Genomic DNA, 144,179 nt, shown 5'->3' on the forward strand with positions numbered 1-144,179 from the left:
CTTGTTTAATTGCCACTGCCAGTTCAATTACAACACTATTTCTTCTCTATGCTTATTTGTTTTCTTTCATGAGTATGATAATTGAAGTTAAGTGAGACAATACTTTAAAAAGAATAGATCATTTCGAAGACCAGAATCAGGTTAGTCTTAATGTTACTTGCTTGTCAAGGTCTATCCAGGCTGTGTTCCCAGAGTATTCCCAGTTCTTACTTTGGCTGCTGCACTATGCCAAAACACTTGACGTGCAGTTTCTGCTTTAATAGGAACATATTTGACCAAGGTCCAGAAGACAGAAGGTGCTGGTTTGAGCTTTCTACTCAAAGCCCGCAGGACTCACCTCTGCTACAGGACACGCCAAAGACTTCAAGGCCAAAGGATAAAGGCGAGAGAAAAGAACAAGAACAGAAACAAAAACTGGAAAGAAAGGAAGAGATGAAGAAGGGACAAAGAAAGTGTGAGAATTATAGGAACACTTGACATACAACATGTTAGTAACAGCAGAAACAGGAACAGAGGTTCAATGTCCAGGGAAACATGTACAGTATATATAATGAAACCTTATCGCTGAATATTACTTATGTGTTCAGAGGCTGTAAATATCCTCTTAACTGTGGCTGCCTGACAGCAACAATTGTAAATCCTAATAAACCTGGTATCATTCCATCATGAGTTTCATGTAATTAACAAATACATTCACGCTTTTTAAATGTGAACAACTAATATTTACAACAGAAAGACATAAAACATGGCCTACCTTTTCCTCCAGGTCTTTAATCTGCCTCCTCTGGATTTCTGTCTTATCCTCAAGGTCCCGAATTCTCTGCAAACATTCAGAGAGAAAATGGTGAATACTGAGGTTCTTTGTGGAGATGCAGATTATGACAGATGTCATTCACCTTTGAAAGAGAGGAGCCAAGTCTCTCCAGCCAAGAAGGGTTTCTCATACACGTACAAACCTATTTTCACACAGTTTTACTATCACAATCACAGACATAGACGGACCTGGTGCGCCTGGTGCAGCAGTTCCATCCTCTCCTGGAGGATCTGGCAGTCGTACTCTCGACTCTTCCTTAGCATCTGCCTCCTCAGCTTCTCCACTGCTGTCCGCAGCTCATCTTTCTGAAGCTCATCTAGAGGCTCACCATATTTGATCACCTGCAGGAAGGAAACAGGCACCACACAGAGAAGATAGCATGAAGGATTATTTAAAGCCCATGGTAAATGTCTTATCTTATGGGTATAATGTAATTTGTTGTTTAATTTTTATTGCAGACACAGATTCTCATTCCTAGTTATTCCATAACTTAACAGTTCAGTTATTTGTCGGTGTCATGTTTAATGTAAATGATCCACTTTTCCCAGTTCTTGTTGAAAGCCTTTAACGAGGTTGCTGGGGTACTTGTTGTCTGCTTTTGATCTGGGGTGTTATGAAGAACCTAGTTAGATTCTTCCATCCAAACTCTCTCCATACTTGTGAGTTAGTCATTGTACACTGTGTCATACACATTTTGTACAACACTCCATATGAATTTAGTTCAGATTCCCATTTGTTTTTGTTTTTTTATGTATGGTGTTGAGTTCCCTCTATTTTCCCTGGAGGTTGGGTAGACCTGAGATTTGTCCTGATGATATGCACCCACACATATTTCACCTTTATTTCTTGGAAACTCATACGTGTCCCTTGTTGGAGCAGCGATACCATTCTCTGTACATTGTTTTAACCTTGGGTCAAACACCCCTGGTTTGAATTTCAGGTCGTATGTGTCCCAGCTTAATATACTTCTTTCCCTCTTGAGTATACATTTCCTAACCATATTTTCCCAGATTTCTAGTGTAAATGTTGTTATTGGAGATCCATTATATGTTTTTATAGTTCCTATCGGTCCTTACATTTCTACAAATAATAAACTATTTTTTCTATCTGTAGAGATTTCTTGGAAGAAGATTACTTGAAGCCTTCTGGAAATCTTCTGTTTCCTAGAAGCCTCTCTTTTCTTAATTTGTGTTCATAATTTCAAAGATGCCGTAGTCATGACAGCTATTTACCAGACACCATGTAAACAGGTCATTAGGACACTGTGTAGATAGTGCAGATGTTCCGGATTAATGCCATTTGCACGATCACAAGAATGCATTTCAAAAGCAAATTCATTATCATTAAACGAACAAACAAACAAATCAACAAATAAAAAAATAAGGCTGTAATATGAAATGACCTTGTCCTGCTGCAGGGCGTTGTATAACGTTGCTTCCAACTCCTGGATTTGCTGTTGAGAGCAAAAAAAGGAATATTACTTTTGATGTCATACAAACCCACACAGTACCACTTTACTATGCATGCCATGATTCTAATTTGTCTCCTGATGTGAACTGACTCTCAGTAGTGTGATGGTGAACAAGCTCCAAAACATGACGTACACCTGATACACTAACTTACCATGTAGGCCTGGTCCAGGGCTTGTTTTCTGTAGTCCAGCTCCTCTTCTAGATATCCTTTTTGTTTACAGAACATTTCCTGTATAGAGTGTGCAGGTCAGGGTGAGTGGTTAGGGTTTTTTAGCTACTCAGTTACAACATAACAACATACAACATTCAATTAATCCCACGTGATAAAACCTACAATATAGGTATGGGATTATTTAAATAATATAAATAATCCACAACCTTGCAAATGCATTATTTAATCACTATAAGCAACATTTTCTAAAAACTACAGTTGCCAGCTGTTTAAAGATATCATTTAGCCTTTTAAGAAAGTATATGTTTGTGACTCATTTTTAAAGATTTATGTCTTCAGCGGGAACCAGTGGCCTCAAGACAGACAGCCACACAGTAGGGAAGTCAGAAAAGTCGGACTAATGTGTTAGTGTTTAATGCATTTCATGGGATATTGAGAGACTATTACCGGCCTTATTCTTTAACCACAAATGAAAATACTTGAGGGAATGTTTTTTTAATGTTATTTTGTTGTTGTTGTACTTAGGGAGATTCATTTGTAATGATTCTCTACTTAGGGCTAATACAGGTCATGACTACAAAAAAATTGGTTACCAACAGGGACCTTTTTGTCTTTTTGTGTAATGTGGCATTTTATATCACATAGTGAGGTGAAAACTGGATGAAACAATCTGTGGGTTTGGTCTAATCTCCAGCTCTTTTGTGCTATCACATAATGCCGCCCCTGTTTTCTTTTTTTTTTACTGGATGCATCATGTGATTGATTTGAGTATGACAACCTTTAAAACGTTGTATGCTGTAGCTCACCATCTCTATTTCGAGGTCCATCATCTTCTGGTGAAGCGCTGCCTCCGTCCCTTCAATCTGTTGAATCCACTAGAGGGCAACAAACAGCAAAACATGAGTCAGTTCAGCACAAACCAGTCTGTGATGACAGTTGATTTGACTGTTATCCAACGAGCCATGATGTAGCCTCTAAACTTACCTTTTCTGCTAGTGACAAAACAGTGCTAGCCTGAATAATGGCCACTTGCTCCTCATTTCTTAAGTTCTATACAAAAGGAAAAAAAATCTTTCATGAATAATGTTCCAGTTTTAGGCATCATATGTTGATATGTTAAATTCCACATGAATTACCCCGTTGTCTCCCAAGATATCTAGAAGTTTGATGAGATCTGGTATGCAAACGTCCTGTTAGAAAAAATACAAATAAAAACCTGTCAGGAGTATGCACATAAACAGTTTGCTATGTTATGGTTGGAACTCCATGTGCAGACACCTGATATACAGACAGCATATGGTGTTATACTTTTAAGAGTGACATATAGATAAATGTGATAGATAAAAGGGATACAAAAGCATGCAACTCCACAATTTATGGCACCTGTACTGCACTGTACTGAGATCCCTGGTCAGAAAAGATGCTACTGTATACAAATAATTACAATGATAAGCCATTTCCTCATCCTCCTTTGCATACCTTGACACCCTCCTTCATACAGTAAATCTGCAGGGCACTGACTCCCTCAGAGAAGGGATGCATCCTCAGGTGGTTGAATGGAGGAGACCTCCTTTCACGCTCCTACAATAAAAGAAAGACACATTTCATTATACTAACAATGTGTGTAACTGTTCCTGTTGCCTCTGTGTTTGAGTCAGACCAGGATGAAACTGTACTTTCACCTTTATTGGCTTATTTTAGTGTCCTCTACAGAAAAATTACATTTTTTGCATAGAATCAGTATTTACATTCAGAGCCACACAAGGTTTCTTATAACCAAAATAACTTCATTTTAGTTCTGATGAAAAGAAACTGATAATACTTCACGTTACTGCTCTCAAACTAGAGGCTGGTGAATTTAATTCAGGTGTTATGTAACCTTCAAGAGTATTTGTCATATGCATGAATTTCCTGTAGTGTTTTTGCACAGGGTGTGTATCCCCAAATTCTCTAATTCAGTCCATCATTGTTTCCACTGATGTCACTATTTCTTTCACTGATGATGATTTAGTGTCAGTCAGTGGTGCTCTTTGCTTTGTTCAGCCAATAAAATGCCAACTGCTATTAAGACAAATAGCTCCTGCTGCTGCCATCTGAAGAAACATTTTTCACACAGCTGATAGAAATGGTAAAATGGTAATTACATTAGGAGATGCAGGACTGGGATCAAGAGCATCACCAAGGACAAATACCACCCTGCTCATAGCCTTATGACTGAGGTCTAACACTGAAGGGCTGAATGAGGATAATTAGACCTCTGCACAATTGCACATACTGTATTTAATGGCAGTTTGCACAAATGCATGCAACTTGATCTGTGTCATCTTTAAAAAAAATAAAACAAAAACCACAAGCTTTACTACCCTAAGTTATTACATGAATATGTTCTTTTCTCTTTTTTGTATGTGTACTTTTCTTCATTTCTGATTTTATAATATTTTGTCACTAATCTCTTAAGTTTTAATAGTCTAATATTTTTGATATATATAATATAGCGGACCCAGCTACAACAGAAAACATTTCAATGGCATTACTTATTTACAGAAAATATTTGATTTGTAAGTGACAAAAACCTAAATGCTTTAATTGAAATTAAAGTTAAATCAATGTGATATTGTAAAACTAAATTTCAGTACTTTATTGAATGCATCCACAGTAAACTGATGGTTTCTCCTCTGTACTCACTAGGTGGCAGTTTTCTGTAAACTCTCAAAAGCATGCCAGAACACAAAGACCCCTTTCAGCTAGTTATCAACATGACTGACAGAATAGTGGGCTGCCTGTCTTTATAGCTGTGTGATGACTTGACAGGCAAGATCCACATAGAGGAAATATGTACCTTAGTGCATCATGTGCTAAATCCAGGCAGATTAGTTCGACTGGCCTTCATTTGAAGTAGAAGCTGATTCATAGAAACAGCAACCCAAACAAGTGCTGCACTATAGCTTTTTAAACATAATGTGGATGTTATTCAATTGGCTCAGCATTTGTACCTTTACACAAATATATTATTTAAGGGAGTGACCCCCATAAATCCTGAATATGAGATCACTTTAGCCAGGGAACAGCTCTGTCAAAACAGAAAACAGCTGTTTTTTGCATCAAAAGGTGGCCAAGATCTGATTTGTAATGGAATATCTGATCTTGGCTTAAATCGTTTTTTTATAATGTACGAGACTTTATTTTTACATAACAGACACAAATAATAACATGAAAAGCAGTCTGGACTGCAAAAACATTGGTAAAATATTAAATTTATCTTTAATCATCAAAGGATTATTTGTGTGATGAATATGCTGACAGGAGCTTTTGGAAAGACTAACATTGGTTTTGTAACTTGATAGAGTCTCTGTAAATGTGGTCGCAGCATAGTACAATGTTTTTTCTGGATTTCAGCAAAACACCAATAAAATGGTTCACACTGTTGGACCAATAACCGGGCTAGTAAAATTTTGATCGTACAAAATGATTGGTTTTCCTCACAAGACACATGTATTAGGTTACAAACATTTTGGAAGGGCATTGGACTCAGTTCACACATCTGTCATGCTTGTGTATCTTTGTGCCTCACCTCTAACTCCAGTATCCTGAACTCTAACAGCTCGTTTTGGTCTTTGGAGTCTTGGAGCTCTTGCTGCAGCCGACTGCACTCTGACTCCACCTTTTCAGCCTGGACAACAGAAAGTATTAATAAAAAGAAAGGAAGATGTACTTGTTCACAAATGTATTCAGATTCCTTCGATTAAACTTTTAAAAGTGCAATCAACACAATTTCAAACATTTTTAGAAAAGCAAGAGCGGTTTGATTATTGGAAAACAAACTAGAAGCTGAGCCTAACCTTGTCTAATAGCTCCTGATTCCTTCGTAAGAAGAGTTGCTTCTCCTCCACCCATTTGGAGTCCTGATGGATAAAAGAACAGAGGCAAATGAGCTTTAATCCCAGCTATTATAACAATTTATCTTGTCTTAATAGTTAAATCCTAATATGCAAAATAGTTAAGTTGTTAGTTCAAGTATTAACATATTGTTTGACTATCTTTTAATTTATTTTTTGTTGAATTTTTTGTGTGTAATTAATTAGCTTTTTTAACATGAAAAACAGCATAGTATTTCATATCCATCCACCCCCATGCATACATGCATGTGGCTTCATTTATGTGTGTGAATGTGTGTCTTACCTGTCCTTTCAGGGTCAGTTCCTTCTCCAAGTCCTCTATTTTTGCCTTATACCTGAGAATGTCTGCCTGGACCTGCTCCTGCGCCTGAAACAAGAGCAAAACAGTGATTCAGTAGCTACTAGAGCACAGTTCCTCAAGTGGGTGTCCACAGATACCTAGGGATGTGTTTTTCAAGATTGCTCAATAAAATCTGATATAAAATACTGATACAATTCTTTCTCTCAATAAAATAGTCATTATTGATCTGTCAGTGTGACTTGAAAGCATTTCGGCTTTATTCCTTCACTGTAACACTGGATCTGTTCAGCCACAGAACTGCTGTTCACTTTGAAGTGCTCTCACAGCACTTTCAGCCCAATACACAATTTAGTTACGTCTAAAGTGTAAAAAAAACAGCCATTAGTGTAAGGGTTACATTAGGGTTACACATTGCTTATTTGAATAGGGGGTTGCAAATATTACTGAATTTCTCTGTCACATTAGCATTAAATATATGACACCTAAGCAAGAAAACTGCTAAAATATTAAAATAAAAATAAAAATATAAATGAGCAAAGTTTGCAGGGGAAAGCTTGTTATTCCTCTCCGAGCACTTATACTCTGTTGCAGGAGAACTGAAGAACCACAACTGACCTGATTTGAATGTACTTTAAAGGGTTAGTCACAGTCACTCCATTTTATTATTTATATTTATTTAAACCAAAAATAAAGTGATTTTGTGTGCATGTACCTTGGCTTCCATCTCAGCGTCCAGTATGCCTCCTTTCTGTTCCTGCAGCAGGGCATAGGCTCGCTGTAAGGCCTGATACTCCCGGGTCAGCTGACGGAAACGCAGCTCAGACTCCTCATTGGCTAGACCCTTGTTTGACACAAACACATTAGAGGTTAAGGTCTATGGTTGCATTGGGCTTATGTGGATGCAACTGAATGGATTTGGTGGCAATGCTGGAAGTCAAAGTGTGGTGACAGTGATACTCCAAAGAATGGAAGGTAAACGTCCTTAATGGTATAATGAATACAAGCCGTCATCTCACCTCATCTAGGTCTTCATCAGGAGTAGCAGGGGTCCTGTCCATCCGGAATGAAGCCACTGAAGAAGTCTCCGAGTCCATAGATTCTTCATCATACCCAAAGTAGGTGTCTACTACGATGTGCCTCTGCAGAGAAGAAAGTTGAAAGATTTACAAATCTAATAATCACTGATGGTAAATGTCCAAGGATCTATTTATAAGCCCGGTTGATAACATTGCACTTTTTCAACTTCTAATCTTCCTGTTGGGTTTCCCAGAAAATGTTATTTTTATATTGTCGTACAGTAAAAAATGCAGTATCACTGTGGCAGTATCATTACAATGAATGTGAGTGCTACATGTGGGTGCTTGTTTGAAATTGGTTTAAAGTGGCAGTTTTGTGTTACTACAAGACTTTTTAGGGATTCTCACACGCAGGATTCCTGTTTTGAAAGAATTCGCAATCTGCCTATTGCCTTTAGAAATCAAACTATGTGAGGTTAAATACAAATAGCCTCAAACAAATTGGATTTTTTTCTACCTTAATTGGCCTTGAACTTCTTTTATGCCTTTTCTTTCTTAGTAGTTTCTCTCGGTCCTGGAAAAACAGAAAAACGGGAAGAAAAAAGTTAATACATCACACATTACATTAAACATATCCTTCTTTTTCTTCTCTTTTCCAAAAATACAAACAAACCAATGAAATTGACCCATGACACTGAAACAAACCGTTATCATGTTGATAAATTTAAGTAATTTCAGGGACATGGCACTTTACAGTTAAAGTAAAGAGTTTAAAATGGGATATCTACTTGATATCATTGATCATTGATATTATCATATTAAATGATAATTAATTAAACGCAATATGCACTGATCCTGACTGATGGTCACTTTTATTTGAACATTGAAACATATAGTATGATATGTCATCCTTTACGCTAGGGAAGTGTAATGCATTCTGCTCTGTTTTTCTGAATTAATGACATAGCACAAAATCTCAAGACAAGCTCCCATTCCTACTTGGGAGCTCAAGTTCATGGAGGCAATTGTGTCCAGCCTGTTGAGTTGAATCCAGTTTTATTTTGGCTTTAGATAACTGGAGATAATTGTGTTTTTAAGTAATAGAGACAGAATTATTAGATTTTTTTGACTTTGTGCAGGCACTGCAAGTAAAAATGTTTCATTAAAGCGCAAAAGTAGACAAAACAAACACACTGGATGGCCTACAGAGCTAAGCCGTTTTTAGCTTGCAATTTCAACAAACAGGTACAGTGGGAAAACTCAACTTAAATACTGTCAGAGGGGAAATCTTCAGGATTTATCTGATAATCAAATGGTCGAAGAAAGTACAATGTAATAATTACACCACTATGGGCACAACAAAGTTCAGTAAGTTCAGACAGTGGCAAAAAACATACTCTTGTCAGTTCATCAATCATGCTTTGTTGCTCCAGGACTTGAAGCTTGAGAAAGGCTATTTCCTGGTCATCATGGGCTTGGTCCAGGTCATTCAGAGACTTCAGTTTCTTTAGTGGTGGATGGGAGCTGATCTTCTCCCTCTGCAGCCACAAAATGCAGAAAGATAAAAGTCATGTAAGGTCACAACACCATCTTACCCTTTTACCTAAAAAATACTAAATGTACTGTACATATGATGCTGACCATTTCAAGGTTCTCCTTGGCCAGGCTCTTAAGTTTCTCCTCCAGCTTCTGGATAGTATGGGTCAAATCATCATTCCTTTTACTCAGCAGCTTGTTCTTGTCCAGTAGGGGCTTGCACTGCTTCTCTGACTCTCGAACTCGCTTCAGCTGGCAGGAGAAAGGGAAACAAGGATATGATGAATTGTGACTGACAAGAGGAAGGTGGACAGCAAGAAACTGAAACTAGGAGATCTGAAGGAAAGCTAGAAAGATGAAGGTAAGTAACTTAAGAAAGAGAGACAGAGATGATTTTCCCTTTTAGATGAATTATTTTACATACCAATTCATTCCGCTCATCGACCAGCAGCGAGTTGCGGTCCTCCAATTTACGTATAGTTGAGTTGAGTTCAGCAATACGCCTCTGGTTTCTCCTCAGGTCCTGACACACACAAATGAAAAAACAATACATTACCATATCGAGTATATCATAGACAAATAAAAACAACAACTTTCTTTACTTTCTAACTAGATTGCCATTGCAACAATTTAATATTTTGTTCACCAATTCAAAAACACATTCACATTAATTTAGGTTACTATTTACTTGGAATTTGATACTTTTAATTTGCTTGCATCTCATGGACATCACATCTAAACCCCATGAGTTGTTACATTAGAGGGTCATGGGCTGACATACTCGTGGCAATCAATGTTTCCTTCTCTTTTTGCTACTTTGAGCTGATCATGGGACTTTGACAAATCACGATTAAAATCTATGTCACATCTCTTATGCTCCTGGGGAGCTTGGAGCTGTTAAGTGTGGGACCCTTATGAGACCCTTATCTGTGAAAAGAAAAAGTCTTGTTCTTGAAACCAATCCTGGCATATTGACACTTTAGTTATAAAATAATATGCAAGGCCTAAAGCAAAGAGGAAGTATCTTTCATATTAATAGATTGATATTAATGTTTGATGTAAACGACATAAGCAAGCATAACATTTCTCTGTCACTTACTGGGCTGCCACAGTGCTCTGCTCCATCTCCAGCTCTGCCGGGAATCTCTCTTTTCGGGCTTCCCAGGCCGCACTCAGCCTCCTTGACAAGGAACAGTTGTTCGTCCAGAGCGTCCTTCTGAAGCTGCAGCTTCTGCAAGAAACCCGACGTTGACTCCAGTTCTTTCTCCAGAGCGAAGATGGTGCGGTCTTTAGATTTGATTTCATCCACCTAGTGAAGGAGAAGAAAACAGACGTAATTAAGAAATTGCTGATATATCATGACTTTAATCATTCACCAGGACCAAATATTCTCTGCAACCAGACTTTCAAATATGACAATTTGCTTTTCTCCCTCACCTTTACATTATTGGGATTTTTTTGGGATTGTTGGTATTTTGACTGTGTGATATGGACTTAAAGATTAATTGATTTTTATTGTAAAAATGATTCAATATATTAATTTGACTGAAAGAAGAAAAAAAATCACTAATTGTAGCCCTAAATTCCACACATGTAGCCACACACACCTAATAAGATTCAGTGCAGCAGGCCTCTACTTTTACATTCATCATCATTTATATATTTGCATCTTTATGTTTTTAAACCTTTTACACTACCAGGTTACCCTGTAGCTCTACAACAAGCATGCACACAGCTCATATGTAACAGAATTATAGCTGGTATAAAATCTACCGCACTGTGCTCCTTCCTATTTTTCATGCTGAATACTTATCTAATGTAGCATTAACAGAGGCATCACATCATATACAATATCAAGTCATTTGTTAGGTAACTAGTAGCAGTGACTGTGTGTACCAGTCTGCGGATGTCTTTCTCACAGTCCCACTTGATCTTGGAGATCTGCTCCTGGTGCTGCTGGTGCTCCACTCGCAGGTCTCCAGCCTTCATTTTGTCAGCTTGGATCATGTTGCTGAGAGCCTCATCGGTCTGCTTCTTAGTAGACTTCAGCTCTATTATCTCCTGCAGGAGCTTCACTCTCTCCTGGTCAAAGAAGCGACGTGCATCCTCCTTGGCTTCCAGGGTCAATGCTGTGCGCACCTGAAGAAGCAGGGTGTGAAAGATACAGGGTGTTAATGTTGCTTGACAAAAAAAAACCTTTTTAAAAACTTTCCTGTGCCAAGCTCTTGTGCTCTGTCTCAAATTAAAAACCAGCTTCACCTCACCTTCTCCCCACTGCCATCACGCATAGCACTCAAAGCAGCCTTGAGCCTCTGGTTCTCCTGGTCTTTTATTTTGGCGTGGCGGGCCAGCTCCTGCTCATGCTGCCGGGTCAGGTTTTCCCTGAGAGCCTGAAGCTCCTTTTGCTTTTCCTCGTGCCACTTGGCCCGCTGCTCTGTTAACATGGCAGTGTGACGGTGCTGCTCCTGCTCTCGCACTCGCTTTACCTCCTGCACCTTGTCCCGCTCTAGCTTGCTCACCTGGTTTGACAGAGGAAGAGGAGAGAGGAATTAGGTTATTTTACACATCTGACATACCTATTACTGTACTCCAAGTAGATGTCAGTAAGTATGTTTCAAATGACTCTAGTTTAATTATAGTTTTACCTTAGTTGATATAGCCATGGTTTAAAGGCTATTAATAATCTTGTGTTTTTGCCAACAAACTCTGAGTGGTGTCTAAAGGCTGTGTAAGGCTCCAACAATCTCCATAACTAAGGCAAAATCCAAATATTCTGCCCTAATTTGCATAACTTAACAGGAACCTTCCCTGGCCATGAGTCTGCAACTACTATGAAGTGTTAACATTAAGATTCAGTACATGGTAGGGCAGCCTGTGCAGTAAGTAGTATGAGAGCTGAAACCCTGAGTAAAAAAGACTGCAAATCCCAAGGGTGTAATTTCCCCTGGGGATCGGACTGGCATTCTCCCACACTGTATCCTTACATTGATTAAATCTCAGTCATGATGATCTCAAATGTAAGAATAATGTCTCATTGTGAGTTGAAGAAAATCATCCGCCTGACCTCACTAACATGGTACCAGTTTTGTACATGTAAGAAGATAAGAGTTAAAAATGCATGGAAAACGTGAAAAAGCTAACTTGAGTAAAGCATGCTGGCAACATCAATATTTAACCCTGATCAGCCTACTGCAGTGTGGCATTAACCCATGTGGTGTACAGTATGTGTTATTTGTTAAAGTTGACTTTGTGAAAGAACAGTGTACGATGTTGTAAATGAGTAGGACATACAGTGATTTATCATTAACTGAACTCATACATGAGAGCATCTACACTTAAAAATGTTGTACTTCATATGGTATCATATCACAAGATGCACTTTGAACCTGACATAGTCCAAAGGTTGCTGTAGAGCTTCCATTTAAAATATCATCGTTTTGGGACCTTTACTTACAGACTGGCATTCAAAAAGTGAAGCCAATATGACTTAATACTTAGCGGAAGTAAAGTTTAAATCTACTAAGTTTACACTGAAACTGAACAATAATATGACAACAAAAGACTTCCGTCTTTGGAAATTGTACCTTGCATTTTTCTTGATGTAGCTCTATCTGAATATCAGTCAGCTTGGACCTGAGATCTTCATTGGCTGCCTGCAGGGCAGAGATGAGCGCTTCGGGCTTCTCGCCCTTCGTACGCCCTTTCTTTGCCATTGAGTCAAATACTAGAGAGGCTCTTCTAATGCTTTCATTGAGACTTCACAGAAACTTTCCAAGGTGCTCCCAAGGTTTCCAGTTCCTCCTCTTCCTCATTCTCCTATTAGACAAAGGGACTTGGGGGTCAAGGAGAAGAGAAAAAAAGGAACATATTGAGACATATTACAGACACAGCAGTTCAGAGATTACATAATTAAGACTTAATGTATTTGCAGACTAGCTATGAGAGGGATTTGGTGAGAAGGACCAACTCACAGATTACCAACGCAGGCCGCTCACCAGAGCAGTGTACTCTTACACACAACGATTATTAAGAATGTAAAAACTGTGCAATGTGGATGGAAAAGGAAAGGCTCTTGTGGTATGTGTGCTACAGGAAATTATATAACATACATGTTGTTAGACCTATTATCTTATAAGCAACTGAATGAGTCTGTGTTCCATATCCCTTGCTACCTATGCATACAGCAGTCCCTACAAGCATGTTTTTTTGTTTCTGTGGTGTCAAGACTATGGTGTCTGTCAAGCTGGATGATAACTTGCAAATGCATACAAAGTTAATGGACATAAGTGATTAGACACAAAAAGCATTGCAAATTGAAAATGATAAGACAGTGTTTCCCATACATAGACCAATGTGTGGCGAGCACCACGAACTGATTCTGTTTTGTTTTTGTTTTTTGTTCGTTCCGTTCATTCATCTCCGCATAGGAGAAACCTGTTATTCTCGTACACAGACACACAAACAAAATCTGGAGCGAGCAAGCAAGAGCGCGCACTAGAGAGTGACTGCGCGCGCGCGCGTGTGTGTATGTGTTACTATCAATGCAGAGCGTGTGATAGCCGGTGTCCTGATAGATATGTTGCTGCTTATTAGACCAATCGCACCAAAGTCTTCTAAAGTGTAGGAGCAGTTCACACTACATAAAACTAGAAAGTGTGTGCTGCATCCTGCCGAGGGCGGCACGAAGCGCGCATGGGCACGTATGCACGCGCACAAAAAACGGTTTCTATCGCTTTGCGCGTCATATCAATTATATAATGTCACTGTGTGGATCATTAACCTTGTTGCAGTGTGCTCCCTGGTTATAGTTAGTGAAGCATCAGCAACTACCTGCTCAGATCTCACAGTCAGCAGTAGGAGTGGAGGAGAGCAGCAGCTAGTAGCTATGTATGGAAGCCTAATGATGGAAAAAAAAAAAACTGGTGACTACAAAAATAAACCATTATTATTATTTATCTTTTAGACATTAACCAGACATTAACATTTAGTTGTTTTGTTAAATTATTATTTATAATTTAATATTACTTTAACAACTCAGGGACGTCCAAGCAGCAACATGTTGTTTGAGCACTTTTTTGCAATGTCAATTTGAAATAATGTTTTGTTTTAATGAAGGGGTGGAAATTAAAAAAAATATATCGTTAGTTGCAGCCCTATTATTTTTCAAAATTTTCTTCCGGGGGGGCATACCCCAGGACCCCCCTAGTGTTGCTTGGTTACCGACACACAGCACCGCTGCTACAACGGCAATGCCCCCTCCCCCTGGTCAGATACCCTGCCCCTCAAAAGGTCTCCATATGACCCTGCACCACACATTACTACCTGGTCTGTGGGAAACACTGTAAGACTTTAGATATTACTTCACCCAAGGGCATTTTGCAGATATTTGGATTTTGGATATCATTACAGATTAACTATTAGACAGCCTGCAATTGAAATACACTTTGTCATGGATCATACCAGAAATCCTGTGGTTACTGGTTGGCTAACCTAATGTGGTTAGACACAATGTGAATATACTATTGATTATTTACACAATGACAAGCCAATCTCAAAATTAGGCTTTAACACTACCAACGGTACCAAGCAGCCCATACTATCAGCATGAACTGTAATCATCTGTAGATTACAAGTTGTGGTTTTTCTTCTGATATGTTCACAGATTTACTTTACAGAACAACTTTCAACTGTTTCAACTTTGAACATATTTTATAAGTGGAAACATATAGTATGGCATACAAGATTTAAAGGTCCAGTATTTCCATTTGTTCATATACAAACCTGGTTACAGTAACTACTTTATATGTCCCATACATTCCTACTAATTTCCTTAAAAATGTATTAAAAAATAATACCTAGCAATACCTATTTCTGGGGTCTCTCACTTTTTCTAGTCATTATGATTTCTCTCAAAGAAATTCCTTTGGAAATCAACAACTGCTTCTAAATGCTACTAAGCTATGGAGTTACTGATCCTTTCTTAAAAAGTTAAATTAATACGTGGCTACTTCCTAAATGTACTTAAAAATCGTAATTTTCCTATAAATTGCACTGCTCTTTCAAAGAAACATCCTGAGGAATTACTAGAATATTGAAGAAATTACTATAAGCCTGTAAATCTGCACACCACACTTTTTGCACATGACACATTATGTATTAAGCTGTGATTAGGTTCAGTCAATTGATTAAAGTCACATAATGACTGTGATGTTGTTGAGTGCTGCTAACAGTCTAAAGGTCATATCTCGCCTGTGGTATAATTGTCTACGTAACAGTTGTTTGAATAATCTACAAACAGTGTGTTATTTAATTGTTTATTTGATTGTCTGTATTACGTGTGTCTTAAATTTCATTATTTAGATTTATCAGTTCTATTAATTTTTATGTTAATATTATATTAAAATCTGATGCTACTAAATGACACAGAAATGATGTGCATACTAATCTATGACAGTATATATAGTTTTCTAAAAGGGTGCTAAAGTGCTTTTTTAGGGGATCTTTTAGCAGCTTGAAGTATGTTTATGGCTTTCCTTACTGTAGACTTGTGACTAGCTACTGTACCCACAAAATGCATGTGAACATGCACACACCATGATGACCCAAGAGGACTGGCATGGTGTCTGTCATAATCTGAGGAGCGATGACATAACATCGCTTAAAAGATTTTGAGATGCAGATTAAGCAGTTGTCATCATCACGTTTAGTCCACATGGGCTTTTCACTCTGCAGTGTCATGGGGCTGCTGCTCTTTTTAAGTATCACTTATGGATGTTGTCCAAGGAAACACTTGTGAAAACCACTGCTTAGATCAGTAGCTGTACATGAAGTACTGCTTATGTCAGCACATCACACTTTCTTTTTTTAATATATCTGTAGGGCATTTTTATGTCTTTATTTTAGCCGCAGTGGAGAAAGTTGACAGGAAACCGCCAGTATTGCATTTATGACATCTTAACCAATAAGCTAACAGGACTCACCCCAAATTGACCTGTTACCTGTAGAGGGAACTTAAGTTCCTTGACTTTGTATTTGCTACTTCATGTCATGTAAAAATGGCCCCCAGCGGTTCATATTAATTAATTTAGAAAAAGATTAATTTAGATGGACAGTGATTCTTTTTTTTTTTTAAACAAAAATTTAATAAACTCAATGATGATATCAATGATATCAAAATAGAAAATCTTGCAATCTAAGCAGTTGCTGCCAACAAATATTGTGGCATTTGTCCTTAATAAACAACCATTAATTGATTTTCCAGTTATTTCAGACCTAAAATATATCACATAATCCTTTTTTGCAGAAGACATTCTGACATGTCACAGAATGAAAATCACATGTGTAAATAATTAAATTAATTATAACTACATTGTATTGTGCATGCTGGCTCGCTGACGCACTCTCAAGGCTCACTGGGTCACTTTAATAAAACAGAGCCATTGTTAATGTTACTACTGACACCTTTGCTTTTCCTACTAAGTCAAAATTGCAGCTGTGAAAGGGCATATTTTGAAAAAGGAAAAAGCTTTTTGTTTTGTTTGTATGAACACCCCCCTCCATTTTATCCTAACCTGGCCTTGGTCTCTTGACCTACAGTTTTAGGTCCTGTTTACTCCAGTGTTTATCTATGTATGTAGGGCTGGTATATGTATTTAGGCAAGAGGAACAGATAAAGTGCATGTACAAAATGTGCATTTATACAACTTATGTGTGTAGAAAATGTTAACAAATCCTGAAGGCAAACAAAAGGAATGAGCAGAGTACGTTGGTTTTTGGATGTTTGTCACATAAAAGGGCCTGAATACCCACACCGGTGTTTTAAATTATTGTGACTGATTGGAGTATATGTCAGCCAATAAATGACAAGAAATTTAAGTAAATGTTATGTAAAATTATGTTTTCAAACAGTGTCACCATTCTATAGTTTGTCCATGAATAAAGACTACTGACAAGAATAGGGCAGTCAATGTACCGACCTAGTACATTTATAATCACCAAAGATAAATTAATGAAATCACAATCAATTTTATCAAACATGTTTACAAGAATATGTTGAACTAAATTTGCAAATATAAATGGAATTTGAATTTAAATTCTTGGTATATTGTTAGTGGCATCATACTGCCCTGAGACTTTTCTCTGAGCTCACAGTAACCCTGAAGTCAAACCCATGATCAAACTGAGTGAAAAATCTATCCTGTGCAAGAAAAGGATTAAATAACATACAATTATACATTATAGTAATGTAAAAATCATCAAGGGCACAGCTGCCAGCATTAGACTGCCTGACTCCAAAACTCTCAGGACAGGAGTGCCTAAATCATGACATAACCTATTCATTTTGCACTGTGACATTACACCACTCTTGGTAGATGGGTAGTGGACCCAGTAATCTCCTCCCAGACAGGCTGTTATCCTTACTCAGCATTCTTTCTTCACCTAACAGGCTGTGCGTGTAGAGTTACTTTAATATTTTAACAGACACAGCTACAGCAGCAGATTCCTCTTGGATAAAGGGTAGGTTCACCTAATAACTGCCTTTCTTAGCAGATGATTGGCACGTAACAGGGCAAGAACAGAGCTGTCTTGACCTACCCAAAACATTTCAGTAGACTTGCCTTGCTGAGGTATGTAAAAATACATACTTCCCAACTCTCTCTCATACTGGCTGGTTATTTCAGCTACTGATCTTGTATCTTTAAAAAAAAATAATAATAATAATTTATAACTTTCCCTTATCAGCGAATGGTACATTTTATTATTATATTGCTTTTTCACTTCTGGTCAAGATCAGCAACAATATATACAAAAAGTAGTTCTAACAGAGAGAAAACCGAAACATTACAGTGGACATCATGATGATTCATCAACATCTTGGTCCGGCTGAATACACCACCTTCATGCAAAGCCGGCCACAATTCACCATGGCTACTAATACTGTATTAACCTACAAACTATCCGCAGCAGCCAGATACTGCTCTGAAGGGTTAGATTAAATATGAATTTGTTGTGTGTCCAAAGCAATCTGATTACTGTCATATTCCATTTTCAGACTATACTAGGAAATAATCTGCTGGCTAGTCGAATGAACATAACACACCCACAGGGAGGCATGATGGGTAATACTGGGCCATGCACCGGATGTAGGCTCAACTGTCTAACCTATTTTGACTTCCAATTCTATTTTTAAATGCATCTCTGGAAAACATTAATGATTTTAGGGTTAGGATTAAGGTTGATTTCACTGTGATATAGCCTCGTTGCTGAGATTAACACATAGCAGGAATATCTTTTGACTGTCACATCTCTGGTGATTTCTATTTCCTCTTGTATTCAAGCAATGTTCTTACTCAGCACTCTACTCTTTTCACACAGCATGGACATAGCACCTAGCAAATAATAGGCACCATCATGACACTGAAAACTCATCCTATAAACAGCATGGTCCTTACCCTTAAAACACACATATAGCAGTATATTTTAATAGACTTTATCTTTGTATAGTTAAGAAATATTGGTTGCAGCTCATACAATATGAGGAAAGCAATGAAGAATTCAATGCTTGCAAAAGACAAGAAAAGCTAAGAATTCCTTATCAACCTTGCAGACTGATTTCAATCCCTTGACATCAAACATAAACTCTGAGTGTAACAAATGTGAGTGTGAATTACTGATTGCAAAGACGTATTTGTTTGAGAGAATATGCCATAATTGAAGCATGAAGACACAATGGCATTTTAGAGGCAATTAAAACACCACCAACCACCAACATCCCTTTTAAGAAAAACTTCTTAATCAACCTCAATGGGAGCCTTAAGAAACTATATTAAAAAAGAAGAAAAACGTACCAGTACCTTACACAACAGTCCTAGTAGCTGCTGTTACAGTGTGAAGTACCTCCTCCGACATGAAATGGCACCATCTGACCAAACTAAGGACCATTTTATAAGGACTCCCAGGAAATCTCAGACTCAAACAAGTTAATGAAATTGCTACTGTCATGCCAGAAAGGATTTAAAGGACTAGATTTTGCAAAAGCTGTTTATGGTATTCCTTTAAATACCAGCAAGCAGGTCAAGCAGATCATGCGTCCATCACACTGTCATCCAATGAATTATAATATAAATTACCCTAAAATGCAAAGTTGTGCCACAAAATGCATTCATTACCTTGCAAGTGATTCCTTCACTCAGTCAAAAGTGTTGTAACTATCAAGGTCTTAACACAGGATTTTTTCTGTCATAACTTCTACAGTGTGCATGGCATGAGCAAAGCTGTAGTTGCCAACATAATATACGGTTATACAACCACAGCATCTGCCTTCATTGTTTTAGGGTAAAGGCAAGAAGGAACAAGCTGTAACCACAACACTGAAATATCTCCTTACAAAGTTGATATATCAAAAAGTGTGAGACAAACAGTTGCCTACTTTCTCATGAAGCAAACAAAGCGCAACATTAACATTCATTTGATGTTTTTGTCTGCCTGACAGATGTAACTTCAATATTAAATTTACCTTTTGGCTCTGTTTTGGTTTCCACTCACTCCTGAAAAAAAAAAAAATCTTTAGCAGATACATGTTCACTATCTAGTTGCTGATCAGCTTAAGTTTCTATTTGGACTCATGGTCACTGCCCTATTACGTGAAGGGGCTACACAATGCCTTGAGTTTCCCAGGCTTATCATATACCTGCCTATGTCCGAACAGACTGCAAGAGAAGCTTAACATAAAGTAAGGAAAGAGATAAAACAGACTCCAGTGAGCAGAATGGCCCATTTTCTCTCTGCACTTTGACAGTGAGTGTGCGTACATGTATCATAGTGTTAATGTATCAATTTGAGCTTGTGTGCATTTAATACTACAGCATGAAGCACATTGGCACCATGACCCACTTTTGACTGCTCAGACATCAAATTTGGGTGTAAGCGCTGGATTTTCCAGACAGTCCACCAGGATACTAACAGAAACACAAGCCTTACAGCTGCTTTAGTCTGATAGCACTGGTCTGGTAAAAGCTATGTAGAAATGATTGGTGGTGGATGGATTTTCAGGACATTTTTATTTTTTTAGATTTTCCACCTGTTTAATGATAAGTTGTAATATATACCATGGCTTTCTTTAACAGTATTTCACATCAGTTTTGCCAATGTGGCTCATTCACTGCCATTCAATTGTATGTCATTAGAGAAATGAAACGCCAGCTACTGTGTTATTCATTGTACAGAATTCTGCGCTCATAAAAGAGCTGACATTAGAGATACTGTAAGTGGTCATCTTTATTTCTGCTCATAAACAAGAGGGGAAACTAAGAAGGCTATTGATACGTCTTTCAATCTGGAGCCAAAACTATTGTTCAAACCATAGCCTTGGGCTAAGGTTAAGATAAGGGAAGGGAATAAGATTTGGTTGCATTGGGGGTTCATGTTTGGAGTTTCCATTAGCCCTCCAGGACTGTGCAAGCAGCTCTGTGGTGAAGCAGTAGAAGACAATATTTTGGTGAGAATTATTTGACAGGATAACAGAAATTAAAAAAACATGCATCTTCCAAACAGAACACAGCAATTGCTGACAAGATCGTGTTCACACACATAAATATACTAACACTTCATAATAAGTCCCTTACATGACCTAATTTATATATTTATCAAATACTATTCACCATGAATGTACAGTAAATGTGTGTTTTTCAGGTGAGCATTTAATTATTCCAAGTTAAATAAATAAGAAATACATGACCAAATGTATCTCCAAATTCTATTCTGGTTGCAACTGATTCATTTTAGATGTTACATTTTGCATAGATAATGCATACTGTGTTAAGTTAATGAAACCCACTGTATTTGAAAGAATACTATTTATAATGAGAAATTATACTGTATCATAATATAGTACGCTCATTAGGAAATTATAATATACATCAATATTGATGCTTGTTAAATTTCTGTCACAATGTACAGATAACCCACCACTGTTGACCTTGAAAAGTATCAAAATCAAGAACATCTACACTAACTGTTGAAATAAATTGTTACCAAAAATTATTAAATGTAATGACAAAATATAGAGTGAGTGCCATCTACAATTGCTCGCTTACATGTTTAGGGATTCAAACTCAGCCTAAATTCAGACACAGACTTACAGATCTCTTCAGTGATTTCATGTCCATGTGTTTGTGACTGCTCAACCAACAGGAACTTTTGGCTCAATCTATTTTACATTTCTGTCTCTTACTTTTCCAGGCTTTTTTTTGTTGTTGTTGCTAATCCAAGTTATGCAATCGAGTCAGCAAAAGTTAGTCAGACTGATGCCAGCACCGCCCTGATGTCAAGGAGCAACTTAAGTTCAATCAGGCTGGGATGTGGTTGTGATGTAAGTTGATTCAATGGCGTCAAGCACCAGTCTCTTGTTTGTTTTTGGATTGCGTTTTGTCTGTTTCTTATGTCAGGCCAAAAAAATTACTTTTTAATCCATCTGGCTGAGGTCAAAATACCAACTCGGTGTATAAACAGAGCTCCCCTAATGCTGGAAATAGTGCACATCAAAATGGTTCACATCTGCTCCATGGTTTGCATGTCTCAAATTAATAATTTAATTCATGTTTCTAAAGCAAATTGTGGATCTCAGACATAAAATATATAATGAAAATCCACAGTATTAGTTGGAATAACCAAATATTGTTCATCAGTGACCCAAGAGATGTTGTGTTTACATCACTGTTTAGGTAATGTGACTGTCCAGTCCCAATGCGGTGATCCTTTAGTCCTTTTACAGTAAGTTTAACATTTTGACCTTCATTAAAAGTCATTTTATGTTTTAAGTTGTGCGGTACATCTGAAATCCAACTTAATTCTTCATATGACAACTGATTACATGAGTGAGATTTTCCACTGATGGCAGATTAACAGTAGCACGTGGAGGGGGATAGGCTTTACCTAAGACAATATGACAATATAATGCCACTTGAGACTTGATGGCAGGTGCCTACATAAATTAATATCATTATCACCTGTGCTCACCTGGCTGAGTATTACAGAGACTACCACTTCGAGATGAATGTCATGATCCTAAATATAATCAAACTGGGACAAATGTCTTCATTAATATGACAGATCCAACCAAAAAGCAGAAAAAACATCACTGCCACAGATGAATCATACAGCCTGAGTGTATCAGCTATATTGATGTGTGCTATTGAATTTGCTCTTCTTTTACAAATTAATCTATGAACAATTAACTTGTGGGCAGCAGTTAGCCTACATCTGTGTTGACCCTAAACAACAGTGACAAACGCCCTCCTAGCAGGGGTGATGTGTTTTAAATCAGGCCAGTGTAACACCCTTAGGCAGATGTAGGCTGACAGACCCTGTGCCTCAGTGTGGAGGCCCTGCCAGCTCACTGTGGACTAGCATCCTCCTGCAACATCACTGCACCATCCTTTCAGAACAGTAACGTGTGATGACCTGTCAAGCAGAAAAATGCACACATTACACACTATACATGGGGGAAAGAAGCCACAATGCGCATCTGGCTTTACCTGAGGCTCAAGCATCAACAGCTGGAAGCTTCACTGCACAACACTGCACGGCTACCAAATGTCTACCAGCCGTGGGAATATACACACACACGATTCTCGATGCAGCATGAGCATCCGTCGTGTGTAAGACGGCCCTGTAAAGCGATGAAAATCCCAAAGCGGACACAAGCTATATTCCCGTCATCTATGAAGGGCTGGCTATAGTGCAGGCCAGGCTGTGCCACTTCCGATTTGCAGGCTATGCCAATGCTACACGCCCAAATAAGACAAGTTGTCCGATTGTGTTTTGATTGTTCTCGTTAATGACATGTTCTGTTTCAATGTTGCGGTTTTGGATCAGCAGCGGTGGAATACAAAACGAGTGTAATATGCATCTATGCATCGCTGCTGAGATGATCAACCTGACTCCAACCAGCAGGCCCAGCTAGTCTCACTCCCAGTTTAGATGCTGTTCAACCAACAACATCGCCTTACCTTGTAATCCATTGTCACCGTGCTGCGTCCTAATCTGTGTGAAACCGTGTCCATGTCACGCTCCTTTTGTTTTTGATAAAAGGAAAAAAATATCGCCCCCTCCGCTACGATCTCAGCATCAGCAGCAGCCCGTACAATGAAGCAGTGATGGCCGGTGGTGATGATGATGCTGGGAGCCCCGCCCTCCTCTCCATGCAGCCCTGTATGAGCTCACTGGTTTCCAGCTCAGACGCCTCCAGTGCCGCCGCAGTCCACCAGCACACGGAACAAACCCACCTCCATCCCACAGTGCACAGTCTGTCCTCATAACGTTTCGTACACCGTCTGAAACTGTTCATGAGAAACGTTTTACTTGTAATGTTTAAAATGGTTGTAAATAAATATATAATGTTCCTGCAATATCATACAGTAAGCCATATGTGGTTCCTCCTAACTGCTGTGAACAGGACGGATATCACATTGTTCTTGGGAGGACGTCCATCCATTATGTTATGTTTGTATATGAATATTGGTGCAAACATTAAAAGTAAAATCATCTGATTTTAATCAACAGATGTCTGATAAAAAACGGATTTCTAAAAAAAAATCTAACAAAAAAAGGATTTTTGAAAATATTTCTAATAGATACTCGTGGATCAAAGTTCTTCCCATTAATGAGGTCCTTTAGAAAACTATTCTTCATTTTTGCCATGTAACACAATAACCATGACCAGTTTTAAAGACATTTTAAATCCTATTTGTCCAACCCGGGTAATCCACTGATCAACATTAACACCACCACCATAAATATTGTTTGAATCCACTCTGCATCAGCCAGAGGCACATCTCTGAATTTACAGTATAGTTACAGAATATAATGTTGTACAGCTTATGTGGAAGAGTGTATGTGTAAACTGCATGTTGCAGACCTTTTAGTGTATAGTGTACTTTTTAAATTTTTATACTTGAATTGTGCATTTTACTTACATAACATGCTCTGTTAATAGTATGGCCATGCCAATAAAGGAAGTTCACACTGCAACAGTCTGACAATGTTTTCAGGACAAGTCCAGTTCTATCCTCTTCCTTGGAGAATTAACCAACTTATACAGAACATAACATTAACAAACTGATTGATGATTCAAGGAAGTTTTGTCTGTGACCGTAAAAGGTCATTAAGTGCATATTTTTTAAAGATCCCCTCATGTTGTGCTGTGTACTCTTGAACTCTTTATCAAAGTCAGACACTATAACCTTCATAGTCTGCCGATTTAATGAAACCATTTCAGAATCAACATCCACCACCATTTAAAATTATCCATTAAGTTATCCTCATGATTTGCGTCATCATTGCAAAACGTTTAGGTGAATCAAAATGAGCACAATATGTCTTTTGTTTTAAAGGAATCTCTGGTGGGGATCCCTTTATGAGTTTTTTGGATGATGCAGTAAAAATTAACTGAGAGGCAGTGCCACCTTAAGGTCGCTCCCAGAACTGTGCGTAATTGCCAGACCCATTTTAGTGACTGAACTCCGATTTCTTTGGATTAATGAAGAAGAAAATAAATGTATGAATATTTTAATAAAGTTTTATAGTGGTGGATTCATGTCAGCCTTAATAGTTTAGACCCGGACTAACTGCAACACTTCAGAGTTAAAGGCAGGCATCCCAACTCTCCCGGAAGGTCCGGGAGTCTCCTGCATAATGATAGCGGCTCCCTGACACCCTGCTGTGCAAATGAGACACAATCTCAGAGCAGAGTGTGCATTAGAGTGTCTGCGCACATGTGTGTGTTTGTGTGACTATAAATGCAGCTCGTGTGAGCGCAAAGCTTCCTTATAGCTCTGTGTTGCTGCTTATTAGACTGTCACCGATCGCACCCCCCCACCCCCACCCCCCGGACCGACACCAAGTGTATCAAGCCCCTTTTTGCAGGTTTGGATGTCTGTAAAGGTCCAGGTCCAATTTTGGGTTGGGCTGTAACCCTAACCCTGGGTTACAGCCTTTAGGGTCTGACACATGCGGATAAAATTAGAAGAAAATTAGACTCTTCTGCATAGAAACACACTACAAATGCATTCGATTCAGGATCGGATGTGACCAATCTCTACCTTTCTGTTGTTGCTGCACATGTATGGTATTTATGGGCAATCCTGGCAACACGTTGATTCAGAAATGCTGCCACTGAAAAAACAGTTTGCCATTTCCTCCTTGTGTAACTTTGAAATGGAAGTTATGTGTTCACAACATCAAGTAATCAGGTACCTGTGACGACCTGCTGTTTGACCTGTTACATATGTTGGCTTTTCTGGTTTAAGGCTGCAGATCACGTTCTGTCTGGATGTTCATCCAGTGAGTTACTCGAGCTGCCACTCCTGTTGAAAATGAAGCGCATGACATCCAGACACATAACGAAATGATTTAAGGTGGAACAGACGATCTGTTCCGCCCCTTCTGCACTGTCTCCAAGCTTCTTATACTCAGTGACACCCTCCCCTAGACCCCCTAAACACGCATCTGCTTATCTGCAGTAACTTAAATAGTTACTGTCTCAACCAACACCATTCTCAGTGACAAGACGAGCTGCTATTATATCCTCACTTTGCTTACGGAAATCCTCAACACATCCTCAACTTGAGATTCACGTGCAACCTGTGCCAACACAAGTGTGTGACTTCTTTAGCGGTCCGCACATAATCTTAAGTGGATACGATTACATTTTTAAAAAGTGTTTTTTGTTTGTTTTTGAAACTGTAAGCGTAAGTGATTTAAAGGAAAGAAATGGTTGAGAATGGAAATAGTGGTACCTACACAATTTCTGTGCCAAACGGATTTCCCAATAAGCCTAAAGAGATGGAAGGACGGGGATACTGGGGGACCAAAGCCGAATTTATCCTGACCGTGATGGGCGCGATCATCGGACCTGGGAATGTATGGAGGTTCCCGTACCTGTGCTACAGAAACGGCGGAGGTTAGTGACTTTATTTTTTGTTTTTAGTTTTCGTGTTTCTGAATTGGTCATCTAGGACAATTACAAGGACATTTTTACATTTGTATTTGTTGAATATATTTTTCTCTCGGAGCATTTTGAAGTAAATACCTCTCTTACTTGCAGGTGTGTTCTTCATCCCATACATCTTGTTCATGTTTAGCTGTGGGATCCCCTTATTCTTCCTTGAAACTGCCATAGGACAGTATACCAACCAGGGGGGGATTACGTGCTGGAGAAAGATTTGCCCGCTTTTTCAAGGTAAATAAAACGACTTATTTGCCTACAAATAATTTTAAAAATATTAATGATAAGATACATAATGCAACGTCATTTGTCTGTTTCACTGGACGCCTTGTGCGTAATTACGCACTAAGTCCATCCTTCTGACCATATCACCGTTTGTCATCTTATTGATATTGAGCAGATATTTCGTACCTTTTAAAGTCACAGCATAATGATAATGTTCCAAATAACCCATTTTTGCACAGAGCACTCTTTACTCAACACACAGCAGGTGCATCAACATAATAATGTCTTTGCGTCGCCTTCACTCGTCTTATGTATGTATTTTTTTTCTCTTCATTGGCAGGCTTGGGCTATGCCAGTCACTTGATCATTGCAATCAGTGCCACCTCCTACATTGTCATCATTGCATGGGCGTTCTTTTACCTGTTCTCATCCTTTAGTGCGGATTTGCCTTGGGCCACATGTGGTCACTACTGGAACACAGGTAGACTGTCATGCAGCTTTTGGCAAGGGCTTCATGAAAACTTAGATGTAAAGTGTTGTTAATGAAATTACTAGAATTGAGCATGAGGATCTTCCTTTTTAGTCAAGATGTAGTAAGTATGGATTTGATCACTGTAGTTTCCCTGCAATATTGTTGAAAACACTGTGGGTATTATATCCAAGGCTGGGGATGTTATGTGTAACTCTGATATGAAATAGAAACAAAGGGTCAGTCATTCTTTGTTTTCATTGATAATTTGATAAATTGCATGTTTATATGTTTGAGCTGCAATCAAGCAATTTTAAATAATCTCTAATACTTGTAACAATATGTTATCCATGTCATATAAAATTTACTTTAAAAATGAGCTTTTTTTAATTCCCAGTGTTTTATTTCCTTGCATTAGACTCATGCTTGGACTTACACCATCCAAATTTGAGCTACAGCATGGCATCCAGGCTGAACATGACTCTTCCTGTTGTGGAATTCTGGCAGTAAGCACTCTAAAACGTTTCTTTCAACCCCCACCATCTCCTTTTCTCTCTGCCTTTCCCTTCTCTTTTCACAATGCTCTGTTTCACTCCAGATCCTCACTACCTCCCCTCCTCACCCACCCACCTGTTGTCTTAGCTGGCCTCTCTTCCCCTGTCACTCTTTAACTTCATTTTTTCCTTTTATTCATGTCAGTCACTTTCACCCATTATTCATTTTGATCTCCCTACACCATTGCTCTCCTCCGCTGTCCAGGCGCCGGGTTTTGAAAATCTCTGGTGGTATTGAGGAGGTTGGCAGCTTGAGGTGGGAACTAGTCTTGTGTCTCATCCTGACCTGGATCATCTGCTACTTCTGTGTTTGGAAGGGTATCAAGTCCACAGGAAAGGTTAGTTGATTTAACACTAAATGGCATTTGAGAATGTTTCATATGTTAAAGAAACATATCCCCAGAATGCTGGTGAAAAAACAGTTTTAAATTAAATCTGACATCTATCTATTTGGTTCACACTAAACAACATCAACGTAGATACAATATGCTAATACAACTGTAAAAAATATTTAGAAAAAAGCAAACATTTTAACGTAACTCACACTCTGGTATACATCAGCTCACAACCTCCTCAAAGAATTGGAACCCTTGGTGCAAAAATCAGGGCATTATCACTCATCACATAAACCATGCTTGTTGTGTTGGTAACAATGCCTGGCTTGAGAAAGGTTGAGACCCTGTTCCCAAAAACTGAACCCAGGTCTCTGCAGTGGTGGACCATGAGGGCAGTGCCAAAGCTTTAGGAGTACAAATCCACATTTGTTGGTATGTTTGTCATTTCTGTAGTGTAAACATTTGAAACATTTATCAAACATTTCTTCAATAAATGTTTAGAATACACTCCAAATGTATTACATTATATTGCTTTTTCACATAGTTGAAATGTAATTTTAATGAGCGTTTGCAGATACAGTATGTCTCAATAGGAGTACTTTATTTTTGAGAGTTATTTTTGTTTCATTGCTTACTTCACGGTAGAAATGTACATGCTTTGGGAGCAATGCCCATCAATGCTCACTTCAAAATACTTTCAGTTTGACCTAATTGATTGGTCACCTGGGGCCATCCATGAAAACCCTGCTGTTCAGATGGTGGAGGATAAACTGCAGGCCTACGTTGACTGTATCATTCACAGTCATCCTTGTATGCAGACTGCATGGGGTCCATCAGAAGGTCATGATTAATTTTAGTTGGGATAGGATGAGTCTTTCAGAAGAGTGGGGAATCCAAGGAGGAGGAGGAGGAGTGGATGTGGAATGGGGGGTATTGGAGTCCAGGTTAAGCCTTTGTCTGTTGAACCTGCAGTGGAACTGCTTTTGTGGGAGCAAAGACACATTCTTTATATTCTTGCATACTTATCTAATAAACAGATTCTGATTGTTATTATTGTCTAGTGGCCATTATACTTTATTTGCTCTAGTATATAGTGTAACTATAGTTGTTTCAGCCTTAGACTGAGATTTAATATTGAAAAATAGTGACAGTTTTATCATATCTGAGGATGGAGGTAGTTTTTGAGATATTAAGATGGCTCTGATTATTTGTAGGATTGTGCACATGTTCTGTCCTCCAAAAGATGCAACCATTGATCCATGATGTCATGACACTTTTTGATCAAAGTATTTCTCAGGTTTACTTAATAACAATATTGTTCTTTAGAGGCTTGGATGTTTTCCTGGAACTTTTCTCCTCTCACAGCAGTGAGTGTGTGGCATTTTGTGTCAGAAATAAATCCCAATAATATGTGCAGTAGCCCAATTGCCACAAAAATGTTGGGACCTACCTCTGTTCTTGTAAGAGTTCAGTAATCTGCAAAATCCCTCTGACTTTCTCTGTTTCCTCTTTGACTTCAGGCAGCCTTCTTCACAGCGACCTTCCCCTTCATCATGCTGTTGGTTTTGCTCGTGCGTGGTGTCACCTTACCGGGGGCAATGACAGGGATAATTTACTACCTCTACCCTGATATGTCTCGCCTTTCAGATCCCCAGGTAAGAACATAAAGGCTCTATACTTCAACCTCCCCATTATTTTCTCTGCGCTTGAACATATACATGCATGTATTTCTTTGACATTTTCAGGTGTGGATGGATGCTGGGACTCAGATTTTCTTCTCCTATGCCATTGCTCTTGGTTTTTTAACCTCCCTTGGGAGTTACAACCCTTACAACAATGACTGTTACAAGTAAGTGCACTGCTAATCTGTCAAAGCTATCCTGTTGCAAATTACATTTTAACTTGAGCTGGATACTTAAAGGAAATGCATCCATTTCTACAACACTTCATATCTTCTCCATCCTCTCTTACACATTTGTAGAGAGTAATTCATTTTTCTTTCAGGGACTGTTTCTACTTGTGTTTGCTGAACAGTGCCACCAGCATTGTGGCAGGCTTCGCTATTTTCTCTGTTTTGGGTTTCATGACCTACGAACAAGGAGTGGATATTTCTGAGGTTGCCCAATCAGGCAAGTACCAGCCTTGTTGAGTTCAACTTTATAGTGAGTATAAGAGTGACTATTTTAATAAATGCGAGGTTTGCTGGGGCAGGATAATGCACAGACACTAACTCTTCACCCTTTGTGGAAATTGTGCCAAATCAAATGTTATATCTCTTTATCCTTGTCCCGTTTTATTTCCAACCTAATGAGCTTTTTGCAGACCTGATACTTTATTCTGTCACTTTTTTTTCTTTTGATATTTTACTTTTAACTTGAAGCATGCAGCTCAGTTCAGGTTAGCCTGATTACCTCTAATCAGTGAGCAGTAGGAATGCAGATCTGAAGACAAGAACAAGAGTCACTGTTGACATTAAACTGAATCTACTTTTTAGAAAACGATTCAGTATTTTGTAAGTTGCATTGACTTTTTTTTGCAATCAGTGTGCTGACAAGTCTCTTATACCTCTAACATGCTTTACATATAGATATATGCATCTCATTTCATCTGATCTCATGCAACTGTCCTTGACTCACTTTTGGAAAAAATAAAACAAAACCATCTCAGCTGCAAATGTCTACAGCTAGCCAGTGAGTGATTTCTGGAAGCCAGAAACAGAAGCACTGTAGGAAGCAATTGACCTGCAACCCTGTAAAATCCCTGCAGATAAACAGTGTATAACGGTGACCGTGTTCAAACATTTGAATCATTTCACCTTTTCATGTGACTTTTTTAGATTTTACTGTGGAAAACATTATCAAGAGTGAGATTTAGAATGCTGTCTGATCAGAAACTGTTGATGCTGCAGCTGTAAAATGCATTACCAGTTCTGTTGTATGCACGTTGCTGTTTTTCTAGTTGCTAGTGTTTTCAGATTGTGTTTTCCTTATTTGCATATTTCAAATGCTGCATTAAACTGATAAACTTATTGGATATCCTTCCTCCATTTTTTTTGGTGTTTTCACAGGTTGTAGTTAGTATGTTTCACTCTCTTCACTACTGTGGAAATGTCTTAAAAATTAGATTTAAACGATCATAAGCTGGTGGAAATTACTCATTAAAAAGTGAAAAACATCCATAACACTGTTCTATGGATACACAAGGGACATCTCTGTTCGTTGCCTTTAATTTAAGTTTTACTACACCGTACATTGTTACATTTTACCCTACTTGTGTGTGTTTTTTAGGTCCAGGTTTAGCATTCATTGTTTACCCACGTGCTGTAGCCATGATGCCCATGCCTCAGTTGTGGTCGGTGTGCTTTTTCATCATGATCATCCTGCTTGGCTTGGACAGTCAGGTACCAGTAAAACATCTCCGAATGATTGAATGAATTCATGACACAAAATATTTGTAGTCCTGACGAACTTTCTTCTTACTGGCACGTAACAGTTTGTCGGTCTGGAGTGTCTGATGACGTCAGTGGTTGACCTGTTCCCAATTTACCTGCGTCAAGGCTTTAGACGTGAGCTGCTTCTACTGGCTATCTGTTGCACCTCCTGCACACTGGGACTCACTCTGGTCACTGAGGTTCGTACATTACACACTAAGGAGTTTGCAAAACCCCTTCTGGAGTATGTAAAGTGATGTGTTATTGTAAAAAAAATTGTTCAGCATTAAAGAAAATATGCTTACGTCATTTTCTTGTTGAGAGTTTGATGAGAAGATTGATACCACTCTAAGGACTGTCCATTCAGTTTGAAGCTGGAGCAAGCGGCTGTTTGGCTTATCTTAGCACATAGACTGGAAAAAGAGGGAAGCAGCTTTACATTGAATGGACACGATCCCTCTGTTGTTGTGAAAACAGTAGCACCATCTGTTTGTGTTCGGGAGCTACAATGTTAGAAAGTATATGCAAATAATACATTTATCTTAATTTCATTTTAAGTTTAAATTAGTTGAAACTTAAGTTTAGATTTAAGTTAAAACACTGTTGAGAGTTTCAATCAGATTTTCACCCAGTTTGAACTTCCTGATACCACCTGATAGTCTTGGTTGCAGTCACAGTCCACAAGACAACTGTGAAATTAAAGGCTTTATTGATAAATTTGATTAGACTGGGGTATTGACCAAAACAAATTGTAGTACCGCCTTATTTACAGGTTCCTGGCCTCATGCAATCACATGAAGACAAGTATGTTTCACATGTTAAGCTCTTTTGTTGTTTCTTTTGTTTGTTGTTCATTGAGGTGTGTCATCATCAGAGACACCAAAGGCTAGTTTTCATCCATTGGCTAGTTGTGAGCTGGCAGCCTAAAATAAAGAAACAAATTGAAAACAATGTTTGTAAGACATGTACATTACAAGAAAGACAAATAGTTATAAGCAAAACACAATAAAAGCATAGTAAACAGTTACAATGAGTACTGTACCTGCAGCAGAGGTCAGTCATTAAAAACAGTGAGACAGTTTTCAGTATGTAAACCAGAAAATTACTGCCATTATATGAACTCCAACCGTCGTCTGTTGCTCTATCAGAGTGAAGCAGGAAAGCCTGCCAAACCCTCATGTGGGATTCTTGCCAGTGTTCTGTTGTTACACAATTAATTTCTCACACCTCTGAAATCTGAATCTTTAGTACAAATGCCAAAAACATTATCACATGAATCATTTCACAAAATCAGTTTGCAGAGCTGTCATCTCAGACTAGCTTAACAGGTATTTTCCACTCATTAAACAATAATAATACACATTCATCACACGTATCACAGACACCAATGCCGCTGTCGCTTGTGAGGTGTTTTTTTGTGTGTCATGTGTGTACCTTAACTTCTGTAAACACCTAAGCCTCAGACATTTTGTTAAATCAGACAAGACACCTGATAGTAAAACTGACCGTTTCTGATCTAGTAGAGGGTCAGCAAAGGTTATCAGTATTCCTTGGTTGGTTTCTGTACTTTATTACTTTGTTACTCTGTTACTGTGTTACTTTATTGCCCTCTCTTATTCAAATTTCAGTAAAAGCTGAAACTGTTTGTTGTTCATTAGAACGACTGTGTGTCCTTCTCCATGCTGGCTTGAGTAAAAGAGTAAGATTCATCACTCCATCGTCTTTGATTCTTCAGAGACACGTCTAGTAAAACATTTCTGCTACACGCTAAATGCACCATTTTAAATGAAGGGTTAGATTAGAGAATTACCTGCTGTTTTTTATCATCAGAATTTGTCCAGAATATGCTGGAGAGTGAAAATTGATCCAAAAATTGATGATACCTTCCTTGTTAGGGAGGGATGTATCTGCTCCAGCTGTTGGACCATCACGTCTGCAGTGGCACCACCATACTCTTGCTCTCTCTCTGCCAGTCTATCAGCATTGCCTGGGTGTACGGTAAGCTACAAATATTGACACTAACAAGGTAAAGACTACATCCCTGTTATCAAAACTAATAAAATGTTCAAATTATGAGACATTTGAGTTACAAATACTCTCAAAAACACTTCTTGAACAAAAATCTCCAATTTCTAACACTTTTCCTTTTCTTTAAAGGTGCTGAACGTTTCTATGGCAACATCACAGACATGATCGGTTATCGTCCACACCCATTGATGATGTACTGCTGGCGTTACATCACTCCCATCGTCTGTTTTGTAAGGATTTAGTCATTTAATTCACTGTCATGTGACCTGTGCATTTCTTCCACATACATCACTCTCTCTGGTATCGGTTTCTGTCTGATGTATTTATATCTTGTAGTATAAAATGGTTGTCTCTTGATGTGTTGATGAAAAAGAAGGAAACCACTGCGGAGTCTCACTTGTATATTTAAAAGATTTTATTACAAAAGAGAACAGTGTCAAACATCCAATCTTGAGAGTCCCTGGTGCCGATCTGAGTCTCTCTCACTATTCCGGTTTTGGCAACACTATATATGGTTTCCTCTAAGTTAATCTCTAAAAACTCCACCTTCTGAACAATTGTTCAGTCAGCAAAAAAAAGCCTCTGGCCCATGACTTTTAACCTTTAACCTAAGACATACCTAATCTTTAACCTAAGAAAAACCTAACCTTTGAACTATGAAAAACACGTGTTTGAATGTCACAGGACGAAGGCAGAACAGATACCACAATCTAATGTTTAAATTCATAAGAGAAAAGCATCTGGTTGATTCAGTAGCACATAACAGCCTGCAAATAAAAACTTAACAAATATATCTTATTTAAATGCAACTTTCCCAAGTTCTCTCACGTGAGAAAACATAGTAAGCATGGAGCTTACATGCTATTTCACAGTGCCTCTCAAGTTAACACACCTGACTGTGTACAATCAAACTGAACAGACAGTCAAGGCTACAATTGTCTGTGTCGTTTCACGTCGTATTCACCTCCGTGTGAAACGGAAAAATTACTCAAGCAAACTTCACACAAAACGTTACCATACTCGCCTAGTCGCCTTGCACTGGATTTCACCCAGGTATAGATAGTTTCCCAGTCTTTATTGTAGCTGCATTTCCTCTTCTTAGCCGTACAGGTCGTGCTTTCCTCCATGTCTCGTGCTGCATGCCGTACTGCAGATGCACAGAGCTGTGAACACACATATATGGTGGATTTATTGTATTGTGATAACAGTATAGCACTCATCTTCACTTCTACCCACCTTGACTCTTGATGTTAACTTGCAATCCCAGAAAATAACAACCCAAACTCCTAACCTCAACTGCTGCCATCACAAGTTAAAATGTATATTATATTTGTATTTCATTCATATTCCCTTCCCTAGTGGTAGCATGTAACATTAAACATTTATCCACTTTGTCTCCTCTCATCACAGGGCACCTTCATCTTCTCTTTGGTCAAATACACCCCGTTGAAGTTCAGCAAAACTTATGTGTATCCACTCTGGGCCAACATTATGGGCTGGTTCTTTGCCACTGTCTCCCTCTCACTCATCCCGCTGTTTGTGTTATATAAAATGATGCAGGGAGAAGGCACTCTTAAACAGGTGAGCATGTTGTCTCTCTCTGTAATTAAAAATGAAAAAGCAGAGAGTTACATTGGAAAGCTAGAAATCTCAGCATCTAGCTGCTGACTCGCTGATGTTTATCATTTTGTGGTTGTTTGCTGTTCAAATTGTACTTTGCGCTGATGTGAGAAATATGTACTTTTACTGAGTAAACAGGGTTTTTATAAATCATGTTTTGATTTGTTAAGAGGGCATTTGGGTCAGTGTTTTACCATTCATAAAGAGCTCTGTGGGCTTGGATGAATGACACAGCTGAAAGTATTTGTGTTGGCTTCACTTAAATCTTGGCTGTCACGACTGCACAGGGGCCTGTTTGATTCTAGGTATGTGCAGAGGTTGTTTAAGTGCAGCTTGGCCTTGTATACAATACCATTCCTGGACTTTCTCCAAGATTTCTCAGCAGGATTTCTCATAACCTGTACCATATTAGCTGTTTGCAGAAAACTCCCCGAGCATGATATTGCTAGGAAGACATTTGAACTTTTCACTTTTGAATGTAGGAAGTATTCCCTGCTTAAAGGGATAAGTGTAATGATATGTTAGATTTGTCAGCAAATCTGATAAATAGACCAAAACTAAATTATATTTCTGTGTGCTGTTTATAAAGATTTATGTATTTGGTGGGGATCAGTGGGCTTGAGACTGAATGTCATAGAAAGGTTGTACAAGTCTGAGGTTTTTGAGAGATGTACTGTTTCATTGCTGGAGTTGGGTCTTATCAAGGGATCTGTTGACAGTATCAAAAATATAAAAAGTTGCCAGTCTTATCCTTTAATCCTTTTCATAAATATATTAATGATAATCAGATTTTGGTTGGTTGTATTTTTGTTTTAAACCTAAAAATTGCCTCACTTTACCATTTAAATGTTTTTTTCTCCCCTATTTCACACAAAGAATAATACGTTGTATTGTCATCATGCTTGTGAACACGGCCACATCATTACAGTGCAAATTACTAAAAAAAAGAAAACAGACAGTTGTAATATCAAAAATGATATATCAAATACCACATGCTAAATGAAAAAGCAGCTTAACGTTAGTGTACACTTTGAACATATTGTTCATACAGACAGGAGTATTAGTGCAAAAAAGATGAATTACTTAATCAAGTAATAGGGACCGCTCAGATATTTTAAGCTCACCCTTGTTTCTCTTCTTTCCTCAGCGTTTCTTATTGCTCTGCCATCCTGTAGAGGAACTCCCCGTGGATCAGAAATGTCTGCCTGCACTTGGAACCAGTGGTACCCCTCAACACACAGAGCTCAAACCTTTATCCCTCACAAGCACAAATTGAGTGAGGTGTCCAGCAGAGAGGATTACTGTAAATTAGTCTGTAGTGCCCTGGGTGCTCTAGTTATTAAACATCATAAAAATGCTCTGAAAAGCCAGGTGAAAATCAAACTGGGGCAGGGAGCAAACTGCTGTTGGTAGAAGAGTTGCATAAGAGAAAACAAATAATAAGGGACATTGAATACATTCTGGGGCACCTGTACCCCTGAAAATGCAAAAAAAAGGTGTAACATCCAATATATGTAATCCATAAAATGTGCATTTGGAGATAATATGGATGAAAAAAGCCGCTGCAAAGTACACTATTCTGAATTACTTATATTGCTTCAAATAAAACAGGTTTTATCATGGGCAATATGATATTGTAAAATCATTCCAAAACATGTCTCAGAGGGTGATTTCTCACCTCTGTCTCTGTACTACATTTGAAACGCTGACAGATTACTCTAAACCTACTTCCTAGACTTCTGAAGCTCCCTGGGAATGTGATAAACAGCTTTAGTTTATGAGTAGGAATAACAGTGGGTAATTTTCGCCCTGTCACCATGATGCAGTAGTTGGTTTAACTTTAACTTTTACAGCAAAATAGTATTTGACTTCACTGAAATTGTCTCATTTTGTTAAGATGGATTTTATTTGTTGCTCCAGAATGTGGCTTGTGCAAGGATGCTAAATCTGTTCTGAGACATAGGCACCATTTAAAGCCTACACATGCTTACAGTATATCACAAATGTCAGATTGTTGATCACCATCTGACATCTGGCATTTTGTATGTGTGTGTTTTTGGAATGATTTTTCCCCCCTGTTTTTGTAACTTGAGTGAACTTATGGTGGTTGCTGTTGTTGTTTTATTGTGCATCATACATTAGCTCTTTTTGTATTTCATAGCATTCACTGGCTATATTTGTTTAATCATTCACTGCCCTGTGTAGTATATTTGTATCTAAATCATTCATTTGTCATATTTGGAATGTGTACACCCTATAGTGCTATATACTGTACTTCTTTACATAATGTACCTATGATATAATGTATATGATCTATAGTAAGTGCCTTTTAACAACATCGATCTACAATTGCTGCAGTAGTTAGAGTGTCATTGAAGAGGTGTGTTTGTGCATATGATATGATATTGACCATGGGTACAGCCCATATTTAGTCATTTATAATGGATTACTGGTCAACAATGAATATATTTTATCAGCATTTATGCAAGATTCTTATGCTTTTTCATGTGTTTTTACTTTTTCAAGCATTATTTTGTATTTTGTCTACTGTATGCAATCTATGGGTACACCAATAAACAGGGATTAGTGTTTCAATGTTATTTTGGTCACTGCAGTTTTTAGTCATGCAAGTGGCATTGCTCTGGGGGTCATTAGTTGGTCCACCTCTTTCCTCCAGACTGACATATCTCAACAATCTTTTGGATGCAAAATGATGAAATTTCGCACATATATTCATGGTTCCTAGAGGATTCATTCTAATAACTTTCGTAATGCCCTGACTTTGTTTGTACCAGCATCATGGGGTTCACATTTGTGGTTTTTATTGAAATGTCTCGACAACTACTGGATGGATTGTCATGAAATTTGGTTCAGACATTTGTGCTGCTGTGACTTTTCATCTATCGCCTGAACCCATGTTTTAATAAAATAAAAATACTCTGGTTTAAATAATAATTTGCGTCTGATGTGGTTTTTACTTCAGACTGGATGAATGGACAGAGAAGATGAGAGCCATAACTGTACACACTTAATCACTGGCACATATACACACAGCTGTGAGTACAGACACAGGCATGGTGGATTTATTTAATTATTTTAATCTTAGAGGGCTGATCTTTACCTCTGCAGCCTTGACTTGTGAATTTAGCATCCACTTCCCACTTTACACTAAAAATGTCTTGACTTCCATCATGAGTAGGTATAATAAATCCATGTCACAAGATGCAGAGGAAGGTTCTCAACTTCTTGATTTTTGGACTGACATGTTTATAAGATTCACAGTAGATTACATTCTTGCATTTTTGATGCTGATGAGCAGGAAAGCACTCCCATTATAGGCAAGGCAAGGCAAGGCAGTTTTATTTATATAGCGCATTTCATACACAGTGGCAACTCAATGTGCTTTACATAAAACAAACATTCAACAGAAAAAATTTAAAAAAAAATAAAAACATGGAATTTGAGAAATAAAAATACAACCCAATCATAGTACACACGTACATACCCCCCCCCCCACACACACACACACACACACACACACACACACACACACTAATAATAAAAACAAAGTACAGAAACATAGAAAGAGAGAGAAATAAAATACTATAATAGAGCATTAAAAATAAGATTGCAGCATAAAATAATGATTTGCTTTAAAATCATTAAAAGGACATAGAGTGCAAATGAAAGATTAAAATGTAAAGTGCTTTGAAAGAGCTCAATCATAAGCACAGGAGAAGAGAAGTGTTTTTAACCTGGATTTAAAATTATTCACAGTTGGGGCTGATTTCAGTTCTGCTGGTAGTTTGTTCCAGTTGTGTGCAGCATAACAGCTAAAAGCTGCTTCACCATGTTTAGTCTGAACTCTGGGCTCCACTATCTGACCTGAGTCAGTAGATCTCAGAGCTCTACTGGGTTTATATTCTACTAACATGTCATTCATGTATTCTGGACCTAAACCATTCAGTGATTTGTAGACCAGTAGCATAGCTTTAAAATCTATTCTATAGCTGACTGGGAGCCAGTCTAAAGACTTTAGAACTGGAGTAATGTGCTCTGATCTCTTTGTTCTGGTCAAAACTCGAGCTGCAGCGTTCTGAATGAGCTGCAGTTGTTTAATGCTTTTTTGTGGGAGTCCAGTCAGAAGACCGTTACAGTAGTCGAGTCTACTGGAGATGAAAGCATGAATCAACTTCTCCTGGTCTGTTTGAGACATAAAACCCTTCACTCTGGATATGTTCTTAAGCTGATAGAAGGCTGTTTTGGTGATTGATTTGATATGACTGCTGAAGGTCAGATCTGAGTCTATCAGCACGCCAAGGTTTCGGACTTGGTCGCTAGTTTTTAGAGAGAGTGACTCGAGATGTTTACTGACAGCAATCCTCTTCTCTTTATTTCCAAAAACAATCAGTTTTGTCCTGATTTAATTGAAGGAAATTTTGGTTCATCCAATTTGTTACTTGCTCTAAACAGTGACACAATGACTGTATTGGATTGTAGTCATCCGGGGACAGTGCTAGGTATATCTGCGTGTCATCTGCATAACTGTGATAGTCTACATTAGAGTTCTGCAGAATTTGACCCAAAGGCAGCATATATAGACTGAACAGAAGGGGTCCAAGAACTGACCCCTGAGGAACTCCACATGTCATAGCCACTCGATCGGATTCATAACTTCCAATGGTCACAAAATAACTCCGCTCCTCCAAGTAGGACCTGAACCATTCTAGGACTGTTCCGCTGAGTCCTTCCCAAGTTTCCAACCTGTTCAACAGTATACTGTGACCCACAGTGTCAAACGCAGCACTGAGATCCAACAGGACCAGAACTGACACCTTGCCTGAGTCAGTGTTTAACCTTATGTCATTTAACACTCTAATAAGAGCTGTTTCTGTACTGTGATGTGGTCGGAAGCCTGATTGAAATTTGTCAAAAAGGCCACTGGAGTTCAAGAAATTGCTGAGTTGATTAAAAACCACTTTCTCAATGATCTTGGCTATAAAAGGAAGATTTGAGATAGGTCTGTAGTTGGTTAACATGGAAGCATCCAGCGTTCTCTTTTTTAAGAGTGGCTTAATGGCAGCTACTTTTAGGGGTTTAGGAAACGTGCCTGATTGAAGTGAGCTATTTATTATTTGTCGCAAATCTGTTTGGACAGAGTTCACAATAGTTTTAAAAAAGTCTGATGGCATTGTGTCAAGACAGCATGTTGATGGTTTTAGATGCTGAACTGTTTCCTCTATGGTTTTTTGGTCTACTGTTTTAAATTCTGACATCGCAGTTGAGTTATTCCTGGGAGGTCTTAGGGATTGCGTCTTTTTATTGTTTTGTTGATTTGTGTTGATATTTAACCTTATGGACTGTATTTTTTCACTGAAAAAGCAAGCAAATTCATTGCATTTATCTGTGGAAAGGAGTTCTGGAGCTATCTGTTTAGGGGGGTTTGTAAGCTTATCAACCATAGCAAACAGAGTGCGAGTGTTGTTGATGTTCTTATTAATAATTTCAGAAAAGTGTCGCTGTCTAGCTTTGAGTAACTCATAGTTAAAATGACAAAGACTTTGTTTGTAGAGGTCAAGGTGAATTTGAAGTTTACTTTTTCTCCACTTACGCTCTGCTTTTCTGCATTCTGTTTTCAAAGCCTTTACCATCATAGTGTTCCTCCACGGTGTTTTCTTTCTGATCAATGTCGTCTTAGTTTTAGTTTTAATAGGTGCAACAGCATCCATGACATTTGAGATTTTCCAGTTAAAATTATCCAGGAGTTCATCTACTGACTCTGCACTCACAGTTGGTGACATAGCTATAGCCTCCATAAACTTTGCACTGGTATTCTCATTTATGTACCTTCTCCTAACAGACACAGAGGTTAACTGAACATTTGGAATGATCTGTAAGTCAAAGAACACACAGAAATGATCAGAAAGAGCCAAGTCCTTAACATCAACAGAAGAAATGTCAACACCTTTAGAGATAACCAGATCCAGAGTGTGGCCTCGAGTGTGTGTGGGCCCTTTCACATGTTGCAAGAGGCCAAAAGTGTCAAGTAGAGCAGAGAGTTCTTTGGCATTACTGTCCATGTTATTGTCTATGTGAATGTTAAAATCCCCTGTTATGATAAAAAAGTTGTAGTCAGTGCAGATAACTGACAGCAGTTCAGCAAACTCATCAATGAATTTTCCTGAGTATCTTGGAGGTCTATAAATGATTAAAAAAAGAACTTTTGGATCACCTTTTAATAAAAAACAGAGATATTCAAAAGAGCTAAAATAACCTAATGTAATTTCCCTGCATTGAAATACAGATTTAAAGATGGCAGCAACTCCACCGCCTTTCTTACCAGTTCGGCACTTGTTCATAAAACTAAAATTTGTTGGTGCTGCCTCATTGAGAATAGCACAACAGCTAGATTCAGTCAGCCATGTTTCACTAAGAAGTAAAAAATCTAGATCATAGGTCATAATGACGTCATTAACTAACAGTGATTTGTTGACTAGTGATCTGATATTGAGTAGAGCTAATCTTGTGGAGATAGCAGGAGACACTGGTATATTTCGAGGTTGACATGCTATACTTAATAAATTGCCAGATTTAATTGAACCCTTTTTTCTCACCAGTTTAACTATTCTTCTGTTACCTGTCAACACAGGGATTGAGAAGGCTACCTGAACTCCATAGGGCCCTGACTTTTCCTGGGGGAGAACATTATCGGTATCAGTATTGCAGCCTGGACCCGGCACATATCAGTCAGACTCACAGATCTTTTATCTTATTCACAGCTCCGTCACCCACTATCAGCGTTTGAGGCCCAGTGGTTAGCTCTTTCTGCGGCCTTTTAGTATATGATTACATGTTCAGGAGTTTTGGGCAAATGTTGCTCTTTAGTAGGCAAACTGGCAAAGAATTATCTTGTAGATTTTTATTTTTGAGGATTCAGCACCAAGCTCCAAAGCGAGGCTGAGTAAAGTGATTAATTGTGATCTGAAAGCAAATCTTTAGCCAAAAAGCCACTCAAAAGATTTGACAAAATATGTGTGAAGTTTTATTATACGGAGTGTCTCTTTGCACCCCTGGTACAAATAGCCTCGGCCACACAGCTGAGCTATTTGCACCCTAGACGTATAACAACGTGAAAACATGGCAGACATTCATCTTCCACGCCAGCAGAAAAGGGCGAATTTAGAAAGGTTTCATCTCTAATGTTTGTTCTAAAGACATTTCTGGCGGGAAAGTTGTATTATATTTTCATGATCTTTCCTCAGTGAATGCATTCAAGCGTCAGTTATCAGTCAGAAATTATTTGTCGCCAATATCTATCTTCCGTATTAGCAAACATATTGGGCTGTCACATTACTTTGTAGGACCGGAGCGGTGGCGTAACGGGCATCGTGTCTGTCGTAAGTGCAGGAGACGATGGTTTGAGTCTTTGCAGCAGCATTTATATTGTTAATAAATATATGTTGATAATGTTTTCAGCTGAAAAACTTTGCTACAGTTTCACTTGTTAAGTAAATGCATACAACCCGAAAATGTCTGAATTTACAACCTTCAGTTTGTTATATGATGGGAATGAAATTTTGACAGATCTATGGTTGCCATGGTTACCAAATACATTTCAGACCTATGAAGTCTCAGGCCGTGAGACACGTATTTCAAGCTGCTCTCACGCTCACACGCCACACCTGACATTTCTCACGCCGAGAAGTGATAGCTCTCACCGGACAGAAATTATTATATGATATAGTACAGAAGAGAACAGCGACGTATATTTATCCCGTTGTCCCGGTGGGATACAGGAGTCTTCAGCACATCTCCAGACGCTCCCCTCCGACAGCATGCACTCCTGTAGCCTACTGGGGTGCAAATAGCATACACTTCTAATTGTACTGGGTGCAAATAGCCTTTATTGTATTAACATGTATTTTTAAATTATATCCCAACCCATGACAGTTACAGACATAAATCTTTTTTTTTTTTTAACTCAACCACAAGACCAACAACCACAATGCAAAATTACTATGGAATGTTGGGCTGCCTGACAACAGCTCCCAGGCATGTTTCAGGCCCCTTATTGCTGTCAGATTAAAATTATTTTAACCTCTAATATTTGCCATCCCTTTTCAAGCAGTTTCACACTAAATCATTTCTTTTTCTGTGCGAGCAATTGTAGTTTTGTGACTTATCATATAGTCTGAATAAAGGACCTTTGTGACCTCAACCGATTGAACCCGGGATTTTATGACAACAGTTTGTCAACATTTGTCTAGTACAAAGGCAGCAACAATAATAATAATAAAATGCACCCTCAAACTACCTATCAAATTATGGTTCTTTGTCTTTATCAATCCACCAACAATGTATTTCATTTGCTGGTTGACTGCTGCAAAAGTATGTGTGATCTGTACGATGGAAACCCCCACATTCTCATGACCATGCCTAATGGCTTAATACTTTTCTCAATATAGTTTGTTTGGAAATATCAACAAGAAGAATGTATAGGACAAAGCAAAAGCTTCCAAAATGTTGACTTGTGTAGTGGAGAAAATGGTCAATTTCTATTTACTTTGAGGTTTTATGTTCTTGGGGTGTGGGGCTGCATCTCAAGGTGAATGCCCTGAAGCTATCATCATAAAGATTTGTCGATAAGGAAACATGCCGGGCATTCTTGTCTTGTTGTGCAGTCACAAAGGGGATTTTATTTATCATACAAATGGTTTTTATGGTCATCCACCAAATTTGTGCTCCTTTGTCTACCAGCTCATCTGCCTTTTCTAGTTTTTCTGCACACACCTGTTTTCTTAAGTTTACTCAGATGTTGATTCTGGCAAACTGACTATCTCGGGCAAAACATGTTTAAAAAAAACAATCTTTCAATATTAATGTAAACCTACACAAGTTAAGGCTGAGACATGGCACTTTAATGCAATATAATTTACTTTATTTCATATTGAATGTATTGAAATGGACCCTAAAGAAGAAAATGTGTAACTGTCTATGGAGTCATCATAATAAAATGATCATAATAAGTTGAAAGGAAATTTAATTCATTTTGACCAGGTAGCCTGAGGTCAATGTGCTATATGAGACAGGATTGTGCTTTAAATTACGAGTTTGACTTTTTTTGACAGGCTCCTGTTGTGGCTCTAGGGCAATATGTCAAAACATTGAAAAGTGTTAATTAAACTGTTATGGGTGTGAACTGGCAATCTTAGATAGATTAAGAGTCAGAGCAGGGCATTGGTTGGTAATTACAGGTTTTATTAGGAATTGATATGAATAACAGGAGAATTAACAGCCATCAAAGCTGTGAACAAATAAAAAGGAATTTAAAACTGGTTTGTGAATGTTTGAAAGTCCTTAGGCTTTAGGATAGCAGACTTGCGCTGAGAAGGTGTTTGTTCAGACTCTTCTTGAAGGCATGAACACTACTTTTTGTGATCTGTCCAACAATAGCAGGGGGAAGGCTGTTCCATGTTGTTACAGCAGAGTATAGAAAGTTCCTGTCAAGGCATTTGGGGTTAGACTTGGGGAGTGACAAGGCATGGCAGGGTAGTAACCTCCAGGTGTTTTGACCTGGGACATCAGCTGAGGGTAGTAGCGCTTTCAGGTCTGCTGGGCAATTGGGGATTTTATAAAGGACAGTTGTGGTAATAATTGTTCTCTCAACCACACCAATAACCTTCAATGCCTTTTTTCTGTATGTTATCTAGCTCATTAAGAACTGTTTATGAGGCATTCGTCCAGGCAAGGCAGGAGTACTCCATTACACTCCTGATGTGGGTTTTGTAGACGTTGGCTCTGCCTCAGTCAAGCTTGTTGGCCAGCTTCCGCGGTGCTCCGAGACGTTGTCCCACACGTTTGCAGATGTTAGTTGGCTGGTCCACTGGAGTTTTCTGCCAATGCACAGTCCTAGAATTTCCAGATTTTTACTGTGTTTGATTTTCGTGTTCCCAAAGAAGACATCAGGGCAGGATAGATTCTTCGTTGTGAACAGGATTATAGCATTACATTTGCAGGGCTCAAAGGGGACCTTCGAAGGCATCTTTCTGAGGTTTCCCAGGTCAAGTTTTGTTCTTTATTCCTGGAACGTTTTAGTTTCTTGTTGTGACTTGTGAAGCACATTGAGTCCATATTCTTAGAATCTGCTCTGAAGATAAACTTACTATGCAGAGCTATACGATTGTGAAAACATAAACAATAAATAGTTTACATACTATGTAGTTATAAGAATAAAACACGTGAACTTGTAAAGCTTTGTTCTTTAAATTGATTCAGTGTTAACGAGGAACATGGATTAATTTTGAACATCAGGTGCCCTTAGGGAGATGAATCCAGGGGAATCCAGGGAAGTATACAGACCAACAGCTAACCAAGGTTTATGCATGAATTATGAAATGAGTGACCTTCTCCTCTAATGGATTTTGTGAACCAAGTTGCATTTAAATGCATTAAAATGAACATACCAAACTAATAACTAACTGCTGGCTAACACATAGATGGACCAATACTATTCAACATATATATGCTTTGTGATGATACCCAATTATATTCATCAGTGAAGCCAAATGAAACCAACCAGTTAATTAAACGTCAGCATGCCTTAAGGAAATAAAACCAGGGTGACCTGCAATTTTTCTGCTAGTAAGTTCAGACAAAGCAGAAGTTATTGTGCCTTAAACTTGGCCCTTCAATTCCCACATATAACTAATTTCAAGGACTTTAAGCACATCTCATCTCAAAAAGATACAGAAAAAAAAGTCTATGCATACCTAACAAGTCTCTAAAGACTCTCCAGCTGGTCCACAATGCTGCTGCACATGTACTGACAAAAACTAGGAAAAGAGATCATATTTCTCTTGTTTTAGCTTCTTTTCACTGGCTCCCTGTAAAATCCACAAGAGAATTGAAGATTGTTCTCTTCACAAAAAAGCGCTTAGTGGTCAAGCGACAATAGATGTGGCTAAAAAGCAAAGCAATTTGATCCTGGGGGAGGATTTTCCACAATCTGACAATCAATCTGACAATAATCTATAATACATTAGTAAAATAAATATCAATAAACCATTAGTTAAGCCACTAATACAAGTTTAGATTGACATCTCCTTTTGAAAGAAGGTGTATAAAGTATTTAAATTTAAAAGGGGGTTTTCCTCCATTCAGTCTGGGGGGAAACATCCAGGGTGAAGTAGGAATGTCAATGGTACAGTAAAAAGTACTTCTTTAATTAGTCTGCTATAAAATTATAATTCAAGTCAACATGCAGTAAACATTTTGTGAAAATCTGTCAGTGCTTTCAGCTGACAAATATCTTAATCTACTTATTACTGTGTCTTTCCTGGACATAAAGGGCTGCTTACATTGTGTGACAAAGGATACACTCAATTGCTACCAAAACTAATTCACAGATTTTTTAGATTCTGGTGATGATTGACGCCACAGTGATAATAAATGTCTCAGTGTAGCTTTTCAGTCTGTGAGAACAAGTTCAACCCACTACAGCTTTTTACACTCTTGTGTGACACAATTATAACCAGCACAATAATTAATAATGATAAGTTTTATGATAAATTAGTGAAGTGCTGCACTGAAGTCAATCAATCAATCAATCAATCAATCAATCAATCAATCAATCAATCTTTATTTGTATAGCGCCAAATCACAACAAAGTCATCTCAAGGCACTTTACACCTAGAGCACGTTCTAAACCGTACTTTTCAGGTTTTAATTTTAAAGAGACCCAAAATTCCCACATGGGCAAGCACTTAGCGACAGTGGTAAGAAAACACTCCCTTTTAAGTTTAATATTTCATCATGTCCATGTCTCTCACTATGTATATACCGTATGAATTCTGCAACCCAGGATAGCTGCAAACCAAGACTGCAAAATCTTACAAAGAGCTACAGTCTGTTTGGTTTTGGTGTCCCTGTACGGTAGATTACAATCGGTTGTATTTTCATAACACATTTTGTTTTCCACTGTTCCACATACAATACTATAATTATGTATATCAGCTCTGTATGTTTGGAACAAAGAATGTAAATACAATGCCCTTGGCCCTGCAGTCCGTAGACTCAACGTAATGAGGAACTCCACAATTTCTTCTGACCCTTAAATCACATAATAACGATAAAAAAAACACTACTGCAAAACATTACTACAATGTAAAAATTGTGTGCAAAACAGCAAACTTCAGTAACATAGGTAGTTATAAAAACAAATAATGGTGAATTATAACTTTCTAGTGAAGAAAAAATTAAATTTTGACATGATTACAGACAATTAATAGAAAAAGAAATAAAACACCACAGTACAAATCCGTGATTTTAAAGAGACAAACATGATTCTCAAAGACCTCTTTAAAAGGAAAGCAATGCGTTCCACTGCAAACAACTCCAAGTCACATTCATTTATTGGGCAAATTCTTTCTAAAAATAAAGGTGTAAGGACAGCCAACATCTGTTTTAATTACTGCAAACAGCAGCTTGTTGATGTCATAGAGGAAATGTCAAGAAGCTGTGATGCGCAGTGGTTAATCTGCAGCACTGAGTGACCATGGATAGAGAACTGGATACAGGAACAGCGCTGGGCTTTGAAGCAAATTTGACTTAGCGGCCACACCGTCTAATTATGTCATGTGATGCAAGCTTGCTCAAAAAGGATTTTTCCCATAGATTTACATTGTGAAAGAGACTTCTGTAGATCAGTGGATACAAATTTGTAACATCATAACCCCCACACATTGACATAATCAGAATTTGATCCACTAAGAATCACATTTTGAAAGTCAAGAAAAGCCATGTGATTTAACAATTTTATCCCAATTCGAGTTAGCTGGTGCACATGCCTTCATGTGCCAAAGAGAAACTTTCATACAAATGAATGGGCCTTGCCTCCAAAGTTATGTCCAGTTCTCTTCATACATCCATGTTAGTGACCACTGTTGAACTTGCTCCCTCAGTGCTTGAAGGGTTGACCTCATAAAGTTCACTTTAGTTTTGTTTTTGAGAATTGGAACGACACTTGTCATGTCGGCAGGGATTCCCCCAAGGGTAAATGCTGACGGGAAATCAATGAGGGCATGTTGAACGACTAATGAAATGCAGCCTCAGAATATCCTGCCAGGAATTCTGGGAAGTGAATTTACAGTCCAAAAGACAGGCAGTATTGTCACGCTGAAGTCTTCTTTTTTCTCAGATTATTTAGTCTGTTTTTCAATGCAGAATGTCTTTCAGTTGTTTTTGACCAAACTAATCACCAAATCCCCCTTAATCCCTCTCAACATATGCAATAAGCTAATAACACCACCTTGCACTTCCCTTGGACCCCAGTCAGGTCATGACTCTGGGCAGGTGGCATAAACGTGTTTAGCTCCATGTTTCTCAATAATATCAGCATGACATCCAGTGCACATTCCAGATCCAGTCATTCTTTACCAAGCCCATAGGTCCCCTGAGCCTGAGCAAAGCAGTCACATGGACCCAGTGCTGTAGCACACAAAGTTTACATTATTGCTCCCTACTGCACTCAGGCGAAGTGCCAACAGTGCACAGCGGGTGTGAAGAAGATTTATGAGTGTTGAGTTAAAACTAAAACTGAAAAACATGGCCAGTATGAATAACTCCAAAGATGATTCATTTTGCCTACATTGGTGTAGAAGGATAACAACTAGTTACATTTTCACATCTATTTAACCTGTCTATTGATCTATTTACAGTACCAGTCGAAAGTATAGACACAATTTCTTATTCTGTGTCTGTTAAGTGTTTTGACTGGTACTGTACACTTGAGGTTAAAAGTTTATAGTCAGCCTGTTGGATGAGACATTCAAGTTTCAAAATCTTCTGTAATTCATTCCATGCATAAGGTGAAAAGTAGAGTGGAAGGTGGTCTTCCCATGTTCAGTATGGACCAGAGTGGAAAGTAGAGTTCACAATAACAATCCTGAGGTCTGCTCCGATGAGCAGTGGTTTTGAATTTGAGAAGTAACATACTGAACAGCATTTGCAAGAAATATTTGTAAATAAAAATGAATGAATGTAGTTCTCCTCTTGTTGCTAGTAAGGACTAGACCATGTCAACAGTCTTTCACAGGCCCCAGACATATGGACAGACAAACCATTCACACTGACATTCACACCATTGGGTAAGTTACAGTCACCAGTTAACCCTTGGCTTAACTTATTATTACGTCCAAAACTGCAGCGATAGAACAAAAGGTAGCTGGAAGTAACACATAATCGCCAAAACAATCTTTACTTGCCCTATAAAAAGTATGGCCCAAACTGGCCATGCCTCCTAGAAAATGACAGACTAAGGTATTAGTAAAACATCTACACACAGATACACTTATGATTGGTAGCCTATAAGACATTTTAACTGCTTCATAATTTGGTTCTTTGTTGGCTAGTAAATACATCAATGGGGGGCAGTGTACCAGGCCTGTGCAGAGTCATTTCAGTGATTAAGGAAAAACCTGGGCTGGACTACATGGCTTCTTAACACAATTGAGAGACACTGAAACTTGCAACTAGAGACCTAAGCGGGATAAGAACTGAATCCAAACTCAAAGAGCAAAAGCAGAAATCTAAAAAAGTGCTCTGCAATTAGCAGACGATTAATCGAATCACACATTAAATATTTGCTGTATTTAATATTTACTGTATAAGGACTGTCAAAACAAAGGCAGTCTAATCTAATCTAAGTAGGATCATCAGCTACTTCGTAGATGTCAGCACATGAGTATGTTTTCATTAGTTTATGATGACATTAAAACAAGAATCATTGCATTTTAATTACCTAAAAATGAGCCCTTTATATATACATACAGTAAAGCAGGTCCTCTTCCAATGAGCCCAATGCTCCGCCACGTTTCTACAGTACCCCAGGATGGACAAACAAAACACTGACTCCATAGAGCTTTTTTCAGGTTTCACTGCCATCATAGCTTCTCCTACACACTTGGAAGGAGAAAGGGGAGTGTGGGGGGGGGGGGGTGTTGGCTGAAATCTGCAACCTCACTGCTGGATGCCAGTAAATCTTACACAGTGATCCTTTAACTAATTCCATATGCTTCCTTTGCAAACCCAGTAAGTTGACCCGTATAAACATATCTAACAGATGTACAGCGTATCTTTCATTAAAAAAAAGAAGGGCCTAGTATAATGCAATGTGTCACACAAAGACGGATGCAGTTATGTAGGCTGAGGTTTTGCATTTTATTACATCCCAGCACGACACATGAAGGGTGAGATCTTTGCTCTTTGCCCTCCTTCATTTTTCACTCATGGGTGATACATCAGTATGACCACTGAGGGCACTGTGAAGGAGAATAATAATATTTATGTATTTAAAAAAAGCATCAATTGGCTTTTATTTCAGTTTCTGCCCAATTATGTTTAAATTATTGTACTCCTCCATTTCTCACCAATGACTTAATAATCAGTAATGTGTGTTCATTGAGGTTTTTGTGAAGGGGAAAGTATGTTTTTCACACTGGACTCTAAGAACAATTACTGGTGTGTGTGAGGTAGAGGAGTGGCTACTTCATGGGCCCCCTTTCAGTACCATGGAGTGACAGATCTGCAGCGAGCTACACATTTTCTACTTATTACTGAGGATACAATTACTCAAGTAGGATTGGGAGTAGAGTGCCAGGAAGCATGGACCAAGCAGTGTCAAGTTTGCTTTATTGCAAAACAACCAGTACATTGGTTTCAGGCCTTTTATATAACTCCTGCTCAGTTAGTTGTGTGAACTGGCTTGGTCTGTACCCTGGTGGGCTCCTCATACACAGCTGGCTCACAATTCATTCCTAATATGAGTGTCTGGAGATGCTGTTACTATAGAATGAATCAAGCACTCTATTTCTTGCATATCACTGGTACCTTTTATTTAAAGATCATGTATCCTTTACATCAGACTTAACCACTTTGCAAACCATGCTGTTGTGTTTTGGCAATATAGTTTTTTTTTTTATGTCAACAATTTTTTTCCAAAATACCAGCACATTACTAGTTTGAGTTAAAGCTGGTCCAATCACAAACATCTGTTTTTGTTTCAAAACAATCTGAAATTAAAATGCATCACCATGTAAACCTGCAAACTCACTAGTATGGTTCTCAACAAATGCATTTACTAAGTTTCAGGAAAGGCTGTCAGTCACAGGAAAATGCTAGTACCAGAAAAGTAATATATTCAGAAGTGAGTCTGTCAGATAAATCATCCTGTTTGATTACAGCATGAGAGATCATGTAAAAAGACACAAAACATTTTAATAAAAGACACTGTTTATTGACTTGATTGCAATCTTGTGGAGACAGAGCACATAATGGAACAACAGTGTAATAATTTAAATTCTATATAAATAAAAATGTAATGGACAAGATTTGGATAAAATGTATTTCTCAGTAAGGTTTGAAGGGAAAAAAGTTTCCCATGCAAATGATGAAGAATAAAAAGGGAGAAGATCGTGTAATTTTTAATCACAAGATGAAGGGTCAGTAATGAAGATACAAAAATTTGCATTTGTACCTTTTTCCCCCTAAAAAACTGATGGTTACTTTGGATCGAACGTATGTTGGAGCTGGCACTCCGGTAGACATCAAAAATTGGAAATGTGTTGTTCTGTTGCACCCTTACACTACAGAGGCAAAAGTCAACTTAAGAGCAGTTTTTTTTGTAATCAAAAAAGTCTTCATTCAGTTTATGATTCTTATGCCAAACCATGGTAAATGCATGGAAATCAAAGTTTGTAAGTTTGTTTTTTCACATCTTAATAAAATGTGCATATGAAACTGAAATAAATCTTGATAACCTGACACCTTTTGCCTAAGTTTTCTTCACAATTTCAATATGTTTTGATGGTTGTACATCCCACTCACTAGTCAGAACTTCCTAACAAAACATGTGTTGAATCTATTGACAAGTTGAGCCAGAGGATGCTTATGTAGTGTTGGACATTGTCTTGTGTTTCATCATTGCCAGAATTAAGGCACTACGGAGGGGCTGGTCTTTGTGTATGTGTGTGTGTGTGTGTGTGTGTGTGTGTGTGTGTGTGTGTGTGTGTGTGTGTGTGTGTGTGTGTGTGTGTTTGCATGTTGCATGGGTGAGGGTCAAACTTCAGTCCACTTCCGTCAGGCCACACGGTCTCCTGAACTCTTGTCCTCGCTCGTGAATCCACTTGTTTGACACTAAAAAAAAAAAGAACAAAAAAAACAGAGCAAATATTTAAGTGTAAAAAATAGCCAAGGCAGTGGTTAAAAGATTCCTCCAGCAGTTAGGTGCATGTATTTCTGTAAATGTGCTTCTAAATGACCATGAAACATGAATCTCTTTGCAGTGCTGTCACTCATCTCCTCAGAAAAGTATTATATAGGAACTACTTTAAAGGTGGAAGAAAAATCTATCTGTAAATGAGTTAGAAAATCATCTCAACTTCTATGCCCTTTAAGCTGGTGAGGCTGCCAAACAATATTCCCACGATTAAGCTACAGTGTTTCGTAGATTTGAGGGTTAAAATCATTGACTAATATATAGTATGATAGATAAATAATAATATATAATATAAAGGCAAGTCTTCTGTTATCCTCTTCATACATTAAGAAATTTCAGTGAAATAGAAAAGTTGTTCATATATGTACATTGGGACTTCTTCTGTAAATAGTTCCATTGAAAACTGACCAAACTGAAATTTGTGCATTGTCCAGGAGGTCCCATATATAAGATTAACTGGGAGACAAATTGCATCTGATTTTTTTCATATTTTAATTCACAAATACTTCCATTATTACTGAGGTGGTGGTGTAGTCTCAAAACCCTGATAAACCCTGTGCACTGTGAGGGGGGGCAAATACAGGCTGGCTGTGTCTTTGGACATATTTATCCACACATTCTTGTTTGGGTTTAGGATCCCATGGGAATAACGTAGATTGGCGATGATGAGTCTGGATCCAATGATGTTTGGACAAAAACCATAAAACCACATTTATACTTCTAGATAAGATTAAAGCTCTTTGCAGACATGTATTACATAACATTGCTTCATCATTGCTTCCAGATGTGGCCAAAAATATTGGTATCCTTCCACCTTTTGGCATTTTTTTCTCTGTATTAAGTTGAAACTGACAGCAGTATCATTTATTCTTTTTCACATTGAGCATAACTGAAACTTGGCTTTTGATTTGCAACTTAACCTTATTTCAAATAATAAAACAAATTAAAATGACATGGATAAAAATATTGGTTTCCCTAACTTAATATTTTGTAGAACAGCCTTTGGAGGCAACATCTGCAGTCAAACACTTTGTGTAACTCTGAATAAAGTTTCTACACATCTCCACTGGTAGTTTGGTCCACTCTTTGTGAGCAAACTGCTCCAAATCTCTCAGGTTTGATGGATGCCATCAACCAACTGCAGTTTTCAGCTCTTTCCACGGTTGTTCGGTGAGATTGAGATCAGGACTCAACAATAATGATGATAATAATAATAACTTTATTTGTATAAAATCTGTATAAAATACAGAAAATGCAGCTCAAAGTGCTTTGAATGCATACTTCATTGGCTGTAATTTTAGACTTCATATGTGAAAACACAAGTATTTTGCAATGTGTACACAATCTATAAATTGGCATCATGGCTTCTTTGTATATATTACAGTTAACTGTGAGCCTAGTTTTCCTCAGTTTTCTTTCAACAGCCTGACAGATTCTGTTGATATGAATTATGAACACTTTTACAATATAACCTTTAACTTCTAGTGGAGTAATACTGGATGTTTTACGAAACAGTATTCAAAGCAGATGACAATGCGTTGTTGAAATTTTCAACCATGCCATTTAAAGAGCAGTCATAACTGTATAGCTCAAACATGGACGTTGCTACCATTATATGAAGGTGGGAAAAATCCCATCCACTTTTTTAAATGATTACTTTGGACCTTCCCATACGTTGACCATGTTGATAATTGATTGTACTTGCTTAATGAGAGAATGCCCAAATCAATGAAACTCCATCCTACGCTTTCACTGCGACCTTACATCCAGGCAGATTCTCATACAGCGCGCACACACAGCGCTGCTGACCGTCGCTTGTAATTGATGCTCAGATGCCAGGTAGCTGAGTTAGATTGGGTCACACACTGTCACAACAAAATGTTAGGGACGTTAACTTACTTAAAATCAAAGCTTGGCATTTAACTAAATGTTCGTATTTTGTTAAGTCTGTAGTATACAGACTGACAGCAGCCTTGTTGTTGTATTAGCTATCAGTTGAAACGATGCACTGTGGTGCGCCGGCATGGTCAAGTGGTCAGGGGGCGTGCCTTATAACTGCAAGGTGATTGGTTCGAGTCTGACATCAGACCTTTATTGCATGACCCCCCCGTCCCCCGCAAGATAGTCCAACCCACATTGTCAATGCCTCTGACTCCCATGGGCTCAAATTAATGTAAATGTTTATCCCCTTTGTTATTACTAAATTTAGCGTGTTACCATGTTGATGAGTGGCTTCATTTGCATGTTGGGTGAATTCAAAGCCATTCAGTAAACTTGCAAGCTGCATAGCTTTGGGGTCATTCTTTTATAAATGTTCAAGTCTCCATTTAGGATTAACCTATCATATCTAGTGTCAACAGGTGAGATCAGTTCTGAGAACTCCTGTATCCTAGTGGTCGATATAATGTAATAGATCAAACACAAGTCTGTCTGAAGTCAATGCCATTACACACAATCTGTGTAGAGAAAATAGTTGCAGTCCCTCCTCCTTTTCTGTTTTGTTTGACTAACTGATAGAAATGATAGTTTGGAGGACAAGCATTTATCCGTGTAACTACATCAGTAGTGCTGTTTAGCCAGGTCTTAACTAAGAACATACAATACAAATTAATTTCAGTTGTCAGATCGTTAGCCTGGAAGGATTTGCTAGCCAACAATCTGACATTTAAAAGAGCGGAGTGTGTTACAGGGAAAGACACTGGTTGTAGCTGAGCACTGACAAATTCAAGATTATTGAGACAGATACCAGATGGTATGTGATTGCTATGATGTTTTTGACCATGCCACTGGCTGTTTAAGATCACTTGTATATTTAATGAAGTAGCACGGGGTCCGTCTCATCTACAGGCTGTTTGCCTGTGTGCACTGTGAGGGGGGGCAAATACAGGCTGGCTGTCTCTTTGGACATATTTATCCACACATTCTTGTTTGGGTTTAGGATCCCATGGGAATAACGTAGATTGGCGATGATGAGTCTGGATCCAATGATGTTTGGACAAAACACATCATATTTACTGATAGCAGGCTACCTCAGAATGGTCCAATGTTTCATCCACTCAGATGATTTTTAATGTATGTTTTGGATCATTATTGGAAGAGTCCCATGACCTGCAACTAAGACACAGCGTTCTGACATTGGGCTTTAAGTTTTACTCCAAATGCCTTAAAAGTCTTCTCATGTCTTTGTGCCCTGCACAAATTCAAAGCACCCAGTATCTGAGGCAGCAAAGCATCCCCAAAACAACACTGAACCTCCTCCATGTCGGTGTGATTTACCAAAATGCTCTAATTGTATTTTTTCTGTCCAAAGCACACTATCCCAGAAGGGCCGTGGCTTTTCAACATGCTGTTTGGCAATGTCCAGTCTGGCTTTTTTTGTGTCTCCCGCTTAGAAGTGGGAGATTTTCTGCATTTAATGTGGCTGCATGGGTGACAATAACACTTAAAACACCTTTGATAGTAATTAAAAAACAACAGTCTTCCTAAAGTATCGCTACAAATCACTTATTTATTACAACTTCTAAAGGGTACCAATAAGTTCGTCCAAGCTATGTTAGAATGTCTTTGTAGAATAAGCATTAATTCATTTATCTTCACAACATTTTTGTTTTGTTCCATTGCAAACAAAACTTTGATATGCATTGATAATAAGATATTTTTTAATTCCAACACTGTTCAGGGTAAATGCATTATTTTAGTAAAATACAACAGTACCAATAGTTTTGTTCACATCTGTCATATTTGCTTTCAAAGTTTTGTTAAAAGGATTTTATTTTCTTTGTAAGTAAGAGAAGGACAAAGAGATAATACATTTTATACAATGATCTTAGAAGGTGGAAGAAGAAGCATTGTGTTGCTGTGTTCTACACATTAACCTGACAGCATTCAATTCAGACTTGTGCTGTGTTAGTTAAAATTAAATGAAAATGTTGCTAGGTGCGACCTGGTAAGATTGCCCTCATAACTTTTACTTCAATTTCTTGAAATATTCATCTGACTGACTCCACACCAGTTTGTCTCATATGCTACAAATTGTGGTGATTGAAAAGCGGCACCACAGCCAAGTCTTTGTAGGAAACATATCCACTGAAATGAAGGCACAGATAATAGGAACAATCTAAGAACCCAATATGATTGATCCACTTAATTTTAGGATGTACATTGTTGTATTTTTAAATGCAGCCTTTACTTTACTTGAACTGAGGAAAGAACAATAATTTTAAATTAGATTACTTATTATTGATAACATCTGTGTAAAATAGAATGTTTCTGTCTTGTTGTTGGTGTATCTCATTCACACCTCACATCAATTGTCTGTGACTTTTGAATGAAACTGAATGAATAAATGAAACTTGAGAAAACTTGAAAATCTGAGAGAAGCTAAGAGAACAGTTATCTTCTTGCAAATAATACAAATTTGGTTAGCTCAATTTATGGCAGAATACAGATGTTACTTGAATCCATTTAATGTATTACTAATTAATTGAAATGCATCATAACTCACCCCATTTACTTCCTACTAAGACGGGACAGGCTGCATGTCTGGTCCTATAGTCTCCCTCCCCGCTCTTGAACAGATTGTACCAGAATACTGCAGTTCCCTGTGGAGAAATTAAACCAATGTAAGAATGATGGGAACATCCACTGCACACATGAGAGAAAGAACATGAAGATCCAAAATGCAATGAGACAAATTCCGGAGTAAAAAAGACCTGGAGCACAAGCGGCTTCAAGCTGAGAGGGGTTTATTGCAGCAATATACGAACCCATGTGTTACTCACACAAACTCTACATTGCGTGACAACTCTGATATTACTTGCCACATTGGCAAAAAAGTACAAGATTGTGCTGCAGCAAAGAGCTAGCACATTCATGAAACATGTGCACATAAGCACTGCACAAAAAAAAACGAACAAATTCTGCACGGCCTATATTTACAGAGCTTTGTTGGCTAACCATTGAGGACATTATGTATCAGTCTGATCAAATCAACTTTTAAAACCTTGGGCTAAAAAGGGAGCTACTTATGCAATATACATGTACATGCACAAGTTTTCACTGCAAAATTGTGTCTTTTTGACAAATTGTCATGCCATAGAGAATGAGGTACAGGAAATACGCAAAAGCTTTAGTCACTGACAGGACTTTGTAATAAGTACTACGTCCCGGCACATTAATCTTTTAACTGAGACACACAGAAAAAACTCATTTGTTTTGTTATTACCTTTCTAGGGTGGATTGCTGCTCCGAAGTCCGGGAAGACTGTGGCACCTCCAGCCTCAACATCACTCATCTGAGAAAAGACAACATGCTTGTTGGAAATTTTCTCTGCATTCTCCTTAAAGAATAGACACCAGTTTCAACTATCCCCAAAGGATGCATTTTTTGAAACATAACTGAATTTTTTGGGATTATCAAAATATTCAGTTGTTTGGTTTTTTCAAAGTAACCTTTAACATGTCAACATAATTAATTTATAAAATGACACCACTCCAACAATCAGTAATTTCTCATAATGCATCCTTTGCACCATGAGTTAAACTTAATGATAATAAAACATGCACTGTACTGTCGCTTTGTAAGGTGTTTTCCTTGTACCATGTATTTCAGTGTAAAACAAAATATTTTGTCTATTCAATGTTTTATGTTTTGATGCAAAAAATAATTGTTTTATCTTACTTTGTTGCATTTGCTTCTACCTGACTGTAATTTCCCTGAAGGAATCATTGGTTTCATTGTATTCGGTCTAGTTATACTCCTTTCTCTTATACATGTAACATGAGGAACTTGAACATGTTTATTCAGATTAATTTATTCAGATCATTAATGCACTAAAGCACATCCACATCATGCACCAGGGTGAACAGTGATGTCCTGTAAATCCCTGGCTATGTGAGAAAACAAGACAATTCAACTACATACTGCATTCAATGATAAAAACTTTTTTTCCTCTCTTTTTTGAATATAATATGTTGTAGAGATCAGTGTTAGCAAGGGTAACATAAAAACTGCCTTTTTAACACTGTGTTATGGGGGATGGCCAACAAAACTCTGTGCAAAATGTATTGAACTGATTGACGGAAATACTTAATTCTTCATCAGATAGAAAGATATGTATCCAACACTTGAGCTTATACAATGTGTAGAAATCCCATAATTCTAGGTTTTGATCTCTATAAAAGTCAATCATTCCAAGTCCAAGATTGAACCAGAGCTTATGCGTATGCCTGTGAAGCTAAAACAAAGACGCCTGAAGGGTAGATTTCAGGTGTCTGGCACTACTGTCCTTCAATCATCGGCGACTGGATGCACATACTCACATAGTTCAAAAAAGTAGCCACACGATTTCCAGTGCCTAATCTTTTGAAAGCATCTGGCTCATCTTTCTACAAAGATAAAATTCAAGAAAATAAAAATACATGATGAAACACTGCGTACTTGCACCCACGTGTACTTACGTAGTTCAGGAAGGTAGCAAGTCTATTTCCATCGCCATTGAAGTTGCTGTCAAAAGGACGCTGCAACAGATGTTTATAACGTTTAACCCATCACAAATAAGACTTACATTAGGAGCCAGCCACTAAAGGCACTAACTATACTCACATCAAATAGACTTTTATTAGTTGCCAGAAACATAAGTGAATTACACTTTTTGTTTGAGTTAATAAAAGCTTTAAATTATATGCTTAAAAGAACATATTACACTTAAGCATATTAAGAGAATACTTAATAATGTGTTCTGCAAAAGATATATTAATCATAATGCCATATTCTTCATGGGGTATTCCCAGAAGACAATAACCATTAATCATTTTATATCAGTGAGGACATTCCTACCCTTGTGTTTGTAAAAATTACAAGGGAGATTGGTATTTCTTGCAATGATCTTTAGCATTATATATCATAAAATTAATCATTCTGTAGTAGAACTCCTTACAGCGCACATGTGTACATACATCTATAGATCACATGAAAGCTATAGATGGTTGACAGATACAAACACAGACGGAGCAGAGGTCAAAGTATGGAAGTCAAGGGAAATGAATGGAAACCACAGGAAAGTGGGAGGCTTATAGTATCACACACACACACACACACACACACACACACACACACACACACACACACACACACACACACACACACACTTTTACCAACGAAGTGAACTCACCCTTGAGAAGTCATAATGTGGCTCGTACTGTCCTCCAACTCCATAGTTAGCAACCTGGTCAGCCATTGACAAAGGTGATTTATATAAAAACTAATATGATTACAAATGAATTGGCAAAATGTATCTACATGTATCTTTGATTTAATGATTATTGTTTGATGATTTTTTTTAGAGGTAATGAATAATTCCTTCTGGGTTTCTGTCCTCTAAGTAGCATATTGTTTGTTATTGTGTGATATCCTTTATATTATCTCAAAGGCACACATACTGTATCATGTTTTTTGTGATTTTTGTACTGTTATGATGTTGGATTTTTTGTGTTAAACATGGCCAAAGGTCAATGTATGTAAAAGCTGGTAACAATGTTCCACACTGATACCCCTACTTCTTTCCCACGATGATATCAGATTTCTTCTTTTATACATGCTGTCGGTGCCATCGGTGACCTTTGTTGCTAAGGTTGTTGTTAATGTTCTCAGATGTATTTGAGAAGTCTTCACTTCAAGTAAAGAACGAGAAAAAGAAGTGAAATCCAACTAATACGGTTTGTTTACGTAGCCTCCTGTGCTGCTAGAAGTCTGCCAAGGGGCAGCTTCCATGAGCTGGCCAATCAAAATACAGTGGGTTCATTGCAAGGGGGCCTTTGAGCTAGAGGCAGGAGCTAAAACGGCCTGTTTCAGACAAAGGCTGAACTGAGGGACTGTATAAAGGGCCTGTGTAAGATAGATGAAGAGTTTATATCATGCAAAGATATAAAAGATATATAAGTGAAGCCCCAGAATATAAATTCAGAAGTGAGCATGATACCCTTTAACGCGTGCAAATAAACTAGAACTTAAAACTACAAAAGACTATTTCTTTGGTAGAAAGTAATTACAAAGAAAACAGTGCGTGACTGTGACATTGTTTCTGAAAAGACACACTGCTGCATTGGTTTTTAAATGTAATATTGTTCAATACTTTGGACAGCACAAACCAAGTTCTGTTCACCTTCTCTGAGGCTGAGTGAGAATATATGTATTTTGTGATTTGGGTGAACTGTCCCATTAAATCTGCAATCAAACTTTTTCTAGTGTTCTTCCCGAATATCTTACTGGAAGGTCAAAGGTGGAGCAAGGTTTAACTTCACGAGGAGTAGTTCAGCAGGAGAGTGTTAGAGAGTTACTTCTGTAGATTCTGTAGATCTATGTGTTACTCTCTGGTGTTTGTGGTATTCATTTTAACCAATTTTCCATGTCCTTTTGACCACAGTTGTACTTATTTTGCTTAATATTAATTACTATGAGCATGAATAATGATATACATTTGTAAAACATTGAGAAATGGATATCATTAAGTGCTAAACGCAGTAATATGATGTAGTGATTCATGTAGTTTTGTAGCATGAAGTACATTACCTGTAATAATTCTGCAGTGTCTACTGTAAGGCCTGTGATGTCCTCTATTCTCTGATTGACTCTAGTAATGACCGGGTCTTCGTCTCCTTCTAACCATGCACTGAAGGAACATAAACATGTATAAGCACATATTAAGCATACACACAGACAATCTAAACAATGGATGGATATCCAGCTCCTTCAAACTTAGTAATCTTTGATGTAGAAGTCTAGAAAAAATGATTAGTTTCATTTCATCATATCAAAAAACCTCAGGTCATAAATATGAATAAATTACAATGCACACATGTTTATCATGACTTATTATCACCTGATTTCATTAAACAATTGTCTAATAAAGAAATAACTATAATTATAGTGTGGAAATAAGGTATCATGTGAAATATGACACCTGCATTTGATTCCCTCTGTTGCAGGTAACATGATGTCATTAACATTTAAAAATACATTTTGGGGCCTTAAAAGTTCTTTAACTCAAACATCTTCGCTGGGCACACTCGCTCTGGATTTTGCCATCTAGTTTCTATCACTTCTAGCATGCCCATCATTAGCAATCAGTTTTCATATTTGTTACTCACAACCAGTCTTCTCATGTCATTGTCTATGTAGTTTGACGGCCTTAGTAGTAGTAATCAACCTGTTTATGTCACAACTGCCAGTTCTCCTTTTTACCTGATCCAACCTGCCTACGTTTTGCTAACTAGAGTCTATGACCACTATGTCATGAGAGCATACTATAATTCAATCATCACACATCTAGGTATTGTATGAGGAATACATCAGATAAGACGTGAAGAGAAAAACCTGAGTAAAAGGCAAAGCACAGTAATGCTTCCAAAAAATTACAAAGAAATAATATAGTACATGGCTGCAATACTGTGCTTTACTCTGCAAATGGTATTAATAATAAAAAAATAAGAACATAATTAAACCTAACTGTGTACTAATGACTGAAATTCATAAGACAATAATTACCTTTTTGATACTCTGTAGTTAGCTGTAGTCAGGACTCCGGTTTTAGGGTCACGGACAGTGGCTCTGGCAAGCTTGAAAACAAAGAGACAACAAATAGACAGATGAAAAATCATAATTATTATTAATAATAATAATTGTTTATCCACCCTTTCAAGTTTTTTTTACACAAGGGCACATCTGTCATAACACAACTATTAGATGTGGGACTCTCACAAATCAACTTAGAATACTATAAATACAATTTACTAAATTTCTAATTCATCATTTTATTTGCAGTTTCAAACATTTTTGCTGCATTTCTGCATCTGTGCCTTCTGAATGCATGAATGATTGCTGTGAGCAATATATTTTGAATGCATTCTTGTTACAAAAAAACTGCACCTTATCTGTACATGTGCCTGATATCAGACGCTCATGGGAAACATATTTTCTTCATGGTATTGGTCATATTTAGCCTCTGAATAACTAAATATTTATGTTTGTTTGTTTTTTTTAAGAAATACAAATACTACTGCTTCTTGTCTCACCCTGGGTTTAGCCAACTCTTTAATCTTCTCAATCTCATCATTGGACAGGACATTCAGGTAGCGTACAATGTGGGGGCTGTCCCACTCATCCTCCTCCATTACGGGCTTCAGCAGGAGATGAGGGTTCCTCTGACCATCCCGGTAGCGACAGAACAAACGGCTGCGCCTCGCTTCATTCTGAGAAAATGTAAATGAATGAATGAATGAACTTTATTGTCATTATACCAGTAGTACAATTACATATTTTGTGAGGCTTTCTCTCAATAAATGAGAAAAAAAGACAGGCAAACAAACAAACACAACAATATAAAAAGCAATGCAAACAAACACAACACTATACAAATGCAAAGTTGCACCATCAGAGCAGCCTTTGTATAAGGTAGCAGCTGAATAAGGACCAAGAAAAATAAACCTTTTGAATGGCTGTCAATACAATAATTCCTCATTTGAATTTGGAAAGGCTTGACTGAGAGGATCTGGAAACTGATTTCTTTTGACAGCCAAAATGTTCACAAAATGATGGGTTACTTTGATCATAAAAGCTCCTGCATACCAACTGTGCACCCAAACACTTACAGCACATTATTTTACATGAATAGACAGTGACATTTCTCCTCCTCTTTTTTTCATTTGGTTGCACAGGACAGTTTTCAAATAATAAAATTATGATTATTATTTATAATGAGTACAGTTGGGTGATCTCACAAAACTCTCAGCCTAAGTTCTGCTAACTTCACACTGAAAAGAGATCTGATTGGCCAGAACTGAAACTGTGTGTCTGCAGGTACTTTAGGATTTCGTTGATAGGGTATTAACAGTTCAGAGATATACAAAAAGATTGGGTATTTTCACTGCCTCTCTCTCTCACAGGTTGTCACTTTATGTCGTGCCTAATTCTCAAAATGTCTTTATTTTTCGCTTGAAGTCTCACCATTCTGACTCCCTCTCCTCTGCAGAGGGCCTCGTAGGCCTCTCTCTCTGGCAAATGGTCTTTAGGTCTGCTGTAGGTTCCCAGCTGGATGGGCTCCTCAGAAACAGGCTGGTAGGCCTGGTTCAGTTCTTTGAGCTGCTTGAACAGCAACCCTTCATAGTAACGGAGGTTTCCTCCTGCCCTCTGGTGACTGCGGTCTGTCAGTACAAGATAATTTGGTTAATAGCTCAATTCTCAGCTAGGAAGTGAAATCAACTCTAGAGATCAGGAGATACTGTAAATACAAACAAGGTATTACTCCTTATTAACACAAAAGAGTGAGAGCATTAGAAAAAATATAATTACATTGTAAATATTTGTGTCTTGTTTCAGTTTTTTAAGCTTTAGTTATTTATTTATTTACTATGCCCAACTATGGTTTAGTTCAGACAAAACAACTTACTGCAATGCCATTTACAATAAATAGCTATTGTGGATTTCACCTTTCAATTATATTTTAAGGAACTCAGTATTCAGAGTTTCCCTTTTGTCCTTTGTAAGTGTTGGAGACACTGAAGTATAGTTGGATAATAGAAATAGAACACCCACACTGTGATATTTAGAGGAAATACACCAATTTTCATGCTCCACCTGTCATGTTATTGTAGGGGCAAAGCTGCATCATGTACAAAAATAATAGGAACTTCATCAGTAAACTGTGTGTAGCCTTCGGTAAAGTTCTTCTTGGAGGAAGAAAATGTGCTTTTCAAATGTTTTCTTTTGGCACAGGCAGCCAATAAACAACACAAATGAGTGTGTGTGCTTTTTTTCAGCAGGGCTACAGTCCACACAGATTTAGTTATACAGATTCAGTCCAAGGAGTTGCCCAATAAGACCCACTAGAAGAGAGCTGCTAAACTGTTTGACTGTTAGTTGTATTAAAATGTAGTTTACTTTGTTTTTATGGTCAATCCAAAATTAAATAGTTGGGCATTTTTAGGAAATATGTTTGTTGTTTCGTGAGTGATATGAACAAATCATAACATTTTTATGTTTGAACGCTATATGAAGCTGGAGCCAGCAGCCAGTTAGCTTTGTATAAAGACTTGAAATGGTGAAACAGATAGTCTGGCACCTAGACTAAGCGAAGGCCATAAAATGTGCCTACCAACACCTCTAAAACTCACTCATTTAAATGTATCTTGTGTGTTTAATCTGTACAAAAACTTGATGAAAGTTGTGGTTTTACAGAGGTCTAAATGTGGGACTATTTCTTAGCTGGGTACATGGTATCCTTGGAGTATATATATATATACATACATACACTCACACACATATATCTATATATATCTGTATGTATATCTATATCTATATATAGATATATATATATCTATCTATATATTCCAGGGATACCGTGTGCCCAGCTAAGAAATAGTCCCATATATATATATATATATATATATATATATATATAGACCCACTAGAAGATATATATATATATATATATATATATATATATATATATATAATCCAACATATCATTTATATATCCAACACCCCATAAAACCACAACTTGTCATGCTTGTCACTTTTGAGTGAACAGTTATGTTGCAGCCTATCCAACTTCCCATCTAATACTCAGTGTGAAAATGTGGTGTATTTCCCATGTTGCTGAACTAATTCTTTAATATTTTCCAGTGAAAACTGAATAAAAGTGATTGCTCACCACTTCATATTTCTTGCTTAATCTGGACTATATCTTGACTCTTACTGCCGTCTATCCTTTACTATTTCAGTTTTATTTCTTTTTGAGTGTATGATCTGTTTTACGGACAATGTTCATGTTACTTTTGTGGCACTCAATGGCAGTTTATGTCTGCTCTATCTCAATTTCACATGACATGTAAACAAGGATACCACCGCTCTAAAAAGATGGCCTGCAGCTGTCAACACAGCCCTTAATGCTGAGACTAAAATAACAGGAACCACGGGCCCTCGATTTGGATGGACTACACCCACTGCAGTGTGAGAGGAGAGAGGTCTGTAGTGATTCATGACAAAGCAGGAAGACAACCCATCAATTACTCCACAGTAGAGGAGTGTGGTTGTATTGGTCAGCTAGCTGCTGTCTGTATGTGTTATGGGCGGCAACGGAAAGATTCAACAGCTCGCAAAGGGTGCTATCTTAGATTTATAAACACTGAACCCTGAATGGGTTCATGTAGAAAGACAGATAATGTTGCTGACAGGCAGCGATAAATGAATGAATGAATGAATGAATAAATAAATAAAAAAATGAATACAATAAATAAATAAAAGCATAAGTGCAGTGTGTTTGAGCTTGTAGCTTTTGTGTCAGTCCATTTGCCTATGGTGCACCTTACCAATGGCCACTAGCCGGCGTGTCAGCTCAATAGCTCGAGGCAGATCACCCATCTGGTAAACAGAGTAGCTGAGGTAGTCCAAAATGTCTGCCTTGGAAACCACAGCTTCTTCCCCAGCATCCAGCTGCTTCAAGGCCTGCTGCATCCACAGCACAGCATGGTAATAGTCTGCATCATTATAAGCCGTCTTTCCCATGTCATAGCAGTCGTCCACTGTCAGTATGGCATTGGAGTGCATACCTGGGGCAGAATTCATTACATTTTAATACTGACAATGTTGAGTCAAATAAAATATATATATATAATATGATTTTCTGATATATTACTGTATTTGTGCTGTAATACTTCAATTTCTTTATATGGAATCAATACTTTAATTTATTTTCTTATGTCTACTTTTTTTTTTTTTTTTAATGAAATATTTACTTTTGAAACAATAACTGTTGCCAACTAGCTTCCACTTTTTAAGCTGTAGAATTTAAAGTCATCTAAAATGTCAAAATGTTAGTATATACTTCTACTTTAGTAGACATTGGATTTATCACTTTTTGGAAATGTATTAGTTATACAGTGGTTAATAGTGTATTGGTATGCAGGTTGAGATATGCAGTCAAATAAGGGAGTGGATTCAAGCTCAGCATGACAAATACAGTCAACTGGCATAGTTACACCCCCATAAAATGTACATAGAAGCACATACCTGCAGAAGTATGCACAAGAACACAGCTTTTCACACCTTTGTTCAATCGATATTGTGTCTGGATGCCACTGAAATTGATTGCAAGTAACTAAACCTAGTCACTTAATTGAGGATATCTGTCTTTGAATAGTCATGCAGATAGCATGTTGCTAGGTCTAAGTCCTTAGATCTTAACCTGACATGCCAGATGATTTGTTATACAGAAGTATCTGAGAAGTCATATTTGGAAAAGGACCGGCACAAAAAATACTTCACAGGTAACTGGATGAACCATCTGTATATGACCATCTATCATGGTTAACTTCTTGCTGTCATCACACCTTAACCACACCCGGAGCTGCCAGTACAGTAGTTCCTCATAGGACACTGATTGGTCCAAACCACTATTGGTTCGGCCACGAGTGCATAACTTGCAAGCCTGGCAAGATGGATTTTTGCAGGATCTCGCGAATCCAGCTGCTTCACAAGGTAACTTAGATTTATGAAGTACTTTGAAAGTTGAGTGCGATAAATGCTGTATTAATAAATAAATCTGAAATTTAAATCAAAGAATACAACATGTATCTGTGTATGATACAACATTAAATAAGTTATTTGTTCCCTAGTCACATTCAAAGTGAAACTTTTAACTCAAGCCCTTACATCTGAACAAGTGAGGTCAATATGCTCTTTCAAGAGGACCAAAACTCAAATTGGGTTTCACAAGGAGATAAGTATAAATATGCACATAATCACCAGTTAAAAATCATTACATACATGCAGCTTCCCTTGCCCTCTTTCTTTTATAAGTGTACACACTACCCTATTAAAACATTCATGCTTTTTAAAATGAAGAGTGCACTCTTGGATCACCTGGCAGCTTTCCTTTGGAGAAGGCCTCAGAATCCAGTTGGTACGTGTCCTGAAGACGCATCAGTGCCTTGGCTGCACCCGTCTCATCTTCCTCATCTGGGAAGAACTGTCTGTGCATGGACATGTTGGAAATGAACGCTGGAGAGAGAAATAGCATGCAAATGTTATAAAGAGCAAAAATCTAAAGCTAATAAAAGAGCAAAGTAATCTGTCAGATATTCAGTTTCAGTTTCAGTTTCAACACTTTGACCATATTTAAATGAAGCATATGCACAGAAAGCTGCTTTGAAAAAAAGGTACACCACTGCACATTTGACTGTTTCAAGTTCAAGGACATTATTCCAAATGGTAATAAAGTGCAATTTCAGCAGATACAAAGCCAACTGAGCGATACATTATTTAGTACAGCAGATGGCGTTGCAACTTTGTTGTTGGAATTTTCCCTTATCTCTCTTTCTGTGTCACAATGATACACACAGAGGAAAATACTGAGCTTGTTTTGTCATTTTGCTTTAATCTATGTTATGTGTGTGAGGCACAGTACCATTCAAAACACACTTTCCCATTGACTTTAATGAAAGAGTGTGTCCAAACTTTTGAATGGTACTGTATAAGCCAGTCTCAGACCCCAAATATATACCACTTCCTAAGGTTTCTTATTAGGTTAAACTTTGCGAAGCTGCTCTGTTATGTTTTCAGTTTTGATCATTAAGTGTTCATCTCGGTCCTTTGTTGCCTTTACACTGAGTGTCATGTCTGCATATTGCCATAGCAACCTAGACCACGTGGCTTTGTTGTTTCAACAGTCTTTGTTGATTTTATTTGTATCTAATTAAAATGCCTACACCATCCAGGCTTCTTGACGTCCGCAATTAAAGTCAGAATAAACTGATTTTTGCTGTTTTCTGTGATTTGAAGAAAGTTGAAGAAATGTGATCATAATTAATGTTTTCTATCTGTTTAAAGTGGAACAAAAATACTCCAGATTGTTGCTCAATGTAAATATACATCACCCCTTAGCTTTAAATGGGCTTTTGTATTTGTAGTTACGATGCAGTCTAGTTTGCATTGCTTATGATGACTACTAATAAGGTATAACAGTACAGTGCACATTACTCGTAGTTCATCACTGCATATGAGATATCACCATCTGTTGTTCAGTAAAGTCTCTTAAAAATAATGCATGTAAATATGACATTTTCATATTTTTTATGATTTGTAGCTGCTCTGTGATATGAAGAATAAGCATCTTTGTTCTAAATACCAGAGTTTATACTGTATTTCTTTGTTTCTCTCTCCTTGTCACTTTAGCATAAAGAGGAATATGTCTTCTATCTACTTTTTTAAAATAAAGGTTCTCATCAAGTCTGATGCATGTATCTCTATCCCACCCCTCTTTTTTTGTGACTCATGGCCACGTATTAAGAATTTTCTTGTAGGACACCCGTAATGCACTAATGCTCAACTCATCTGGCTCACACAGAAATGAGCCTAAGCACACACACACAAAAAACATGGCCAAAATATGCAGAGATGAGGAACAGCTGCAGCTACAACATGACAGACTCTATTCTCCGTTCATTTGCATCAGCAGTGTACTTGAGCAGAATCGAACAGCAGAAATTTCCACTTTGCAAAATCCAGGCTGTTATTTATTCTGCTTGCATCCGCTCTGGATTTTGTATTTGCTGCTTGCCATACTCTCCACATGTTGATAGAAAAAGCAATGAATGCTGCCCTTCAGATGCATTACACGATGTGAAGAGACATTTGAGCTGGCGCACTGAGTATCGATGGAAAGGAAAGAACAAAGGCTAACACATGCAGATTTGTCAGTACAAACGGTTACAAAGACAAATCTGATCACATTGAAATAGCTTCAACTTGACTGAAACTTTGCAGTTATCCCCATATATATATAATAATTAAAAAATATATATATACTGTGCTTCTACTGCAAAAAATGTCTATATACTTCCAGTCAGTCTACAGGTCTGTAGCTGCATGTGGCCAAAAACACTTCTGACATACAGTTTTGGGGGAAGTTTTTTTTTTTACCATCTGAGGGGTTCTGAAGCACCAGACTCTCCAGTTCAGACCACTCTTTGTTGAGTCTCTTCATCAGTTTGTAGGCATTGACTGGGTGAGCCAGGTAGCCCTCTGGGTCAGAGGTGGACACTTTGGTAAGATCATCCAGCTTGTTGGCCCAACTAAGAGACAGACAAAGTGGTATTATCACTGTTAAAGCAGCCTTTTATACAGATATACATACATTGTGTATATTCTACATATCACTTGACATTGACCTAACTTGTAAAAGTTAAACCAGACGTTTAGCTCTTTTTTACTCATATTGACAAGTCCGGTGAAAACTTGTTGACAAAGACTAAAGTGGTGTTACACTATAAAAAACATGTACTGCACAAATTAAAAAGAAATGTTTGTATGTTTGTAAGACTTCCACAGTCTTAACCACAAAATGGTTAAAGGACTGTTGATATGAACACATCTCTTTGTTGAATGTGAATGGAACAGATATAAATATTGTATTTAACTTGTCACTGTTGTTGACTGTTGATTAAACTGATTTTATTCATATTTATAATACGTGTAAATGCTAGTGATATTATTTTTATGTATTTATCCCAAAACACATAACACAAATGGAGCATACAATGATAATAATGAGGAGCTGAATTCAAACATGAAGAACACACAAGAACAATGCTGATTCATCATGACGTTACAGTTGATACTAAGTTACAGGGAGGTTAATCAATGTTCAGAATATACCTTCTCAAAGCAGAAAGTTTGGACTCCTCTTCTTTTATGTACTCCCTCAGAGACTGGACCAGCTCTTTCTCTGTGTAGATCAGGTCTGTCATTTGGCCTACAGAGATAGACAGCCAGATAGATGAGAAGATCAGACAGACAGACGAGTGAGATGAGTTACTTTAGGGAAACTATTTTCCCATCATTTTGTGTCCAGGCGACTAATGGTGACAAATATTTTTGAAACTGGTCCAGTACTGAGTGAGAGCGCTTCACCCCGTAGCCAAGTGATGGGTTGCAATGTAATCCTTTGGGGCAACTGCACCCTGGCTGTCAATGTACATCCAGGAAAAGTGCTCGAATTTTCTACTGACAGACTCAGATAATTTTAAGTGTCTGATAACATTATGGAAAGGAATGTTCAGAGAGATAAAGCAGACTTATTTACATTTTTGCTTGATCTGGTCTGTTTGTTATTGTGTTTAATCAAGTCTTGCTCAAGAATAAGTTATTGTCGAAATCAGCTAAATATTCAGCCATGACAGAGTTGTAGAGAAGAGTGCCGGGAAGATGTTTGTTGTTTTGGAGTCCAGAAAGTCTAGCTTAGTTTTATTTAAAATATGTCAAAGTCATGGCTGAATATCAAGCCAAATCAGATAACTCAACTCTTGCAAGATTTATCCTTGAGCAAGACTTGGTAAGACACAATGACAAACAGACCAGATCAAGCAAAAGGTTAAAAAAATGTTTTATTTCTCTGTATAATCTTTTCCATAATGTTGTCACACACTTACAATAACAATCTGAGCCTGTCATTGGAAAAAACAAGCACCTCAGTGGACGTGCATTGACGAGGCGCAATTGCCGTATTACAACCGATTTTGTGGCTGCCAGCTGAAGCGCTCTCAAAGAATACTGGGCCAATTACAAATTGTTGTCGCCATTAGTCACTTAGACACAAAATGATGGGAAAACAGGATCAGAAAATTTCACTTTTCTCACTCAAAAATATGTTGCATTTTTATTTTCTAAAATGTGTCAAAAGCTACAGCTTCCTGTAGTTCTGCTTAAGGTAATGTGCAGGTTTATTATTTGCTAGAAAAAAACTCTAATTACAAAAATGTACAAATTTAAATCTCCATTAGACAATTAGTCTAGAACAATGGATACATTACATTACATTCAAAAATGTAAATGTGTTGCTAGCACTAACAATCCCACTAAGATCTTTTAAATCTGCTACGCTTTGCTTTAATGACGTATAAACAGCATTTAGGTGACACCATTTGCCCCAGACCTCGGCTGAGGTAAAAATAAATCTCCAGCCACAAACTGTGAGGGTTAGATTGTATAGAATTACTTAGCAAACTACAGAGAGTAGTCTATCCATGAGTCTTTGAGGAGGTGGTGGTGATGGGGTGTAGTATACAAAGCAAACAATTCCATGGAAACGTTCAACCATGATTAATTCCTGGGGTTTGCCAGAGAAGAGGAATTATGAAACACTTCCTTTGTTTCTGTATGCAGACAGCATAACTGACCTGCCAAATGCAGTAAATCAATGTGACTTAAATAACTCTTTAACTCATAAGATGCAACCTGTTAATTGTGTAGTACTGCGAAGTACTGTATAACAAGAATGACAATGACAAAAAATCGAAATGTGTGTTCTTATCATTCACATATTAGATGAAAGAAAGTAATTGCATAAAGTTGGGTGAGTGGTTCTTAGTCTGACTTTCAGAAATTATTCTGACAACCAGTTTTTAGTCTTGTTTCGAAAGATTTGAATACAAAAATCTGCAGACCACAGCTTTCTCTTTAAACTTATTCAGCACTCCCGAGAATAGACACAGATTTTATTGACCTTGTAACCACTTCCTTCATTTAAAACCTCATCATTGCAAAACTGAAAAAAAACATGCATTACTGAGCTCAAAACTTCTGTAGTACTCCTTTGATACTGCTAGTGTGTGACAGCAAAACTAGCTTCAAGTTCATTATTAAGTAGCGCCAGGATTAAAGTCATAGTCAATCAAGAATAATTTCATTATATTCTTTTCCAAATGTGCATTGAGCTTTACAGTTGGAGGCTCTTAAGCTGCAGTCAGACTAAACAAAAATTTAATGTAAATTTCATCAGTCATCCATTAATGGATCATAAATAATGTCCACTTAGTGACATTTGTAGGTTCTAGTTGATCACAACATATAATAACCAAATTAAAATGAAAAATGATGCATAGCCGGTATGATAGGTGAATGTAAACATGTACAACTGTGCAGAAGATTGCACAATTGCAGTGTGTTACCTGTCTCAAGATCAATATGTACAATAGGAAACTATTTGACTCACTGTCACTTTTGACACATGCATCGAACATGTATAAAGGTTTTATTTAAAAGTATTTTATGCTATACTGACTCAAGAATCTCCCACAAAGGACAAAATGTAAGCTGAATAAAAAAGGCTCAGCTAAATCTTTAAACCTACCTATGGAGGTGAAGACCTCTGCCTGCGTTGTCCGGCAGCAGAGCAGAGCCCAGGTGATGAAAGACAGAAACCTCCTCATTCTGTCTCTTTTAATTAATTACCTGTAATGACAACATCATGTCACAATTTATTTACATGATTACATTTTCATGTTAAAACGTACTCCTGTAATCAGATTATTGAACTAACTGTACCAGACTGTAATAAACACATGGAAGGATTTTTATTTGTTGCTGTATGTATAAAACTATCCACCTTTATACTGTGTCCATCCATGATTAATGCTCCGCTTTGATTTCATACTGACAACTTAGAACTAACAAAGAGTATTTCTGTTACAACATTGTACCCTTAAATTTCAAGACACACATAACAAAGGGCAGTTTGCACACTGTAAATCAGCAGTTTTAGCAACGATGCTTTGTTTCCGTTGGGTCTAACAATATTCAAAGTTTCCAGTATGTTTCCTATTATGAGTCACCAGTGCCTACTACGAGGCATGTTGTCATATAAATCTGTTTGCCAATTTCTTACTGAGAAAGAATAAGAAAGGGATGATGTGGAAAGAAAAATATTATAAAATGAATAATATATATTTGGGGGATTCATTAGTTACAATAATTTAACTTATAATGAAAGCACAGAGATGATAAAGAATGTCCAGTGATTTAGATCTAACTGACTGTTACAGAGCTCAGGAAGTCTGGGATAGACTCAAACCTCATGTTGTACATTTTGATTTATGTTATAAATTTACCTGCACCATGGAAGATAAAATGTCACCCAAACAAACTGAGCTGACACAGATCATTACAGGTATTGTATGCTTAAAACAAACAGTGGAAAACAAGACATGCTCTGATAATAAAACAGACAATAATCGACAGCAACACCGTAAACAGATATTTCCTGACCTCCGGAGAAGACTTGACAAATCCCAGCCCCTCCTCTGTAACATACTGTACTTATGAACTGAAAGCACTTTATACAAGATTACTGGACTCTATACACTTTATGTATTTCATATGTAATTGTTGTTTGTTCTGAATTTCAATAAAGATATTTTGAAAAAGAAAGAAAAAAAAGGTTTGCCTTGTAATAAAACACACAAACCATTATATAAGGAGTCCTGTGTCTATCAGTCACCTTACAGATGCAACCAGTAGAACAAAATGTTGTATTACAAAATGAAAAAAACTACTTCTTAAAACATTTGGTTTCTGTAAGATCAGAGTATGCACATTTTTGTTTCTCTGACTCATTTCATTTTTCTCCGGAGTTCAACATGACCATCAGATGCCTAATAAAAAATAGTCATGACTAATGCCATGACTATATAAAACTCAGTGTCCTTTGTAATAGATTTATGACGAAGTGTTTGCACTGCAGAAACTCACAAGTTAAACAGAAATTTCCAACACTATTTGACATACAGTATTAAACCTAAAATTATAAGCAAATATACTCATTGCCACATTGCCTTCACTACTAGCTGTCCCATTAAATGAGTAGCTTTATATAGGGCAAAAAGAACATGATCTGTGTAGACTTTCAGCTTCTTCAGGGGCAAAAACAGAGCTAAAGCTGAAAAACAGGACTAAACAATGGTGTCCTACCTGATAGAAACTCCCCATTCACAGTCCAGAACTGAGACCTGCTTTGTTTGTGACTTTGTGTGCAATGTGACACTGTTCCACTTTCTCCTCTTGGACTTAGTCTAATGCTGCTTTGCCACATCACTCCTCAGTGACGAGTATTTAACTTTGTAAAACAAACATACACAACCGTAACTCAAAATGCAGGCACACGTACACATACATACTTCTGTCTGCACCGCTATCTAATCAAAGGCTTAGAGAAAAAGAGGATGTGAAGCATAAGATTGTCACGTTAATTGTTAGTGTAGTAATAACACAGTGAGGAATCTGCTGCAGGTGAAAAATAAATCATTTCACATACACCTACTGACAAAATACAAGTCAACTTTCTATTTTTGTCAAACGACAAAGTGAATGCACTCAACGGGAGCGCTGAGTCTGAGCTTTAAGCCGACCACCATCGTGTCCAAGAAGAAGTCAGCCATCAACATAGGACAGCTGTTTAACACTATAAGTAAGAACAGTTAAAGAGCAGCACATCTATCTACCAAAAGGTATAATTACTTGTCAGTGAATCCTTTGTAAAACAAGCATGATGGAAGGTAGAATTTGACCTACTGGTGATAAATGCATTATTTTAATGAAGAATCAATGCAACCATTTGGTACTTACCAACAGCTACTACTGGAGAAGAGAAATGGCTTTAAAACACATGCAGTACGTCTTTGTATTCCAATTACATTTCCCCACATGTTTCAGTCAAGAACAACACAGTCAAACTCAAAACAACAGTATATATTAAAATACATTTTAAAAACTTCAATCACTGTCTGTGATCTTTTCTGCCTTCCTCTATCTTTTGTAACATTCATGAAACAACTTGATCAACACACTTTCTATTACTAATTACTCTGGTGAGAACAAAAAGGATTGAAATTTCAGGACTCGTGTTCTGCATTTTCTTTGGCCTTCACATTTCCTGTGAGAGTCATTTTCAGCATTTACAATCATAGTTATTTCACTGGAATTTACCACATCGGGTGTGAGTATGAAGGTCAATGATTGTATCCAACATTTCAGAATAGGACCAGAATTCACAGAGCGAAACATTTCTAGTCTTCCTTTCTGGCTTGGTATTTTATCAATTTTCTCACCTTACAATACTGCTGCTGTCTCCTGGATGATCTAGAAGAGCTACAGAGCTGTCCAAACCTGTTAGAAGTTTCCAGTAGGGTGGGAATGACGGGACAAACATGCTCACATGTTCAACACATGTAGAAATAAAGAACGGATGGTGTTAAAATTAAAACCAATCCTTCTCGAAGATATCCAATGGATTACAACTTCTTACAAAGGGGTATGACGGGGTTACTCATTTTACAAAACTGTGCCTGCTCTGCAGAATTCTTGCCAGTTATACTGAATTAAACACATGACTATGACTCAGGACAACCTAATTTGCCATTGAATCATTTTCCACCACCTTACATTGGTTATTGAAAAGATAATAGGCAAATTGGTTATGCATGCATGGTTTTTGTGGTCAGCTGGTTTGAAAGTACATGGCGCACAGTCTGGACAGAGAGAGCAGATCAACATCAGTGCACAAGTTGGATGCAGAACCACACCGATCTCAAAAAGAATTATAATTAAACAGTATGCTGTGTGCAAATGACACTATATTAATTATATTATATTAATGTAGTTTTTCTAGCATCAAGCTACTAAAACAGTTAGATCTCTATTCTTAGTGGACAGTGACTGTTTAGATTTACGACCACTGAATTGTACTCTGAGGTTAATGTATTCATATTAGTTGTCGGAGTAGTTTTGGTTTGCTTGATGAGTGCCGACCCAGGTGCAATTACCACAGTCTGAAACTGCAAATGAGAGGACCACATCTCTCTCCTAGTAATTTACAGCCTGTGTAATTGCTTAGCCCAAACACTGTATTGCCTGTCGTTGCAGGTTGTAACACCCATGTCACATTCCTGGAAAGAGGCCTGTTACATTTACTACCCAATGAGGTCCTGACCGTTGCCTGGCATTTCTAAAAATGTGAGGAAGTGCACTGAGTGGAGAATTAAACTGGATATGATGAAATCTGTCAAGAGAGGACAGGACAGTCCTGACAGCTGTAAATAGGCTGAAAATTAGCTAAAAATAGGCCCTCTACAGTGCAACATATCTTCTTTTGGAGTGCATTTCCCTTAGTGATTGTGCTTTTGCTTGTGTATGTGTTTTGTCCTTATGGGCCACTGTACTTAATGGTTTACAAGTTAGTGCTAGTGGTGCAGCAAAAAACAGCCAGAAGGATTTGTGCTCTGTGCCAACTATTGGATTTATGTTTCTCCTGGCTTTGGTTCCATATCTCATTGTTAGGAGCCACATGTCCATTTAAAACAACAAACGTTAGACACTCTCTGGCAAAGCAGTCAGGATCCAAGGTCCGCAATGGGGAAGGCGTTTCTTAGGAGTGAGAGTTCGCTCAGATAATATAATGGCCAGTGTCTGTCTTGTTCTGCTGGACTTCACTTCACAACAATTCCACAGAAAAGAAGTTGGCGGGTCGGAGCAACAGCTGTCTTGGGTCACACAAGTGCTGATTTGGGGGAAGTTATAAAAAAAAACATCTCTTATTCAGATTTATAGTAGGACTGATCTGAGTAGTTGAGAGTAGTCAAGGCAACTGAAACAACAGTTCAATACTGTTTGTCCTACTTCAAAAACCTTTTTAAAACTCTCAATAATTGCAGGAAATATGTTCAATAAACTAAACCTCCCTATGAGAATTAGATCAGAGCAATCAAAGCCACTTTCACTGTGACTCTTATGCCTCTTTTTAAAAGTAGTTACAATGCTGTTTTTTCAAAATTTAACTTTGGCAGCAAAAACTAAATTCCAGTATTCTGATAAAACTAGCACAGAGAAAAAAATCAGCTATCTATGTTAATTAAGAGCGGAGGTTGTATGCTAGAAAAATGAATTCCTCATAAGTCTGCACAGATAAGATGCTTGCCAGCTTCTTCCACACTGAAGCCTGTGAATGGTGCACTGAGATAAAGAACGAATGGTTGATGCTTAACAGCTATTTTTTTACAGATGTAAATCAGTAAGCAGGAGAGGCGTGTGTACCACAACACACAAACCCCCACACACACACACAGGAATGTCATCGTGCAACATGAATGCCTGCAGAGTGATATATGTTACATAAAACACCATATACAGTATATGTGCACATAGCACCTACAGGCTGTGAACATGCTCAGGCAATCCCTGCCTCCAGGAGATTTCTCTCTCCTAGAGCAAAGAAAAAAATGTCGGTCCTGTTGCTCTGAGCATTTCAATTAACACTGTGGTTGGTACAATAACTGTTTATGTACAATTAACTATATTTAACTTAGATTAAAGCAAACATGTCACAGCTTATTGGATAGCCAAGATGTTTAGCATTGCTGAGGAGAATTACATTTTCATTAATCACTTGATAATGACAAATGATGACATTGTTTGTCTCTGCTTGGTGTAAGCAGTGACCACCAAATTCACTCTAAACACAGTGCAAAAGTTCCGACACAGTCAGATTATGCACTCAGAAATTTGCTTTGACTTTCATTTCCCTCCAACATCCCCCCACGGGTGAGTAAAGAACGCAATTTCCAGGTCTGAAGCAATTTCACAACTTCACACAGCTAGCTGACCAATAGAACAACTGCTAAGAGCATTTTAGTTTCTCCCTGCCATGAGAAAAGGAAGTGAGCATTTCCAAAAATGGTTTCCTTTTCTTATAAAACAGACAACATCAGGGTGGATAGATTTCTGCTTACCATATGTGGTTGACATGAGAGCAACTTAGTTTCAGATGAAGCCTGCTAAAAATTGGCTATAGGATCTATTTTACTTTAAAGCATAATTATCCAAACATAGCAGCTAGACTATGGCAGTACTGGTCATCTATAACTAAAATGCTGTGTTCTTAAGAGGTTCATATTTCAACCTGGGAGAGAAGCTCAACTGTTCTGGAGTTTGATTCACTTCAGATCGAGTATTAACATAAAGGTACAGACATGCTCCAAGTTGCTTGCATTAGTTTACATAAGCAAGCATCCAATGTGGACACAAGCATGGATTTTTTTTTTTTTTCAATGCAAGAGTACACCAAACACACCCTCCACTTCCAAAAGCTTCCCCTGGTATGTAAACACTGAGACTTATACGAATAATGTTTAATAAAACTGACACAAATGTTGTAAATCATATATATCACCCAGACATGTTTTAATATTCAGGGTTTTTTTGGTTTAAAAAAAAAAAAGAAAGAAAAAAAGACCAGATTTGGACCGAAGAAACGGTGATTGATTTTGTTATAGTTCTTCCATGTAACGTAATAAAGCAGCTCTGTACTGCAGCTGCATCTAACGAGACTCATCTCGTTGTCTCAGCATGTCACCTGCTTTACAGCCCAATTACTGCCGACAGTTTCATGGTACCCCTATCCTCCATTTGTTGTCTCACAATCCAATGGCTGCCACATTCATTTATTGCCATGGTACTGCACAAACATATAAATCACTGCAGGACACCAATCCCCTGCCCAACAGCCATTGCTTACTCTATCCTCTAATTCATCCCCCATCCTTTCCAAACCCACCAAACCTAACCTACCCCGCCCAAAAAGACCTATAATTTTAAAGTATTAATAACTATTATTTATCTCATTTTATTATTTTTCTTCTAGCACTTGTTCTTTTTCCCATTTTCTTTCTCTCTTCCCATCTTTCTTCTTCATACTATTATGGTTATTAGTTTTTTCTGCTTGTTTTATTTGCACAAAATCCTCACCTGCCTCAGACACACACACACACACACACACACACACACACACACACACACACACACACACACACACACACACACACACAGGAACACCAACTTCTGAGAGTCTCAATAATCTAGGCTTAGTGTCATTGTTGAAATCACTGTTAACTCACCTGCTTCATTTATTTTAGCTTTATTTGAGGCCAGTGTTTACAGTGGCATTATGAACTATTTGTGGATGGTGGACAAAACCAACATCTTTTCTTTTGGAGCTTTATTATTATTATTTTTAATCTATGAGCTATTCGGGGGTACTGGAGAGGAGGGTCCGTCGGATAGTCGAACCTCGGATCCAGGAGGAGCAATGTGGTTTTCGTCCGGGTCGTGGAACTGTGGACCAGCTCTACACCCTCTGCAGGATCCTTGAGGGTGCATGGGAGTTTGCCCAACCAGTCCACATGTGCTTTGTGGACTTGGAAAAGGCATTCGACCGTGTCCCTCGGGGGGTCCTGTGGGGGGTTCTCCGGGAGTATGGGGTATCGGACCCCCTGATACAGGCTGTCCGTTCCCTGTACGACCGGTGTCAGAGCTTGGTCCGCATAGCTGGTAGTAAGTCGGACTCGTTTCCGGTGGGGGTTGGACTCCGCCAGGGCTGCCCTTTGTCACCGATCCTGTTCATAATTTTTATGGACAGGATTTCTAGGTGAAGCCAGGGCGTTGAGGGGTTCCGGTTTGGTGACCTCAGGATTGGGTCACTGCTTTTTGCAGATGATGTGGTCCTGTTGGCTTCATCAGACCGTCACCTCCAACTCTCACTGGATCGGTTCGCCGCCGAGTGTGAGGCGGCCGGGATGAGAATCAGCACCTCCAAATCCGAGTCCATGGTCCTCAGCCGGAAAAGGGTGGAGTGCACCCTTCGGGTCGGGGATGAGATCCTGCCCCAAGTGGAGGAGTTCAAGTACTTCGGGATCTTGTTCACGAGTGAGGGAAGGATGGAGCGGGAGATCGACAGGCTGATCGGTGCGGCGTCTGCAGTAATGCGGGCTCTGCACAGATCCGTCGTGGTGAAGAGAGAGCTAAGCCGAAAGGCGAAGCTCTCGATTTACCAGTCGATCTTCGTTCCTACCCTCACCTATGGTCATGAGCTTTGGGTAGTGACCGAAAGAACGAGATCGCGGGTACAAGCGGCCGAAATGAGCTTCCTCCGTAGGGTGGCTGGGCTCTCCCTTAGAGATAGGGTGAGAAGCTCGGTCATCCGGGAGGAGCTCGGAGTAGACCCGCTGCTCCTCCGCGTTGAGAAGAGCCAGATGAGGTGGCTCGGGCATCTAGTTAGGATGCCTCGCGGACGCCTCCCGGGTGAGGTGTTCAGGGCACGTCCCACCGGTAGGAGACCCCGGGGAAGACCCAGGACACGCTGGAGAGACTATGTCTCTCGGCTGGGAACGCCTCGGGATCCCCCGGGAAGAGCTGGACGAAGTGGCTGTGGAGAGGGAAGTCTGGGTTTCCCTGCTTAGGCTGCTGCCCCCGCGACCCGACCCCGGATAAGCGGAAAGAAGATGGATGGATGGATGGATGGAGCTAACCTTTTAAACACAACTGAACTGCTATAGCTGTCTTTGAATTCAACTCAAATTAAAGGCTTGGTTCGCCCACTTAGCGAGAAAAGTGATCATTTCACTCCCCACTAGTGCTACCAAGCTATGCAAACAGTGTTGGCTTTTTTTTTTCTTTTTTTTTTTTGCCCAAGATTTCTGTCACCACCCCCTAATAAAAAAGGATGTGACGTTCACAACAATAACAATAAAATATAATCAGCAACATAATGTCTATAATCTTCTAGATAAACCTAAGACCTCACTTATAACAGCCTTTCAATTAGAGTTTGGGTAAAAGTGAGCAGACTCTGGGCCTTGCCTTGCAGCCTGCTCATCATCTCCAGCTGGACGCTTACCAAACCGGTGACGTCAGCACAAGACAGTTGTTTCTAGAAATACCCACCTCAGCTCTCCGGGTCCCGACTTTACCACTGCAGCCTGCTTTTTTGGATACATGTGAAGACGCTACCCTACCCAAAAAATAAGGTCAATATCCAACTCACAGAATGTAGCCTTTTATAAGTTAAACGCCATGTCATGCGACGCTATGTCTGAGATGCTCCGCGGCAAAACTTTCTCAAAAACTTTCTCCACTTTCGCTGTGAAACATTGTAACCCGACAGCCACACAGAGAGTAACATTACAACGCAACTAACATGTCGGAAAGGAGCGCAGACCTCTCAAAATAACCAGCCGCTGTCGATTTACATTCTTGGCAGTACAAATCTATCGCTGATACTATGACACCAAAAAAAAGAAAACAACCCCTGTTGGACCCAGTTATTGACAACCATCCCAGCATGTTCGGAAGGACCCGAGCTCAAAGCTTCAGCCCCTCTGCCACTGATGTAAAAAAAGGGGTTTTGTTGCTAATTATTATATAATATATGATATTTGTTACCTTTATTCTCCGTGGATTTGAAGATTAACGTCACACCTTTGGTATGTAGAAGCAATATCGCTACGCACCCCCCGGTTGTGAATAGGACTGAGTGGTTTTGGTCGCTGCCACGTACAGAACCTCCCGGAGGGTTTACTGTAATACGCATAATATATGCGCAAAGACATTCCTATCTAAGTATTTGTGTGTTGCCTTCAGTACACCTCGTAAACTCGTTACTTTTAAGCTTTAGCTTGTATATTCGACTTTCACTTATGCAAAAAAAAAAAAACTCACCAAAGCTAACTTTCTGGACAAATCACAATCATTCTACTAGGATGCAATTTTATTTGTAATTCAATTGATCTGATAATTTAAAAAAAACTGTACTCAAGCAGGCTACATTTCGATGCAAGCCACTTTAACTGAGTATTTTGTTACTTTATAGCAACCCCTAGCCTACATATCACATACAGATGATTGTGATATGTAGTTTGTTACTTTGTTGATTAAGATGTTATGAGACATATCATCAGTTCATAAAATATGACACACTGTTACAGACTAAACTACCCAGCACCACTGTGTAACTACAACATCCTACTTACACATGAATGCATCAGTAACAGTAATCCTATAATATACTAGTCACACTGGTGTTAGACTTCATTACAAATACTTTTTAATTTTTTTTTGTACTTAGTATCAGCTGTATATTTTGTTGATAATGTATCTGTGCAGAACTTTTACTTGTAGTATTTTTACACTGCTGTATTGCTTTCTTTAGTTAGAGATGTAAAAAATTGGTTTGCAACTGAATTTAACATAAGTATGTGTCAGAGAGTTGTGGTATAGCTTAAAATTCACTCATAAAATATTCACCAACCAAGGGTCCTACAGTTTACATATAGTATATAATAAGGGTAGCCTCTAACCATCATGTGGCATGAAGAGATGTGAGTATACATACTTTCCAATGGCTCAGTGACATAAAAAAGGCAGTGTATCAGAGACATTCAATATGCAGCTATTTATGCTTTAACACTGAAAGAAATTACAAGATTTAAGTGTGCCAAATAGTGCATGACAGCAATTAAATTCACACTTCGTGAGTATTGTGCAGATAACACATATCCTTTTGCTACTATTTACTGGGTGTAAGGGTGTATCAACACAGAATCACTCTCATTCCCCTTCAGTTTCTCTAATGGAAAATATTAGCCACCAGTGTGCCCAATTATTATGTATTTTATTTATTTATTTAGGCTATTTATTTTGAGATATACCATGTTTGTTCTCACCATGGATTGTGTTCAGTGACCTTACTGGCAACAGCTTAGGGTTGTGTTCATAAAATATGAAAGTATGCATTATGTATTTTGCCGCTAAACATTAATAAGTAAAGATTAAATTAATTGTTTGTGTTTTCCTCCGATACTAATTTCTAAATAGTGCTTCCCTTTAGGTAATCACTTACCACTCCTCCAAAAGCACTGTCAAATTCTAGCAAAGGATTAGTACAATTCATCTTTAATCATAATAGCCAATTAATATTTACTGTATGAGTGAGTGATGGATTGATTTTTTAAAAAAGCCTTTCCTGTAGACCTGTGATTTATTCCCAATCCCTAAATTTCAGTTGGTATTTCCAGAGACCTTTGAAACATGTAAATTTTGCTCTTTGCAGAGAATAATGGAGGCTTATGAATGGAAGATATTCTAAAGCCTGTTTTGCCCATAAAAGTAAATCTTTTAGGATACTTACGGTAATGCAATCCATGCACTCGGTCACGTTTACAGTTTGGATCTGGGTTTCTGGGGCTTGTTCTTTGGATGGACTGAACACCATCTGTGAAAGATATATAGAATGAATGAATGTATTTGATGATAATTTTTTTTTAAACACATGGTACATGTCTACTACACTGCAGTCATTACATACACTGAAATGAACCGAGGATGAAAACGCAATAAAGCCCAAAGGCTTGTTATTTCCATTGCGGTCTCCTAGCATAACACTTCATAAGATAAAAGCAAAACAGACACACCAACAAACCATATTTGTGAGGTGTTCTAACTTGCGCTTTGCACTAGTAATCGTTGCACTTTGTAAGATTTGCTCCAGATATTTCCTAGGAAAGATAACAAATTATGTTAAACCAACAGCTAAAACAAACACTGTCTAAGAAAAAGACTGCTATTTCCAAAATCGATTCTGTCTTATTGGTGAGATAATTAGAGAAATGATTCCAAACTTAAAGCAAGTAATTTACACAACAGACCTAATGGTCACTGTCACACCAAGTTTAGTTGCAAAGCATTTTTCAACAACAAGGTAAAAGAAACACACAAATATGTAAATACAATTTTAAAAAGAGTTAAATAGGGAAAAAATAACAAGCTAACTAGAATAGGACACATAAACAGGAGACTAAAAGTTCCAGTGCAGTGCAAAGGTATGACTAAGAAGCCCGTAATTTGATGTAATAAAAGGCAGTCGCAGACAGAAACACCTTAATTAAGAGAATTAAGAGTTGCAGCCGAGCTCAAGATCTCTGAAAATTAAAAGGCAAAACAAGTAAGAGGGCTCCTTACAGTAACTGTTCACCCCATGATTTTAAACCTCTGAAGCGGAACAATATAGCTGCACTGCTCACTAATGTCCACTAAGTGTCAGCAGAATTCAATGGATTAAAGTTCTGAATCTTATACATTAGGTACTCTTAACTTTATAATTCTCAGACACACTCACTATGTATGACCTTCATCATTGAATTGGCAAGATCATCAATGACGCCCAGAAATTTCTTGTCAATCTATTTTTTATGTTATACATAATGTTACATCAGTTATTTTGATGAATGTGGCACATTTTACTTTGATTCTGCATTAATGTGGCCAGCCACACCTTCTCTACTCACACTTGTTACCCTTGCTGTAATTTTTTAATCCAAACTAACTGCTTGGTTTGCTTGTTGTAACATGCAATGATCCGTGCTTAAGAGGTATTTTTTTCCAGCAATATCTGCCTCTCTCACAACAGGTGACAACAGTTTGCATCAAGAAGTTTTAATTAACTGGGCGTGAAGGTTGATGAGCAAAACCACTATTTGATGCACTTCACTAATGCTAAATAGCTTACAAGCTATGAAAGAGTGACCTGCAAATACGTGTCATGCTCTTTATGTGTTGCCAACAGGTGTCACTCTTGTACTTATTGCTTATTTCACACTGTAATGATTTATTATGCATTGACTGTAATCGCTACCCTTCACATTATCTAGTACATTTTCAAGATAAGTGTCAATATAACACCTATCTTTGCTTAACCTTTTGTTTGTATTCCCCCATAAAAAACAGAATATACAGAATCCTATAACAAATCTGGCTTTGTTGACACAACAGGGTGTTTCTGTTGTTATCTAAACACAAAGGTATTTTACTGGCACGCCAAACATCAGGTAATTTCCACACCTCAGTAAAAGCTTTGTGCTACAAATAAGGATGTAAAAATATGAACTGGTAATTACGCATAGAGAACTGAATGTCTGGCATGCCACAATCCCTGACATGCAGAAACCAATCATAAAGTAGTAAACAAATACTGTAGTAAAGCAAGGCTGAATAATGTGTCATCCATCTTTGATTTATAGTTTTGGAGACATTTTTTTGTGAATATGACATCAGTGCACAACATATGTTTTTTGGCTCCGTCTGGAGTCAGTGGCATCATGTTTTGGAGTGTCACATGATGACAAAATGACTACAGAAAACCAAGCATCTACTTCCACCCATTCATTTAGCTGACGTTAAGGTTTTCCAGATGTTTCAAGCGCCTCCATATGTTAAGGCTCGATCCTGTACTCGACTTCGGCTGGTAAGTCGTGCATCTAAAAGGTCACAAAGTCAAAGATGCTCCCTTGTTTTTTCAGAGATGATTTAGGGAGGGCATACACACTGAGAGACAGTAAAGTACATTCGTACTCTATCTGGTGTAGGCGACTATCTGACCTTGTGCTTGAGGCTGGGTGATTGAAAGTGAACACACACAGAGTAAGTTTTGGGTTTCAGATGCTTTAATCAAACCTCATCAGCTGAGCTCGGGGGCTTGTCAGTGACTCCAGCCTGTGTGCCATTTATTCCACCCTGGTGGGAGTTTAAACAAGTGTGTGTGTGTGTGTGTGTGTGTGTGTGTGTGTGTGTGTGTGTGTGTGTGTGTGTGTGTGTGTGTGTGTGTGTGTGTGTGTGTGTGTGTGTGTGTGTGTGTGTGTGTGTGTGTGTGTGTGTGTGTGTGTGTGTGTGTGTGTGTGTGTGTGTGTGTGTGTGTGTGTGTGTGTGTGTGTGTGTCTGGTCCACTGACTCCAACCAGGTAATGAGGCAGAAAAAAGACATTAAAGCACACAAAGGAGGGATCATGCAGTCTGCTGTGTGAGGGAGCATTCCCATGAGTGAGTTTTCTGTGTGTGTATGTGTGGCCATCGACTGAGGAAGAGACACATCTTTTAGTTCAAGACTGAGATGTCCTTAAACTGTAGCAGGTTCAAATAACGCATTAACAATTTTTTGAAGCACATATGGCACGTTTTGTTGTGATGTGTGTCATTCAACTTTTGGGGACACATTTCAAACTAAAGACCAGTTAATTTTTCCAACTTAACCAACTGGGGACAAAAGGTGTATCCCCAGTTGGGAAAAAAGATTATTTTTGCACCAGTGGTTAAGGTTGGAGTTAGGTAATTAGTACTGATGGTTAGTGTAAGGGTAATTCTTCCAAAAGTGACGTAAGTAAACATTATGCAGTGCTTCAGACTGTTTAAAGAGCTTGTTTGGTGCTTGTGTGTGTGTGTGTGTGTGTGTGTGTGTGTGTGTGTGTGTGTTTCCAGCGCCAAGTAATGACTCAGGGCTGGCTGTTCACTCAGTACCTGAGGATTGGGTTACATGGGCTGTCTGTCAGTATGGACAAAATGAGCCCCCTCGGCACAGCAGAAACAAAGTGTTGGTCACACCACACTGATGTCAAACACTATTTTGAAATAACCCTTCCCATTTGTTTTTGAGCGTGTGAGCGTGTGAGCGTGTGTGTGTGTGTGTGTGTGTGTGTGTGTGTGTGCGCTTGACACCAAATACCATTAGAAATCACAAGAATGGTGTGTGAAGTTGGCCTGATTGGTGTGTTATTGAGAACTTAAGTGACAGCATGTGAATCCATCCATTTTCTATACCCACTTGTCACATTCAGGGTCAAAGGAGGAGCCTATGGGCCCAAGTTACACCATGAAAGTGTCAAAGTCTATCATAGGGCTGACACATACAGAGAGACAACCATTCACACATTCACAGCTACAGGTAATTTGGTATCACCAATTAATCTTTCTGTGTGGAGTTTGCATGTCTTTGGACTGCACTAATCACAGAATCACCACATCCCAGTCTGTGAATGTTAATCAACGTACGTCTGTACCATATGCAACCTCAAAATGTTCGTAATGATTGGTGACGTAAATAAAATAAAATAAATAGTTGCTGAGAAAATTCAGTATCCTGGATTAAGCCTGAAAAATCTGCAGTAACATGAAAAGATCTGGCATAAGCAATGGCTGAGTTTGAAACGACTAAAAAACTGGAAAAAAACTCAAATGAGAATCAAATGAAATAACTGAACATATTTAAAAATGTGAATAACCTACAAAAGTTGTCAACCCTTTCAACCCAATTCCTTTCTGACTCAGCCATTCCCCTTTTTTTATTGTGTGTACTAATGCATGTGCATGTAAGTACATGTGTGTTTCTAAGGGATATGCGGACATGTAGCTGTTTGCACACACCTAATTTGACTAAACACTCCTGTCACTGAAGCATTATCTAACTATTCAACATATCAGTGAGTTACGGCTTTACCAATGTTGACACAGCTCTTTCTAGTGAAAGAACAGGCAGCTCAAGCAGATGCAAACAGGTCAGAGCCTATTATGGTTGTGAAATACAGAAGGAAGGACGCATGGATGAGGCTTATCCTTGACCTGCCAGGTCCAGACTGGCCATTTGTTTAAAGGAAACGTGGGAGTTTGTAACGTATCCTCTCTGGATGATGCATGTGATACTTAGAGTTATGGGAAAATCCACCCAAATTTAGAAATTATGGGAAACAATCCTAAACAGTTTTGAAATGTGTTAAACATGTTTAAAATGTAAAACAGGTGACTTAACTTAATACAAAATTCAAATCAGATGGTGTAAATATGTGATCGTAAAAAAAAAAGCTTCTAATGCTGCTGCTCCTGCCCTGATTATAAGGTAAAATTTAGCCAAAGTAGCTAATAATAGGCAAGGTGTGCACTGCTCAGTGTTCCTTATAAGCTAGCATTCACTTGGATCCAAGGTAGCAGGGCGTGTTTCCACTCCTTCTTTGCAAAAGTCCTGGCTTCAAATGAAAGAGATGGCATCAACTGTAAGAGTTTCACACTGAGTTATCTTTGATGTGTGACATTCCAGTTAAAAAGTAAGTGCTCCTAAAATATTTGCCTCCTCGTGTATGTATGTTAATGTGCACTAGTCGTCCTTTGTGTGCAGTCACCAGACTGCATATGATTCACATCATTTTCATACTCATCAAATCATTCAGTGACCCCTCATGCCCCATAGATGGTGGGATTGTCATCCTGGAGCAGACCACTCCCATCAGGATAGAAATGTTTCACCATTGGATAAAGTTGATTTATTCAGAACAAATTTGTATTGATTTGCATTGATCCTTGCCCACAGTGCCACCAGACCTCCTCACTGTAGGGGTACAAAATTCAGACCTTTTCCTTTAATTTGCCACCCATCACTCAAATATTTTTCTCAATTTCTCTATAAAAATTAAATTCTCAGCCAATATGAGATTTGTATTTTTATACCTTTTTAACAGTGTGTCATTTCCCTCTTTGCCCAGCTAGGGATTACTCTCTTCACAAACAAAAAAGTATCCTCCTCTATGCTTTTTTGTTACTAAAAAGTGCTGGGTGTGAAAAACATTTGGCAACTATTGCAGCCTTTTAAACCAAACACTTCCTGGCACTGTGAACAGGTGAAAATTAGACACAAAGAGTTAGCTGTAACCCATGTTTGATCACAGATGTACAATATATGTCTTGATTTGTAATTGGAAGAGCAGAAGGAGCATATTCTGTCAGACTTTATCTATAGGTGGGAAATGAGCAAACAGGCCACCTGACAGTCTTGCCTGTGCCCAGTACAAAATGATCTCAGAGGCCCCAAACCAACCATTATTTTTTCTGTCAATCTTTCACATATAAATGTGAACAAAAACTGATTCTGTAGGATCACTGAGATTAACATATGTCTCTGATCCATGCTGCATTGACTCTGAATAGGGCTCAATACCCTCCTGCTCCGCTGTGACTGCCCTCTAGTAAACTGGCCCTCTCTCTCCTCTCTCTCTCCGTCTGACCGTCGGTGCAGCCTGAATGTCTCCTTTGTGTCCCCTTGCTAGCTCCTCCCGCTCTGCTCTCATCTACAGGCTGCATCTACAGGTTGCTGGCTAATTAAACATTTGACCTTCCGTGTGGTATGACAGGTCAAACCATTTTCAGGGTAAAGTAAAATGAAAAGTTAATTAGGTTGCTATGGAAATAATACCTTTAGAAAAAAGCAGTAGATATGTAGATATTTTATAATCATGCTACTTGTTGACAGTACAACTGCTTATTCCTGTATTTTCCTTTTTTCTCATGGAAATCTCAAAAATCTTGCTGAATGAGACTATTATCTCCCTCTGCAGGTCAAGATGGAGGAAGACATGGATTACAGTGATTATGAGACTTCATCCAGTCAGGAAAACACAGTCGACAGCACAGCGGACACAGAGCAGAAACGTGAGCATGGAAATATTTGTAAATAAGCTTCATAATTCTTCAGAATATATTGTACAATACATTGAAATTTCTTATAGCATTTAATTCTATTAATCTGGTTGCTGTCCTTGCAGATTTCACATATGTGGCTTCGTCTGACATTCCTGACTGGTCTACATCAGAGGAGATTTTCAAGCAACTTTTGGCACAGATTTGAAGTTTCACCTGAACACAGCCACATGCCACACATGTTTATATAACAGCAAATACCAAAAGTCATACCTGCTAATAAATGCTTGAATGCAGATTGTGATTACTCCACACAGTTACACACATTCACACTTGGAAGCTGCCCAGTAGAACCACAGTCTTATCTGCCGGCCACTGAAGTAGGTGAGGTTAAGAGCCTTGCTCAAGGGCACCTCGGTGGTGGTAATCAGGGAGGGTCAAGTGCTGCTTCTTCACTTTCCCTACCCAGTTTCATCCTGCCAGTCTGGGGGACTGAACTAGCAACCCTCTGGTCACAAGCTGGCTTCTCTAACCTTTAGGCCACCACTGCCACTAAAGTGAATCAAACAAATACTCTTGCTCTTTCTCTCCCTCTCTCTTCACTGTGATCTTCCAGACTATGACTATATAAGCATGGCCTCTGCCTCCTGTTCTTCCCAGCATGTAGTTTTTTATATGACTTGTCTTATTCTGCCTCTTTGGCTTATGTAATAATACCCAAAACAATAAATCTGTTTGGCGTAGGAAAGCTCCAGTTGGGCAAGTCCAATTGTTTCTCTTTCAGATTTGCCAGCAACTGGAGAAATAATCAGACTGGTTTCCAAGCATTTTAGACGGCAAGGGGTTCCTGAGCAATGAAGCATGCACCAGTCCTGGGAGCCAGGGAGTGAATCTTCCTCAGGTAAATGTTGCTAGTTTATGGCTCAGATGGACAGCTGTCTCTCATCACATGAAAAGACAAATAAGTCTGCCTGCAAAATAATGGCTTTGGATGATAACAAGTTAATTTGGCATCCAAATGATGGTAGTCCACATTCTGACCTTGGATTCTCTGTTTGCTTTACAGACAATGAACTAGACAACCTGCCACAGTACACAACTTTGGGCACAGACTTGGGCTCAACTCCAGCAGATGTCTTCTGGAACAACTTTTACCCACAGACTGCCTTCGGGCTCCAAGGGGTCTAGGGCATGGCAGGGCTCACTTCGGACATTTAAGATATTTTCCTGTCCATCATCTGAGCCCTTTTCTCAGTTAATCACCCACCGTTATACTTTTAGTCAGTCAATGATTAGCACTTTCCACCCTTTAGGCTAAAACATTGCCCCCTTGTGCTTTTTAGTCAGTAGCAGTCTGAAGAGCTTTCCTCATCTCCCTTAACCTTTGTGTGAACCGGTGAGAAAAATGATGAAGCACACTGCTTCGTGTCTTGTTTGTTGTTGTTGTTGTTGTTGTTTGCTTTTGTCTTAACTGGGTTACTTGTAATAACATGGAAACCTTTTTCTATTAGGCAAGGCATTTACATAACCATACTCAGCTATGTAGCTATGAATACAGATAGAGATATCCAAAATACACAGAGGATTGCTGTTTAGAAAACCTCTTCTTTAGAAATCTCTCAACTTTGGTGGAAGCTCTACTTCAAAACCTTACAGGTCATTGCAACAATATTCTGTATGTAGCTGTGTTTCTTTGTCTGTTAGCTTTTAAAATTAAATAATAAATTGTAAAATGTGAAAGAATTTGATTCTTTATTATTAATGCAAGGGGCTTTGAATTTATGTGTGCAGAGATGGATGACCCCAAGTGCTCTGCTGTAATAAAAGCAGTGACTCTGATTATATGTTAAACCTCCATATAGACCAAATCAGTTGACACCTGCTGTGACCAACAAAAAAGAGCATTTCCACCCTGTGGCAAAACAAGTTGCTCACTGGAAAAAGTCCTGTTATCTTGGTCCAAATCATCATAACATACTCTACATGGTTATTTTAATATTAAGGAGTAAAATATGTTGCCTTTTTGTTAGATTCTCACCTAACATTTTAGAAGCATGCTAAAATGATGAGCAAGGTTGCAAAAGCTTTTTAAAGAATACATTCTTTGATGTTGCTCTGTAAAATATGTTAAAAATATAAAAATAGATAAAGGAAAAGAGTTGAAAAAGTTTGTTTTCACCTTAAGTACTACAGAAAGAATTGTCTGTCCAGGAACACTGAGAAGGTCACCTCCACCAATACATCATGTGTTATGATCTGACGACACTGAACCCAACACACTCTTGTCTCAGAGAACTGGCCCCAAGTTGGTTTATAGCACAAACAAAAGTGTTCACGTGGGGGATGACTGCGGACTTTTACAAACACGACCCTGGAGGTTGAGTCTCCAGAGGGCTACTTTTTGTCCAGAGAGGACTGTGGTGGTTGTGGACTTCTTACCGCACAAGGACTGGAAACCTCCCCCCTGTCTGCTGTTTCAGTAGTTCCCACAGCAATAAAAGATGTGAATGAGAAAGGCAGATTAGCAGACACTGCCTGGCTGAGACCTTTACTTTCTCTCTTTCACTGGTAGTAAGGGATGGATGGTGCTCAATGACTGAATTTGCTCTACTGCCTCGCTCCAGCGTTCATTATTAATGTGTGCATCCTGGATAGTTTGTATTTAATTTACATTTGATTTTCACATTTTAAATGTTTTTTCCAAATTATACATATTTTCTTTAATTGTTTGATAATGTGAGAATCCTTTAATTCCAAAAAATATGTACACAACTAAACCTGACTCACAGCTTGGCAGTAAAAAGTTTCCCAGTTGTGAAGCAGGTCAAATTATCCTCACTGTGTAAATTATGAGCCCACCAAATCCACAAAAACATAGTTTTGTGTGACCTTGGGTTTGTAGTACTGCTGCTGCCTGTCAAATTACATTGACATCCAGTGCACTTTGTTCTCATTTGGAAAGGGTGGTTGAATGGTAACAGCACAGGGAGGCATTGAAAAATACACTCCCTCTGACATGTGCTGAAGCAATCAAGGAGCCGAGGGAGGATGGAAACCTTTCAAAGAAGAGCTTAGGCTGGGAGAGAGAGCGCAGGCCCCCAGGTCATCTTCCCATTTCATACTAAATTGCACTTGATCACTTCAGGCCAAAAACCGCATGCATCCTACGACCGCAGCCTGTTAAAGGAAGTGTAGTCAGTTCCTGGGAGAATGACATTGACAGACACAGAAAAAGAAAGTGGAAGACAAAACCTGTAAACCATGCCAATCAGATATGACGGTTTAGTATCAGATAGTTTCTGGGTACTTTCTGTAAATGGTATCCTGAAGATCTGAATCATTCAGCACAAAAACTGAAAGATGTTTTCCTGTTGCTCAACTCGCTGGGAAATTCTTAAAACATCCAGACGAGACATGATGTCACTGGCATCAGCAGAACTGTCAAGTAGCTAAAGAAATAACCCCCCAGATGCCAAACACCTGTAATTTAATTAGTCTTCACAGTAGAGGGAGTGGGGATTCAATTACATGATTATGTCTCAGTCGAAGAATGGAAACGGTAATGGCCCCACAGTGGCCCGATTGTTGATGTTCAGCTACTGAGAGTGCTCAGTCTGTGTGGGCTTTTTGTTCTTTCATGTCTATTTCTGTCACTGATGTTGTATGTATGAAGCACTTGTGTGATTCATCTATTTTGTAAGGAGAAAAAAAAAAGTCCTTTGGAAATACATTTGACTTGACTCAAGTTGACCTAAATTTGAGAAATGTTGTCTCTTCTGGGGACTGGTGTAATGAAAACATGTTGTTACTCTTGGCAGGTGTGGATCCACCACAAAACCCAAACTCAGCTGACCCATTTTAGCTCCTGACCATGACTGACAAACTGCTGACCTATTCAATCGAAAGAAAGGAAATCCTGCGCAATCTGAACTCCATCCGATCTTTATTAACATCTTTTTCGTCTGATATAAATCAGTCAAACACTAAATCCATGCCATAAAAACTTTGTTTCACTAAGGGATAAACTCAATGATGGTCCCTGACAGGGGTATGCAGCATAAAAGAGAAGCAACACGCGATAGTCTGGAAGTCATTACGCAAAGAAGGTTAAACTCTCCCTTGCTTAGTCCCCCTAAAGCCACTGAAGTCCCTGAAGCCCCCGGAAGGCTGTAAACAGGTTCTGAGAGCATTCTTCAGGGATGTCTCAGAAATGTTCAGCTCCCCTCATCCGAACAATACACACACAAACAGACAGTCTTCAGACTCATACAGCACACACACAACCTTTTAAAACGACTCAGAGTGCTTCAGTGAAGTGACAAAGCATACAGCTGGTAATAGTGAAAAGATAAGGGGAAGAAAGAAGTCTGTTTTTCATTGTGTTTGGGTGCTTTTCTGTTAAAGACCTTGAAAGAAGAGTTCTAGACAGTCATTTTCTGCAATTAATTTATTCCAAACACATTTTTGGAGCAGTCACTTCTGTAGTTGGACAAACACTTCTTTTCAGGTAAAACTACATTTATGTATATCACAAAAATGTCAAATTACCTGCAGCAATCATGACTGTTGCATCAAAATGAAGTCCGGATGCCCAACTATTCCTGGCAGAAATCATTTGTCATCCTTGTAAACGGTAACACTGGACAGTGATTTTTCCTACCATTAAGCCAATGATTCACCTTCAAGATGTGTATGACATTTTTCCACATTGTTGTCGAGGCCATCAGAGGGGTTAACTGTCTGTACTGCAGCTTGGTTTAGTTCAGCCAATGCTTTTTGGAGAAAAGGAGGAAGGCAGGTAAACAAGCTTTCAAGGAATAAAATGAAACAAAAGCCAGACACCAGACCATTTCCTGTGAGTGTGTGAGTGGGTGGCTGTAGAGGTTTGTGTGAGTAGGTGGGGGTGCATGTGTATGTGTGTTTGTGTATAATGTTTGGCAGTCCCTTCCCTTTTATGTTTCTCTCTCATAAGTGCTGTTTGACATTCTTGTACAGGCCTAAATCAAAGTATTTACAGAGGATAGAGGGAGAAACAGAAGGTGGCAACAGGATGGACAACAAATAGAAAAGGAAAAATACAGCAGTAGTGTGTATGCAATCCAATTTATATAAACCTCTTTTGCTTCAACTTGTGTCTTCCAACAAATGTTTTATTTGGGAGGTTCGTTACAAGAAGCTAAAACTTCGTACTTGTGACACTCAGTCTGTCTAAACAAGGACTCCCAGTGTGTTTTAATTGGCCTGCTTGTTAAGTGTGTGTGTGTGTGTGTGTGTGTGTGTGTGTGTGTGTGTGTGTGTGTGTGTGTGTGTGTGTGTGTGTGTGTGTGTGTGTGTGTGTTTGTGTGTGTGTGTGTGTGTGTGTGTGTGTGTGTGTGTGTGTGTGTGTGTGTGTGTGTGTGTGTGTGTGGTGATGGGGGTGTTTAACAGCAGCTGCTGACCAGTAGCTATAATTCATCCCATGTTCCAGCGCTGCTCAGAGAAGAACACAGTGATCTTACGATCTGGACACTGCCCCTGCTAAGTGCACTGGTGACTGCACGTAATTTAAAATCAGAGTTATTTAATAGTCTTGTGGGAAATGCTCATACATCAGCCTGGTTTCCACTGGAGGTCCAAAAAAGGTTAAGCCAAAGTTCAGTCACAAACTGTGTAACACAGAGACATAGACAGAACCCCCAACAGCCAAGAAAAAGTGATGCTCTAAACCAATTTAAACTGATTTATTGTTATTGTTACATCTTTGCTTTTCCTACTGAGAACACCTTCTATAAGAAGAAGAAAAAACCTACTGAAACATTTAACTTGATGATGGCGCTACATGAAAAATTGAGACATCACCAAAGTCATTTCAATTCATCCTCTGAAAAACATGGGCGTTTCAATCTATCCAGTATTTGTCAACATAATTTTTGATCGAAGACCAACTGCCAAGCCCAGAGCCATGCTCATAGTGTGGCCGAAAATACTAAAAGATACAGAGAATATACTTTGTTTTTAAACCAAAACCAGTGAGGGTCTCTGGTCAGACTAACAAATTGCTCAGGAGATGGGGGTAGAGGGGAGGGTGAAGAAAATGGAATGAGGGAAGAAGGAGGGAATGAATAAAAGGAGAGAAAGAAAGAAAAAGAAGAAAAAAACTCTCCCCCCACAGGAACAGGCTCTTTCCCATTGGTTCTGGGGAGTGTTCAGAATGGGTGAGTGGGCAATGGGGTGCGCCTCTCCAACAATTAGCTTGCTCTCCAGGGCCTGGAGGTAGCTAAGGAAGGGAAAACCCCAGCCTCATGCAGCAATAAGCAAAAATCCAAAGAGAAAAAAAAAAAAAAAAAAAAAGCTAAGACAAAACAGTAAACAAAAACAATTTATAAATTGGATGTACCTGGGACATCTTCCTTTCAATTCCCTTTTTCTTTTCCCCTCACTTTTGTTGTTATTAGTGGCATTATCATCTTTATTGTTGTTTTTTTTCCTTCTCTGTTCTGTTTGTCTGTCACGTCATCCACCGTAGCCTGTCTGGTATCACCTGTTTTGTCTCCTTCAGAAATTATATTTCCAAAGCATTTGGGCAACAGAGCCAATAATTAAATAATTCAAATGTTTAAATGTAAGGGTAGGTTTGGCTGATGAAGCTGCAGAATCCTCCTGTCGTGACTAAGAACTTCATGACTCACTTCTGTACTCCACAGCTGTAAGAATCGCTCCAGCTAGCCTGCCATTTATGTCTGTGCCCCAGGGGTAACACAACCTTTCTTTGTCTGTGTGTGGACACTGGCCTTGCCCTAACATTGAAGCAGCAGCATACCTCTGTGACTGTGAAAGTCTCACTCCTCCCAGTTGGTCTCCCTGTTAACACCACCATATAATTGCTTGTCTCAAATTCAGGACCGGACTTGTCAAACAAAACCTTTGATGCTTTGTATGTGTATTTGAAGTGCTGTTGTTTGCATGTGTATGCATTTCTTTATGTGTCTCTAGGGAGTTCAGCTGTATCAATGCAGTAGTGGTTGAATTAAGTGGAAGTAATCAGTTTGAGAGTGGGTTCACAAGCCATACATTTCAAAACATCAAACTTGATAGTCATGAAATGTGAACTATGGGGGAAGCTTGGCTCAAACGACTTTAAGAGATGCACAAATATTTGAGGTCTCAGGTAGCTAGATGAATGATATACCAGATTTCCAAGGGTCAATACTAGCTCAAAGCTAGCCCAACTGCTAATTGGGAATGTAAAAGCTAAATATCAAAGCAAAGCTAGCTTATATTTAGACTAAACACAGCTGACATTCATTGTACCTCATTTGGTCCAATTAAGCATTTTAAGGTGTCTAACAAAGACACTTTTTGTTAAAGATGTTGTGCTGGGAACCATCTTAAAATGTGATTTTTATTCATCTACTCCACATCAGTGGGAGAAAGAGTGAAACTTCTTATCAGAATATATTGCCCCTTGAATATTGATCAAGAGAAACACTGAATGAATTATAAATTGCTGGAACTACAAGATCCGTTGCCTTCACTGCCCTTGGACCTCAATTTAGGTATAGTAAGTTACAAAGATTGTAAGTTCTATACTGTGGTTAAAAGAGTACTGAATCTATTTCTTCTCTCTTGAATTAGATTTAGCAGAAACACAAAAGATGAAATTCTTCTCTTAACAAACTCTGAGTGTGAATGTTTAAAAATAACATTTAAACTTGATCATCCTGCTAGTATCCTTCTTTGTCTCTGCAATCTCTTCAGCATTGCATTTCCTTGTATGACTGAAAATAACTCTGTTGGACTCACTTATCAGGGACTTCCCCATCACTTTATGCGTGTAATTTTTTCATATGCACTTCACAACACCTGTTCCTCTTGTGGCGTGGTGTTTCGTGGTTTGTGCTTATTCTTTGAAGTAAGGCAAAGTGAAACCCCTGAGGTGGTTTTGAAAAGATTTACAGCGCAGGAACACACTTTTTCACAGCAGAAAAAAAGCACTAATCCATTTATACGGTTTATTTTCTTTATTTTGAGGTAAACACTGCCCAACACTGTGTGCTTCTGTCCTAGTTTTACAGGCAAACGAGAGTCCCCAGCATACACTATGAAGCTACACAGAGTGAGCTTTGTAACATTCCCGTAACCAACTAAGTTCCCAATTACTAACCAAAATTAACAGAAAGAGGAATCACAGAGCACTGAGCTTGTTATATCCCTTAAGACCCATTTACTAGCAAGGATCACAAACACACAGCTACTGTTAAATACCTCATGCAGTGAAAACATGGCTTCATGCATAGAAGTAGAAAAACAGTTGTAAGGAAACGTCCAGCATTTACAATTCTATTTAAAGGTTTGCTCACCCAGTGGATGAATAATTAAAATGGAATATTTTCTCAATTACCCATGAGGATAATTTCAGGTTTTATTTTTCCAGGTTTTGAGATATTTGTCTCTGCATCTTTTGCCAGAACCGAAAATGAATGGATCTCCATTTTTGTGCAGGTTTTAAAAATATTGTGGACAGTTTTTATTGGAACTCTTTTCTACTCTCCAAGAAAAGTGCCCACATAAACAGATGACTATGAAACATGTGGATTATCCAGAGTAACAGGGACATTGATCCTTAAAAAAGAGATGCTAAGCAAGTCCTTAATGTGTATGGAAGTAGTGTATTCATGTGTAAGAATACTGTTACTGATTTACAGTAAGTACTCATTTGGCCTGGCTTAATGTATCATTTATGCACCTGACTCTGATACAGTACAACTTGCAAACTTTTCATTAAAATACATGGAAAACATACATACTAATGTGATGACACAAGTTTGTTTATTTCATAGTTGGGTCATTGTTTTGATCACATTTATTTATATGTGTATGTATTGTATAATAGATGTGTATATACAATTGTACTCAACATTAGAAAGCATTCCACATGTTGATATAGACAGACAGGCAGTCAGAGAGACCGTCCTGCCAGCTGGCATCAATAGTAGCAGCCTTGAACCCTGTGGTATTGTGCATGTACTGTAAATACGAACAAAGCAGTGAATGTGCTGAACTCAGTTGTCAACAGCTGGCATGTGTACACATGGGAAACATTTGTGTGTTCTTCACGGGTCAGAAACTTCCAGCACAGGACAAAGAATGCATTGTTACAGTGTTGATCTAGTTTAATATCTTTGTGTGAGGCATTTAGTAATGATTCATTTAGATCTGAATCAACATCAGATGATTCCACAGTTCGAGGCCTCGAGCATCATTTCCCCTAATTTCATTTGTCTTTACCTCCACCAGCAGTGGTTCAGTTCCTGATAATAATTTGTTGGTTCCTTATTTTTTCTGTAAAGCAAACAAGGATCAGTACTTTCAAATATTTTGTTCATGAGGCAGTCATCTTTCACATGGAACCACAATTTTAATCAATTATTTGTCTGGAACATGAACTGTAACAACACAACGTAAAATGTTATCACATTGTGACAAGATTGTTACCAGAAAGCTGTAATATTTAGCTAAATTACATCTTTGCCAGTTGCACAAACACAGACTTTTGCTATACTTTAGATCTGACACATAGCTGCAAACTTAAAGGACAGGTTAAATTTTCCAGGTCTATCTTAAAACAGCACTCAGGAGCCCATACGGACATTGAAACAGGTTTTGCCCACTGTGATCATTCCTCCTGTTCAGACAGACCATTTGAAGATCACCAAACACATTTACAATGTAAGTGATGGCAGACAAAATCCTCATGCCTCCTTTTGAGACAAAACTTATCTAAATTTTTTTCTGAAGATAATGTGAGGCTTCAGCCATCCATGGTAGTAAAATAAAATGGATATCTTCCACAGTTCGAGTATTTTCATTTAAAAAATACTTGTTGTGTCTTGATGGACATTGTTTTATGTTTAGCAGTGATTGTAACAGAATTTGGAAGAAAATACTAACTAACTTTGACAAATATTGACTTGATTTGACTAATTTGGACAGCTGGCTCCTGATATTAGCTTCAAATAAACTTAAAAAAAAAAAAAAATAATAATAATTTTGGGGTTTTATGTCTTTATTTAGATAGTATCTGGCAAACAGGCCAGCAGGAAACAGGAATGACCTGAAGCACAGGTCCCTGGCTGGAATTGAACCAGGGACACTGTGATTATGTGACATGCGCTCTAACCTCTCGACCACCAGGTTGCTCTACTTCAAAACTAAACTTTTAAATACATTTTTGCAGGGAAGGAGGGCTGTGGATTTTGTCCCCCATCATTTACATTGAATGTGCATAATGAAGGGATCTCTCAATGAACTGTATGACCAGAAGGGATGATTAAAGCTAGTAAAACTATTTAAGGAGAAACTTAGTAAATTTGGACCCAACCAATTCCCATAATATTCATGCATTGTTATTGATTCTGATTCTGATTCTGACAATTAACTTTTCTTTTTTTTTAAATTCGAACCTGCTGATAATTGTCCGTGGTGAGGACTAATGAAAATCATGCTTAAAAATAAATTGCACATTTCTATCTTTTCTGGGCTTTTACTAATATAGGTTGACTCTTATACACAATAAGACATTTCTTCTGCTTTGGAGAACAACCAAAAAACTTCCATTATCTCATGAGAACCTGGAGTCATCCAGGCTGTGCTAAAATGCTAAATGGAATCGTGACAAATGGCAGTGGTTTCAGTAGTTCCCAGAATGTATGTCTTACATGGTTGGACCAACAAACATGAATCCTCAAGCCTAACTAACTGTTGTGCAATCAACCTCTGGATGATTGATTTACTTTAACAGTGCCCACATAAATTCCTAATGCCACTCTTGTTGCTGTGGTCGTGCACAATGAATGCTCTTGTCAAATGGATTGTTTACAAGGGAGTGCAGCACTGTTTGAGTAGTGGTTTAAAGCCTATAGTCACAGCATCATATTGGCCTTATTCTGCTGTAATGATTGGGCTTGGTGTCAATTATGGTTTTTCATTGTAACACTGGAGGGAAGTTATCTATAGCTGTTTTAGGTTTTGGGTGGATGGTTTGGTGGAAATGGTTTGATGATTCATCCTGGTGAGTTTAATAAGATTAACAGAGATAGAGAGAGAAAGAGAGAGAAAAATATAGAAAGGGCATGAGAAAAGTCACAGCTTAACTAGCTCAAATATAAGATATAAGGGTAGTGGTGAAATATACACACAAATGCCAGTCAAGGTACATTTCAGGTGCATCCTGGATGGAGTGGGTGACATGGTAAGGTGACGTGCTGCAACATGTCTTAAAGCAAGTTTTAATCAAGAATTAATGCTCAGTTCTGTTTTCTGCTCTTCCAACCAAAAATTGCCAGAGATCTGCATTTATCTTGGAATGTTTTGCAATTTCAGTCAGTTGTCAAATACTTAGTAGGAAAAGTATAGGAACAAAACCTTAGTAGGAATTAAACGTACTGACAGTTAAAGTGTGGGAACATGCGTGGGAAAATATTTCAAATTCAACAATTATTTTGTATAATACTGCTCATGAATCAGTCACTTTATATTCTGCCATCAAATCATATAATAATATATATTTTGCCATTTAAAAACATCTACCTAGACACTTGGCCTCTCTTACATTGAAGTCAGCACACTGCCAGTGAATATATTGTTCTTGTTGGATTGTAGGTCATTTAGTCATATTAATGGGCTATTCTTGAAGATTCATCCCTATCTGTCTGTTATTCCAATAACCTTAATGCTTCAGTGGCACATTAAATATTCATAGCTAGCATCTGGTCAGTCTACATGTGTCTTTGTGTGTGTGGCCAGGAAACAGAGCTGTTATGATACGAGTCTGACGAAAGGATGCTTTTTATGCTTTTAGCTTGGCAAACTGAATCATCGGCAGCAATTCCTTTGCTATGAAAATAACAGGTGAAAAATGACCACTAAAGGTAGAAACAACTTAAACTATCAATTTTGTTGACAACACTGCTTAATTTCAGAGAATCGCTGTGAGAAGAGATGTACTGAGTGTCATTTTGTACCTGTACATTAATTAAAAATTAACAGTTTGTCTTCTTGACTTTCTGCTTTCATCAGTACTGAAGTACTAACTTTATGCAAATCCAACATATATTCATTCTGTAGTCTATCTTGTGGACATTTATAAGCTTATCCTCCTCCATTAAACCAGTCACTGTGAGATAATGAGTGTAAGATACGCTTCGCTGTCAACTAGGATATCTGCCAAGAGGAGAAGTCTGTCACAAATATGACTTAATGTACAGTCAGTAGAAATGTCTCTCCAGGAGGCAAGCCCCAAGTGCGTAGCTCGGGGTCTGAAAAGTGAAGGCAATGTGAAAATGCCTTAAACGTGCATTATTTCTAATGGCCAGCAGAGGGGGATTCCACTGTCTCCAAAAGGAAGTTGGTTTGTACAAAAGTCTACTAGCCTACTTTCATTCCGTCTTGTTTTATTACCTCAATAAACATTTTCCCATTGAGTTTATGGTATAAATCGCTAGTTCGAGTCTTCTTCAATACAGCATGATGTTAAGTTTTCAATTATGATCCCAGAGTACAGTAAAATAGACAATAAAGCAGGTTATGCTTCAGGGTGTGGCTATGTTGTGATTGACAAGTCATTACCATGGTGGTGCATGCAGTGCTGTAGTTGGATCCTGGGGAGCTCCTCCCTAGCCAAAACGTCTCATCCAAATATGGTCAAATTGCCAAACTTGAGGCTTCAAAATGGGAGTCCAATACCAGTCTGTGACATCATGATGGCCACGTCCATTATTGTCACATGGCTAACCCACAAGAAGTTTTGTTTTATGGTGATTGGCATTCATAAATGTTGCACTACCGCCATTGGCTGGAATGTAACAACTTCACATTATTAACGCTTTACAAATCCACCGAAAGTGATCCCATTCGTGACATTTTCTATAACCCAGACCCAATTGCCTTAGTTGATGTCGTATCTAAATCTTCTCCGGATCTATCTACACTGTTCACCTTATCTCCTGGCAGTGTCCAGCACCATTTTGATTCTTTTCGACTTACCCTTTATTTCAGAGTGCAACTTATGACCATACCAATGAATGCCAAGAATACTTTTCTTTTCCTTGCAGATGTTCTTATCAGCTTTTGCTTTTCTGCTCAATTTCCTTTTGTACTGCCACAATCTCGTCATTTCTCTCCATTCTCTTACCAGCTTCAGTGTATAACAATTCCCTTTCTGCTTTCATCTTATTCACTTTCCCATCCTTAATTCTTGTTTGACACTGTGCTGATCCTGTATTGGGATTTCCCTCACAATGCAGACACTTTCCTTGCCCTTTCTCAACTTATCACATCTCTACATTGCAGTTGTCCTTCCCACACCTCCCACATTTCCCACATCTTCTGACTCTTCTGCATAGTGCAGCAACATGCCCATATTCTTGACAACTGAACCATCTGAGGGGAGCTCTCTCACATGGCCTCACCCTCTAACACATATAATCATGGTACACTCTATCCAGCAATTCCCCTTCAAAACTTAAATACACAGAATTACTGTCCTTCTCCCCTTCTCGGAATTGAGTCAGTCCCACAAAAAACTGCAAAAGGTTGTCTGTCATGGCTAACACCAACTCCTCTTAGTGACCATAAGCTTGCCAATGGTACCTCCCTTAATTTGTGATAGGACAGTTTGCTATTTTTCATCTTGGCATGAACATTATGTCTCCCTCCACAAAAAAATCGCATGCACCTCCTCATAAAAAAACAATTGTGTGGTAATTAGTATTGGCAGGACTATGCTGAACATAAAAATGTAATTTAATGTAATAAGACCTCATGATTTTGTTTTCTGGTGATTTGATTTTAATGTTGCATGGGAAATTCATGTCACATTGAACATCTATTAAATTTTATTTGTTGTTAAATACAAAAATGCTATCAAATGTCCTTTTTACCCAGTTTTTAAAATCTCATTTTGATACATTAAATGCATACAAAAGGAAAAAAATACATGTAACAATGTTTGCTTTGCTATGTTTGCTTTTTTTATGCAGGCATGTTAAATCTCTCATCCATACATGGCAGCTGCTCAGTGCAAGCACATTAACTCATCACTGTTTAACAGCTTGATTTGGAGCATTCGTGGGTTAGTGGTTTGATGTATTGTGACAGAAGGTTGCATTTACTCTCCAAATAAATATAAGGATTTGGTCTTAGGTATTTACTCCAGTATCAGTTGTTCTTCTCAGTAAATTATTTATAATTACATTAACTTGCCAATGATAAGTATGATTCTTATGGGCCTGTGGTTGTCTTATGCTATGAAATCATCTGTTTTTCATTTCTGACTCAGCAATATTGCAACCACATGAATTAAGCTTCATGATTTCCCTACAACTATTTGCTTCCCCATGGGGCGCTTAAGGCATAGCACTGTAAGTGGCACCATTGTTTCCAGCCTGTCCCATTACAGAGAACTAACCATTTTCACTGCAGGGGACATAAAGCTACCAAATGTTGTATGAACTAGAAAACAGAGTAAAGACTCAATGTTTTTTTGTTAAGGAAGCAAAGATTGTACTAATTGAGATATACATGTGCTGCTAGATTTGCCTCCAGCAGACTTGTGCTTCCAAATCCCCGGAAAATGATTGCAATGGCCTAAAGGGATTCTACTATTAAAATGATAAATGTGGGTTTTTAATTCCAAACGTATCTTGCAAACAAATGTGTATGAACAGATTTTTTGCCCACTTGGGGGCAATACAACAAGCTGTAGCTAACAACATTGACATGTTAATAGCTTGTTGTGGAAAACGTGTTAGCACCACTTGCTTATTTACACATCCCAATGGGAAAGTGGTTTTAGACTTTTGGACCCTATGTAGCAACATTAGGAGTCATGTGCTTCTGGCTGCCTGATAAATAAGTCCAATTTCTCTCTAATGTTAGCTCTATTTTGGTCTCGACCAACACCTGGGGGAAATATCTGGCTTTATATGCTATGTTCAGTTGCTAACTTTATCTCTCTGTTTCGTGCTACGAAGCTATAGGTACAGTGGATTTACTAGAATTTCTTTGCTGAAAATAGCTGACTGCTGCTACTGCTGCTGCTGCAGGAAACTGGGTTGATGAAAGCATTTGCAACTGAGTCAAAAAGTGAAGTCTTAAAACCAAAACAATGAGCAGAGAGAAGTTAAAACGGTCCGCAGGGCTGGGAGGAACTGCAAAGTCAGGTGATTATTATCTGTGGATTTGTCATTACAATTAGCTCCTTACATATGACACATACAGTAAGTCAGATATAATCCACTGATGATGTAAAAACCATGTTGATTAGTGCAGCTTTATTTTTTGTTAAACACTTAAACCTCAGTGTTAATGTTGCTTTCCGAACAAAGATATTCAGCATGTTTATTATCAGATTTGTACTGCTACACCATATTAAATTCTGATCCTTGGCTTGCAGAGTTTTAAGGTATTTCTACTGTCATATATATACAGTTAATATTGTTTTTTTTGTTGTTGTTTTTTTACTGCTGCCACTATTTAATTCTGGTTATGTATCTTATCTACCAGTTAGAAATCTCTTGCAATGTTGCATTAAAAAGATTTTAAAGACCTTTGGGCCTGTGTTTTGTGTTCCTCTTGCCCTCTCTGCCTCTTTCCCTGCCAACACTCTTGTCTCTTGGCTTTGCCATTCTCCACCTGTCGACCAGATGCCCCTCAGACTTTCCTGCCTGGATCCCACACCCATCTGCTCACCTGTTGCCAACGCCCAATTGTCTTCACCTGCTGCTTATTACCCCATCAATTCTAGTACTTTATATACTGGTCCTCTGTTATGCGTTCATTGCCAATTTGTCAATGTTGAACACTTGTCTTCCAGCCATCCTGTATCCTGTATTCAGTTCCCTGTTCCTGTTCCTGTGGTTTAGACCTTCCGCCTGTTTGGGACCTGGCTGCCTGCCTTGCCCCTTTGGACATGTTTACATGTTTTGGACTGCCTTCCTGTTACTAATCTGTAAGCCTGTCTTTTGGAATTCATTTATTAAAGCCTTTCTCATTTGATCTGTCTGCCCGGGTGTCTGCATGTGGGTCCTTCTCCTGTTTGCCTCGTACACACAAAAATATTTGTCAGTAAAGTTCTTGCTCAGTTGCTGTGAGTATTGTCTTCTAACAGCTATAATTATTAGACTGTATTTGCTACCAGTGAAGGAGTTGAGGAATCAAAGTTTGTGCAACATCTTAACTGACATCGTTCTTCCAGACAGCAGACGTAATCCAGACTAAGCTCATAATTACAGCACCGCGGGTCTTACCTGTTTCTCTTCAGGTCCTTTTTGGCTTTATAACCCAGAGGCAAAATCAGAGAGTAAATTGATTTGTAGAGATTTAAAAGGACTTAGGCGCTGCCGAGGGTATGTCGAATGATGACCATCCGGGGGAAAAAGAACAGAGAAATGAGAGCTCTCTGTAGTTTGACTCAGATTTATTGGGAGCAGCCTTTGAAGAAAACGCATATCCGAAATGTCAGCCCATTCATCTGCCCCATAAATCTCCAGTGCAGACATCAGTCCTCTCATCCCTTTTTGTTCTTTTGTTAGTCATTCTTTAAGGTATGCTGGGGAACAAGTATTTTTAAAATGCAGTCTTTAAATACAGTTTGATGATAGCTGCTGAAACATGATTATTAGCTTTATTTACATCACCATGCATGCAAATTACTGTATAGGTGTGTGTTTGTACCTGGTGTGTACATGCACTCACATATGTATTTTGCTTTGATATTCTGCAGTAGATGCCCCAAGTCTTATTTGTCTTATTTCTGTTTTTTTTCTGAATCCAAACTCCTAGGAGGAGGATTGTATATACACTGAATTGATTTGAAATGATCTAGCTCATATTCTTCCTTCAGCATGGTTTCCTTTGTTAAAACAATCACAGCTTGCCCCAATTCCTACTTTGCTAACAAGCTTTATTGCATCACAGTAGCTGATTGTGAAAAGTTTATAAAAGACCACACAAACATTGTCACTCATGATGCAATGACAATTGATATACCTGATGTTGAGATCCAGTTGGTTTGACATAACTGTGCCACTTGTTAAACAGTGACTGGGATAGGTTAGTGCCTGACTCAGATTGACTCAGACCCCCAGACAGAGATCTACATGCCTGCTGTTGTCTGAAAGACAGATTCCCAGGAATGTCTATGAGATCATTTTCTCTGCAGTAGAAAAATCGTAGTCTAGCTCAGTGACTCACTCTGTAATTGGCTGGGGAAATGAAAGAATCAAGACGTGGGGGCAGAGGGGATACTAGGATATCCTCTAACAAATGGGAGAGGTGTTCTCTGCCAGTGATGAGTCCAAATTACAGCAAAGCGTCTTCATTGTTGAAGTTGATACCCAGGATTCACAGCTGTTTTCTTAAGACCTTGATCAGTGAGTTATTGACAGACTTACATTTTAAGTTTGGATTATCCTACCAGGACCCAAGCGCCAGTATATTTGGTCAGCTACTCATTGAGGTTTTTATTTCTTCTTCTTTTTTCTATGAGTGTTTCAGGTACAAATGTAAGACAAAGCACTGAACTGTGCTGTATTATTTACAAATTAATTCCTATGTAAAAATGTATGATGCATGAAACAATGTTAAGATTACAATACGAGTTTTTATAGTTTTTTTTGTAGCTTTATTCAAAAGGGAATTAAATACTGATGGTATGTAGCCATTCACGAGGCTTCCAAGCAGAAGATAATGCATTAGTTTTACCCTTTTACTTGAAATGTAATTTAATACACATGCTAACAAAAAAGAAAACACGGATTATGAATGTTAATAATTTTTTTTGATACTATTAAAGATTTGTTTTGTTGATATGGAAGTACTGTAACGTTGGCATTTTCAATTAGCCTACATATTGTTTCTCAACCAATAATTACATTTATCTGTGACATCCATAAAAGCCATTTTTTTCAAATAGAAATAAAACTTGTTTGTTATTTTAACTGTGACTTACAAATACATTTTAAAACCTATATGTAAAACATTAAAAGACTAATTAATAGTGGCCTGCTGCTTTAAATAACTAAAGAAAGTCAGTGATGCTTAAAGTCATACCTGTACGTTCATTGTAGAGCTGCAACTAACTAACTAAATTGTCATTACCAATTAATTTCTGAATTATTTTCTTGATTAATCGATTACTCTTTGTTCTATACAATGCCTGAAAATGCCCAAGAAAATATGCTTAATTGCCCTCTTTTGTCACCACCATCAATCCACAACCCAAATATATTTTGTTTACCATCACAGACCAGAAAATATTCACATTTGGCGATTCATTTTCTGTCAATTGACGAATTGATTAATCGACTAATATAGTAATAATGGAACAACAAGATGCAAAAATGCTTTAGGGAGGAACTGAAAGAAAATGAATGAGGAAAAACCACATTTATATCCCATTTGGGTCTTCTCCCTCCCTGCTCACTGCTCACATGTCGGTGTTGTCGCAGCAGCTCGGTCCCCTCCCACTCTGCACAGACCGGGTGAAGGCGGGCAGCACGGACCCGTCATCCCACGTCAGAGGCGGCTTCATTATTTAAACTTGAATCAAAGAGGGGAGGAAAGTTTTCACAGCCGGGAGAGCGTTGCCTAGCATCTAGGCAGAGGACTCTGGATAGTTTTTTTTTTTTTTTTTTTAACATTTTTTTACCCGTGTATCAAGGAAACGCGGACATTTCCCTCCTCTCATTCTGCCTGTCAGCTGTCCGTTCACCACCACTCGCAGTCCAAGAAAAATGCCAAACATGCCCCAGACCGTGACTCTTAAGGGACCCTCTCCTTGGGGTTTTCGTCTGGTAGGAGGACGGGATTTCAGCACACCGTTAACCATCTCCAGGGTAGGTAACAATGTTGCTGTCTGTTCATTGAAAAGTAGCCTATGCACCGCCGGAGGGAGTCAGCAGCACCTCAGGGCAGCTTAGAGGTTGTTTTTTTTTTAAATCTTAATATGAGCCACTATTTGCTTTTTCCATGCATTTACTTATACTAGATAACAAATAATGATTGTAAGGGATGCAAGTGAAAGATGGAGTTGCGTGAAGTTGGAATTGTTACCTAATTAGCCTAATTAATCTTGATTAAGAGGTCGCCAATGTCTAATTATAAGCGTATGAACAGGAGCTCTACTCTAAAAGCTGTCAGATGGTGCTGTCTAATTCCTGGCAGTAAAAGTCACCTGTACATTTTATTGAGTCACTATACGATCATCATCATAGACTGACCTTATATGGCTTTCAATATCACAAAAGGGTGATTTTTTTAAATGAGTATTTCTTACTTTGTGTATAGGCCAGCCTAACTATAACTAGCTATATGGGGATGGTTCATGTTTGTAAGGTCCTTAATTGTGAAATAAATGTAATTATTAATGTATGAATAATGCCAATTAAACTTCTTTGTCCAAGTTTAGACTCTGACAGTAAGTGGTCCCAGGTGGTTGTTGACAGACTGTAAAGTGATGCTATGTCTGGAGGTCTGGATCATGATCATCATAATCCAGAACTTCAGATTATTGTTGCTGTTTTAATATATGTGTTATTGAATTATTGTTAATAATAGTAGAAGTAGTAGTTGCAGTGGTATTCACAAACCTTCATGAACTTTCCTGACCCTCAGAATATGGGTCAAGAGTCAGTGTGCTGGCAGTGGATCTGGCAGTAGCCAATAGTTCATCCCGGCCAGGGTAAACACATCCCGCTCCTGCTGCAGGGCTTTCAGAAGGGGGATGTGGGGAGCAGGCGGGGAGGGGGTGCTGACATTTGTTTTTCATCAGAGCTCATTGGTGCTGCTGAGGGATTCCAGGTGTTGTGCTCAGCTGTATCACCAGCCCCAAACCGACCCTTTAACTACAGGGCCCTAGCACTGCAAACTAGAGGGGTAATTTTTAGATTTACGGCAGGCGATTAACTACGTTGAGAGAAGTAGAATAAGCCCTGAAGGTCACCTGAAGTACTCTCTGCTTTTAAACCTACCAATTTGTCCCTAAAAAGAGTTGTGATGCAATGATGGGGCAAACTCTGACTCATAGTGTGTTGAGACAAGAGCCTTGACATTAGTACATCTGTAGGTTTGTGGTTTCTACATTTAAGACTCATGTGTTAACTTGGCATCTTTGTGTCTCCAAATCACAGTGAAACATAGTTGAATTTTGCAACTTTAAAAAATTCCAGAAATCAAATATGTCTTCTTTTGGTGGCTCAGACATCATTGGTGAATCTAGCTTTCTGTGGACAGAGGACTCACTTTATGCTTGAGCTTCATGTTTCAGTTTGTCTCTCTGTGTGCATGGAGTAGAGTTTCCATCAGAGACCATGCCCAGTACCAGAATTCATTTGGAAAAAAAGGGAAAATCTACTCTGCAGCCTATTGCAGCACTTTTTTCATGCTGACTTGCTGAAAATGCTGCAGCTTCAGAGGATCTCAGGTTTTTGTGATGCACACCATTCTTCTTATTTTAATGATTTCTACAGCAGGCAGGTTATGGCCCCAATATAACTGATTTCACAATTCCTAAATTTTGCCAGCTCAAACTTTGCATACTTGCATAACCGCCAATATAAATATCATGGCATGTGCAGGTTAAGTTTTTTTTGTTTTGTTTTTTGCATTGTGAACATTGTGTAACTCTGTTAAGGTGACATCATTGGAATTAATTACAGGTTACACTGACTGTGCTGAGAATTACACAGCAAAGGTGGCTATAAAAACCATCCTTGACATGGAATAACTGGTTGCTAGAATAAATAGGGGAGTTTAATTACAGCATCTTGGCTGCCTGAAAATTAGAGAAGGAAGCATCTGGTGAGATGCAATCATAGTTAGCAGAATATGTGATATCAGAGGCATAAATACACAGTCTTTTGGCAGCAAATCCCAGCATTATACTGCATCCTGCAGTCTTTTTTTGCTTTCTACCAGACATTACAGAGCAGTTCAGTGTCCAACTGACGTCACATGCCCCAAAACACAAGCTGACAATAGCAAATATGTTGTATTGGCAGAACTCAGTAATTGTTTTATCCTGCTGTGTTACGTTGTAGTTTTACTGAGAGTATAAATTAAAATTAATTTCAAGGACATGATTAAAACACAGACATGGTGGGGAAAGGAATCCTCTTGCCTCACCTCATGGGAGCTGGTTTCATTCTGTGGTTGAAGCAAGATGTTATTCATCGCTTTAGACATACTGGAATATCTCTTTAACTCGCTATTTATCACATGCTTCCTTCATTCTTGCTGTAGAGTGCGTGCCCAAGACGGCAATTACAATGTGTGGAAAGGAGACACAGAAAGAGATACATGGAGGGAGAGTGAGTTTATGATCGTGAGTTTCAGACAAGAATAGTTTATGTCTTGTCCAAAATGCCTCTTTGGGGGGCAATTTAGTTTCACGTAAACCATGTACAAGCCAGAAAAGTCCAAAGGGTGTAGCAGTGTCTGCTAACCTTTAATTTTAGTCAAGAGAAGTTTAAAGACAAGACTAAAATGCTCAACCCTGTTGTTCTTAAACTTTACAGTCTTTTACGCAATCATTCCTCTACTTTGCATGATTGACAGATCCCCTCCCCTCTTCTTCCATGTCTTTCTGCATATATAAAAGACAATGCCATGAAACACCTGCACTTGTAAAGAGCGAAAGCCGTAAATACCAGAAAACAAGTTCTGATGGCAGCAGCTGGTTCTTTGCTTAAGGTAATAATGTTCCCGGATAAGCCCATTAGTCCCCTGCCAGCCCATTAGGACATGAGTTAGTTAAAGACACATCTACTTGACTCTTGAAATATTTGCCCTGTTACTGTGCATGGTGTGTTAGATTGTTAAATGTCTGTTTGTGCATGAGACGGAACGAGTGGCAGTGAAACAGAACTATCATAAAATCGCTGATGCAACTGCAGAGGCATTTAGAGAGGATGCGTTGAATATGGCAGCTGTGGTGTAAGCCCTTTGGTAAATTGATGTAAAACCGACCTGCAGGCAGAAGGTGACGCAAGACACTTGGCGGTCCTGCCAACTAGCATCAGTCTTCTTCTGGACAGGACTTCACACCTGAGTGTAGACCCGAGTGCTACGCAGAATCTGTGTCCAACTTCACCTTCTGACACCTTTATGTTGTGCATCCCATGTGGTCTGTCTTGTTGATTCAAGATGCTGTCTGCTTTCAGACAACTGTTGATGCCTTTTAGGGGTTTTGTTTTGCAGGGACAACACTTTCTAGTGTTTTTTCTATGCTGTTCTCCTTCTTTGAAATTCTTTTTGAAGTGAAAAATGTCCACCCCATTTTACCAAAGCGATGATATGCAGTAAAACTGAGAAAACCCACAAATACTCACATTTGAGAACCTCGAACCAGAGAGATTTTGGCAATTTTTGCTTGAGAAATTAATCACAAGATTAAATACTCATTGAAACTGTTGCTGTGTGGTTTTTAGTCTGTCAACATATTGCTTCATCATCTATCATAAAAGCTTTAGTCAGATAAAAGATGGGACATGTTTGGACTTCGCTGATGTACTTTCTAGTATAAACAACACTGATGTATCTGTGGCTAATCACTAACAATCTTGGGTAAATCCACATCACAAATTTTTAATATCAAATTCTGACATTGTATATGAATTTAGGTCAGTGTCTGCAAGGAAACACTTGATAAACCCAGCAGAACTTGTAGGTTAAAAGTCCTGTAATGATTTTAATGAAGTAATCATTTAGCATTGTATATTAGGAATTAACTTACATTATCGTACTATCGTCTCAATGGCTTGATTTTGTTCCCATCTCAGTCTAAACTCAGGCATAATTAAACATTACGAGAGCAAGATAAGCTGGAACTGGTTACTCTTCTGTCTGTGTGGTCAAATGTTGTGCAAGAATTTAAGGAAAGAATGAGATAAAATGAAAGAGAAAGCCAGTCATGAATGCACAAATCAAAAACACATAACTAAAATTACATTAGCAGTTAAACATCCAATGGACTGAATGTCCTTTGTAACCTTTAATCTCTTGGTGTTCGTCTGTCCGTCCCTCCTCCACATACCAGAGACAGGACATGTGACCCAAAGCCACATGGGTTGTTTCTCTGACACTGCTGGTAATAATTGTCAGCCTCAGGCCGCTCTGTGGCATCTCTTTTCTCCAGGCTAGAATTATAGATGCTACGAACTGCATCTCCACAACAAACTGAGCAGCAGATAACAGATGGTACTCTCGAAGAATTTCCTGTTGTCAGTGACGCCATAGAGTTTCTGAAGCAGAAGGACAGGAGAACAATACGAGTCCTTGAGTTGTTGTAAGAGCTTCTCCTGGTCGTCTGATTATCTGATATATGAAAGTGACTAACTGTGTTTGGTGTTAATGTGAAAATATGTGAGTGTTAGGCCTGCTACCTATCAAAAACATGATTCTTGTGATGTTCTTATGATCATGTGCATCACACTGAAGCATCACATACTGAGAAAGGCATAAAACAAGTCTTCTGGCAAGGTTGAACCCAAGATGTTGCAAAAACCGGACAGATTTATCACAACTGGATTACAAATCAGATTTACAGGAAGTTCCGCATACTTATTGGTGATGTCATGGTCATGCTAGACATACACAATTCCATTACAAACTACAATTATGTTCAAGTGTTGCTCCGGTTTCCGGTTTCCTCATGTTCTCTTTAAAGTTTAATCCCACATATTTGATCATCATCTGCAGTTTTGCTTGTTACTCTTGGCAGATTTAGTCCCTTTGTTTCAGTGTGATAATCACTCACACCCCAAGCTATGTAATAGCTTTTACAAAGTGTCACCAAGGTCATAACCATGGTTCCTATCGCAGGTCCAACAAAGCAAACAAAGGCGTTTGACACATTGCCAGAAACTATTCTCTCAGTTGCTGAGACATGCGACTCAGTGCTCCCACCCAGCAGAGTGTCCCTGAAGAATTCACACATAATAAGATGTCTTAAATTGATCTTTATAGAAAGATTTTTAGATGACTGCTCACTTTTCAATCAAATTTAGTCCAGTTTTAACATATTTTGCCTTGCAAATCACCGCAACAATTAGTTCATAATGGACAATATGTGAGTGAGAATACAGTGATGGGTCACATTGCAGGTTGTGTGTGTGTGTGTGTGTGTGTGTGTGTGTGTGTGTGTGTGTGTGTGTGTGCACATTCAGATGATTAAATTAGTGATTATTCTGCAACTACAATAATCTATTCTAAGAATTACTCTACTGATGAAGGAAAGAAAAGGAGAATTGGATCCTCAGCTTGGATCAAATATATGTTTTTATATACCAATGTTGGAGAAAAGAAAATCCTCAAAAGGTCAACTTTTCAGTAGCTAAAAACTTTTAGCCACTTTTTTTCCCTCTCGACTTAGATAAACATAAGACAGGACACAAACACTGATCACATGACAGAGTACTGTACCTCGGGGCTGACGTCATACTTGAGTCAAAGTGCTATAGCTTTTTCATACATAGTGCATGCATATGCTTACACAAACATTGACTTCCTTTGGCGTGTCGTGACCTGTGCCCGCAGTGTGACCACACACTTATCAGGCCTCCGCGTGCCACATGATGACTCTGTAACATGAGGCTGTCATTTTCTAACCACTCTATCTGTTAGCAATTAACTGTCATCGTTATGGAAAAACTGTGACTGTTTAGATTACCCAACAACTATCGAAGTTGCTTTTTGCGGCATCAATGCCGCCCCAAATCCTGTCATTATAGAACGTCATGGCTGCTTGGCCAATCAATATGCACCGCCTATCTGATGCCTGCAAACCACAGGTGAACATATTAAAAATAATTTACTTTCATAGATTACAGGCCGTTTCGTCATTCTCAGTCACTGATTAATATAACAGAATACAGATTAAATCATTTGACTGATGTTTTTTTATCAAGATTCTTCTGTGAACATTAAGTGTGATTCCTCTTTCTTTTGTTTGCAGTAAGTGCTCTATGTGTGGAATCAATAAAAGAAATCATACACATATCAGCACTTCTAACCACCATTATAATTGTATTATATAGACTCAATTATGTACCTGATTTATACCATTTGGACAACCATTTTCCTAAATAAAAATAAACATTCCCTTTGTTGTTGTTTTTAACAAATTCTATGAACTTGTGCTGGAACAAAAAGTAGATTTACTGGTTGAAAATACGATTGAATTCACACCATATGATAGTAACTTACTATTTCTAGCAATGTTAAATTATTTTGCGGTATTTATTGTCTTTTTCTGCCTGTTCCACTCTCCATCATTTACAACAGCTTTGGTTCCATCCACTATCTGAGCCAAGATAACTTTTTTTATTAGCTGCAGTCACACACCCAGTTTGTTTTCAGAGGACTGTCACTTCTCATTTTCAAGTTAGATAATTTTATTCTTTCTTCTGCCAACAAATGAAACAAGTAGAAGTTGATCGCTCTTAGCTTTTGTTACTGCTGGCGGGTTCGTGTAAGTAAGAATACAAAAATAAAAAGTTCAGTGTAAAAAAAAATATTGGTATTATCCTCAAAGCCACTTGCCTAAACCAGATTGTAAAGTACTAATTAGACAAATATGCTGGTCTTCAAGGCTGAGTAGATTTAAATCATTACATCACTTTACTGTAAATTTGCAGCATAAATATAGCAGATTATGATTATGCCTAAACCGCGTAACTCTTCACCCTTCTTGCATTTCCTTACAGATGGGAATGTTTGTCCTCTTGTGACAACCTCAGTCATGCCATTGTGGCACTTGGCATACCACTTTGTGAGTGTGTGTGTGTGTGTGTGTGTGTGTGTGTGTGTTTGTGTGTGTTTGTGTGGTTCACCAGTTTTTATGGCTTGACCCTGAGGTGATATTACTCACTCTGTGTATGTGTGTATGTGTTGGGGGTGCCTGAACCTTGGTCCACTATGACACAGCTCAGGCACAAACCCAACACACACACACGCAAACATTTAAAATGTATTCTCACCAGGGAGGTCGTGCTAAATGAAGTGGGTAAATGACAACCTCCAGTTAGTGATTGCCAGCAGATGCACTGACACAAACAACAGTAAGTTGAGCATCCATTAAAAACAACTGTATTTGTACTTTTGCTTCTGTAAAGGACTCAAACTAGTTAGTCATTTGTGTTGTTTATATCATATTTCTGTAACTGCAGTTGATGTGTTTAAATGGGTTTCCTTCAGACTACTACACACAAACAAACACACACTTTACCACAATGCTTCTGACCTCTCAGTTTACCGGAACTGAGTCAGGGACAGAGGGGCAGTCAGAGGTTGTAAATTAGGAATTCCACATCTGAACCACACGACTCAGCTATTAGTGCTTCATGGAGCGTGAACATGTGTTCCCTTGCTCTTAAAATGTTCTTCCTAGTTAGTGAGTTGGCTTCTCTTACATAAGCAGCTCCTTTCTCTCTCTCTCTCTCTGGGCCTACTTTTAGCCAATCATATCTGAATTTGTCTCAGATTAGATTACAAATATCTGTAAGTGTTATTTCAACACAAGGTTCCACCATTCTTAATGTGCAGCTGTCAGGATAATAGGCATTACAAGACGTTGTGGGGTAAGGCAGTGAGCGCTCTGGTGTGGAGATGAATGAGCTCATAGAGAGGTATCCACTTAAAAACCTGTATGACAGGACAGAGATTAATTGCAGACACTTGACATACAATGGGATCATTAACACTGGAAAATCATCCTAAATCTTCTGTTTCTTGTGTGTTTTTGGGTACAGGTAGTAATTTTAGCCTTTTAGCTTTCAGACATTACCAAGTGCTGACACCTACAGTGAAAGAACATTTTTGGTTTATTTTTTTGGTCATTTTGTGACTTGTGACTATTAGATGAAAGGAGAAAGATGCAACAAAAGTCCCCAGAGAAAGTTCACATATTGATGAGGCAGCAAAGTTGGCACATATGGACATACTGTGTGTGTGTATATATATATGTATATATATATGTATATATATATATATATATATATATATATATGCTCAACTTGAATAAATTAATTTTAAAAAACTACATTTGAATAGCATAATTTGAGTTTATTAGTTTGGAACTGACTTCCAATAAACTTGAAACTGAATGTAATATTATGAAAATCATTTCATTTGCTCTGAAACTATTTTTGATCCTCACTGAAAATTCAACTCTCTCTACTTCAGTTCTTGCAATTCAAATTCAGTTTACTGAGACACATATCTAGTCAAGTAATGTGTGAGTTCAGATTTGCGGCCCTCAAAATGAATGTGATCCATTTATGGTGACGCATCAGGTGCAAAACTGATTTTTCTCCAAAATGGTAAGACATAAAACTAGAAATTTACTTTAGACTTTTTAAATGTCTTGCTCTAATTGGTCATTGATTTCGTTGAGAGAAAATAGTCTTTACAGTACAAGAAAAGGAGTTCTGTGAATCTGTACTCGATTGCTCCACCCCGACAAAAAAACAATATAATTTAAACAATATACAAAAGTCACAGATCATTGCTCAGAATTCCTCCAAAAACAGTGTGCAATTGCATCCAGCTGTAGAAAATCTGCCCGCTTTTAATGGTTGGAAAAATACAGTCAAACTAGTAGTCATACATGTCATAGCTTGACAGCACATGGAGTGCGCAAAAAAGATGAGAGACACAATGAGAATTGTTCGCATTTCATAATGTTTTCGTTTCATTGCTAGTAAAGCATTTTCCTCTACAGCTTGCTGCCATATGACAGTGACTGCTTTACTGCAGATGTCTTGGTTTGATGATGGAGGATCTGATTGGTAGTTTCTTCTTTTTTATTTCCGCAAAAACCGTATGACCAATATGAGGCAAGCCTAGAAATAGCAGCGACATTTATGTGTGTACGCGTAATAATGGAAAATTGTTATCGTATGTTATTTAGTGTGTCTGTGAAGGTGAAACATACCCACTGGGATCCCCTTTTTTTCTGCCTATACTTCACCCATCTGCCTCCCGGTGTGGCTCAAATGTCCACAGGCCAGCCGGTTTCTGGAACTTGCTCACCGTCCATCAGCTGAAAAATGGTCTTCAGAATTATTAAGTGATGTGGACATATGCTCAATAGGATCAAAACGGTCAAAGTGACAAGTAGAAAAAAAAAATGTTAACGGATATATTGAGCAGATGCTTGCAAATGAATCTAACGTTACACAGTGACAGTTGTTAAGGTTCAAGGTTCATATCCAAACTCAAAACAGCTTACTTACTGCAGCTGAAGTCAGAGTTTAGTCTTATAGAGTTGCTGAATGGTCATAAAATTGCAGATTGTTTTTTAATTTGAATTTCCACAGGCCAGGCGCATAAAAATGTTCCAGGTCTTTCCAAATATTTCACCACCTCCAGAACTCTCAGTGGCCTTTCACTTCCCAGTGTCACTGCTGCTGGCTTTTGGAAGTTTAAACCTACAGTGCTGCCTAAGGCAATATTACATAAATCAGAAGAGAGCTGCTTTTGTTGAATTTGCCCTCAGTGTTGACACTCTCACAGTAAAACTCTTTTTCCTTTTACTTTTTGTCTGTTTTCCTTGCTGACAGTTCGACACCACTTATAACAACTCTTTCTTCTCTTTTCCTGGATGTGTGTTTGTGTATGTGCGTGTGAACGTTATCTTCAGGTAACACCAGGCAGCAAGGCGGCTCAAGGTGACCTGTGTCCGGGTGACACCATCCTGGCTATCAACAATGACAGCACAGAGCACATGACCCACATGGAGGCTCAAAACAAGATCAAAACCTGCATTCAGCAACTCACACTCAGCATCGTCAGGTATGGAAACATGAGACTGTCGTCACCGGCTAAAACTACAGCTTCCCTCATTTGGTCAAACCCACTAAACAACCTACAGTATGTTTACTGACAAGGAAGCTTTGGTGGTTATGCAAATAATGTCTATTGGTAGCAAAATGGCCTGTTGTTGGTATAACACCACAAAACCACTAATGGAGGAGGTTGATGCAAATCACTGGGCATACAAAGTGTCTTACTTTTACACCAAAGACCTTGATTTGCATCACATTTCATACCAACAGTGTTGCTTTCTTGTCATTATGTTCTCCAAATCGTCCTTTTAGTTGCCTTAATAACACCTAACCTGAACCATGGATGTGGCAGAGCAGAAACAACATTTAGGAGGGACACACACACAAACACACACACACACACACACACACACACACACACACACACACACACACACACACACACACACACACACACACACACACAACCAAAGGGTCAAATGTACATATTTATAATAAAAAATTTACACATACTGTTTGAGATATGGTTACCTTTTAGATTATTTGTTAATTAAATTTTTAGAATATCACTTAATCACTTACAGATTTGTGACTTATTCAGCGCTTGTTTCTCGTGACAAACTATTTTCCATAATGGATGACTGATCGGAATTATGATGTTAGGAATAATTGGATTTCAGGAAATGTTGAACATTAGTCACTTGCTAATCAGTCATCGTGCTTTAACCCTCAGCAGAGGCTCCTTATGGTTTTTGCTCTGATGCTCATTAAGTGAATTGAGTTGAAAAACTTGACTGTTTTTTTTTTATTTTTTATGACTAAGGTCATGTAGTGCCTCTAGTCCATTAACACATATTGTTTCTATTTCGGGTTGGTCTACTCAGCTTGGCACAGTCAAGTCATATGGACAGATGACAGCTTTATAACTGTTTAAATGATCGACTCTCTGCTCTTATAGCACTCTGTCAAAGTCAATGAGGCTTATACATATTGTGAGTCACACAGTGGCCTTTAGTAATAGACTTCACAGGTCAATATTGTGCATTTTACCAGTTCATGAGGTGTGAAATTGTCTTCCACTCTTCTGGTGCATCATTTTTAGAACTGGTATGTGACGATGGATGGTTTGACCTTAAAAGGAGGACGCGTTTCTGTCAACATAGCAGAACGGAAATCATCCGTCTAAACGGTTAATGAGAGAGAGAGAGAGAAAGGGAGGGATATGGGGGATAACCAAGGAAAAACTGAAATGTCAGTTGCTTCCCACATTTCTATTAGATGGTTACTTAGGGTTGCCAGAGTACTGGAAAGTGCAGAGTGAATCTGGCAACCTCTAAATCCCGTCCTCTCAGATGAAGAGCAGTGTGTGGTTTCAGCCACAGTTACAAGTGACAACTGCCAACTGGTGCTTCAGCCCTCTCCTTTTAGGGCAACGAACAACACAGTATCTTTCCCATAATGGTTAGGAACATAAAGTTGACTTGCAGATGCAGTGGAAACAAGAAATGCTTGTGGAGTAATTGGACCCGTCAGATAAGCATAGATTCACACGTGCAGGAACTCTAAATTCAGATGGAGAAGCACTTTTGTTTCTCTCTCTCTGTACTGTATTTGTGTTTTATAGTGTGCACTCTTGCATGCAACATCCCCCTCTTACCCCCCAAGCCTGTAGTAGAAACCATCCATCCATATGTCATGCTGAGCGGCTGAGCGTTAAGTGGTTTGTCCACATAGGGATAGTAAATTTATTTAAAGATACATAAAGTAGTATTCAGGGCAAAGTCTAAGGGAACTCCTCTATAGCTGCTGGAGCAAAAAAAGGGCACTCCCACACTTAACTACTTGCACCCTAATGTTCCCAAAGTCTGCTTAATTTTCCCCTTAAGTAGTCAAAATAGTTGTACACAGAGTAGAGAGTTGACAGGATCACTTTAGAGTGATTGATATGCAGCATTTGTTGTTTCTGTTTTGCTGTTTCATAGAAGCTCTGTCAGATTTTTATAGATTGATAAGTTCAAATTTAAGATGCTATTTTTATGGTGACATCCAGGTAGGAAATGTAAGATGTCCTGGCAGTTTTAGCAGGCATGCAGTATTTGGTGTTTTTGAAAACCCCGGGATCGTGGCCAGAATCCATTTACCATCCAAACCAACCAGAATCAACCAATGTCCTAACGCTTGCCAAAAAAGGCTTTGGGTGGTGGGGTTGTTGAGGTTTTAAATTTTTGGTGAATGACATAGTGTCCTTATCTCATTCTCAATGTTTTATAATTAATTTAAATTCAGAGACTTTTTATAGGTCTCCCTTAAAATGCCAGTGAGATAAATACAGATATGCAAAATATAAAACAGGCTAAAAATGACGTTTCAGTCATGTAACCGCCTTGTTTAGTTGGAAATAATTCCTGTAATAAGTCAGCAGACACTGATGCTGTTCATCAATCCTCCTTAGTATCCCATTCCAAGTTACAAGATGGCAACTTGATTGCAGGGTCACGTAATAACCCAGCAGAGCTGGTATGTGACCTTTCTTGAGTATATTAGTTGATTAATTACAGTGTGAACTGCCCTGCTGCTGGACAGGAGGAGGAAGGGTCAGCTGGGCCATAAACAATATTCCTACAGCCCCCGCTAGGCAGGGGGGTCCCGCACTCCAAACAGGCACCACCCCTGCCTGTCAACAACTTATTATGATAAGAATAATTTAAAAATAAAACAAATTGACGAAAAAATCTTTGCTGGTCCATAGTGTAGCAAATTTAAACATCAACAGAGTCTGAAAACAGAAACACTGAAAATGAAACGAACATATGAAAGTGGTACCCAAAAACGGCATATTAAACAAAAACCTGCTGAATTTACTGCCAAACTTCCTAAAAATAACATCCGAAAAATCCTTCTCAAAACTGAAACATATCTGAGAAGTATCACGGCACAGGAAAGAGTGGACTGGCCATCCTAAGTATTGAAAATAAACTCACTTGCAGTCTGGAAGGAGGATGGTACAGGATTTTGTTCATCGATACGTCCCAAGATATGCACATGTGTACTTGCCTGGAAGCCTGTAAGAAAACAGATAATGTAGTCCCATTGCTAAGCCGAACATGTATTCACAGCTACTGTAATCTTTGTTGGCCTTCAAGGAAAAGCTTGTTTAATCTATCTTCACAGCACACTTGTGTAACAGTCAGAGTTGAGTGGGTGGGTGGGCTTTTTACAGTAACCTCGATAATGAAATCCTGCACACTGTGACAATGAGTAATGAGGTGAATTCAATTACAGAGTACCCTGGACAGCTCCCACAATCATGGCTATCGCAGGATCAGCACCTTGACATTAATAGTTTGTAATGTTAAAAAGCTCCAACAGTTTAAAATGTACCCAAGACAATTAACTCAATAGTCTGTGTCCAGTGTTCTAAAGTGGCCTGTTAAATGTCATTATGCATTTGAAATGATAAGTACCCTCACTATGAAATATGTTAAAATGTTCTGCTCTGTACTGCAGGAAAGGGGCCTACTCAAGGTTAGCTGTGGGGGGGCCTGACATGTTTGCATAACAGTGCTGAGGGTAAGGCATGCCTGAGAGATAGGCATGCACCTTTGGCTCCATTGCACTGAGCTGAAATTAACTGCTGGTGAAGGGGATGGAGGATAGAGCTACAGGGATTTTTTTTTAAAGAGAACATTTTAAAAATGGAGGTTTAGAATTATTCTTTAAAAAAAATGAAAAATGACAAGAAGTGTTGAAAGAGATAGGCGAAGGCTGTTAGGAATGGGGAAGTATGAGGAAGAGAAATGGAGACATATAACAATGGTAGACAGAGAGAAAGTGAGAGACCAAGACAGAGAGAGGGAGGTTGAAGCCAAGTAGAGGAGTGGTGTATAAAGAGAGACCAAGTGAGAAATCCACATGGGCACTTTCTTTGCCTTGAATGCTGTTTTACAGCCAACATTTTTTGCCTTTTGCATTGCTGGAAATTCAATTATACAGACAATGCAGAGAAGCAACTTTGAGTTTCTCTCCCTCACATAGAAGACATTAAGCACCACAAGTTTTGAAAGAATCTTTGAATATTCCCTCTGGTTATCCTGGAGAAAGGAGATGAAGGGACATAATTCTTCCCACATTCTCCAAGTCAAATATAAATCAGAGATGTGTATAGGAAAAGCATTTCTTCTCAAGCTATAGTTGATTAAACCATTGCATTTCGTGTCTAAAACACCTGTGTATGGTAGATTTTTCTCAGGAAAAATGCTGCACAGGAAGTCATGTGTTACTAAAAAGCAATGGTTACTATGACTGAGCAGACAAATAAAATGAGCCATTGGGCTTACAGCATGAGCCCAAGTTGATCAACAGAGGAAAGAGGTCACTGTTTTGGCCACAGTGGCTGCTGCTGATTTAACCACCTAAATAAAACAGAAATGTTTGATAGTAAAATGAATAAATGGAAAAGGCACATAGAAAAGCAAATGTTGGGCTGAGGGTTTTTAGAATATTCAAAATCTGGAAAAGCTACTCAGAAATTCAATGAGCCATTAAAAAACAGTGGTTCAGTTGTACAGCCTTCATCTGCTGCCACATGGCAATGTATTTTCTGGTTGGTGACCAAGGTCCAAGCCCTGTTATTACTTATCCAGACAATGGAGGATGTCATGTTCATGTGTAACAGATGAGCACTTGTGTTATTTACTGAAGGAAATGTAAAATATGGGATTTTCAGCTTATTGAAAATACTAGTCTGATGTGGGCTACAGGAATAACTGAGGGATGTTTAATTGCTACCATTGATTCTGGGTCTTTAAAAAACATGGGAGTGCCTCAGAGTGCTCATGCTGACACACAAGAAAATAATATTTTAGATGACAACAGTCCCTAGTCCTCATTAAACCACTACACCATAAACTACTCCTACTACAGTCAGAGTCAAAGAAAAACAGTAGACCTGTAATTTTGTGTTGCTGCAGATGGACAAATATATGAGTCTACACGTCCACTGTGAGCCAAAATTACAGTATGCTGGATGCATCTGAGCTTGAGGTCTCATGTAAGGCAGGAATGTTTCTTTGTAATGTCTCTGCATTTATTACTTTCACAACCCCCATTTTTCATAATTCCTATTATGGAGCATTTTTAAGAGTGTTCTATATTGGCGAGGGTTTCTGTTTAGGTGTCCCGGGAAGCTCATGAAATCTGAATATGAAATAAAGAGGCTTTGTAAAAATCAGGTCGGCAGCTGCAGTTGTTTGCGTGGAACACTGTCATTAATGGATCATTCAGCGCTCATATTTTTACATGTCATAATATGCTTTCCAGAATTTTTTTTTGCTGTGATTAACTGCTTTGTCTTGCCTACTTGGACTCCAGATAGTGATTTCTTACATTTTCCAAAATATTTTTTAGTTGCCTCAAGACCTAGAGTTTTATATCATACTTTTAATCAAAATGCATCTTGTAACTGCATTACAACCTGGATATCTGACACTGAGGAGACTACAAACCCTGTTACAGTGTCAGATTATATCCGCCTATAAAAATGTGTAAGCAAAAAGAAAATTAAGGAGGAAAGAAGGTAAAAGAAGGACAAGAAAATAGAAAAAAAGTAGACTGAGGTCAAAACTTGACCACAGCTTTCCATTTTCCATCAGGCCTCTCTACTGATGCAGGCCTGTCAACGCTCCACTTTGAGGTGAAACACCCTTGCTATATTTGCTGTTAGTCACTGGCATGGGTGATCAAAACGGAACAGTGTCGTCTCGCTGGGGAAGGAAAATGGCTGCCACTTCTTCCATGCATATTATCCAAATTTACTGTGATGTCACAGAGCCTGGACAGACACGCACAGAGCCCATATTGCAGTGTGTCATGTCTGCTTCGCTCGAGCTGTATATCCTCAGGCCTAAACAGAGTCTGTGAATACATGAACCAGCTGTGGAGGAAAACTTCTCTGCTCTCCTTCGGCTCTTGAGATGCCTCCAATCTTTCTCATCCCTTACCTCCCTTGTCCCTGGCCTCCATGTCTGCCTTCCCCCTCTCCAAACCTAAATCCCACTCCACTCATTCACTCTTTTTTCTACTTATTTTCATATCGTCTCTTCTTCTTTCTCTCCTTCATCTCTTCCACACTACTTCAAACTCCCTGTAGTTTTTCTTTCTTCTGCCAGAGCTTATTGTAGAAAGCCATGTGGTTGCAGAGGCCTGAGAGGCAGATGGTGGTTGGGATGTGTGTCAGGCTGTTCGGAAAGAGTCCTGCTGGGGTGGCAAGTTAAATGTGCTGAGAAATGAGTCATAATGCCTGGGCTCTGTGTGTTATACTGAGTGTTTGTCTTGTTTCTGGTGTATCTTGTGAAGTAAGGACACCCTGCTGCCCTTCAATTATACTTACTGTAGAAAAGAAAATTTAGGATTGGGTCTGGAAGGAAGCTTGTACTGCAGGTGGTTTATAGCTTTAAAGGTCTTTCTACTGAGTGTCACATTCATGTGCATCCATTTTATCAGGGTTGCAGCATATGATCTGAAACACTCAAAACTTCAGTACAGAAAACCAAAACATTAACCATGTGTTTAAAAGAAAAAGTTATTTTTTTGTGAATTTTGTGAACCAAGCCTTTAAGAGAAAAGAATGAATGACATCAGTGTAAGGAGCAAATTAGAAATGTATGTGTGCCATCTTGTATTTCTGTACCTCTAGTTTCTTCTTCTTCCAAACGTTGACTGGAAACATTCGAGAAAAAAAAGCAGTGGTTAAAGGGGACATCATACTTTTTGTGATTTCTGTTATTTTTATTCTGCTATGCTGTCAGATGTCTATGTTAAACATGATCAAAGGTTCAAAACTTGAGGTGAACATAATGTAAAAATGTTCCCTTTAAGTCAAAAGCCCAGCTGGCACTGAAAACGCTTCAATGTCACCACTACTTCTTCTTCTTCGTGATGTCAGGATGGTTGCACATGCCCTCAAATGACTGTCTGTTCAGTAGCCTATGTTCCTAAGGTTGTTCCATGGGTTGTTAACATTGTCCACTCTAATAATTCAGATTGGATTCGGGGACAAACAATGTTTCAAAGTTTCCATTTAGAGGAAAGAATGAAACCAAATCTCACTACTACAGTTTGTTTATGTAGCTTAAGGAGTTTATTGAACTTTAAATCATACAAAGATATTCCAGTAGAGCCCCAGAATAGAAATATAGACCTGGAAATGTGCATGCTATCCACTTTAAGTAAAGTATGTTAAATGGTTCACTTACTACCTTTTTCTGAGCTTTTAACCACATGTCAAAGTCTTCTTCAGAGAATGGAATTAGGTGATAGTCACATTTTCAGGCCAGAGGTTCGGTAGAATAGCAGTCAATGTGGATCAAGGTCTTACTTCGGATTGGTTTTGGGTTAAGGTATGGGTTAACATTAAACATGCAGTAGTGATGGTTAAGCCTAGGATCAGAGCTTTCAGTGATGTGTAATGAATGCATGTCCGACCCCTGCTGAGGGAAGAAATACAAATCTGATCATGATCCACAGAGTGAAATCAAAGCAAATAATAGGGCAAAGGATTCAGAGGGAATCAGAGAAAACCGGCAGGGAAAAGACACAGATTCAGACCGCTCTGGTGGAGATTTGCCCCTGCTGTCTCGGTTTGACTCCATGACCTGTGACTCACAGCTGAGGAATTATGCACGAGGCTGCATGGGACCAAAGGAACACAGGACTCCAGCTGGGACAAAGGCAGAAAAAAAAACGCCAAAGGAACCAACTCACACACACGTCCCTCCGTTACCAGCATCGCTGCCTTCTCCTCCTTTATCCCTTCATCTCTTCATTGCTCTCAGCTTTCCCAAAGTCTCTTTTTTGTGGTTGTTATAAATGCAACATCAATGGAGTTTCAGAGACTGTGTTGCAGAAACAGGAGGGGAGGGGGGCGGACACCACAAACCTCCCACCCTTCTTCCTTCTTGAATTGATCTTGTCATCACCCAGATGCAGATTTTTCCAAGTGACCCCCTCAGGTCTGCTGACAAGACCCATAACTGCTCTTTGAAAGGATTGTCTCCATCTACTCACAGAGAAAACAGTTAACCTCTTCTCATGTTACAAAATAACATAGGAACAGCCCCAGTGGTGTCGGATGAATGATAGGGCTGAAAACCGGTCTTGTCCTTTTTCAGATAAGTTTGACGGAGCGAGGCAATGAGGGAAGACTCTCAGTGAACCCTGAAATGTTCCGTGATAAGCCGCATCTTAATTTGAGGGCACTTGGTTTTCAGCCGTCTGCCTCACGCTCCTCCTTGAACATTGGTGATCCTGTGTAGCCAAAGTAAACTCCCACACCGCTCCAAAAACCAGATCTCTTCAATCAGGAAATTAAACCTGGCAGGGGGAGGTCAGGCGAGGGAAAATATGACCAAAGGAAAGAACAGGAAAGTCGTCTTGATGACCTGAGAATTTCTTCCTCTGATCTGCTTTCTGTACGTGTTGTCTTGTCTTTTTTTTCTCTCTCTTTTTGTCTCTGATCCATCCATATTCATAAGTCTTCTGTGGCTAACTTTTATGGACTTGCTCTTTCCTTTTATAATTCTTTTTATAGCCTTAGCTGTCAATAATTTCTGATTATTGCCTCTGAATGTGCCACATGAAGGAAGATGATCAAACAAATTGTGGCCTTTTTAAAAGAAAAACTAAGCAACTTAATATGTTGGTTACAAAAATGATAAAATGTGGACTCTCCATATTTCAGAAGTGAGCTCCTTATGTGTTCACCCTCTGTCTTTTCTTTCTCTTTCACTTTTCTTTCCATTGCTCTGTATTCCATCTTGTTTGACATTGATGTATACAGTTAAAAGCAGAAAGGGAGCCGGTGGGTTGAAATCAAAGACGACACTTTAGGAATGAGCCTGGGATTATTCACCCCTTTCCTATTCATCATTTTGAATCTGTATTGAGAGATTGATCGCACAGACTTGCCATGATCTGCCATCATTCTTCGCAGAGCACTCCTCTGTGTAGCAGCTAGACAGAGGAGGTAGCAATAAAGACAAGATAACGCCACTCAGTCTGCAACTGGAGTTTAATAGAAAACATCTAGGTCTGTATGGCTTCGAAGATCATGTTGATCTGGTTTATAAATCATCAAATTTGAAAAAGGTATTTCCAGGCTAGGAAGGGTTGTACTGCTCATGGTAGAGTCATCCTTGGATTAAAGAGAAATAAAATAAACAAAGAAGAAACGAGAAGTGAATCAGGGAGAGGAAGAAGAAAGAAATGAGTTACAGAGATGATCAACAGCTTGATGAATGCGTAGCAGCAGTTTGTCTGATGTGGACGGTAGGTTCCTGATCCCTGCCAGACATCCAGAGTAATCCCTCACAGATTGACTCAATTGCAGAAGATCAACTAACAGAAAATAACAATACAGTTCATTGTCCCTGATCTGCTGGTATGCAGCAGATTGTTTCTGTCTGCTGTGGCCATTTATGTTACATTACATTTCAGATGTTCTGAAACTGTTTCAATTCTGGAAGCTAAAATATTTGTGTTGCTCAATATTTGAAGTGTGACATTACATCCAGTTGCAGGCACGATTCCTCATAACTCAAAAAACAACCAACCAACGCTAACCGCTAATTTTCAAGTGGAATAGTTTTTTCAAGTTTCAAGTAAACAACTGACATCGCTGTTCAAACTGATCTTCAGTAAAAATAAGCACAACAGTAAAATGCTGTAAATCCCAAGCTGGTCTATCTCTCAGTTTCGTCTCACGCCTCTCCATTCACATCTTCATTATTATGGATGGATGTTAAATTCCCTGTTTCTATCTCTAAATTCCAAAATGTCAATTCAAATAGGCCACTTCAGACTGAACTTTCACTCATTTCAATGGGCTGTTTTGTGCAGTAACCATCGAAACCAAACAATCTGAAAACATGAAGGCCTTCTGTCCCAGGATTGTGGAAGAACTCTTTTTTGGGGGGGTGATGTCATCCTACGCAGTAGCTGTTGCTCATCCACCAGACACTCGGCGCCTCATAAGAGCGTCCTTGATAGAAACACCTCCGTAGTTCATATCTGAAGCATTGCCTCAGCTCAGCCAACGCTGTGCCAGCTGCAGTCTGATGACCTCACCTCTTTAGACGTCAAGTCTTCCCACTGTGGGGCTGACAAATGCACGCACACACACGCCGTTTTTATGTCTATGTTGACGACGGTGTGAATAAATGGAGGGTAGGTCGGTGAAGAGAAGCAAAGACACACGCTGCCCTTTAGTTACTCCGTGTGATGTCCCGGTGTTACCCTTTTGGATGTTGGATGGTTTCCCACTTAGCAGCCAACACCATAGCAACAAAAACCTGCCAGCCCAATGAAGCAAAGAATCCCTTTGATCTTTTTTTATATGAAACTGTCACAATTTCAATGTGTAACTTGAAAGTGAAACATTATGCCAAGTGATGCTGTTAGGAATAAATCACAATGTTTTATTAGCCTGAGAAATAAATTGCAACCTTAACCTCACCAAAGCATTTTATCTGCTGCCTTTTTAAAGGCAAAAATAAGTTATGTGGACTCCAGCTTATGCATGCACAGTAGGCCCTTTCAACAGTGCTGTAAATAATGTATATTATCATGGCTGCTAGTCAGTAAGTCATATTCTTTCTTGTAAGTAAATGCAACTGGAGTCAATTACTGGTAATCTTAACAGTGGGGGAGGGCTCAGATATCAGGTATTCAGTTATCACTACTTTGAAATATACATGGCCGTAAATGCGTTTTGTTCTTCCAGAGACTGGTTAGCTCATATGGTGGAGTTATGATGTGATGATGACTTCTTTGTGCCAGTGGGAGGAAGCCAGGACATAGTTTTATTCCACTCCTAATGTAAAAACCTGCCAAATGTGTAAATCCGTGTCCACACACACATACATTGCACTCACTCATGCGAAGCTACCAATGCACTCTATGATTTGTTAACTGCAGCTATGTGATTGTTTTGGCACATAGAGGGGATGTGCACCACTAATATTAGACAGCAGTTAGTGGGATATCATGTGATGCTAAAGTCATCATCTTTCCCAGCTTACAGTCATTTTAAGAGGATTAAAGGAAATGGTGTCTTTATTTTCTCTCTTTCTTCATTTCTTTTCAAACTTTCACACATTCACAAAATAAAATACAGTAATACACTGGATCTTCTATCAGCAAAGAAAAATTCATACTTCTCAGCAGAAATGACTACATGTTTCAACACTTGGGTGCCTGATGACACAAGATTTATCTGACTCCCCCTTTCTTTCTCTCATGGGTGTTGTCTTTCAGGTCGGGATCAGGAGACAGAGTGTGGTCGCCAACAGTTAGCGAAGATGGCAAGACAAGCCCTTACATGGAGCCTGACTCACAGGTAACCGCTGTTTACTTAGGATTTACCAAAGAAAAGTCATGGAGACATTTTTTTGATAGATTTATATTCACACCCACTGGGAAGCTGTCAGAACAGCCTGAACTTATCATTTTGCCAACGCAGAGATTCACTGTCAGGATTTTTGGTTAGGCTTGGGTTGAAAAATACTTCCAAAAATTACTCACCAGCCCACAGATGATAGCAAGAACTAATGAGTGAAATCAGATGGTGAAGCTTAAGTTGGATCTCGGACCTCCATATTATATAATCGTCTGTCTCTGGCGTAGTGGTGAGACAGGCAGGTCCCTTGTAGAAAAAAAAACAACTACACTGGACTAATGTAACTAATCTTTAGTGTCCACACCTAATGTCTTTTGATTATGTTGATGCGACTATGAATTTAAGTAGCTAAAAGATGGATAGAAAGAGGGAGATACATTTAAAATGTAGACAATGGTATATTACATTACTACACTTAAAAACAGGATCATTTTTACAGAATAATCACACTTATATAATTTCATCAAACTGCTGCATATAATAACATTATATAATGACAAGGCTTCCACGTACACAATCAGTGCAGTTTTTATCCAAACTCAATTTGTTCAGAAATTCATGAAATTGGAATAAAGGCCAATGTAAACTAGATGCACAGTAAACTGATGCAGTATATTGGTCAGTTAGAATATCCTGTTTAAGGTCCTTGATCAAATATTTATCATTTTAAAATGTTTTCCTCACCACTAATAGTACCTAGACATGCAGAGATATCCATCAATAAAAGTGCCACTACCCTAGCACAATGTAGGTTAATGAAATTTCATTAGTACATCTCAGAGCATTGAAGATGACATTTGACCCCCAACAAGCATGTTCAGCTCCAAAAATAATGTCCTGATTACTCAGGATAGTCTGCAAAGCTCAGTACCACAGCTGTGTGGAGATTTCACAACCAGAACACATAAAAACAAAATCATCTCTATAGCCTGCAAGGTAATATAACATTCACGCCACATGGGATGGAGGGAAATGATAGGACAGATTTCCCATGTTAACCATTTGCCAACATTGTACACACTCATCATACAGTGTGTGTCAGATTATTTGTAATTATACAGTTTGCATAGTTTGGAGAAACAGTCTATAACAATCATATTCCTGGCTGCTTTTGAACAGGTTAAAGCAAATGTGGACAAGCTGTCTAAACCATTTCAGCCTGTTTCCAAATATTTGTGTATTTGTGTGTAATGTCAGGTTTAATTACCTTGAACCGTTGACAGTAGTTGTTATGTAGCCACATTGGCATCTGTATTGTTGATAATTTTGAAAGTGTTTCTGACAAGTAGGAGATATTATAGCTGTCAGAAATTGCCAATGGCTCCAACTCAGAATTACAGGTCGGCACTTGACATCAACAGCTTTTCCCAATCAGTTGATTGTAATTATGGTTTGAATCACATGATGTAAACATGGCATTAAAAGAAGTATGTTTTTGGTAATTTGTGAATCACTCTGTATGAGACTCAGCTACATTCATTTCTTAACATTAACCTAATTCTAAGACTTAAGGATGTGCTACTGTTATGTGATGCATATTTTACAGCAGGCATGACGTAGTCGAACACTTCTACGAGTCCCCTCGATAAATGACACAGTAGTGTAGTTCTTTGGTCAGATTTATGTTAAAATAAGTTGATTCTGGAAGTTAGTACTTAAAAATCTACTGCTTTGGATTAGGATCCTTTGCTACCTACCACATCACCCACAAGAGAGAATTAATTCACATCTGGGACCGTAACTTAAAAGTAGAGTTCGCTGGGTGTGAGACCCAAAGTCCTCGCAGTCTGTTTATATCATAAACAGGATCCATGGAAACAGGCACACAACACTCGATCTGTAAATTGCATGTACACTGTCTTTCACATGATTATAAATGAGATAATGCGTCCCACTGTTCACTCAAAGGGTTTTGAAATAGTGTCTTGATTGTTCTCCAATCGTACTCGCTGCCAAAAGGATATTCAAGGCATGATGAACTCTAGCAGATGATCTTTTCCAAGTTTTCCGGTGCTGGCAGGCCAACAGGTTTCTAAGCATGGAGAGAATGGGAGGTGTTTGTGCGCACTCTCACACATATGCTGTGAGTATGGAGACTGTGTGACTGAAATGGACAATGAGCATATTGTGGCTCTGACATGTGAGAGCTGTCCATTTGTCAAGTATTGGTTATTGTCCTGGTAGTTGTGGAGTCAAGACTGATCTATCTTTGTTTTGGCCCTCACTGTGGCAGCAGCAGGGTCTCCTTGTCTTAAAAGGGTGGAACAAACACACAAAGACCCAAAGTGAAATCTATCTGCCCGCTCATCAATGGGAGTTTAACACCTTACGGGACAGTATTGTTTTCAGTGGCAGAGACAAAAGTGAAAGAAGCTTTAGTTGGGAATGTGATTCATCAGGGTTGCTTGCGGTCGTGGGATCTCATTAGGTGATTTCTCTTTCCAGTGATAATTATGTTAGCAGCTTCCTGTGGGAAATAACCTGATAATAATAGTCAGTAGATTCATGTGTTATGCTGATATGTATTGTGTTATAAACCCTCCTGAAAGTCTCCCTCCAGGCAAAATCTGTTTTGCTTCTTGTTTCTACAGTTGTATGTTCGAGCTTCACTGTACAGAATGATGTATATGCAGACAGAGTTTGACATTAGAAGGTTTTTTTTTATATTTATTTGCTGAAAGTGAATAGTTTCTCTGAGTTCACCTCCATGATTTGTGACAGCAGAACTAGTTTGGATCCAAACATGGTCCAAAATGCAATTTATACAAGTGTCCTGAGGAAGCTTGAAGCCAAAATGGACTTTTATGTGAAGGAGGAGGCATTTTTTGTCTAGCACCAAACTTTTGAATTGAAAAATCTTTGCATAGTGACAGATTCTTGATTTTGAGGGAGATGAGGAAGAAGGGACATATTTAATTTTAAGGATTTTAAAGGAGGCCTACTGTAAATACAAAAAAAGGGGACTAATGATGGGGGAAAAAATAAGAAGGAAGTGTCCCTGTTATGCATGCCATATATAGTATAAATTCACAAATCGATATACCAATTTAAATAATACTGTACTTTGCAATCTCTTATGTCCAGCAAGTGCACAGAACTTTGTTCTAACAGTCTTTGTTTCACAATCTCAGCACCAGGAAGGGCTTTGCTTTGATTAACATGAGGGAATACCCAAACTGACCAAGAGTAACCATCAGCCAAAACAGTTTATACAAACACAGACACGCATGACAGGAGGGCTCTGTGTGTGGATAATATGAGAGTAGCAAATCTATCTCTCTCTACTCTCCCCTTTTGCCTTTCTCTGTATCTCTGTAACATCTTATCCAGTCCTTCCTCTATCCCTCACTGAAGTCTCAAAATGGTCCCTGGTGTCTCATTTAATGAAGTGAACCTGGACGGCTGGAAACCGCCAAGTCAGGGCCACTTTAGCGTCACGCTGAGGTGGATTCTTCTTAGCATGAAAAAAGGAAACATCCGCTCCCTGGGGTCATATAAAAGACCGTGGCTCTCTCTTTGTTTCCTGCTGTATTCAGATACAGCTTGAAGGGTATGCTGATATATAACAATGCAGATTGTTCCTCAGACACTTTGGAAACAATATACACACCGGGACCTGTCACGGTTGAACCAAATTCAAAATGTACTATGTGTTATTGTTGGCCCACAGTAACTACAACGATGATCCAGTTTGGACATCATGAGCAAAAATTAACTGAATCGAATTGCTGGATGGGAGTGACAGCATGTTTTCTGATGGTGCTGGAAAGGTTTTGAAGCAATGTGCTTGTCAGCGGCTTGACCGAATGGTCCTAAACATTTGCTGTTTAGGACTCAAGCTGAAGCTGGACCCTTTATACAGTATCAGGTTGAAAACTTAATTCAAAGACATACCGAGACACTTTAGCTTACCATGAAACTATTTTTCTGTGGAAAATCATGCCACATTTTTCCAGCATATGCCTTCAAGAAGAGGAGCAGTAGAAGGCTAAGCATTTCTGAGACAAACAAGAGACAAATCCAACGATGGCATCCTTAAAGGCATTATGTATTTAACATTTCCCTTTTTATTCATAGTTTGCTTGTTCCTCATCAGCTGGCTATGCTGGAAATTCCAGTTTCACTTGTGGGAATAAGCTACTGAGCAGGACGTGACACATGGAAGCTATGAGGTGTTTCCTTTCACGTTGGGAACACAGGAGCTTTCTCATAAAAGTCGATGAGGAAATGCTGTATTTTTGGATATAAGTAAGAGTATGACAATGCTGTTAATGTTCCTGTTTTTGCAGAGTGTTTCTTTTGAGTTTGGGAAATTTGACGGGACTGAATGATTTGATTCCAAGGAACTGTGCTCATGTCTTGGCAAGACTGCCTGTAGACTACCGGATGTCATACGCAACTTCATGAAGTCAAAATAATGTTAAAGATAGATAAAGAGGGGTGGTGAGGATGAGATAATGATGAGGTGTCATAAGTAGAACAGCATGAACTTCCTGTGTAGCTTTGACAACTAAATTTTGACTAGGCTTCACAGTGTTCTTCATGGGAAAAAGTGGGTCCACTTGAGAGTGAGTATGTCTTGCCAATATATTATCAAGCCAAAAGAAGTGTGCTGAATGAGTATCACTGAACAAATCAATAGCATCAAAGCTCTACTCGACAGAAAGAGCTGCTTCACTCTGCCTGCTGTGACAGGTTTTATTTGCTCTGTCTTGCTCCTTAAATTATTTGAGACAACCTTACCAATCATCTTGTATTTTTAAAGGCAGTCTTTAAATGTAAGCTGTCCAATACTTAAATCATCACTAAACCTATATCAGGTTTCAGGAGATGTCAGTAGTAGTTTATTTCACTGGCGTTGATTTTATACTAATGTGTTGGTTATTTTTTCGGTCATTTTACAGAAAGGTACAATGTGATTATAAAATAACTGGGGGAAAAATGTGATTGAGTTTATTGTTGTAGGTACTTTTTTCAACATTTTCAATAGGTTTTAAGAAAATAATCTAATATGCCAATACAATTTAAGTATTTTCTGAGTCTAGTTTATGGATTTGGTTTAAGCATTGACCGTTTTGAGTGCAGTGAGGTGCAAAAAACAACGTCCAAATCTCACATATCATAATATCACATATTTTCAGTCAGAACCTTTTTCCAAGGAGAAAGACAGTTTTTCAGAGAAAATGCCTCTGTAACTTGTAAATGGTTATCTCATCTTACATCTGCGTCTTAGGCTTTGAGTTTTCACTTCTACTATTGGAAAAGTTTTATGCACCCGTAAAGCAATACCATCAGCTACTGACATTTAAGGTTTTTAAAATTCCTTCCCTTAAATTACACTGTGGCAGCTTCAAGTAGGTGGGAATGGGCTATTAGCCAATGCTAAAGTCAAACAGTACTTTTTGGCGAGCAATATCAGAATGCCATTCATTGCTGCCTTGCTGCTACCTTATTATTAAAGCGATAGCTGTTGTGGCCGAGCACTATGTCCTTGTGGAAAGAATGAGGCTTAATAATGCGGAAGCTGAGAAATCTGGATCCAACGTCACAGAGACTTCCAGGCTCAGCCAGCAACTGGCAGCTGAAGGCAAAGTCTCCAAGCTAACATTGATAGGAGCTGACAGATAGAGTCCTTGCATGACTTACAGACCATAATTCCTTCCCAGCTTGGAAGTGAATTTTACCTCAGAAAAAAAATGTGTGCATGATATGAATTTGTTTTATGAATGGAACAAAGCTGTTTCTTTCCAGTATCTGTCAAAACACACAAAATCACAAGATAGTAAAAATGTAGTTGGTTGTAAACTTAATTCTCCAAAATGTTTAAAATAGTGGATTAACATTTACCCTATTAAGACCCTTAATAACTCTGAACAAAATGGGTCATTAAACGGTTTACAGTATTCTCATGGGTTGCCAAAATATGTTTACTGGGTCCACTGGTCCTTAATCCCTTGCCAGGAAATCTCAGACCAATGGAGCATTGTTGGAAAGTCTTTCTAACAGCTTCACATTCATTCACACAGCAGGCCTTTTAGATCACAGACCTGTGACCTCACTTATTTGGTTGTTTGTGTTCACTAATCAGCCAGTAATCCCCAAAAATGTCCAAATCACTCTTTGCGTTTTCCTAACAAGAGCCTTCCCTGCTCTGCTTGGTGGTCAGCATGCTGGGGGAGTGGATGAGGTCAATGAGAGCTGATGGGGTAAGAAGGTCCAGACAGACTGCAGTCATCCAAGCTGATCTTTCTCAGGTTTTTCTGAGGTTAAGCAACACAGAAGGTTGTATTTCAAACTGTGGACTGAAGAAATGCCCAGTATAAGATTTTTGACTGCAAATCATTCAAATATATTATAGTAGAGCTCCAGATTAAAAAATCAGATGTAGAAATGTGCATAATATGTAATAAAAAACAAAAAAGTCATGTTACTTTTGTTGTCACATCCACTTTGTAGGAAAGTGGTGTATGTTGCTGCATCCAAGTGTCTTTTTAAAACATTATTAAAAAATAATATGGTTAATATTATTTATGTCTGAACGCCAACAACCCTCGTAGCTAATTACATCATTTTTATAGTCTTATCATCAGTTAAAAGTGCTTTGGCATTTCCCTACCAAGTAATGCACATCAGCAGTGGAAGCTTATCTTTTGCTCTGTTTTGTACTACGATGCCAACTTTAACCCAGGTGGATTTCTCTACAACATGTATTTAGTCCAAACCAAATAAAACCTCCTCATTGATCTAAAGTGAATTGGTGTCACCTGAAACTTCCAGGCTGTGTTATAATGCTATAATTGTTTACGTCACATCAGGATTAAATTCAACTCACTGGTGACTTGGCAAAATATTAAAGCAAAAGTTTCTTAATAGCTTTATTGAATAAAATAAATTGATAAAAAGCATTACATTTTCAAACAACCCTGGATTCCTTGGCTACATTCATCCTTACCAAAGCATCTCTCCTCTCTCAGATGGGCTCATGGCCAGAGCCCCTTAAAAAAAAAAAAGTACTATTTTCCTGTCTTTCTGCCCCTCCACCTCAGCCCTCCATCATTTCCTCTCTAGCCTGTCTGTCTCTCCTCCCAGTGAGGCACCCAGGGCCAGGCCCAGGGAGCCATAAAGGGCTGGTTTGTGTTTGGTTAGTGGTGCAAAGCACCATGTGAAAGCTTAATTTTGGAGGTCCAGAGGGATTAAACCATGCAGGAGGCAGCAGAGAAGGAGGTGGTGTGTTATCATGAATTTGTGTATGTGAATCCGGTGAGGCAGGCAGGCTGAGGTGTGGGTCCTCAGTTAAAGACAGGCATATGATTTCAATTAAGGTCCTCCACCCTTTTCTCCTCCTCTTCCTCCTCACCCCCTCCTCCGCTCGTCTGTCTACCCTTTTTTGGCCAAACTGTGGTTGCGGGTCGAGATACCAGAGCTGAAACTGCAGTCTTCGCCAATTTAAGACCTTATTAATCAGTAAAACTTATAGTCAGGTTGATGAATGAAGGAACTTGGCTCATTGCTAAATGTACCTCAGTTAGACCAACAGAGCGTACAAATGCTTGGATGCTTACCATGTACATTCATACAAAAACAAACTTTCTTTCTGTCTGTCTTTTATTTTTTTATTAGTCATTTTTCTGTCTTTCTTTGTATTTCTTCCCTTTTTTGGCATATAAACGCACTTATACATGGTCAGTCATCCTGAACCATTAGCCATGCTTGGTTACCATTGTAAAACAGGTCAGTGAAATCAGATGGCAATCTGAATTTATGAGCATACGGCGGTAGACAATACTGGTTCTCATAAATAGTTACTGCTCTTGAATTTCGTTCTCGTTCTGTCTCTGTCTTTTTTCCCCTTTCGAAGTTTTTCTTCTTCTGAGCCAGGAGTAGTGCAGTTAAGATTTGGGAGAAAATGAAAGAGTAGCCACTCTCAAGAGAGAGAAATTAGCAAACAGATGATCTCACAGATGGCCTTTTCAACAAGCTTGTAATGCTGAGTTTCTCTTTGAGATAGACTGAAGCTGCTCATATTAACTTTAAACTGTTATGACTACATTGGGAAAACAAGATAAGGTTACCAGGGGACTTGGGGTGATAAGGCAAAGACCAGATTAACGTGACTGTCACCTTAAAACAAAATCTTCATTAAACCTATATGTAGTCCAGACGTGAAAAGGAAGAATAAATCTTTTTAATGAGACAGTTGGATTACAGCTGATTTTCTGTACTAAAAGAACCCAGCCACCAAAACTTCAGAGCAACTTGAAAGCACTTACAGGTCCTGAATGTTACCAAACTGGCATTTTTATAAGGAGAGCACCAGATGTGCTGCCTTATAAATCTGCCATCCACCCAGAGCAAATATCTGTGCAATAGACATGCTAGACCAGAGAGAAAAGAGCGTGAAGAGAAAGAAAGACAAAAAGAATGTTTGAGGAAAGGGGTTCAGTTCACTTGAAACAGGAGTAGTCACACCACATCAGGCTGGAGTGTGAGCGTGAAAATGCGTGAAAAAGACCTGGCTGTTGACAACAACAACAAACATCGAAAGAGGCATCTAAGGGCAGTATTTAAAGGAAAAAATCTAACCTTTTGGACATGAGTTTTCATTATACCGACTCATATACATGAATCACAGCTTTCTTTCTAATGAAGTGGGGCTGGGAGGAGTGAAGGAATTGATCATTCTGCTTCTTGTAGAATTTATTTTCCCCTGTCTGCTTACAACTTCACCTCTTAAAAATTACCTTATCACAGAGAAGTGGAGGAGGTTGCCGGGGTCAGTGCGCGGTTGTTTGACCCCAGGTTTGCATACAGCATCTTGAGTGTGTTGAGTGAGGTTGAGACAACTTAAACACTTTTTAAATGCATCTAGTAAGGAAAGATCATGATTTTGTTAAATATTGAAACACGTCTCATGCTTCAAGTCAGCGTTGACTTCTTTGATATTTAACGAAGACCATGATCTTTCCCTTACAAAAAAACAAGTGCCAAAACATAAATCAATCTTTTGCTGCCACAAGCAGACTGCCAAACACACCTTTTAAAGTGACTCTTCCACACCAGCCTCCACCTGTGGGCTCTGAGTCTACAATCACCATAAGATGGAGGGAAGGAAGTCATTATACTATCCTGTGCTGTGCTGAGCTTGTTTTTTTCCTTCTGGGGAGCAACAAGTTCAGAACTGAGACGCCAAACATCAATGCTGCAGATGTTCCAATTTTTAGAAGACAGGTTTGCTGATTGTTCCGTTTGTAGGAAATTAGAAGTCTAGACATAAATCCTTGTTTTCTTTTAATGTTTTGTTGTTCTGTGTTTTAAAGCTTTTAAGATTCTGGCACAGATTTGAATGTGCGGATGCTTTTTTCATTTAGTTTGATATTTTTTAGCTTTAAAATGTACTCAAATTGCTCTCTTCACGATTAGTCATTACTGGATTGGAATAATTGTTTTTGTCCTTCATATTTCTTTTAAAGATTTCACCATCTGATTTAGCTGTCCTCCATCACATGCCATGTTTGTACAGACTATGAGCCATAAATGTAATGTCTTTACTGCAGGAGCATGCATGTAACATAATACACTCTGAGGGATTTTCTTCCACTTGCCTCCTGTATTCTCTGAACACAGACATGAATGAGCTCGCCTGACAACGATACAGTTATTGTAATGATTGTTATCTGCAGATTTAGCTCTTGTCGAAATATAAGAAGTAAAAATGAATCATCATTGAGACTAAAAAGACATGTAGGGACATCGATTTTGTTCTGAAGAACCTCACCCTTCTAGTCTGGGCCTATTTTCAGAAAATGGAAAGACGTAAGATGAATCGAGCAGTGAAATAAAAGATAGCTAAATTCCAAAAGGTTGTCTTAGGCTGAAAAACAGGTCACCTTAAGTTAAAATGCCTGAAGATATAACAGAGATTTTATTGTGGAGGAGGGAGGGATTTTTTTTGGGGGTAGTGGGATGGTAAAGTAATGAGGTAATCATTAAAGTGGGTTTCACAGGTCCAAACAGACAGTGACACAACCTCAGCTGACCTCGCACTCCTCTCATGCTGCTGATAAAAGGAATGACATGTAATCAGTATTATGTCAGTATTCGTCAGAAGATTTAATTTCCAGAGAATCTTCCTCCTTTTTCAACTAAAAAATATTTTCCTAGAGTGTGCATTTCTGCTGCCAAGCAAAATAGAGGACATAGTAGAATCTGCATCAACATTATGGAAGTTTTTCAGTGTAAAATTCCAGATATGCATTGGTGAATCAGGAAATGCTCTGAAATATCAACCAGACACATGTATCTGGAGCACCAATAGTTGTATTAAATGTCATTCCTTGCAAATATGAATAATAACTGTCTTTTTCACAATGTAGAGAGTGAGGGAATCATTTATTAAATTCACATGAGGTCCACCATCTGCGCAAACAGAGTTAAAGATAACGAGTAGAATCTGGTTTGGCCCTGTGGTGAGAGCCAGGCTTCAGAGTGTCTGGTTTGTTGGAGAGGGGACCACAGAGAGCTGGGTGTTTCTGACATGCAGCTCAAACACGGTTTGGCTCGGGGAAATTGAAGCTGTATTGAGCTCTGAATCCCTTGCCTGCTTCTCTGAACCTTAACCATGAGTGGCTATGTGCTAACGTTTTGTTCACGGGTTTCTGGATTCATCCATCTTTGTTGTCCAAGGTTTCGGGGAGAGTAGAAAGAGGTGGTTTTAAATTTCTTGTAAGTCATCTGTCTTAAGTGCTAGAGGCAGGGCAATGACAGAGTCCTGAGAGCGCTTTTCCAAGTTCAAGATGTGAGCTTGTTGATGTATCAATCAATCAATCAATCAATCTTTATTTGTATAGCGCCAAATCACAACAAAGTTATCTCAAGGCACTTTACACATAGAGCAGGTTCTAAACCGTACTCTTCAAGTTTTAATTTATAAAGAGACCCAACATTCCCACATGAGCAAGCATTTAGCGACAATGGCAAGAAAAAACTCCCTTTTAACAGGAAGAAACCTCAGGCAGAACCAGGCTCAAAGTGGGCGGCCATCTGCCTCGACCGGTTGGGGTAGAGGGGAGAGAGAGGAAGAATAGGAGAGAGAGAGAAGCACATAGAAAATAAACATTGAAGCTAGAAGGTCCGGGACTGGAATCTGTCATCCGGACGTCTACAGGCCCAGATTGCCTGTGAGATGAGAAAGCACAGACAACTCCGGGGAAGAAGTGTAGGTTACTAAATGCATTAATAGTACATGAATGTTATTGGATATAGATGGATGGATATAGAGAGAGAGAGAGGAGGAAAGAGGAGCTCAGTGCATCGTGGAGGTAGGAGTCCCCCGGCAGTCTAAGCCTATAGCAGCATAAACTAGGAGCTTGCTAACTATAAGCTCTATCAAAAAGGAAAGTTTTAAGCCTACTCTTAAAAGTAGAGAGGGTGTCTGCCCTCCGGACCGAATCTGGGAGATGGTTCCACAGGAGAGGAGCCTGATAACTGAAGGCTCTGCCTCCCATTCTACTTTTAGAGATACTAGGTACCACAAGTAGGCCTGCGTTCTGGGAGCGCAGTGTTCTGGTAGGTACATAAGGTACTATGAGCTCTTTAAGGTATGATGGAGCCTGACCAGTAAGAGCTTTAAAAGTGAGGAGAAGGATTTTAAATTCTATTCTTGATTTTATGGGAAGCCAATGCAGTGAAGCTAAAATAGGAGTAATGTGATCTCTCTTTCTAGTTTTTGTCAGAACGCGTGCAGCTGCATTCTGGACCAGTTGGAGAGTCTTTAGAGACTTGTTAGGGCAGCCTGATAATAATGAATTACAATAATCCAGCCTAGAAGTAACAAATGCATGGATTAGTTTTTCAGCATCATTTTGAGACAGAATATGTCTGATTTTTGAAATGTTACGCAGATGAAAATAGGCAGACCTTGAAATTTGTTTTATGTGGGAATTAAAGGACAGATCCTGGTCAAATATAACTCCTAGGTTCCTTACAGTAGTACTGGAGGCCAAAGTAATGCCATCCAGAGTAGTTATATCATTGGATAATGTGTTTCTAAGGTGTTTAGGGCCAAGCACAATAACTTCAGTTTTTTCTGAGTTTAACAGCAGGAAGTTACAGGTCATCCAGGTCTTTATGTCTTTAATACATGTTTGTAGTTTAGTTAACTGGTTGATTTCATTAGGCTTTATTGATAGATATAATTGAGTATCATCTGCATAACAATGAAAATTTATTGAGTGTTTCCGAATAATATTTCCTAAAGGAAGCATATATAAGGAGAATAGTATTGGTCCAAGCACTGAACCCTGAGGAACACCGTGTTTTACTTTTGTTTGCATGGAGGATTTATCATTGACATTTACAAACTGAAATCTATCTGACAGATAGGATTTAAACCAGTTTAATGCTGTTCCTTTAATGCAAATTAAATGTTCAAGTCTCTTTAACAGGATTTGATGATCAATAGTATCGAAGGCAGCACTAAGATCTAACAGGACGAGGACAGAGAGAAGTCCATTGTCTGATGAAGTTAGGAGGTCATTTGTAACTTTTACCAGTGCAGTTTCTGTACTATGATGAGCTCTGAATCCAGACTGAAAATCCTCAAATAAGCTGTTATTATTTAGAAAGTTACACAGCTGATTAGCAACTGCTTTCTCTAGGATCTTAGAGAGAAAGGGGAGGTTCGATATGGGCCTATAGTTAGCTAAAACCTCTGAATCAAGAGTAGGCTTCTTGAGAAGTGGTTTAATGACAGCTACTTTAAAAGACTGTGGTACATATCCTGTCACTAAAGACAGATTGATCATATTTAATAAGGAAGTACTAACAGAGGGAAGGACTTCCTTAAGCAGCCTAGTTGGAATCGGGTCTAAAAGACAGGTTGATGGTTTAGAGGAAGTGATCATTGAGGTTAATTCTATAAGGTCGACTGGAGAGAAACAGTCTAAATAAATATCAGGTTTAAAAGCAGTTTCTGAGTTTCCTATGTTAGAGGATGAATCAGTGCTTATTGAGGGCAAGAGGTGATTAATTGTGTCCCTAATAGTTAAGATTTTGTCATTAAAGAAACTCATGAAGTCATCACTACTGAGAGTTAAAGGAATACATGGATCAGTAGTGTTATGACTCTTTGTCAGTTTAGCCAAAGTACTGAAAAGAAACCTTGGACTATTTTTATTCTCCTCTATTAGTGATGAGTAGTAGGCAGCTCTGGTGTTACGGAGGGCCTTCTTATATGTTTTAAGACTGTCTTGCCAGGTTAGGTGAGATTCTTCTGATTTGGTGGAACGCCATATTCTTTCTAGTTTTCGTAAAATTTGTTTTAATTGTCGAGTTTGGGAATTATACCAAGGAGCTGTTTTCCGTTGTTTAATTACCTTCTTTTTTAAAGGAGCGATGGAGTCCAGAGTTGTTCTCAGTAAGTCTGCAGCGCTATCAACAATACAGTCAATCTGGGGGGGACTGAAATCAGAATAAGTCATCTCTGTTGTATTGATACATGGCATTGAGCTCAACATTGATGGAATTTTTTCTTTAAATTTAGTGACAGCACCATCAGTCAGACATCTAGTAAGAACATGTCTGTCCAGTGGTGTATAGTCCAGTAATAAAAATTCAAATGTTATTAAGTAGTGGTCTGATAAAGAAGGATTATGAGGGAAAACTATTAAATGTTCAACCTCAATACCATATGTCAGAACAAGGTCGAGGGTGTGGTTATAACAGTGAGTTGGCTCATTCACATTTTGAGAGAAGCCAATTGAATCTAATAATGCAATAAATGCAGTGTTAAGGCTATCATTCTCAACATCCACATGAATGTTAAAGTCACCTACTATAATTATCTTATCAGTGCTAAGGACTAAATTTGATAAAAGCTCTGAGAAGTCAGATAAAAATTCGGCGTACGGGCCAGGAGGACGGTAGATTACAACAAATAAGACAGGCTGTAAAGTTTTCCAGGCTGGGTGAGAAAGGCTGAGAACAAGACTTTCAAATGATTTATAATTAAGTTTAGGTCTAGGGTTGATTTTTAGGTCTGAGTTAAAAATGGCTGCAACTCCACCTCCTCGGCCGGTGTCTCGAGGGATGTGGGTATTGATATGACTGGGAGGAGTGGATTCATTTATTTAGACTGACATATTCATCCTGACGCAGCCAGGTTTCAGTAAGACAGAATAAGTCAATATGATGATCTGATATTATATCATTGATTAATACACCTTTAGAGGAGAGAGATCTAGTGTTTATGAGTCCACATTTAACTCTCTTATTTTGATGGTCCATTACTGGAGTGGTATTAATTCTGGTCAGGTTTTTATGTATCGCTCTTCTATTAAAAGCTGTTTTAATTGGTTTAGGAGGTCGGGGGACAGACAGAGAGGAGCACATCTCCAGCATGCTGAAAAGTGCTGATTACAGAAGACCTGTGTGTGTGTGTGTGTGTGTGTGTGTGTGTGTGTGTGTGTGTGTGTGTGTGTGTGTGTGTGTGTGTGTGTGTGTGTGTGTGTGTGTGTGTGTGTGTGTGTGTGTGTGTGTGTGTGTGTGTGTGTTCTGTGTCTGTGTGTGTGTGTGTGTCTGTGTCTGTGTCTGTGTGTCTGTGTGGTCCAGGTGAAGAATGAGGACAGGATGACATCCAGCAGACTAGTCTGTTAAAATGAAAGGGATCCTGTCTGGAGAGGCTGTGAACCTCCACCCCCTGTGGCTAAACCAACCCAAAACACACAACCACACACAGTGTCACACACATGCACACTCATTCCAGTGGCTCATAGTTACAACAGTCTGACTGGGAAGCATGACTTGTGTCTGCTTTCCCATC

The 144,179-nt window shown here is 38.6% G+C and overlaps 4 protein-coding genes and 1 long non-coding RNA gene across 8 annotated transcripts in view; 3 read left to right on the top strand and 2 right to left on the bottom strand.

Annotated features, from left to right (window-relative positions):
- Positions 1 to 363: 363 nt before the first annotated feature.
- On the bottom strand, positions 364 to 12,920 carry jakmip2 (janus kinase and microtubule interacting protein 2). 3 transcript variants are annotated; one of them, XM_062432797.1, is made up of 22 exons: positions 12,792 to 12,920; positions 11,472 to 11,726; positions 11,104 to 11,346; positions 10,307 to 10,516; positions 9,632 to 9,730; positions 9,313 to 9,459; positions 9,069 to 9,209; positions 8,189 to 8,245; positions 7,672 to 7,794; positions 7,368 to 7,496; positions 6,638 to 6,721; positions 6,298 to 6,360; positions 6,030 to 6,128; positions 3,938 to 4,039; positions 3,595 to 3,648; positions 3,443 to 3,508; positions 3,265 to 3,333; positions 2,438 to 2,515; positions 2,217 to 2,267; positions 1,003 to 1,155; positions 755 to 820; positions 364 to 414 (listed from the first exon to the last, which is right to left on the bottom strand). In XM_062432797.1, exons 1-22 carry the CDS (start codon positions 12,918 to 12,920, stop codon positions 364 to 366), a joined length of 2,469 nt encoding a protein of 822 aa, XP_062288781.1. The 3 variants fall into 3 exon arrangements, with proteins under 3 accessions (XP_062288781.1, XP_062288780.1, XP_062288782.1); XM_062432796.1 differs by having other exon boundaries at positions 7,672 to 7,781; positions 8,170 to 8,245; XM_062432798.1 differs by lacking the exon at positions 6,298 to 6,360 and having other exon boundaries at positions 7,672 to 7,781; positions 8,170 to 8,245.
- A 13,057-nt stretch (positions 12,921 to 25,977) lies between these two features.
- Positions 25,978 to 36,149, top strand: LOC133993537 (sodium- and chloride-dependent GABA transporter 2-like). Its single transcript, XM_062432528.1, has 14 exons — positions 25,978 to 26,167; positions 26,312 to 26,446; positions 26,778 to 26,918; positions 27,325 to 27,412; positions 27,666 to 27,798; positions 29,316 to 29,450; positions 29,541 to 29,644; positions 29,800 to 29,924; positions 31,083 to 31,195; positions 31,288 to 31,425; positions 33,121 to 33,223; positions 33,383 to 33,483; positions 34,664 to 34,834; positions 36,021 to 36,149. The coding sequence occupies exons 1-14, from the start codon at positions 25,978 to 25,980 to the stop codon at positions 36,147 to 36,149; spliced, it is 1,806 nt and encodes a 601-aa protein (XP_062288512.1).
- Positions 36,150 to 51,912: 15,763 nt separating this feature from the next.
- On the bottom strand, positions 51,913 to 81,341 carry LOC133993806 (prolyl 4-hydroxylase subunit alpha-2-like). Of its 2 annotated transcripts, XM_062432896.1 has the most exons (16): positions 81,243 to 81,341; positions 72,328 to 72,428; positions 69,855 to 69,951; positions 69,120 to 69,271; positions 67,062 to 67,199; positions 65,510 to 65,749; positions 63,147 to 63,343; positions 62,216 to 62,392; positions 61,689 to 61,759; positions 60,714 to 60,813; positions 59,317 to 59,370; positions 58,604 to 58,663; positions 58,466 to 58,531; positions 57,370 to 57,438; positions 56,650 to 56,746; positions 51,913 to 52,063 (listed from the first exon to the last, which is right to left on the bottom strand). In XM_062432896.1, the coding sequence occupies exons 2-16, from the start codon at positions 72,404 to 72,406 to the stop codon at positions 51,993 to 51,995; spliced, it is 1,668 nt and encodes a 555-aa protein (XP_062288880.1). In that variant the 5' UTR covers positions 72,407 to 72,428; positions 81,243 to 81,341; the 3' UTR covers positions 51,913 to 51,992. The 2 variants fall into 2 exon arrangements, with proteins under 2 accessions (XP_062288880.1, XP_062288881.1); XM_062432897.1 differs by lacking the exon at positions 58,604 to 58,663.
- A 22,644-nt stretch (positions 81,342 to 103,985) lies between these two features.
- On the top strand, positions 103,986 to 105,127 carry LOC133994454 (uncharacterized). The gene is made up of 2 exons (XR_009927103.1): positions 103,986 to 104,286; positions 104,940 to 105,127. It is a non-coding gene; the product is annotated as an uncharacterized LOC133994454 (long non-coding RNA).
- A 2,581-nt stretch (positions 105,128 to 107,708) lies between these two features.
- Positions 107,709 to 144,179, top strand: part of pdlim4 (PDZ and LIM domain 4) — a 49,239-nt gene continuing 12,768 nt past the window's right edge. Inside the window, exons 1-3 of the mRNA XM_062432703.1 lie at positions 107,709 to 107,961; positions 117,765 to 117,916; positions 129,220 to 129,301. Of these exons, the coding sequence (XP_062288687.1) occupies positions 107,860 to 107,961; positions 117,765 to 117,916; positions 129,220 to 129,301 (336 nt within the window). The 5' untranslated portion in view covers positions 107,709 to 107,859. The remainder of the gene's footprint in view (positions 107,962 to 117,764; positions 117,917 to 129,219; positions 129,302 to 144,179) is intronic.

The sequence above is a fragment of the Scomber scombrus genome, chromosome 14 (genome assembly GCF_963691925.1).
Source record: "Scomber scombrus chromosome 14, fScoSco1.1, whole genome shotgun sequence".
In the NCBI taxonomy this organism is placed as follows: domain Eukaryota; kingdom Metazoa; phylum Chordata; class Actinopteri; order Scombriformes; family Scombridae; genus Scomber; species Scomber scombrus.

Coding starts and splice junctions, on each gene's coding strand:
- LOC133993537 (XM_062432528.1), top strand. CDS start 25,978: ATGGTTGAGAATGGAAATAGTGGTACCTACACAATTTCTGTGCCAAAC. Junction 26,919..27,324: donor TGGTCACTACTGGAACACAG/GTAGACTGTCAT, acceptor TCCTTGCATTAG/ACTCATGCTTGGACTTACAC. Junction 29,925..31,082: donor TTCTGAGGTTGCCCAATCAG/GCAAGTACCAGC, acceptor TGTGTTTTTTAG/GTCCAGGTTTAGCATTCATT.
- LOC133993806 (XM_062432896.1), bottom strand. CDS start 72,406: ATGAGGAGGTTTCTGTCTTTCATCACCTGGGCTCTGCTCTGCTGCCGG. Junction 67,200..69,119: donor GCTTCAGAACCCCTCAGATG/GTAAAAAAAAAA, acceptor TTCTCTCTCCAG/CGTTCATTTCCAACATGTCC. Junction 62,393..63,146: donor GAGGAGAGGGAGTCAGAATG/GTGAGACTTCAA, acceptor ACATTTTCTCAG/AATGAAGCGAGGCGCAGCCG.
- jakmip2 (XM_062432796.1), bottom strand. CDS start 12,920: ATGGCAAAGAAAGGGCGTACGAAGGGCGAGAAGCCCGAAGCGCTCATC. Junction 9,731..10,306: donor CAGAGCACTGTGGCAGCCCA/GTAAGTGACAGA, acceptor TGTGTGTGTCAG/GACCTGAGGAGAAACCAGAG. Junction 3,649..3,937: donor GTATGAAGGAGGGTGTCAAG/GTATGCAAAGGA, acceptor TTTTTCTAACAG/GACGTTTGCATACCAGATCT.